The sequence below is a fragment of the Callospermophilus lateralis genome, chromosome 18, assembly GCF_048772815.1.
Source record: "Callospermophilus lateralis isolate mCalLat2 chromosome 18, mCalLat2.hap1, whole genome shotgun sequence".
NCBI classification, from domain to species: Eukaryota; Metazoa; Chordata; class Mammalia; order Rodentia; family Sciuridae; genus Callospermophilus; species Callospermophilus lateralis.
The window spans coordinates 66079605-66220522 of NC_135322.1; the positions used below are offsets into that span (position 1 = coordinate 66079605).

General features: G+C 48.0%; 5 protein-coding genes and 1 pseudogene across 14 annotated transcripts; 3 read left to right on the forward strand and 3 right to left on the reverse strand.

Moving 5' to 3' along the window:
- The first annotated feature begins 9396 nt into the window (after nt 1-9396).
- On the forward strand, nt 9397-25619 carry Def8 (differentially expressed in FDCP 8 homolog). 8 transcript variants are annotated; one of them, XM_076839517.2, is made up of 14 exons: nt 9397-9460; nt 12856-12989; nt 13891-13988; nt 15525-15674; nt 16942-17083; nt 18286-18450; nt 18965-19092; nt 19234-19347; nt 20347-20427; nt 21835-21975; nt 22158-22267; nt 22461-22551; nt 23381-23613; nt 25417-25619. In XM_076839517.2, exons 2-14 carry the CDS (start codon nt 12866-12868, stop codon nt 25424-25426), a joined length of 1587 nt encoding a protein of 528 aa, XP_076695632.2. In that variant the 5' UTR covers nt 9397-9460; nt 12856-12865; the 3' UTR covers nt 25427-25619. The 8 variants fall into 8 exon arrangements, with proteins under 8 accessions (XP_076695632.2, XP_076695631.2, XP_076695629.2 ...); XM_076839516.2 differs by lacking the exon at nt 9397-9460 and adding an exon at nt 10092-10112 and having other exon boundaries at nt 23381-23647; XM_076839514.2 differs by lacking the exon at nt 9397-9460 and adding an exon at nt 10092-10112.
- Nucleotides 25620-31688: 6069 nt separating this feature from the next.
- LOC143384339 (mitochondrial inner membrane m-AAA protease component AFG3L1-like) lies at nt 31689-55445 on the forward strand. The gene is given in 18 exon segments (XM_076839372.2): nt 31689-31906; nt 35992-36079; nt 36702-36770; nt 37884-37978; nt 38841-38990; nt 40284-40352; nt 40927-41051; nt 42770-43040; nt 46046-46183; nt 46383-46536; nt 48360-48467; nt 49097-49222; nt 51912-52022; nt 53101-53216; nt 53725-53925; nt 54006-54200; nt 54276-54450; nt 54453-55445. Coding segments are annotated over 18 exon segments (2352 nt in total). The 5' UTR covers nt 31689-31786; the 3' UTR covers nt 54494-55445.
- Nucleotides 55446-57180: 1735 nt separating this feature from the next.
- On the reverse strand, nt 57181-68203 carry Dbndd1 (dysbindin domain containing 1). Of its 2 annotated transcripts, XM_076839373.1 has the most exons (4): nt 68173-68203; nt 60350-60496; nt 59835-59975; nt 57181-58423 (listed from the first exon to the last, which is right to left on the reverse strand). In XM_076839373.1, the coding sequence occupies exons 1-4, from the start codon at nt 68201-68203 to the stop codon at nt 58266-58268; spliced, it is 477 nt and encodes a 158-aa protein (XP_076695488.1). In that variant the 3' UTR covers nt 57181-58265. The 2 variants fall into 2 exon arrangements, with proteins under 2 accessions (XP_076695488.1, XP_076695489.1); XM_076839374.1 differs by lacking the exon at nt 59835-59975.
- A 5233-nt stretch (nt 68204-73436) lies between these two features.
- Nucleotides 73437-91361, forward strand: Drc4 (dynein regulatory complex subunit 4). Its single transcript, XM_076838189.1, has 11 exons — nt 73437-73512; nt 75295-75381; nt 78267-78464; nt 78854-79060; nt 81261-81315; nt 81968-82173; nt 82930-83097; nt 83419-83505; nt 86249-86458; nt 88407-88472; nt 89665-91361. Exons 1-11 carry the CDS (start codon nt 73510-73512, stop codon nt 89812-89814), a joined length of 1437 nt encoding a protein of 478 aa, XP_076694304.1. The 5' UTR covers nt 73437-73509; the 3' UTR covers nt 89815-91361.
- LOC143383515 (5-hydroxyisourate hydrolase-like) lies at nt 90204-93373 on the reverse strand. Of its 2 annotated transcripts, none has more exons than XM_076838190.2 (4): nt 92739-93373; nt 92421-92559; nt 90964-91228; nt 90204-90466 (listed from the first exon to the last, which is right to left on the reverse strand). In XM_076838190.2, the coding sequence occupies exons 2-4, from the start codon at nt 92549-92551 to the stop codon at nt 90377-90379; spliced, it is 486 nt and encodes a 161-aa protein (XP_076694305.1). In that variant the 5' UTR covers nt 92552-92559; nt 92739-93373; the 3' UTR covers nt 90204-90376. The 2 variants fall into 2 exon arrangements, with proteins under 2 accessions (XP_076694305.1, XP_076694306.1); XM_076838191.2 differs by having other exon boundaries at nt 90964-91099; nt 92739-93365.
- An 810-nt stretch (nt 93374-94183) lies between these two features.
- Nucleotides 94184-94503, reverse strand: LOC143384405 (NADH dehydrogenase [ubiquinone] 1 alpha subcomplex subunit 3-like; annotated as a pseudogene).
- Between the last annotated feature and the right edge of the window lie 46415 nt (nt 94504-140918).

Sequence of the window (140918 nt, forward strand, 5' to 3'; positions counted from 1 at the left end):
TGAAGCCCAGGCGCCCATGGTGGGTGTGTGCCGGGTTTCTGTTCTCGCGACTAAAAGGCTCAGGGTCACTCCAGTTGAACTGGGCTGACTGGGCTGCGCAAAATAACCCCACAAGAGACACAAATACCTTTTTCTTTGGGGTCGCTGTGACGGCTCCTCTGACCTTAAGGGTCCGCAGAAAGAGAGAGCGAGAGCAGGCGCTGAGCCCTTTCATTGAGGAGAAGCTGTTCAAATGAGGAAGGGGTCAGGTTTCAGGGGGCTGAGTCTATCTTCATGATGTCCATGTCAGCAGGTCGACTGACACCTGGGTAGGCCACACCCAAGGGCACAGTAAGAGGAGGTGACACACACAAGGGACTTCCATGGAAGATTCTATCCTAAACAGGGCAAGGGGTTATATCACAAAGGAGCAGTGAGTGCAGCTCCACCATGGGGCTGTAGCAAGACACACCCATGCACGAGATACGGACCCTCGGACCCAAGAAGATGGGGAAAGCTCTGACACATTTCTGTGACTGAGCACCTCAGCACCCAGCCGGGGAGTATGACTCAGTCTCTTGTAAGGTTGGTCTCCCACAGGTGTGCATTGCTTGCCTTGGGCAAGACTCCATTTTGCCTCCCTGTGGCCCCTTGTCTGGTAAGCCAAGGCATGTTGTCAAACCCAAACGCCCTGTACTCTGCTTGGCGGTACCCCAGAAGTGGCTTCCATGTAGGCAGTACCTTTTCACATCACCTTCATGCAGCTTTGTGTGCAGAAGAAATGAGACTGAGGGGGCGGCTAGCTCTGGCTTCTGAGCAGAGAACTGAAGCCCCTGGGGGTCACGCACCTCTGGTTCTGGTCCTAATGTCAGCTGGACTCTGGAGTCCAGCACAGATGGCAACACAGATGTGCATGTGACGTCTCAGCTGTCACTGTGTAACAAACCACTCCAAACTTAACAAAATAGCGATTTATCCTGTTAACTAGGTGATTTTTGACGCCCCATGGTGTTGGCTGGGATGACTCAAAGCCCAAAGCCTCACTCTTGAGACTAACATCCGCTGGTCACCAGCTGTGCACAAGGGCACTGCCTGCCTGTTCTCCATGCAGCCTATTCCCGTCCACGGTGGTCTCGTGTGGGCCAGATTACATGCAGCTGCTTCCAAGGGCACCAGGCCCTCCTAGGGCCAAGTCAGAAACAGGCCCAATGTCACTGTGCTGTGTCCAGTGGGCCGGCCCAGATGCCCAGGAAGAGACTGCACAGAGATCCAAGAGGTGTCCCAAACAGTCTGGCACACACTGAACTCCACCTGTCCTGACCCCCTCCCCAGGCCCGTGTACCCACTTTGGTGATGCCAACTCTGTCTTCCAGGTACTTGGGCCAAATCTTAGGGTTTCCCTTGGTGGAGGAAAGCGTTCACCCCATGGCAGCTGTGAAGCCATAGATAAAGCCCAGAATGCCCAGTGTGTCTCACACCTGCTGCCAGCAAACCAGGTGGCTCCACATGAGAGTTTGGATCTTAAATGTTCCCAAAAGGTCACGTGCTGAAGGCTGGCTCTCCAGCCTGCGGCACTTACTATGGGGAGGTGGTAGAAGTTTGAGGAAGTGGGGCCTTATGGAAGGAAGTTAGGTCACTGGGTGTGTGCCCTTGAAGGGGACATTGGGACCCAGGTTCCCTTCTCGCTCTTTGCTTTTGCTTTCCAGGCAACATGGTGAACAGGTTTTCCCCACCACAGGCTTCCACCATGATGCTCTGCCTTAACACAAGACCCAAACAACAGGCCAAATCTCTTAAACCCTGAGCTAAAACAAGCCTTTCTTCCTTTTAAGTTGGTTTTCTCAGGTATTTTATCACAGTGACGACTGACTAGCACACATGACCTTCAGAATCCACCCAGAACTCCCATCCCCACTCTGCTGCTATGTCAGCCATTTTGTCTGGTCCTTACTGGGCTCCTGCTCCTGCTGGGCCACTTTGATCCCTTCCTCATATGGCGGCCACATGCTCGTGGGATGGCGGTCAGTGCTCACTGTTCCTTGTTCATACCCTGCAGAGCCCACTCCTCAAGGGCAGCAGTCACTCAGTGGCCTCACACCTACCTCTCCTTCCAGTTACATCTGTTCACACCACTTTCCTTAATGTTCCTTCTTTAATATCAATTTTTTTAGTTGTAGTTGGACCCAATATCATTACTTGATTAATTTATTTTTATGTGGTGCTGAGGATCGAACCCAGGGCCTTGTGCATGTGAGGCGAGTGCTCTGCTGTTGAGCCACAACCCAGCCCTCATTTATGTTCCTTGAATGCACAGGCTCAGGCCACCTCCAGCTCACACTAGACCACTGGTGGTCAGGCTGAGCCTGCACTGGCAGAGGCTGCGTGAGCTGGGGCCATGATGCTGCAGACAGAGGGTGGGTGGTCTTCTATCTGGAGCCCCTTGCGTAGCTCTGGGGCCCCCACTCTCTGCTCCTCTTCCCCCTCTGGCTTCCCCTCTTGGCCTCTCTCTGCCGCCTCCTCTCTGGCGTAACCTCCCAGCCTTGGAGTGCAGGAAGTCTGAAGGTGAAGCTGTTCTGCACCTGACAAGTTGCGTCTTCCACACCACAGGCCCGGCCACAGCCTGGCCACTCTCACCGAGAGTCTCACCTTCCTCTAGAACTCAGAATGGCCTTTTGTAAGCAGAGCTGCACAAACAAGACAACCACAAATACCCCAGAGAGAGTGTGTATGGAGCCCCCGGTTGGCGTCCCCACCTGGGATAGGCACGTCATGGTGAACATGATAAAAGGGCTCCTGTTTGATGCCAGTGGGTTTGGGGTGGCCTTCTGGGTTAGTCAGCTTTTCCTCCCGATGACCAAAATGTCCAAGAAGAATTTTGAGGAGGAAAAGTTCATTTTGTTTCATGGTTTCAGGGTTCAGTCCATGATCAGGCGACTCCATTGCTCTGGACCTGAACTGAGGCAGGACGTCAGAGAGGAAAGGCCTAGCAGAGGGGGCTGGTCAGCACGCGGCAGCCAGGAAGGAGAGGACAGGAGGAGCTTGGAACAAGACACACAGCTCTCCAGCCGTGCCCTGGGCTAGTCATCACCAGGAGCCCACCACATCGCTGATCTGACCAGGTCACCATTTCACAATCAGATCATCCGTCTCACCTCCTGCAGACCAGAGCTCATGTGCAGACCACAACAGCTGCCATATGGGGATGGACAGCCGCTTTGTGCAGAAAGGAAAAGCAGAATTCTAGTTGGTTTTTCAAAGTTAAAGCAGAAGGGACTTCCGCATCACAAGCACAACTGGTGTGGTGATGCTCCAGAAAACTGTCCTAGTTTCAGGCCCAGTCGTATCGTGTGGGTCTGTTTTGCGCAGGCACGAGGAGTTAACCGTGAGCTTACCCCCTCCCCCAAGACAGTCACCTCCTATGACTTTCTTTTCTTTTTTGAGACACGGTCTCCTTGTGTTGCTCAGGCTGGTCTTGAACTCCTGGGCTCAAGAGCTCCTCCCTCCTCAGCCTCCTGAGTAGCTGAGACTACAGGTCAGAACCACCACCACAGCATTTTTGCAATTTTAATGTGACAGCAGCAGTGTCTTTGAGTTGTGAAGAAGAAAGAACTCCAAGTACCACACTATAAACAAACAGGGGGGTGGGCCACGGCTCCATGTGGGGAGAGAAGATCCCATGGCCAGTCCTAATGCCACGCAGGATCTGGGTGGAGTCAAGGCACCTTCTGCACAGCTCTGCCTGTGTCCTGCTACTCCGCTCTGCCCCAGCACAGCTGCCCCCGCACAGCTGCCCCTGCCCCCGCGCTGAGTGGAGCTCAAGTGCCCTTTGGTACACTCAAGCACACGGACAGCTCACTCCTGGTCACTGCGAGTGAAGGATATGGACAACAGGCCTCAGGGAACTTCCCTTACTGTCCCCCACCTGCCCTCCTGCCCTGTCCTAAATGAGCTGGCCACCAGAACTCCTTCCACGACCTGGCGGTGCTAAGCCCTAGAAAACCCAGCCCTTTGTTGCAGCCTGCCACAAATTTCCCCTCAAAAATGTGGTCCATGGGGGTCTGCCTCCATCCTCTTCTTCTCTTTGTATTCTTCCATGTGCTTTCAGTGAGAGTGGTGGCCAAGAGGGGTGGGGGCAGTGAGCACCTCAGTTCCTCTTCTCTTCTGTTCCACTCTCCGCAGCTCAGATGGGTGTCCAAAAGGGACTGATGGAGATGCCACACTGTACAACTCCAGGTGGTCATAACTGAGGGAGAGAAGAGTACCCCTGGAGTTGCACACGCACAAACTGTGCAGCTGCCTGCCCTCTGGGAGATTGGCTGGCTCAGACGGTGAAGAGGCAGCTGGGCATCTCTCATCTGCACCCGTGACTGAAATGCCTTTGACCAGTTCTGCTTTGCTTAATCTGCTTCCAAGATAAAGAATGACCACTTTTCCACAGAGCTTTCTCTTTGTCAGGCCCTCTCCTAGGACTCTACACATACACCTCCCTGAACCTTCCCAACCTGCCCATGCTGCCCTGAGCAACTTTGGTCTGTCTCCCAGAGTTCCCAACACACCATAAATAAACAGACCATCAGAGAGGCTTCACCCTGCTGCCACCAACAGGAAGGCGCTTGGCTCCTCTTTACTAGCGTGAGATACGCTGTTTGGCTGACCATATATAAGTCCCCTCCTTCTGACCCAAACTGCAAGAGTCCTGGACATGCTGACCACAGCTTCTGTGAGTGAGTCCCCCAATAAATCATGCTCTCTACCACCCTGGACCTGGCCGCCTCTCTGTGGTCTGACACCTCCTGGACAGTTCTCCCACTCCAGGACTCAGTTTTTCCTTTTCTGCATTTCACAGAGAAGATGAGGAGGCTCTTTGCCAGCTTGTCTGCCCTCTGGGCTTACAGTGGCCAAACATCTGCTTCCCTCCAGAGCACCTTCACCAATAAGAGCTGCAGCTTCGCTCCTGTGGCCTAGGTGAGCCACTACTCCTGGGCCACCTGGGCCTTTATGGTTCTGATTTTGAGACCAATCACTTCCTACCCCCGGACCCACCCTTCAGACCCACCAGCACCAGTGTGTGGTGTGGGCTATGTGACAGGATGGGGGAGGGTCACCTACTAGCCCTCTCAGACATCTCTGCCTCTTGCAAAAGTTCCCCCTCTGGGGGACTTCACCTAGCATTGTACCAGTGCTCCCCGTCCTCCATGCTCCCCATGGAGACTGTAGCCCTAATGCTGACCTTTTCCATTCTGAGGAGCAGGATGATTGTCCGAAAACAAAGATCGACGAAAACAGAAAACACTGGACTCACCAAGGTCACACTCAGAGTTAACTGAAACTGGCCAGAGCAAGTGTCCAGGCCCTCCTGGCATCCCTGCCCTAGCCCCCTGGTTTACCCTGACTGCAGGGTGGGTGGAACCCAGGCGAGTCTTCACCTACAGAGGGCGGCTTTAGAGAGGGGAAGGTGAGGGGGAGCTAGCAGACATAACTGAAAAGAGGAAGGCGGCTTCTGAAAACAGGAGCAGAAATGGGGTGGGGGTAGGAGGGATGGGGTTCATAGGTTTGGGACCAGCTGGCTCTTGGAGAGAAAATGTCAACACTTTGTGAAATATCCCTTTCCTACCTGTTCTGATCCATTCTCCATGGATCAGCATCAGAGGGATTTGTGGATTTTCTTTCTTCTTTTTTTTTTTTTTGTATTGAGAATTGGATCCTAGGGTGCTTTATATTGAGCCATATCCCCTGTCCTTTTTCATTTTGAAACAGGGAAGTTGCTAGGGCTTTCCTAAGTGGCTGATGCTGATCTCAAACTTGTGATCCTCCTTCCACAGCCACCCAAGTAGCTGGGATCACAGGCGTGGCCACCACGCTGAGCTTCACAGTGATCTTTTGAAAATAGAGTCATAATGGGGTGATGCAGTGCACACCTATGCCCACAGCTACTTGGGAAGCTAAAGTGGAAGAATCCCATTAGAGGTCAGTCTGGGCATGAAAAATAAAATTAAAAGGGTTGGGGGTTCAGCTCAGTGGTAAAGTGACCCCGAATTCAGTCCAAAGTACTGAGATCGATCAATCATGCCACTTCACAGACTCTTCCAGCAGAGACAATGACCACAGTGATGTCAAAGACACCGAGGGTGACCAGATGCCGGTAAGAATGTGAAATGGCATGGCCACCATGAGAGAATCTTTAAGTTTCTTAGAAAATTGAACACACTCCATATGATCTACCTATTCTGCTGCTGAGTATTTTGCCTAGGAGAAATAAAGGTGCATGTCCACACAAAGACTTGCACACAAATGTTCTAGCAGTTTTATTTGTAATATCAACAGTGGCAACAGCCCAGATGTTTATCAATAGCAATAAAAAGAGTCAACAACTGCTCCCTGCACAACACAAATGTGTCTCAAAGTAACTACTGAGTGAAAGAAGTTACACAAAAATAAGTACGTACTGTATGAATCCATTTCTAGGAAATTCTAGAAAAGGCAATATAGTGACAGAAAGTAGAACAGTGGTTGTCTGTAGATAGGGGCAGAAAAGGGCACAAAGAACATTTGAAGACAACAAAAATTAGGTTCTCTACCTTAATTGTGATCATAATTTCTCAGGTTCACATATAAGTCAAAATGCATCAAGTTGAATACTTATGATGTGCAGTTTGTTATATGCCAATTGTATCTCAATAAAGAAGAGATACAGATCTCAGAGGCTTCCATCTCACAAGTCAAAGCCGACATGTCTCTAGCTGGCCCATTGTCCCTCCATCTTAAGCCCTGTCCTCCTGCCTTCTCTTGGCACAAACTCTAGCTGCAGAACCTGCTCTGGCTCCACAAGCACACCATGCTGCCAGCGCCTCAAGGGCTCTGTGTTTGCAGTTTCTCTTCTGGATGCTTCTCTCCTGCTCACCCTTGGGATCTTGGCTGGAGCATCTGGCCTTCCTGCCCCTCATCCCAGGTGCCACCTCATCAGCCTTCTTGGTGCTCAATACATCCCTGATTAGTTTGCTTCTTTGCTTATTGTCTGTCTGCCCTCCTGAGTGCTGGGATCTTGTCTGTCTTCTCAGCACCATATTTTGGTGCTCAGTCAGAACATGGTACACAGTTGGTGCTCAATAAATGCATTGTTGAATGAGTGGAGATATGGTCATGACATATACTAGTTAGAGAGAGGCAGACCTTAAGTTGTGAGTCAAGTATGGGGTCATCTTGGCTCTCCTTGGAGCTGGACCAGGATTCACTACTTGCACAAATACAGGCTCAGGTCAACAGTTGGTACTAACGTGGTCATGGAATGGGCTGCCTGCTAAGCGCACTGTCTTCCTCTCAGCCCTGGCCTTGCCTGGGCATTCAACCCTTCTTCAGTCCATGAAACTAGTGGTCTGTGTCCAGGGCCCAGGACCAGTGAAGGAAGACAACAGATAGCTCGCCTGCAGCTCCTAGCTTCTGGTGGTAGTTGGAGGACAAACAATAAATGAAAACATACAAGATGGGGGGCAACAGTCAGTGCTGGAGCTGGCATGAGGGAAGGACACCACAACCAATGCAGGAGGAAGCCGAGAAGGAGACTGGGGAGCAAGGGCTGAGGGTGCGGCCTGGCCTGTTGGCAATCAAGGAGAGAGGCTGACGAGGGAGCCCTGAGGTGGAGTCTGCAACAGGCTTCTTTCTCCCAGGATGGCTGTGGCTGCTGAGCTGAGAGTGGACTTGGGGGAAAGGCGTTGGGGACAGGTGCAGCTGCCTTTAAGGGTGGTACAGCTTTGAAGAGGCTGAGTGCCCACTTGGACATGTTGAGTGTGAATGGCTTATCAGACATCCCAGTGGTGATGTCAAGAGGAGCGCTGGATGTCAGCCTCCTGAGGAGTGAGTGAGGCAGCACTGGGGAGCCATTGGCAGAGTTGTTTCTTAGAGTCACCTGCCTGAAGGCATCCAGAAAAGGAGTGAGCAAGGACAGAAGGGGTAAAAGGATCCAAGGCAGAGTCAGAGCACTCCAGGGTTCAGAAGCAGGAGACCTGAAGGAGCAGCTGGTAGGGTGGGTGAGCAGGACAAGGTGCCCCCTGAAGGTCTCTCTGTTCATTCTCCTTTGTTGTGGCCCAGTCCTGGGCTTGCCAGAGGACCATAAGGGCAGGCAGGAGAGAAGCAGGGAGAAGGGCCAGGTGGAAAAGAGTCTTCAGGACAGGGGCCAGGGAGGGACAATCAGACCATCAGACCAGCAGCCTTAGAATCCCAGCTCAGTGAATTCCCCTCCAGTATGAACAGGTCTGGAGAGGATGGGCACAAGGCAGCAAGTCACCCAGAGCTGGGCTGCAATCTTGCTTCACTCCTTATTGGATGCGATCTTTGTGAAGTTGATGAGCCACCCCACCTGTAGACCACTCACCTCCAGGCTTGGATAGGGTTAAAAGAGGTGGTCTGGAGTTCCCACTTGGGAGCCCCCAGTTATAGGCTGTATCATCATGGTGCCCTCTTTGAGCAAAGTGGCCATTTCCAGAGTCTTTCCACAGAGACCAGAAACAGGGGCCCCATGCCCCACAGCTGCCCTCCTCTGTCTCAGTTCCTCCCTGTGGGGATAAAGCTTATCCCTGAGCTGGGGGGCAGGACTGTGAGCTGGAGCAATCCTGCTTCTGTCTACAAACTACCAGAAAGCAGTAGTAACTCCAGCCTCTGCGGCAGAGGCTGTCTCCCACTGCTGCTGCACTGAACAGCCCCAGCCTCCCTGGGTCAAGGATGGACTTGAGAGGAAGCTGGGCTAGATGAGTGAAGCTACCTGCTCACCAACAGAGAAGACCAACGAGGTCCAGCACAACGTCTGCTGCCTGTAAGGCGGTTCTCCCTTTTCCTCATCCAAGAGGGGTCCCCCGCCCCAGACCGGGTCTTGCAATGTTGCCCAGGCTCCAACTCCTGATCCTCTGGAGTCACTCCGGGGTGACTGGGACTGCAGGCATGCCCCTCACACACACTTTTCTTTTTTCTCTTTTCTTTTCTTTTCTTTCTTTCTTTCTTTCTTTTTTCTTTTTCTTTCTTTTTTTTTTTTTTTTGAGAGAGAGAGAGAGAGAGAGAGAGGGAGAGAGAGAGAGAGAGAGAGAGGGAGAGAATAGAATACTATTTAATATCTATCCTTCAGTTTTCGGTGGGCACAGCATCTTCATTTTATTGTATGCTGAGGATGGAACCCAGCGCCCCGCGCAGGCCAGGGAGCGCGTTACCGCTTGAGCCACATCCCCAGCCCCACTTTTCTTTTTTAAAGTGAGGTGGCTCGGTTTTAACCAGGACTTTTGCAGCCTCCAGACTTACCACGGTGAGCTGACGAGTAGCCCACTTCCCGGGGCGGGACGTGGAGGCCGCCGGGCGCCGGGCAGGGCGCGCCCTGGGGACCTGGTGTCATGAGCCTCCGGGCCGCAGGCGGCAGCAGCGCGCGGCGGGGCCGGACACAATGTAGCGGCCGAGGCGCGACGGGTTACAATGTAGCGGCGGCGGCGGCGGCGGAGTTCTGGTGAGCGCGGAGCGGCCTCGGGGCGCGGGCCCGGCCAGCGGGCGGGGAGCGGGAGCGCTGGGCCTCGGGCGCGCACGGCCCGCCCGGCGGGACCTCCTGAAGCCCGGACGCGGACGCGGACGCCGGAGCACAGAGCCGGCGGGAGGCCCCCGCGCGCCCGAGGCAGGGTTCGGACTCGCGGCCCCAGCTGCCCACCCTCTGGTCCTCTCCCGGGAGCGCCAGGCACTTCCATCTGGCAGAGTTTAGGACCTAGACGGAGGGACCTTTCCACCCAGTTAGCTGTCACCGTCAGTATGGGACCCGGGAGGCCCAAAGACCCGCATCTCTGTGCCTTCCTCAGCGATGCTGGGTTGCTCTGAGCCTCGGTTTCCCCTCTATGAAATGGGTGGGCGTGGTGGCAGACTGGTCCCCACAAGGACCTGAGCATCCCCAGGGTGCATTCGGGTAGTGGGTGAAGGGGGAGATACGGGTTGGGGGAGGTCTGTCTCTGCAGCCAGCTTCATTGGTGGGTAGTCCTTCAAGGAATGGTAACTCTGTCCCTGGGCACACCTGGGTCCTGGCAGGCCTTGTTTAAGGTACAGATGAAGTGCACTTTGTCCCCCTCCAGGGTGAACTCTCAGGACCTCCAGATGACAGCTGGAGTGGGAGCCAGGTGGGCAGGACATGGGGGTCTGATGCATGTATCCTGAAGATATCCTCAGCTTCAGTCAGCGTGCCTCTGCCCCTGGGGCTCCTCTGGCTCACTCTGACCTTTCTTTAATTGCTATGTTGGCAGTCACCTCCACTACAAGAGGGGAGATCTCTAGAGGGCAGAGGATAGAGAGTGGGGTTCTTTCTTCTCTCTCTCCCCTTTCTTGCCTGTTCCTTTCTAAGTTCAAGCCAGAATAATGGGTGCAGAGCTCTGTGGGTGACTTTGAAGGGAATGGTTTGCTGGCTCTCTACTGAAGTCAGCAGCTGTACTCTTGCAGCCAGGTGCTGGGACATCATCTATCTGCCCTCAGCAGACAGGGAAACTCGATTCCTGACCAGTCAGGGGAGAAACTAGCACTGAGGGGTCAGATGACACCACTGCTTCATCCATATGGTACTGTCATATCTTCATTTGAGAGATGAGAAGTTGGAAGTAGAGAAATGTGTAGGCTTTTACCCAAGTCATGTAGTGGGGAACTGGCGGAGCTGGGGTTTAAATTGGGCTTGCTCATCTTAACACCAAGAGGCAATCAGGTTTTGTTTGGGCTGCAAAAGACAGAACTCTATCCCCAATAACAGTGGTGTGAACGGAAGTTTGTTTCTGTCTCACTTGAAAGGAACTTCGCAGTGAGTGCTCAGGGCTCAGATGGCGTCTCCTGCAATCTTGTCATTTGGCCATCTGCATTGTGGCTTCCATGTCCCTGCCCAAGGTAGTTGCTCCAGCTCTACTCAGTACATCTTCACCCCAGACAGCAAAAGGGAGGAAGGAAGGACTGCAGAGGGGCAGCCCTCCCTTTAAGAACAATTCCCAGAAGTCTTGTGTGATCTTTTTGTTCATTTCCTATTGGTCAGAACATAGTCACATTACCATGTCTAGCTGCAGGAGAGACTGGGAAATCATGTGACAAGCCAAAAAAAAATGAGGACTCCCTACTCAAGATGAAGGCGTCAGTGAATATTGGGAGTGCATAATCTCTCCTGCTATTCTCTGGGCACTTGGGAGGTGGGTATCAGATGGCTGCCTCTGACTCTGGTGCCCAGTGTGAGCCACCCATAGTCACCAGGTGATAGTGAGAGGCCAGGCTTGAGCCACAGCACCTTCATCCTCTTCTGTACCTTCCCGTTTTGACCCAGGAGCTGCCTGTCAACAGGTGCTGGCTCCTGCCAGACTAGAACTCTGGCTGCCCAACCCATACTCCACATCAGAGGCATAACAAGCAGGACAGGATCCACAGGTGGTGTGGAGCTCCTGACTCCAGTGTAAGGACAGCATGGGGCTGGGGTGGGGCTGTTTAGCTGCCAGTGAGGTGACACTGGGACCCAAGGCAGGGCCTTTCCCTCTGGACTCAATTCTCTTCCATTTCTTTTGGGTGAGGGAGCAGAGGAGGAGTCACAGGATTGTCCTGCATATTTGAGACTATAACAGGTATGGAAGAAGCATAACCAGTACCCATGGACTTACTACACAGCTTTGAAAAATTATCTTTTGACTTCTTATGATAGTAAATCTTTTCTGTTTTTGTTTTTTTTCTTTCTTTATACAGTGGATTTAAACCAGGGTTGCTTTACCACTGAGCCACAACCCCGGCCCTTTTTGTTTTCTACTTTGAGACAGGATCTCACTAAGTTGCTTAAGGCTTGCTAAGTAGCTGAGGCTGGCCTTGAACTTGTGATCCTCTTGTTTCAGCCTTCTAAGCTGTGTGCGCCACTGTACCCAGCCTATAATAGTAAATCTTACCAAGAGCTTATTTTGTGCTCAACTTCTGTGAACCAATTTCACCTGGAAAGTGGCTGACTTGTGGATGATGGAATGGAGGCAGAGGGAGGCCGTGGAGGGAACAGGGGCAGAGAGGTTGAGGAGTGGGAGCCGTGTTTGGCTGCCTGGTTCCTGCCCAGCCAAAGCCCTTCCCTGCTACTCGGAGTCTTAGCCCTGTGTGTCCTTAGTTTGTTGAGTCCTGTGACAGGAAAGAACAGTTACTGATCCTTGACTAGGCACTTCCTTCTTGTTACCTTGGAGGACAAGGCACAGAGCTGTGGGAATGTCCCAGGTCATGTGCTCTCAGCAGGACTGGAACCCAGACCTGAGAGGTGCCAGCATAGTCTGGAACCTGGAGGCATTCTTGGAGGCTTAACCCTCCTAAACATGCATTCCTGGAGCAGGGGGAAGGTGGGCCCTGCCAGTCACACAACAGACAGCACAGCAGGGTGGGCCTGGCACTGGCTGCAGTTCCGGGAGTCGTGGTGGGGAAGGAGCACCTTAGGTTGGGATGGAGGATCACAGTTGTAGGAGACGTGTCTCGGGGAAGTGGGCCAACAGCAAGGGCATAGCAGGACTTGGCCGAGTGAGGCCAGTTTAGACTTATGGGGGACCCAGCGCTGGAGCCCTGGAGTGTCTGGGGTTAAAAAAAAAAAAAAAAAAAAACCCTGAGCTGGGAGGAAAGACCTTGGGTTCCAGAGCATCTGGCTGGGCACCCCTGGATAAGTCATATACATGACGGACATAAGAAGGGCCTGTCACTGTGGACTTCCCCAGGGGAGCCTGCCAGGGGGCCTGGAGGGGCCTGGAGGGGGCTGAGGGAGAGTCTGAGGATGGAGGCTGTAGTGTGGGGATGCTTCCTGAAAGAGGCAGGGGTTTTCGGGAGTGGGAATGCTCCATGGTGAGGCTGGGACCTGGGTCCTCATCTCGCCCTGCCTGGCGTCCGCAGGTGGAATGCTATGGAATATGATGAGAAGCTGGCCCGGTTCCGGCAGGCCCACCTCAACCCCTTCAACAAGGAGCTGGGGCCAAAGCAGCATGAGCAGGGACCTAGTGAGGAGGCCCTGGACATTTCTTCTGAAGGTAGGTGCTGGGGGACTCTGTGGGCCCCCTGACCCTTCTCCCAGCCCACCACCTTTCCCCCCACTGCCCTCTCCAGCATGCTGGCTTTCTCCCAGAGTGGGTTCCCGAGGGCACAGTCCTTTCTGCCTGCTCTGTGGATTGCTTCTGCCTTCTTGCCAGCAGGAGCTTTTGAGGACAGGGATTTGGGTCTGGTGTGCCCCTGCTGAATCCCAGGCCTGGCACATAGTCCATGCTCAGAGGACACTTGTGGAACAAACTCAGAGCCAAGACTGGTGGGGGAAGTTAGCAGGTGGAGCCTCCTGTGCAGAGGCCCCTGCTCACCTAGGGGTCAGGAGGGTGTGAATCCAGGAACGCAGAGGTGGCCTGGAGTACACACCAGAGTACGGATTCTGTGTTATGACTGTTCAGTGGCTACACCACACACACACACACTTCCTTTTTTTTAGAAATTCAGTTGCTTTTTTGGCTGTGTAAAATCAGTGCAGAGTCCATGTAGTTATACATCAGGTATCTGCTGTAGAAACTGAGATGTTTCTATAAAGCTATCTTGTAGGCCTCTTTTAGCACCATTGAATACCATTCCACCTCATCTTTTTTTTTAATATCTATTTTTCAGTTTTAGGTGGACATCATATCTTTATTTTACATTTATGTGGTGCTGAGGATCGAACCCAGGCCCTTGCACGTTCTAGGCGAGCGCTCTACCACTGAGCCACAATCCCAGCCCCTCCACCTCATCTTTTTGAATTAAACCAAATGGGCGGGCAGAACTGAGTCTACCTGCGTCCCACTTCCCAGCTCCAGGGGCCCCAGTTTCCTTCCTGGGGGATGAGGGGCATGAGAGAGAGCAGGCTGACTTTTCTTTCCTACCATCCTCCACGCCCATCCTCTCGTCCTCCAGAGACCCTGCCTGAGCTGCCCCCGGGGGAGCCTGAGTTCCACTGCTCGGAGCGCGTGATGGATCTTGGCCTGTCTGAGGACCACTTCTCCCGCCCTGTGGTGAGGTTGGGGTCTGGGAGGGAGAGGGCTGAACCATGGGGTAGGAGGTGTGCAGTCTCCCTCCCCAGGGAGCCACCATTTTCAGGTGCTGATAGTCCCCTCCTCAGCCAAGTCCCCTGGAGCTGGAATCTGAGCCTGTGGGAGAGCAGATGGAGAAAGCCTGGGTCTGGAGCTTGAGGACCTGGCTTCCGCCCTCCTCTAGGCTCCTAGTCCAGAGTCTTGGGGAGCAAGGGTGAGGGTGGGTGAGGGCCAGCAGGAGGCCTTCCCTGTCTCCCCAGCCGCCCAGCACTGAAGGGCCACTCTTGCTTGTTCTACATGAAGTTCTACAAAAGCGTCACTTTGAATGAAAAGTGAATGTGGAAGAGCTGGAATTCTTTTAAAAGTTAGAAAGCCTTTAGTTTTATGCAAACTATCTCCAACTTTTATTTGAGAGAAACATAGTAAAATCAGAATGTAACTTAAATAAAAAGATTTAGCCAGAAGTCACCCAATTCTAATTCATTTTTCATTTTGTATGTGGCCTTAAAACGTTGCCCATGCAGATACATGTTTTTATCTTTATCATAACATTTTGAATACTTCCTTTTGGCCACAGACTTTCCAAGGAGAAGGGAAGGGTGCCATCTTCTCTTTGCCTGGGTCTCTCAGAGCCCAGCATACCGGTAGATGAGGAAGGCTCCAACCTGCTCAGCTCCAGGAGCTGCCTCCCTGTGGTCCGTTCTGAGTCTGGGGCTGAGCAAATCCCTGCTAGTCTGGTGGTGGTGGACACCTCCAGGCTCCTTTATTGGCATTTGTCTGGGCTTGGCAATTGAGCCAAGTGGCCATTTCCTCTCCTTTATGACAGCAGTATCATTTCCCCAGCTTTCCTCCCGAGGGGAAGTTCTTTTGAAGGAAGTGTAACAGTCAGCCACAGGGGTGCACACTTGTAATCCCAGTGACTTGGGAGGCTGAGGCAGGAGAATTGCAAGTTTAAGGCTAATTTTCTCAGCAACTTAGTGAGACCCTGTCTCAAAAAAAAAAATAAAAAAAAAATACCACCACCACCAACAACAAACCAGCACTGGGGATGTAGGTCAGTGGTTAAGAGTACAAACAAACAAACAAATAGTAAGTGAAATAGTAGAGTCAACAAAACAAAACAAAAAAACAAACCCCATTCAAATTTCTGGAAAAAAAAAAAGGAAGTTAGTGTGCTTGTGTGTGGAGGAGTGGGGGTTGGGCTGGGGACCACATCAGCTTCCAGCATGTCAAACAAGCCTGTACCACTGAGCGTCCATCCCAGCCCTTGGAAGTCGTATTTTGGAAAGCATCCTGAATCACTAGGTCTTCAGAAGTCTGTGGGTAGACTAGCCCAGTGGGGGGCAGGCCGTGCAGGATGGATTCTGACTGTGCTGCTGATTCTCCTGGGCTTGGAACAAGTCCTCATCTGGGGGAAGGGCTTGAGGTCTGCTCTGTGCCTAACTGTCCATGAGGACCAGTCTGGCCTCCAAGCGGGAGTCCGAGGAGTGGCCATCTGACTGCTCCCCAACCTGGCAGGGTCTGTTCCTGGCCTCCGATGTTCAGCAACTACAGCAGGCAATTGAGGAATGCAAGCAGGTGATCCTGGAGCTGCCTGAGCAGTCGGAGAAGCAGAAGGACGCAGTGGTGAGGCTCATCCACCTGCGGCTGAAGCTCCAGGAGCTGAAGGTGGGTGCTCGCCGGCTGTGCCACAGAGGGAGCCTAGAGCCAGGGCTGTAGCAGTGGGGACAGGAGCACCAGGGTGGCCTCCAGTTCCCTCCCTGGTGCGTCTTTTTGGGCTCTGAGGGGCTGAGATATAAAGGCATCTAGAAATGCAGAGTGAGAGATGGGCCCTTATCCCATGTGCAGGCTTCTCCCTTCTTGGTTTCGAGGAACAGAAACCTGAAATTAAGTAGCTTAAACGAGAAGGAAAGTATTTTCTTGTTAACCAACAGATCCTCAGGAGTCCTGCCCTCTTTTGTTCTGCTTTCATGTTTGACCCCTCCTCAGCAGTCCGCGGCAGGTGATGCAGACACGAGCCCAGCAACAGCAGCCTGGCTTTGCAGCAGAGGAGAGCTTCCTTTCCTTTTTTTTTGGTGGTTCTGGGGATGGAACTAGGGCCTCCTGCCAGTTAGGCAAGTGCTCTACCACCGAGACAACCCCCAGTCTGAAGCTCCCCTTTGTTAGTGGTCAAGGCAGAAGTCAGTCCTGGCCCTCCTGACCTCTGATTGGCCGGTCCTGCCACATGCCCAGCAGTGGGCCAGCTCTGGTCATGTGCCCCACTGAAGCAAGAGTGGGGGCAATACCTCTTTGAGCCACATCCTCCTCTCTAGATGAGGAGGAGGAGTTTCCTGACAGGAGAACAGAAGGAGGTAATGAATCCCAGAGTCCAAAATCCCTAGGTGTCCACTGCAGGCCAGTTGTGTTCCTCGGCTTGGCTGTCATTGTGTGCCCTGCAGTGACCCACAGTGTGTGTGTGGCCACAGCCTTCCTGATTTCCTAATGAAGACTCCACATCAGGAGACCCTGGGGAATCAGTAAGGCTGTGGCCACACACACATCCAAAAATTCAGTGGTTTAAAGGAGATTGGTGTGTGGTGGCCCAGGGCCTGTGAAACAGGTCATGGTGTTGAAGACCAAGCCATCCTCTTTCATGGCTCTGCCATTCCCTGGGGGGTCCAAAAGGGCTCCACACCACGTCACTTTGGTCTGCACCCAGCCAGCAAAGGGAGAGTAGACCATTCCTGCTCCCAGGGCAGACCCAGGTGGCAAGTGGCTGAAAGGGATGCCGGGAAATGGAGTGGGTGGTCTGCCCCTGACGGACTGTCTTTCTGTTGCTAATGGGAACTCGAACTCCTATAAGCAGTGCCTGGAAGAAATCAGTAGAGGGGCTAGAATAAAGGAAAGGAGTCGAAACCAACTCACTGGTGACCCTTTCCTGGCTCTTTGTCTGTAGGACCCCAATGAGGATGAGCCCAACATTAGGGTCCTTCTTGAGCACCGCTTCTACAAGGAGAAGAGCAAGAGTGTCAAGCAGACCTGCGACAAGTGCAGCACTGTCATCTGGGGGCTCATTCAGACTTGGTACACCTGCACAGGTAGGCCAAGACTGAGACCCACTCCTACTGCATGAGCAGTCTAGGTCTCTGGGGCAGGGCAGGAAGTCCAGAGCTCTGCTTCCAGATGTGGGTCATGTTCAGGTGAATCCTCTATAGTGTACACAGTGGACCACGACCTATGTGTGCTGGAGATACACGGAACAGTCGGGGGCAAAGATCCTGCCTTCACTGGCCTGCATCCAGATCCAAGCTGTCCAGTACAGTGGTCACTAGCTATACATGGCCATCAAATTTAAACAGGAATAAATCAGTGGTACTGTCTACATTGTGAGTGCTCAATAGCCACCTGAGGCTGGTGGCTGCCACACTGGACAGTATAGAGAGAACATTTCCATCACTGCAGAAGATTTCCTTGGTTGAAATATCAGACTAGAAAATGACATGGTAGTAAAGAAAAAAGGGAACGGGAATAGGATGTATGGTGGGTAGAGTGGGTACCACTTTAGGGTGCCCACGTGACATTTAAGCAAATGCTTGGAGGTCAGGGAACAAGGCAGGGATGTACCTAGGGAGGGGTGTTTTGATTGAGGAAGCCATGTGATGAAGGGTCCCGTGGCTGAAGTCTTCAAGGAGGAGCAGACGACAGCGACTGGAGCACCCTGTGTGAGGAGGTGTGGTGAAGGTGGCTTGTTTGTAGAGCCATAGGTGCTCGACGGCTTTAGACTCTGGCTGCTGAGTTGAGCAGGGTGGAAGGAGGGGGCAAAGCCGGAAGGAGAGGTGAGTAGAAGGGGGAGGGTACGAAACTCTGATGGGTACGATGGAGTGAGAGGTGGCTGAGGCCATGCCAGCTGGGGGTTTGGGTGTGCAGTGTAAAAGATAAGGGGAGTTGGCATAACTCATGGTGTCTGGGCTCAGCTGTGGATGGATGGAGCTGCTGAAAAACAGAGGGGAAACAGGACTGGGGATGGAACAGAAGAGTGAGAGTTCCATTGGGAAAGCTTGGGTTTGGTGGGTGGGAATGGCAGGTTGGCCCCAGGACATGTGTGTCCTTAGTTGAGAGATAAGGCTCAGGGAACTGTGAGGATCTTTAAGGCACTTCTGGGGCCATGCCACAATAAGGTCTTGGGTTGATCTGGACACTGCAGCAGAAATGTGCAGGATGCAGAGTGGTCCTGCTGAAGGCAGCCTGTGCTGCAGGACCCTCCTCTCCACTTCTAAGAGGCCTGGTTGTTCCCACCCAGGGTGTTACTACCGCTGCCACAGCAAGTGCTTGAGCCTCATCTCCAAGCCCTGCGTGAGCTCCAAAGTTAGCCACCAGGCTGAGTATGAGCTGAACATCTGCCCTGAGACAGGGCTGGACAGCCAGGATTACCGCTGCGCTGAGTGCCGGGTGCCCATCTCTTTGCGTGAGTGGTGGCAGGGAGAACAGGGTGAGGGAGCTGCTCCAGCATGGGTAGTGGAAGGGTGAAGTGAGGTCTGGGGGTCAGTCCCTGCTCCCTGTCTGTGGGAAGTGACTGACAATTGCATTTCTGACTAAGAGCAAGCTGAGGTTCTAGCTCTTTCCTGACTTGCCCACCTCTCTACGTGGCTGGGACCAAAGCTCAGCTCTGTGGCCCTCTGTCACAGGAAGCCCACCCAGGCAGGGACCAGGAGAACCACAGGCTAGCCATACAGAGTGGGTGTTTGGGGACTTACCAGCATTCATTCCTGGGTCCCCCGAGCGGTCCTATAGTAGGATCCTCCTGCCCTGTTTAAATGGTGATCAAACTGAGGGCATAGCCCCTCAGCCTCATGGCTTAGGGGTTGTAGGTCTGGTCTGGAGGGTGGGATCACTGACCCTGCTTTCTATTTTCTGTGGGCTGTGGGCTGGTGAGGCAGGCTGTGGCTGCCACAGTGACCTTGAATGGCTGATCCCCACAGGGGGCGTGCCCAGCGAGGCCCGTCAGTGCGACTACACAGGCCAGTACTACTGCAGCCACTGCCACTGGAATGACCTGGCCGTCATCCCCGCACGAGTGGTGCACAACTGGGACTTTGAGCCCCGCAAGGTGGGGGTTGGGGACAGGGAAGAGGGCCTGGGGAGGGAGAGCCAACTGGCAGGCAAGCGGTGGGTGTGTCCCATGGCCAGCAGGCACGTGTGGGCGGGATTTGGCTCCCTGGGCTGGCATGGTCACTGCACCACCCCGCAGGTGTCTCGCTGCAGCATGCGCTACCTGGCGCTGATGGTGTCCCGGCCAGTGCTCCGACTCCGGGAGATCAACCCTCTGCTCTTCAACTACGTGGAGGAGCTGGTGGAGATCCGGGTGAGGCTAAGGGCGGGCAGGATGCTGTATCTGATGGATTCCGTTTTCTAGCAGTGGGGGGCCACAAAAGGTGTGCGCAGAGGAGAGGTACTGCTTAGGTCCAACAGGCCGCTTGGCTGCCCTGCAGATGGACAGTGCTGAGACTGTCCTGGAGCAGTCTGATCAGGACGGAGGCGATTTTTTAATTTCTAGTAGTCTTATTGAAAAAGTAAAAAGAAACAGGTGAAGATGTTTACTAATGTATTTTTTGTAACCCGGTGTATCCAAAAGGTGATTTAAATGTGCAATCAATATGTAAAATTATTGATCTATTGTACCCTTTGTGTGTGCCACTCTGAGAATGCCGGTGTGTGCTGTGTACTTAGTACAGACCAGTTACGTTCACGTGCTCAGCGCTATGTGGGCTGGTATCCACTTTCAGCCACGAGGGAGAGCTAGGACTGAGGGCAGACTGAGGCTCTGTCCAGGTAGGAGGTGCCACATGGCCTCAGGCCAGGTGGGGGAAAGGGTTAGTTCCCATGTCACATGGGAGAGGACCCCCAGCAGGTTGAGTCGCCAACGCCACAGGGCTGATGAGAGATGTGGGATCTAATTGGAATTCAGTTCAGTGCTGGATGTGGACCAGTATTGCCCTGATGGGTGCATTGCAGGCCTGGGGAGCTGGGATAAGCAGAGTGGGTGGGGGATTCTGTGGGCGATAGTAAATGAACCTCAAGATCCTGACGTGAGTGTGGCTGGAACTCTCGGATCTGGGACCATCCTGAGGAAACTGAGGGTACCTCCCCATTCCCTGCTCATCCTGTTGCCACGCAGACTGTAAACTGAGGCCACCTAGTGGACATGAGCCCATAAAACCAGCATAGGGCCAGTCCCTTTGCCTTGCTGACGAGGTCACGGCGAGGGGCCATGACCACCTTTCTGGATCTGTGTGCCCCTACTGTGTCCTATATGCCTCCCCTCTGCCCTAGCTGAGGAGTTAACCTGCTCCCTTGTCCACAGAAGCTGCGCCAGGACATTCTGCTCATGAAGCCATACTTCATCACTTGCAAGGAGGCCATGGAAGCTCGTCTGCTACTGCAGGTCAGACTATCAGAGGGACTGGCCCCAAAGAGCCAGGGTGATGGAATCATCTCACACTCAGAACTTTTCAGATAACTTGGTAGTTGTGTATATTTAGCTTTTAGCAGTCTGGGCCTCCCAAACTGTACCGGAACACCAGGTTGATAATAAGCCATCAGATAGTCTACCCACAGAAGTGTTCTTTGATTATTTCAGTTTTGGAAACAGATGAGTAAGATGTCCTTCAACCTTCATGTGAGTCTCCATGGGGTTGAACCTGGCCCAGCCTCCTCCAACAGGAGGAACACAAGTTGTCTTTTTTTTTTTTTTAATATCTTTAATTTTTATTTATACATTTTTATGTGGTACTTAGGATTGAACCCAGTGCCTCACACATGCTAGGTGAGCGTTCTACCAGTGAGCCACAACCCCAGCCCAGGAGGAACACAAGTTTTATTTTATTTTTTCATTTATTTTTTAGTTGTAGATGAACACAATATCTTTATTTTATTTTATGTGGTGCTGAGGATCGAACCCAGGGCCTCACACATGCTAGGCGAGTGCTCTACTGCTGAGTCACAACCCCATCCCAAACACAAGTTTTAAAACTCACCTGTTTGGGGCTGGGGATGTGACTCAAGCGGTAGCGCACTCGTCTGGCATGGGTGAGTCCAGGGTTCGATCCTCAGCACCACATACAAACAAAGATGTTGTGTCCGCCGAAAACTAAATAAATAGATAAATAAATATTTAAAACAAAAACAAAAACAAAAAACTCACCTGTTTAGGGGCTGGGCCTGTGGCTCAGTGGTAGAAGGCTTGCTTAGCATTTGTGAGGCTCTAAGTTCCATCCTCAGCACCACATAAACATAAATAAATAAAACAAAGGTCTTGTGTTCAACTGCAACCAAAAGAAATATTTAGAATAAACCACCTGTTTATTCTTCAACCAACATTCACGACTCTGGTCTGGATTCTGAAAACAGTGAATAGGACAAGCAGGAGAGCTTTGCACCCTTGGAGAGTGCCCATCAGTCAGGAATTCAAGAAAAACGAGTATATGTCAGAGATGGGCACAGTGGACAAGAGAAGGCAGGGAAGGGAACAGGGAGTGGGGCAGGTGCCAGGCAGGGGAACTGGGACCAGGAAGAGGGACAGCCAGAATTGGGAAGGACTGCAAGAGGGGAGTAGTGGGACCACCACTGTGGCTGAAGGGGCATCAGAGGGGCAAGGAGAATAGGGGCATATAGACCCAGAAACATGGCCTGGGCTCCGTGACCCTCTTAGGCGTCCCCAGGCTCCTGGATTCTGTTCTTGAGCCCACACACAGGTACCTTCCTCAGCACCCTGAGCCCTGACAGTGGGAGTGGCCTGGGTGGAGGGGAGGGCCCTTGCTCTGTGCTTGGGGTAACATCTTCTGGCTCACAGCTCCAGGACCGGCAGCACTTTGTGGAGAACGATGAGATGTACTCCATCCAGGACCTGTTGGATGTCCACGTGGGCCGCCTGGGCTGCTCGCTCACTGAGACCCACACACTCTTCGCCAAGCACATCAAGCTGGACTGTGAGGTGGGTCTCCATAGCCTCCATGGTTGGGGTCTGGACCAGAGGGACCGTAAAGCTGCTCTTTGGCCCTCCAGACTCAAGAGCTGGGATTGGCAGAAGCAGCAGCTGGGTCCAGCATATCCATGGCCCGAGCTGGCACCTACCTGCCCACCTTCAATTCCCACACTGTTTCCCCTTCCTACCAGCGGTGCCAGGCCAAGGGCTTCGTGTGTGAGCTCTGCAGAGAGGGCGATGTGCTGTTCCCATTTGACAGCCACACATCTGTGTGTGCCGACTGCTCAGCCGTCTTCCACAGGTGGGTGTGGCCTGGACCCAACTTCAAACTGGTTGCTGAGCTCAGCTGTGGCTCTGTCTGCCCTCAGCTGTGGCTGGTCTGTGTGAGCCTCACTGCTGTCCCCGAGAGACAGGGAAACAGACCTTTGGGCCTTGGCTGATTCTGAGATACGCAGTTAGATCCTGGTGTCTGACTAAAGTAAAAATCCTATTAGGGATGAATGCCCACGGAGCTGGGAAGGGACTGCTGCAGCCCAGATGGCCCTGCACTTGCTCCCTCTGCACCAGTGGCATTCACTCTTTCAGGTCAGTACAGGCCAAATGTTCCCAAGCTTTAGTTCCTGAAACCCTTAGTGCCTCAGTTACTTAAAACAAACAAACAAAAAAACAAACAAACAAAACTAACACTTTTGATTCCTAAGTACCTATGTCTAAACAGTGTTATAAGGATTTATGTCCTGAAGATTTATTTAGTGGCTGTTTGGAAAAATAACACACATAAATTAGAAGAAAAGCATTTTGAATTTTGTTGTTCAATAAGTATCATTTTCTACTAATGATACATGTGTACATGCTGGGCCCTGAAGTCAAGTGGGACACTATCCCCATGTTCTGCCCGCACTGATTTTTGCTGGGCATCTGCTGTTTGTCATCGCAACTGATGACATCTCAGCTCTCCACAGCTAGGGACTCACAGAATCCCTTGAGCTAGTAGTCTGCATGTGCCTCACGCACTTCAAATATTGCTGTGTTCTCTTCAAAGAAGTAAATGAGCTGGTAGAGCCCCACACACTCTCTGCAGTGCCCTGGCATGCCTGGACACGCAGCTTAGAACCATGGGTAGAAGCACCAGAGTGGCATGAACAGCAGAGACAGTCAAGTAGCTACAAGTGTGGAGCCTAGGTGTGACCGCCTGGCTGAGCCCCACTAACTAGGAGCCTGCAGTGTTGGGCACAGTCGTGGGCCTCAAGGTCAGTGACACCTGGAGGAAGACCCTGCTCCTGTCCTGCGGTACTGAACATCTGTGAGCCTGCTTCTGTGTTGGTAGAGGGTAATGGAAGCTCACTCAGGAGGCTGTGAGAGTCCCATGGTATAATTCTACATGCAGAGTCCCAGCCTGTCTTTCTGCCCCCAGGGACTGCTACTACGACAACTCAACCACATGCCCCAAGTGTGCCCGGCTCAACTTGAGGAAGCAGTCGCTCTTCCAGGAGCCCGACCCAGACTTGGATGCCTAGAGCACTGGCACCCACCTGCCTGTCTGGCACCCACCCTACTGGCATTGTCAGAGCCAGGGTGCTGTTTCTGCCCTGAAGACCCTTTGGGTGCATCCTCTGGATGTCTTCACTCCTGCTGGGCCAGAAGTGGGTGAGCAGTGCCCACCAGGACTGATGATCTCCAGGTGCTGGCTGGACTTGGGGCCTCTGCACCTGGCTGTTAACTTGGTGTGCTGCTGTGAGGGGTCACAGTGTAGCCCTACCCTCCACCCCCACTATAGGATTCCTTGGTCAGGGTGCGACTTTCTAGGGGGATAGGGAAGGACCTCTGGCTTCCCCAGTGACACAGCATCCCCAATCCCCTAGGGCCAAGGCTTCTGGGTTCTAGAGATGCCCCTCCCTGCTCCTGTCCAAGCCACTCTGCAGCTGGTCAGGTAAAGACCCCCAGAGGGCTTCAGAGGAGTGGCCAGTGAGACCTGAGCATGCCAGCTGCATACACCCAGCCTTGGGCCTGTTCCACCTGCTCTGGCGGAGGCTTTAGATTCGACCTGAAGACCAACCCTTCTGGTCCCTTGCCTCTTTGGGAGCTTCCGATCTCCCCTGGCTGGGCCTCTTCAAGGTTGTGTCCATGGCACCACCTGAGGTTCCTCTAAGTCATCCGTGGCCATCAGTCCATTGGGTCCCTGCCCTCCCTGATCAGGAAAGGGAGGCTTCCTGCTGTGGCGCTTCTCCTTGTGGGTGCGCTTGCTGCTGCTCTTGCTCTGGACCAGCCCCCTTATCCTGGTGCTCTGAGATGAGTGGTGGTGGGCCCAGCCCAAGAAGGGTGTCCTGGCCTCCGGTGTGTAGCAGGACTGGGTCCCTGGAGGAGGTTCCAGGTCAGGTAAAGGAGTTGGGTACAATAGGCCTGTGTGGCATTCCTTGAGATCACATTTGTCCCTGGAGCTTTGTCTTGCTGCCAGTCTGTGAAGAGCTCCAGAGAGCTCAGAGATGACCATCCAGAAAGTTTTGGTTTGGGGCCTGAGGCCTGAGAAATGGGAATATTTGCTGGAGGAAGAACGAAGCAGGAGGTGTAGAGCTCATGCAAGAATGTCCAGACCTGGAAGGTGGATAGGACCCAAGGCTTTTCAGTGGGAAAGCCACTCCCAGCGTTGGGGTTTGCACTTTACAGTCCTAGGGATGGGGATGTTGCAAGAGGGATGTCAGGACATGGTCTCCTAGTCATCTGTCCCTGGACAGCTGGGGTTGCTTTTGTCTGTCCCTTTCCTCCCCACCCTAGACTGTGCTTGGCTTTGGACATACACAGGGGGTGGGCAGAGGGCAGGTGATGGCTGTCCATCACCTGAGACTAAGCCCAAGAGACACTTCAGCCAGCAGGACACAGCCCAGCTTGCTGGCTTATTCTGGGGGTGGGGGGTTGGGGTGAAACAGCACCCTCCTTTTCCGGCTGTGCCACCAGTTGGCTTGAGGCAAGGCGCTTGCTGTGTTTTGCCTCAGTTTCCCCATCTGGAAAATGGGGAAAGTGGTATAGACCTACCTCAGGGTGGAACAGTGACAAGGGGACACTGTTGAAATTCTTTAAGGAGTGTGACATGAGGTCGGGTCAGTGGTGGGTCCCTATCCTGCTTCCCCTTTCTCTTTGGGATTGAATGGGGGGGGGCAAAGGCTAAGTGCCCTTTTCCTATACCCCTAAATCTGCATGTCTATCACTTCTGCATCACATTTCTGTCACGTGGATATTGGTCATTCCTGAATCTCCTGTGTAGTCAACATCACGTTATTCTAGTTACAATATATTATGTCCTTAGAAAACATCTGTAGGCTGGCATTTGTTGGACAAAGCGTTGGCTCCCACTTTTTAGATATTCCCCACTTCTCCCACTACTACTGTGCTTTTTTTAAACTCATCTCTATACCTTGTCCCCTAACACCTCTTCTCTACCTTTCTGGATGACAGTCGTCTTTAATTAGAATCATGTGTGGAAACTTCTACTGGTCACAGCATGATAGGAAGAACCACAGCCAGAAGTTGATTTGCATGGCCAGCATCTTATAGAAGACTACACCCAAAGATACCCATAGCGTGGAACACGGATGGCCTGAGGAAGGCCCAGTCACAGTAATGCCACCATCTGTGTCTCATTAAATGTGTTCTCTAGACTCTGGTGTTTGTGGTGAATCTGGGATAAAGCAGAGTTGTTTGACATAAAAGCCAACATCAGGGGTAGGAAACCTCATGGCCTTCCCCTCCAGCAGGCTTAAATGTACCTGGTTTCGGGTGAAGTTGGAAGAAGTGCTTAACATGGGGCTGGGGTTGTGGCTCAGCAGCAGAGCGCTTGCCTAGCACTTGCGAGGCCCTGGTTCGATCCTCAGTACCACATAAAAATAAATAAATAAAATGAAGGTATTAAAAAAGAAGAAGAAGAAGAAGTAGTGCTTAAGATGGTGTCAGACAGATCAAGACCTGAGCCTTCTCTGGTGGTGTGCGGAGAACTTGCATAATTTATCTCAGCCTTCATTTTGATGAGCTGGGATGACCACACAAATCTCCAGGAAGCATTTGGCACTGTGTCTTCCATGTAGAAAAAGCTCTGTAAATAGCAGCTGTGTTTCTCTGAAGTCCTTAGGACTGGCTCAACAACAAGCTGTGGTAGACTGGCCCATCATATAATCATGACATGTTCATCCAGAGTCCCATTCTGGCTCTCAGGAACATCATCCATCTTCACAAGCCAAACCCATTAGAAAGGCCCTCACTGCAGCTCAAGGCCCTTGAATAGGGGTTATTAATGGATGGTCTTCATGAGATTCATAAATCCCCTTCTAAATTAGATTGAAAACTCTAGGTATGCATTTTTCTTTCTGCAGAGATGGGATCTACAGTTTTGAACAGGATCTCAAAGGGGCTATGATCCAGATTACATCAGGACTCTGCTTTAGAAAGTGTCTTTATACATCATCCGTATGTAACTGCATCCAGATGGACTAGTATGCTGCAACTCTCTGCCCCAGAGGAGCCCAAGAGCACATCTACTTCTTTCCTTCTATTGGAGCACCCTTAGAAGGGTAAGAGGAAGGGCTTTCCAGGGCAGTTGTGGACTGGGATGCTGACTGTGCCGCCAACAACTCAGTAGCTAAAGTTGCACTTGGGACATGAGATAGAGAGTGCAATTTCCCCCTTTCAGATCATGCTTTTTTCTTTTTATGTTTTCACTTTGGCAAATTGAAATTTACAGGAAAGTTGTAAAAATCTCCCCATTTGCCACCTCCTGGATTCTCTAAATGTTAACATCTGGCGCCACATGCTATTCTCTTCCTTCACACATTCTGCTCTGAGACATTGGACATCAAGCTGCAATCAGCTTGCTTCTATACTCTTCCTTTTCTGTGCATATGTGTGTATACCCACTCCACAGAGACACTGCCTTTCACGGCCATAGTGCAACCACCAAAGGAAATTAATACTGACACAGTCCTATAAAACTTATAGCAAATCTTATTCAGATTTTGCAAGTTTTCTATTTTATAGTCAACCTCGTTTCCTTCTCCCAAATCTCAGACTACATTCTGTTGCCAAGTCTCTTTAGCCTTTAATCTGACCAAACACTGACATTTTTGAAAGGTGCATCAGACTTTTTTTTGGTGATGGTTGTTGGTAATCACACCTAGGGACCTCACATGTGCTAGGCATGTGTTCTACATCTACATTCCCCAGCCCCCAGACGAATTATTTTGAAGAACAATTCTAATGATGTCCACTACCAATTGATGATTGACTAATTGTCATTCTACCTACATTTATAAGTTGACTATTATCTGGAAGAGTTCTATTTCTCTTTTTATATCCTCAAGTTTCTACTTTACTCATTGAGTTCTTTTTTTTTTTTTTTTTAAAGAGAGTGGGAGAGAGAGAAAGAGGGAGAGAATTTTTTAATATTTATTTTTTAGTTCTCGGCGGACACAACATCTTTGTTTGTATGTGGTGCTGAGGATCGAACCCGGGCCGCACACATGCCAGGCGGGCGCGCTACCGCTTGAGCCACATCCCCAGCCCCATTCATTGAGTTCTTTACTGAAATCATAATGTCCCAGATTAGGCCAGTGGTAGCCTTTCAACCTGTTTTCTGTGTCCTCATGTGCCTCTTTTTTTCTTACTAAGCCACAAAGGGTGGTCTTGAATTCAAGCCTTCTGAATAGATGGGACTAATAGGCCCATGCCCGTGCCTGGCACACACTTTCTGATATATGCAAGAAGGTAATGAGAAACAATGTGTAGTTTTAATTTGTATTTCTCTAATTACAAGTATGATTGAACTTTTCATATTTCAGAATCTAATTTATTTATGAACTGTCTTTTTTTTATGTGGTGCTGAAGTACCTCACACATGCCAGGCAAGCGCACTACTACTTGAGCCATATCTCCAGCCCCATGAATTGTCTTTTGTCCGATTTTCTATTGGATTTTTAGTATTTTCCCTCTCAATCTTTTAGGGATTTAGCCCATTTATTGTGAAATATCTTGCAAATATTTTCTTTCAGTTTCTCAATACCTTTTGACCTTGTTTGCATTCCCATGGAAATGTTTTATTTTGATTATACTTTTATTTGGCCAAAATTGATTAATATTTTGTTTCACTTAATCTGGGCTTCAAGTCATTGAAAAACTTTCCCTACACCTAGGTTAAAAGGCATCCACTTCTGGGAGTGGTGGTATGTGCCTCAAGTTCTAGGCTCAGCAGACTGAGGCAGGAGGGTCATTTGAGCCCAGAAGTTCAGGACCAGCTGGGTAACAGCTAGACCCTGTTTCTAAAAAAGAAGAGAAATTCACTCATGCACACTTGCATGGTTTCACATTTCTCTTTAGATTCCTGGTCTGTTTTGAGCATATTTTGTGAGGTATAGATCTAATTTTATGTTCCTCCAAACGGTCAACCAGTTATCTTGAACTATCTTTTGCAAAATCTATCTGCATCCATGTTTGAACTCTCTGTTCCCATCCACAAGCCTGACTCTCACACTGCTTTAATTATGGGGCCTTGATCTTCTGCTCTAATGTCTGAAAAGGCTAGTCTCCTCTTTGTAAGTTTTCTCTTTTTTTCCTGATGTAAATAAAAAAATGTTTTCACAGATATAAATAGTTTTAATGACAAAATCTGATACTTCCAATTGTCAAAAAGGAAATACCTTTCTGAGTTGGAGCTCAGTGGTAGAGCATGTGAGGTCTTGGGTTTGAGCCTCAGCACCACATAAAAATAAAACAAAAATACTGTGTCTGTCAACATCTAGGGAAAAAAAAAAAAAGGAAATACCAGCAGAAAGTTTATGCATATTAAACACCTGGAAGCACAGAGGTCTATCTGGATCTCAACATTGAAGTATATTTGTGCTTTTGGCTTTTATTTTGATAAAGAACCTGCTGGTTCTCAGATAATTCCTGGTAGAAGCTTATTGTGCCATTGATTATTCTTGACACTTTCAATTTTCACTTATCATTAGAGCTGTTACTGGTAAGGACCTGCAAGTCAGCTTCAAAATGTGAAAAGGCTGCAGACAATTCTGTGGTCAGCTGATGTAGGAGGACCCACTTCCTGACCTGCTGCCTGCTCCAGGTCCAGCTGCATCACTTTCTCATTTGAAAGACCTTCTTCATGGATCACAGTAACTGGTTCAGTCAGTCTCTACCATCTCTTCCAGGGCTACATTCTTGGCAAGGGTCACAATGTTTTATTGAAGTTGTGCAATTGTATCTGTTTGAGAAAAACTCTGGGAATGAACACACTCTAGTCAAATCTCCCCCACTCCCCCATCATTGCTAGCTTGATCTTCTCCCAAGATACTACAATATTATCTACAGCATCCATTATGTCATTTCTCCAAAACTCTGACCACAGCTGTATCCTTGCCATCTGCTGCTTCTCGGGTGTACTCAAAAGTCCTTCTCAGGTAATGAGCTTTGAAGGCTGAGGCTACACCTTGACCCATGGGCTAGACTGAGTCAGCTATACTGTCTTGAAGATCTTCTATTCTTACATTATCAGAAAGATCACTCAAATTTACTGGGTGGTATGACACATTGTCTAGAATGAGCAATGTTTTCTTGGTGAGATTATTCTGGGCACAGTAGTTTTCAATAGCAGGGCAAAAAATGCATGTAAACCATTCAAGATGCTCCTGGTAGCCCAAGACTTTTTGTTTGAGTGCCAGATTATAGGCAAATTGGGCTTTGAGTACCCCTTCAGAGCCTTGGGAGTTTCTGAGTGGTACACCAGCAAGGGCTTCATCTGTCCCCAGCTGCATTTCCACTAAGCAGCAGCATCCATCTAGACCCAGGGTCAGCTTTCTCTCATTGAAATAAACGTTCTTTCAGACATTCTCTTCCAGTATAGGCCTTTGTTATCTACATCAAAAACCTGCTGGGGTTGTATTCACTTTTGATGGTGTTTCCCAGCACATATGGATGTATGTCTCAGTTGTTGCTAGGAGGTGCACTCTTCCTCTGGAAGTGGGGCAGACAGTGGCACTCTTTGAATCTCACAAACCATGCTTTACTCGCTCTAGTTATAGAGTTCCCACAAGACATGAAACAAACTCAGCCTTCTTCTGAATGATGGTGACATTCCAGCTCATTTTGCTGGCTCTGTTCTTCCAGCCACATAATCAACGAACATTCCATGCTCTATTATGGCACTTTGACCGGGGGTTGAATTCAGGGGCACTCCACCACTGAGCCATAGCTCGAGCCCTATTTTGTATTATTATCAGAGACAGGATTTTGTGGGAGGCCATCCTCGCACCTGATTTGAGTTACCTCCCTGGCTGGATGAGAGGCGCTTAGACACAGCTGTGTCAGAGCTATTCCCCATCCTTTTCCAGGTCTGAGGGCTTGCCCGTGCAGAGGCTGCCTGGCCACTTCCGCGAAGACCGAAACATCGCCCCTGACCTTGGGATGCTGCCCCCCTTAAGCTTCATTGGATGGGATTTTCCCTTGAATTTTTTGTTCCCCAATAAAAGTCCACTCCCTGGTGTGTTCTCTCCCTCCTGTAAACCTGGATACCGCATTAGGTAGCTGGAGGCAGGAGCTAGGAAAAGCCGTCCTGGAGCTGGTATTAAAAGTAATAGGATGGGCTGGGGATGTGGCTCAAGCGGTAGCGCGCTCGCCTGGCATGCATGCGGCCCGGGTTCCATCCTCTGGACCACGTACAAATGTTGTGTACGCAAAAAAAAAAAAAAAAAAAAAAAAAAAAGTAATAGGAGTTTTGTCTCTTTAATCTAAATCTCGTGAATCGAACCTTCTTTCATGAAGCCAGCGCTGGTCGTGTGGCAGAGGGTTTCACTGAATTGCTTGGCGCTTCACCCATTGCTGAGGCTGGCTTTGATCTTGCGATCCTCCTGCCTCAGCGTCCCCAGCCGCTGGGATTACAGGCGGCACCACCACTCGGGCTCCATCGTGACACTTCGATGGCAAGTCAACAGAAGGGCTTTCAAGGGAGTAGTTATTTGTGAACTGGCTTTGACTTTTTATCATCTCGGATGGCGCCATCGTAGAGACTTCTGCGTTTGGGCTGCAAGTTATATCAGCACTTCTGACCTGATGTCGAGGGAACCGCTTTCTGCTCCTTTTGGTCTTAGGGATGACAGTCGCATCCAGGGGCCTTTTCCTAAACCCTTGGGCTTCCGACACGTAAGGGAGGCGCACTGGTGTCAGGTGCTTTTAGAAAGGCTCTGTCGCCTGACACGCCCTTCAGAACCCGGGACCAGAGGACGCGGCTGCCAGGAGGGGCAGGGCCGTGCCCCTGGAGACGTGGTCCAGAGGCCGCCCAGACCCAGGCGGGTGCGTCCCCGGTGCCGAGCACTCGCAGGGGCTCTCCGATGTCGGTCGGAGGAATGGCACAACCACCACCTAACCACCCGCGGCACCGGAGCGGTCCTCTCTGGAAGTGCGTCGCCGTCGCACAGGTGCCCGGCGGCCGCCAGGCACAGGCGAGGCGGCCTGATGGGGGTCCGCTCCGGGCGCCGGTTCTCGCGGAGGACCCCGGAAAAGGGTGACTGGGCGGTGCCCGGTCTGCCCTCGGCGCCCGGGCCGACTCGGATGCAGGGCAGCGCGGAATGGCGCTGAGGTCCCACCCTTAACAGTCAGGCGAGGGTGCGGACGCCTGCGAGAGGCGGGCCCCGTGGCGCACTGGGGCCTCGTGCGGCGGCGCGCCCAGACCCGTCTGCGTCTGCACTGCGCATGCGCGAGCCCGGCAGCGCCTGGGGACTTGGGCGGCGCGCTCCATGACCTGTCTGCGTCTGCGTGCGCCCTGGCGGCGCGAGGTCGCGGGTGGGCGATGTCGCACCGGCTGGCGACGGCGGCTTGCAGTCGGGCGGTGATCGGGCCACTTTCGGTGCTGTGGCGATGCGGCGCCACGGCTGGGGCTGGCGCAAGGGCCCTCGGCACCGCCCAGCAGGTGAGCGGGCGGGGGCCGCGCTCGCCGTCGAGGTGACGCCATCCGCCGGCGCCGGCCACTGCCCGGACTGTGAGCCCCCGCTCCCTCCGCGGCCCCGCGTAGTGCCCCCGGGCTCCTCCCGCCGAGTCGCCCTGCCAGCCGGGTCGATGGTGCACGTGAAGGAGTCGTGAACGGCTGCGGGGTTCTCCGTCCCGCGAACCCTCGTGGAGCCTCGTGGAGCCCGCCAGGTCGCCCTCATAATGGCCGGTGCTGCGGGAAGGCCGGTGCTGGAGCTTTGTCCCGCGGTCCGGCTCGAAGTGCTGTGTGGCCGTGTCTTACAGAAGAGGACCAGCAGGGAGCATTCCGTGCTTTAAAGTTGTTTTACTTCTGTTTTGTCCATCCTAGTGGACAGCAACCACATTGAATCTTGATCTAATACACTAATGCAGTTCTTGTTTTTTGATTCTGGAAAGTTAGGTTTTCAGACTACAGTAAGATAGAAGGATGGCATGGGTTGATTTTTTTTTTTTCTTTTGTTATGTCTTAAAGAATGAATTTCTCACAGGGCGAGGTGGCGCCCGCCTATAATCCCAGCGGCTGGGGAGGCTGAAGCAGGAGGATCGCGAGTTCAAAGCCTTCCTCAGCAACTTAACTAGACCCTAAGCAACTCAGCGACACTCTATCTCTAAATTAGATATTTTAAAAAGGCTGGGGATGTTGCTCAGTTGGTTAAGTACCTCTGGGTTCAATTCCTGATACAAAAAAAAAAAAAGAAGAACTTTTCTCTCTTTGTGTCTATTCTTTTTTTTTTTTAATATATATATATATATATATATATATTTTTTTTTTTTAAAGAGAGAGTGGGGGGGGAGAGAGAGAGAGAGAGAGAGAGAGAGAATTTTTTAATATTTATTTTTTAGTTATCGGCGGACACAACATCTTTGTTTGTACGTGGTGCTGAGAATCGAACCCGGGCCGCACGCATGCCAGGCGAGCGCACTACCACTCGAGCCACATCCCCAGCCCCTGTGTCTATTCTTTTGGGAGAACAAACCTTAGTTTTGTCTCCCTCCTATCAGTGTTCCCTCCCTGGAATCAGTGTTTGACCTGTGTTGCGTGTCCACATTGTAGAGGGCTGTTCTGGTTGTTAACATGTTCAGAGTCAGTAGTATAGTGAGTATATGTGAATTGGTATAGCACAGGTGAGTCCTCAGTCACTGAACTGTTGTGGACCTCCGTGTTTTTACATTGAAGAAGGAAGTTGGGTGGTCTTTGAATTCATTCCCAAGCTGAATCATTCTTGCTTATCTATTAGGCAAACTTATCAGTTGACAATTCACTAGCCAGAGAGTATGAGGGTGAAAAAGAGAGGCTGTAGCAATCTGCCTTAGAGTTGAAAGATGTACCTTAGCACTCAGCACTCCTCAAGGGAAGTCTATGTTCTTGAGGCTTCCATGTGGTCATTTTCATTCTACAAGCTGCCTGCACAGTCCTTGGGCCTTTAGAGTTTACATGGTGTGTAAAAGAGTAACCAGACAATAAACGAGTATACCTTGTTCTTGTGGAGTATATGAAGTATGAAGGAAAAGGAGGCAAAATCAGGGGAATAACGAGAAGGGAATGGAGGAGGGATGCATGTATGTGACTTGCTGCTTGGTGGGGGAGGGGAGGCAGGCTTGTCAGGTGGAATAGCCAAGGCATTGCCTTAGGGTAGGTGCAGCTGGTGTGTTCTGTGTGCTCAGAGTGAAGAAGTGGTTAGTGAAAGGCAGTGCAGTCCGAGGGAGGGCCTTGTAAGCCTAGGAAGGTGTCAGCTGTGTGCTGTGTTGTGTAACTGACCTATAAGGGTCACCAGACTGGTACAAGAATGACTAGAAAGGGACCTTGGTGTGCCCAGCTTCATGTCCTGGCTTTGCAGAAACCAATTTTAACAAGTTTTCTACTATTAACTGCAAGTTAATGGCAGAAACCAAATTTCAAGAAGGGGCGGGTAGCATGTACCTGTGATCCTAAGGACTTGGGAGGCTGAGGCAGTAGGATCACAAGTTCCAAACCTTGGCAATTTAGTGAGACCCTGTCTCAAAAAATAAAAAAGGCCTAGGGGTGTATTTTGGTGGTAGAATGCACCTGGGATCAATCCCTGGTGCCAAAAACAAATAAAAAAATCTGTATGTTTACATTTACAGTGAGAGCTACATTTGACCTGTTGTTTCCTACCAAATCACAGAACTAAATCATGATTTGAAACAGAGGAATTGGTTGTTTTATGAAGTTTTGGAGGCCCAAAGGGTCATATTTTCTACCTCTAGGGTATACACCTCTCAGTATCTATGAAATTAGTTACTAGTGCCAAAATTCCTTCCTACTTTGAGATGGTCTTAGAGAAACCAGACAAGATTTGGGAATCAGAATTGTCATCGCACACTTCCTGCTACCAGTTGTCTTAATTTTTGCTTTTCTACCTACTTTCTTAGGCTAGGTTGTAAGGATTGGATGAAGTCATTAAGACGTATCTGGCCACTATCCAGTAGTGACGTCTTATACCTTTTGTCTGGATTCCCTGTTGACCCACAGCTTTGGTTCCAGAGTAATGTCAGGGTAACATAGAGCCATTGTTTGTTGTTCAGTGTGTCATGTACCATCCTCAGAAAAGGTGCTGAGAGGACTTGCTGCAGCAGAAGTCCTGGTCCACCGGACATTCTTTACTCCTGATGGTGTGACATCATCACCTTTTCTACCAGTCTTTCCTTTCTGAACTTGCTTGTTTAGGTTTACCCTGATTTTAATATCTTTTTTATGGCTTATTTTATTTTTTAGTCCACTGAGGCTGTTGATAGGATGTTTGGATAAATAAATTAGCACTTTACCAATTGGGGAATGGATTTACTTTAGAGTGATAGTCTACAGAGCTTGCTTCTTCCTCATGTTGACAGCTGAAATAACATGGGTGTTATCACCTATGGGTCTAGTTTCAGTATAATAAAATATTGGATACAATCCAAATTCTTCAGTTATGTTGGAATTTTGTTGAATACAGTTAATACTGGGTTATTGAATGTGCTTAAATTTTTGTTTTTTTTAAAACAGTGTGTTGCCTTTTACTTTGGTAGTTTTTCTTGTGGCTTTTGAATTGAATTAATGAAAAATCTAAATTGCCTCTAGTTTTGTCCTTAACTCATGTATCAGGTAAGGTTAGCAGCTCATGGTAAAAATTGGCATTTTCCTCCCTGAGGGTTGAAGAAATACAGAGGTTCTAGAAAATTGTGTGCCTTCTTGACCTGACAGACATTAACCTCCTAGCTGATCAAACATAGATCATAAGATTCTTTCAGTATTCTTTCCTTATTATTTTGTTTTTTTATAGTGCTAGGGATCAAACCTAGGGCCTCACACATGGTAGGCAAGCACTCTGTCACTGAGATATATCCTCCTCAAATTTTATTTTTTTCCCCCCACTTCTGAGGATTGAATCCAGGGCCTGGAATATGGTAAGCAAGGGCTCTACCTCTGAGTAACAACCAACAACCTTAAACCCTTTTTTTTGTTGTTGTTGTTTCTAGACAGGATCTTGCTAAGTTGCCCAGGCTGGCCTCCAACTTGTTATCCTCCGTCCTTATCCTTCTGAGTAGCAGGGATTACAGGCATGTGCTTTCAGGCCCAGCCTCAGTATTTTAATTTTGTGAGACTTGAGTCTTAGAATCATGTTTGGTTTTGAGCTGCATTAGTTAGGGTTAAGGCCTTATGCAAAAAATGGTCAGCTCCCTCCCCTGCTTTTGGATGCAGTAGCTGTAAAAATTCATCATGCATTTCTGCAGTGAATATACTTTATGTTTGTCCTGTTTCAACTGTTTTTTTTTTTTTAAATATTTATTTATTTATTTTAATGGGGTGCTGAGGATTGAACTCAGTGCCTCACATGTGCGAGGCTGGCACTCCACCACTGAGCTACAGCCCCAACCCTCAACTAGATTTTTAATGCATATTTAAGCAGATAAAGAAGGGCAGCAAGCTGATACTCAGCCCACATCCTGTCTCTTGGAACCACTGTGAGGAAATGCTGCACTGTGTTGCAAAGGCAGGTCATCTGCTAATTCTCTGTCGTCTTTCAGTGCCACCAGGGGATCCGTTGTCAGAAGCTGGCTCTGCAGAGGAGACTGGCGCCATTTTCCTGGTGGCTGTGCTCAGAACCATCCAAAGGTACTTGCCTGTCTTTTTTAAGTTAGCAATATGAGGTTTACAGGGACCAGTGAGCTTCTTCAGAGTGTCTCCTCCCACAGTGACTAAGCAGGGAGCAAGGGGCATGACAACTAGGAGGTCCCCCTTGCCATCTTTCCTAGTTTGCATATTGAGCCACAATACACAGTCTTCATGCCTTTACTGTTTTGATATCTAGAGAGACTGGAAAAAGAAATTCTTTTCAGAAGGAAGTTGCTTGGTGAATCTTTTGGAAGGCGTGGTGGTAAACCTTTATTTTGCATGTCTGATTTCGAGAGCTTGAGAGCCAGTCAAGCCTCGTATTTGAAAAGTAAACAGATGATATGATAAGTAAGCTGTAGTCATCTTGGAGCACATTGAACCAGTTAGAGCCCTGCTCTTCAGAGCAGGCTGTGGGCCCTGGCTTAGTGCTCTCAAGAGCACCTAGAGATCTGGCAGGGGCTCTCCAGCCCTATGCCAGTGTTAGGACCCTGGGCTGTGTGTTGAGTGGGGTAAGTAAGGAAGCAAGACTGAAGATAATGGCTCCATCCTGATTTGACTGTAGTGTTGCTTTTCTGAGTGGGACTTTTCTCTCAAAGTACTTCCCCTTCATTTTGTCTCTAAGGGTTTGAAAAATTCTTTAAGAGGAGTGGAAGAAACACAGATTCAGAAAAATCAACAGTGCCAAAAAAAGGTAAAAGGGTCAGTTTGATAAAATAAAGGTTCATCAACATCTAAAAAAATATTAAAATAAAAAAAAATAAGTCACATTATGGCTTGATGATGTGGATTGGTTTTTGGGATCAATGTAGTCATTATTTGTCAGATTTGTTTCTCCTGCAAAAAGTTTCCTGCTGCTGGGTGCAAGGAGGACATCCAATCCCAGCAGCTCAGGAGGCTGAGACAGGAGAATCACAAGTTCAAAGCCAGCCTTGGCAACGGGCAAGGAGCTGAGCAACTCAGTGAGACCCTATTTCTAAATAAAATATAAAATAGGGCTGGAGAGTGGCTCAGTGGTTGAGTGCCTTTGAGTTCAATCCCTGGTACCAAAAATAAGTGTTCTGCCTAGGTACCTGTGAGCATTAAGTAGGAAGAGATGGGTAGAAGCATTATGGGAGGTGTGCCGACATGTTTTGCTATGAACAGAACATTTTTTGAAAACTTGTGTTTTGTCCTAAAATTTGTACAAAATTTTACTCTCTCATGATTCATTCTGCCCTTCCTTGGGTCCTCCTGGCCTTCTCTAGTCTTGCATGGAATTGTTTTGGATTGTTGGTGTGGCAGTGTATATGGCAGGGGGGCTACCTGTGTCCTGGCTTGTTTTGTCCTGGAACTTGTATGATTGCTGTAGAAGGGGCTCATAGGAATCCACCTCCTGATGTTATCTACTGTCACAAAATGTACCCACGGGTCCAGGTTTTCCTGAGAGAGATGAACTCTGCCTGAGGGGAGGTGGCCTGTGTTCTGGTTCTCTGGAGTAGGGACTACCTGTGCCAGCCTACCTCTTGCTTTTATTTCTTCCTTCCTCTCCTCTAATTACAGCCATGTTTATTAGCTAAAAATGATTTGTCATTAAAGTTCAGGTCTGAAGCCAGCAAGGGCAAATTGGAGGGATTTTAGATGTATCGGAAGCTACTTCTCAGCAGTGTCTCCTGGCATCTTCCTTTTCCTGTCTGCTGTTTGTTTCTGAAAGGCGCCAGGGTAATTAAAATTTTATGATGGAAAACGTTACTCTGTTCTCTGAGTCCTCTTTCTGTGAAAAAGTGTATATAATTATTTTCTGAAGTCACACTTTGTTTTTTCCTAGAATCTGGTGAACTAAAGAATGCTGAGCCTGGAGGAGATGGAAACAAGAGAGGAGGGAGGCAGGATGACTTTGCCTGGTGGAAACGGATGCAGAAGGTTTGTGTGCATCTGAGTGTGCCAGACCCAGACACCTGTCACTTCTCCAGGGGTGCTGTTGCTGCATGACTGAGACTGCATCGCACTTGTCTCAGTCTGTTCCTGCCATGACAAAATACCTTAGACTGTATGGTTTTTAAATAGCTTGAAATTTATTGTTCCTAATTATGGAAGCTGGGAAGTACAGGGTCAAGGTGCTGGCAGGTCCAGAGTCTGGTGAGGGCTTGCCCTCAACTAGTAGATCGTGGTGTCTGGAATGTGACTTCCTTCAGTGGGACCAGTACTGTGTCCTCATGTGGTGGAAGGGACAGACTTCCCTCCTGCCCTTTAGTAAGAGGCTAATCTCACCCATGAAATTGGAGCCCTTGTGGTGTCGTCACCACGTCCCCGTTTCTTACTGCCATCACCTTGGGGGTCGAATTCCAACACACAGAGATTAGAAGAAACCAGCTTTTTAAAACGTGCCAAGATCTCTGTCTGCACTTTGAGAGTTGCAGGTAAGAGGACGTGCTATGTGATGCTGCAGAGGCAGACTCTTGGTGGGTTTGCTGCTTCTCCTGGGGCCTCTGGTGAGCAGCCCGTTTGGTGTGCTGTTCACAGTGTGCAGGTCTTTCCTGCTGAGAGCAGCATCCGAGCTTCCCCACATGCCTGGTCCCCCTTGGGTACCATAGGAGGGCAGGGTTTGGTGACTCCAACATCTGAGAGGAGAAGTTTCCTTTTTCATGATGGCTCAAGGGTAGAGCTTTGGCTTAGCTGAGCCAGGCCCTAGGTCTGATCTCCAGTATTGTGAAAAACGAACATACAATCAAAACAAAGAAACACCTGCATTTAATTGCAAAATTTGTTATCTTTTCTTCCACAGGGCGAGTTCCCCTGGGATGACAAGGATTTCCGAAATCTGGCCATTTTGGGTGCAGGTGTATCTGTGGGATTTTTCTACTTCTATTTTCGAGATCCTGGAAAAGAGGTCACCTGGAAACACTTTGTTCAGTATTACCTGGCCAGAGGTCTGGTGAGCAAACTTAATCTGCCTGGGAAGGTGCTGTGGTGGTATGCCCTTGCAGGAGACAGGTGGTGCCCCAAGAGTCAGTCCTGCTGGTGGGTGTCCTTGATGGCTCAGTTTTGTTTTTCCAGGAGATACCCCAGCAGAACAGCACATCATGGTGTCTTCTAAGACAGTTCTGTTTGTCTACTGATCTTTGACTTTTGTTCTCATTCCTGATTCGGGTTTTTTCCCTTTCCCCTTACTTTCTGCTGCCAGCCACCCCTTGACAGTGGACTGTGGCTTGGTGACTGCAGAGGAGCATGTGGTACCAGCAGAGCCTCTCTTGTGTGTTTTTCCCTTGGGGTGCTGAGTTGGGTGAAGTACTGCTCAGGCCTCAGTGTAAACCCTGTGTGAGTAAGTGCCTTCCCTCTGTTGCCCTCAGAAGAGTGTTGGCTGGACCCAGGCATTATTAAGAGCTGAAATTTTGTTTGATGAAACTCCTGTTTCCCATTAAGGTTTGTGGCCACAGCCTTTGTGTCTAACCACAGGGCACCTGCCTATCTTCAGGGAGGCCCTTGGCAACTCTCCCTGTGGTGGAAGGGGACAGAGCTGCTGCAGCCCTTCCCTGTCTGTGGATCTTCTACCTGTAGGTGTGGCTGTGAGGGGGGTGAGACAAGTGTGGTGAGCCCAGGATACCTTTCTGTGCATGGACTGGACAGCTCTCAGCACTTCCTTGAAGTTTTTTCCAAGTGTCTGACCTGACAGTGATGTGTTATTGTGGTGGGAAGGTTCGTAGGATTGAACATGTTCACCTTAGTCACGTGGCCCTAAGTCCTTGCTTTTGGAGCACTGATGATACTGTTGCTGCATGTAAGAATACACATTGTGCCCTCAAGTTGCTTCTCTCGGATTGCTTCTCTGAGGGGCAGGCTAGCCTGCTGTGTGGTTGTGTGTGGTGGTGACCACAGCTGGGGAGCCTGCAGGACTGCATTTCCACCCTGCTTGGCCCTGCTTCCCTGTGCTGCCTTTAGCTGGCTGAACAGGGTGGGTCTGAATCAGTTGGGTTTAAGACTCTGCTGTAAGACTTATTCCTATTTCTTTTGGGTTTTTAAGCCAGTCTGGCATGATAGTGCTTAGATATACCAGATTTTAGAAACTAGTCTTGAATTGTTTCCTGTTGATTAAAATGGAAATGAATTCAGGAAAACAAATCTTGTACTGAACTGTGAGTGTGTGTGGGTGCAGATGGGCCTGGGCTGAACTGCCCAGGGTCTGCCTGAGTGTCCTGCTTGGCCTAAGCCCTCTGGTTCTCTCTCCCAGGTGGACCGGCTGGAGGTCGTGAACAAACAGTTCGTTCGTGTCATCCCTTCCCCTGGGGCGTCTTCTGAGGTGAGGGCTAGGTTTCAGGCTGGGTGCTCCCCACATGGCTTCCCCTCCCCCAATGACATAAAATAGAGTTTTAATTTTTTTTTTTCAGTAAGATGCTTTCCCTGGTGTCCAGCAATCCCTGTTGATGTGATGGTTTATGTCATTGACCTGTGCACAGTCTTGCTTTCCAAGCAGGATAGGAACTCTTATGAGACTATAACCATGGTTCAGTTTTGCCAAGTAACATGTGAGAACCGCTTGTCAAGGTTTGGGAAGAGGAAAGAATAAAAAGACAAAGACAGAAGGTCAAAGGCAGACCTCAGGCAGTTATCACAGCATTTCATCTAGAACTTAAAGCCTGTAATTTTGTGGGATCAGAAATGAGGGAATTCTGCTGTTTGTGTAGTTACCATTGGAGCTTGCCACAGGGTGGGATTTGTCCATGTGTGGAGATAGGGGCTAGGAGAAGAGGCTTGGTTGGAAGAGAAGTTGGTAAATGGGAATGCAAGCTGTGGACAGGGGTGTGTGTCTGTGTGTCAGGGCGAGTCTCAGGGGAACACAGGGGTGCGCCTAAACTTGCTCTTGGTCTCTGCAGAGGTACGTGTGGTTTAACATCGGCAGTGTTGACACCTTTGAGCGGAACCTGGAATCTGCTCAGTGGGAACTGGGGATTGAGCCAACCAACCAGGTTGCTGTGGTCTACACCACTGAGAGTGACGGGTGAGTGGCACGGGTGAGGTGGACATGAGACACTTTATTCTTGGGCCTCTGATTCTGAACACAAAACAAATAGTGTTGAATCCCTTTTGGAATTTTTTCCCCCATGTATGTCATAGTATCTGCTAATCTTTACAGTGTCTGTAGTAAAAGAGTATATATTCATTTGGTCTGGCTTAATTTTTTAAATTTTGTATTTACTTTTTTGAGGTGGAGTCTTGCCCAGGCAGATCTCAAACTCCTGAGCTCAAGAGATCTTCCTGCCTTAGCCTTCCAGTTAACTGGGTTGCAGATGTATGCCATGGTTTAGCTTAGGTCTTAATGAGAAAAGAATTGAAGCAAAGAAATATTTATCTAGGTAACCTTTAAAAAGCATTAAACGGGAAGAATAAGACAAAGATGTATGTGTTGTAGCACATTACTGTAGTGCAGATTCCACTGTGCAATAGAACCCTGTGGGAGTTCTTTGAAGGTGTGCTGCGATCCCTGCACCCTGATGCCCACTGAACCGTTGAGTCAGAAGTCCAGGTGAGCAGTCTCTGCTCACTTGCACCCAGACAGACTTGCTTCCCACAGACCTGCGTCAGCCTGCTCTCTGAACCTGCGTTCCGCCCCAGTGTGTTCCTGCCGTGCTGTGGACTTGAGGGCAGACCCATCTCTGATGCTCCTGTGTGCATCCCAGGACAGCACACAAGTGTTGTCCTGCTGTCATATTTACTACATAGGGACATCTTTTCTCTGGCCTTTCCTCCAGCTTGGAAACTGAATGGGTAGAGTTTGAGCTCAGGACCAGCTTTAGCCAGGAGGGTATGAAGAGTCGGTGTGGTGATGGCTTAGTTGGTTTCTTCTAGACAGGGTAGAGTGGGAATTGCAGTGAGAACGAGGAAGGTGAGTGCCTTACCATTTTTTGCTGCTGTGACAGAAGACCAGAGAGTGGGTAATTTGTAAAGAAAAGAAACTGTCTTACAGTCTGGAGTCCAAGGCTGAAGGGCCATATCTGGGCAAGGGTCTTTGCTGCATCATAATGTGCTGGGGAGAGAGGATGAGAGGGAGGGTAGGACTGAACTTTGCCATTTTTATGACTGACCCATCCCCCAGAACTAACCCACTTTTGTTGTGGTGACCTTAATCCCTTCATGAGGGCCCAGCCCTCACCATCAGTTGCCTCTTGAATGGCCTTGGCCTTATTCAGTTAGGTTCCAGCGTGAGTGTGGGAGACAACATTCACACCATAGCAGTGAGGCAGACAGGGCTCTGGAGGTGACTTACAAGTGCTGGTGGGAGGCCTGCGGGGCCTCAGTCTCCTGGTGCAGCTCCTGAGTGTTTCTTGGGGTGCTGTGTGTGGCGACGGGGTCTTGTTCTCACTGGTCCCTTGCCAGGACTGCTGGTTTTATGGGGGCCTGTTTTCTTGGAGGTCAGGTGTGTTCTAGGAGCTGACAGTGACTAGAGCCACCTTGAGGGGTGGTGGGATTGGGCCTCTGCAGAGTGTAGGAGCAAGTACTGTGTTGTGATGGGACAGGGGCCACATGGGGTCTGCAGCTCCTCCTGAGGGACGTGGGTCGGGGCAGCAGTGCTGTTAGAACTGGGGAGGCCAAATTTATAGACAGACCTTGACACTCTTCAAGAAGAAACTGCCCTTTGTGCAGCGAATTCTAGAGTGGGTTACTCTTCCTGCTGAAGGTGATGCTGCTGACATGACGAATGGTCTCCTTGGTTCTCAGCTCTTTCCTGCGAAGCCTGGTGCCTACTCTTCTCCTGGTTGGCATCCTGCTCTATGCTGTGAGAAGGGGTCCAATGGGGGCCGGGCGCAGCGGACGAGGAGGGGGCCTCTTCAGCGTTGGTGAGACAACAGCCAAGATCCTAAAGCACAACATCAATGTGCGGTTTGCAGATGTGGCTGGCTGTGAAGAGGCCAAACTGGAAATTATGGAGTTCGTGAATTTCCTGAAGAACCCCAAGCAGTATCAGGACTTAGGAGCCAAAATTCCAAAGGTACTGATTTCAGAAAACAGTCATGCTCTGAGTTCCAAGTCAAAGCCAAAGATTGCTGTTGTTCAGAGAACGAATATCAGACAAGTGATTTTTCCTTGAGTTTATATTTTACTAATAATAATAGAGGATGGAAATTTGTAGGACAGAACAGTAAAAATCCTCTTATATACAGAGAGATGATAAATTGTGGTATAAAGGTGTATTAAGAATTGTAATACAAAAAACAATAATTAAAAAAAATCCTCTTATCTGTCAGACTTGAGACCACAAGTCCTAAAATTCTATAATGTTAGGTCTATGAAATGGACATAGGAATATGTGTGATTTTTTTTGTTGTTGTTGTTTCTTTTTTTAAAATTTAAAACACAATCCTTTACTGGTCTTCATTTAGAGCCAGTCATTGCTTTGAGTTTAGTTCCAGGGATCAAAATCCTTTGTTAAACTGGGTGTGGTGGCACATGCCACATGTGGTGGCACTGCAGTCTGAGGCAGTACCTGTGTATTTTCGTGTGTTCTGTCATACTTTTCTTATCTATGCAACTTGAAAACATTTTATAAGACAAATTTCCTTTATTCTTTAATTATTCAGAGCTTTCACCTTACTTTATTTACTTTTTTAAAAAAACCTCTTTTTAGTTATATATGAATACAATGTCTTTATTTTGTTTATGTATGTGGTGTGGAGAATCGAACCCAGTGCCTCACACATGGAAGGCAAGTGCTCTGCCACTGAGCCACAGCCCAGCCTTCACCTTAGATTTTGAAGGAGTTTAAAAAACTCTGTTTTGTTACAAAGTTAAAACAAGTAGCCTCCGTGGTCAGGTTTGGGAGCAGACACAGCTCTCTGGAAGGCTGGTGGACAGCACAGTGCAGGAGTATGCAGCCAGACAGTGGTGTATCCTAGGGCTGGTGGCAGCCTGGGTGTCCTGAGAGGAAACTGCTCTGGCAAAGCTGGCTGCAGTACAGAGGGCCGGTCTGTCCACTGGTGCCTTTGTGTGGTCATGGACCCATTTAGGGCTCGATGGAAGCTTGGATTGTTTGCCAGGAAGATTGGTGTCCTGTGTGGTCACAGAGACTTCAGGTCCTCTCTGCTTTCTGGACCAGGCTAGAAATTCCTGGTTGAGGTGGTGCTTAGATGACACTTAGGCCCTTTCAGTAGCTTTGTGTTCCCCCAATTCCTCCCTACAAATTGGGCACCACTGGACAGTTTGTTGTGATTAATATACAAAAAGATTAGCAACCATTGTGAACCAGGGATTCCAGCCAGGACACTGGATGTGTCTGTTTTACAGTTGGTGTGTGTTGGGGCCAGAAAGCATGTGGGTGTGGCAAGTGCAGAATGGTTGCCTTCTGCTTCCTGGTGGAACTTGGCCAAGTCACCACCCAGCTGCTTTGCACCTCTGTTGACAGCCAGGTGCTAGAGTGGGTGTGTCTCACACTTATTTTATATGGTTTGATCTGGGTGTTTGGATTTACTGGGGAAAATGTGGCTGATGGAAGGAGTGGGTAAAGGAGTCAGGTTCCAAGGGAGGCCTCTCACCCCAAGTATGCGTCCCCCTTCTCGGCCAGGCTGGGCTCTTGCGAGTGGAAGCTTCTGTCAGCCTGTGTGCTACATTATAGGCTGGTTCCCCCAATCATCACTTCCCCTGCTGGGAGTCTGTCATGAAGAATTGACTACACTCACATAGATGTGTTTCCTGAGCACAGGAATAGGACATGGCATGCCATGGATATATCCTGTCCCATGGCATATAAAGATCATCCATGTCATGGGCTATTATGTATCAGACCCATATGTGCCATGGAAAAGGAAGTGCTCTGTGACCACATTTGGAGGACCCAGGGCTCCACATCTTGTGGGTTTAACAGCTGGATGTGGTGTTCACGCCTGTAATCCAGCAACTCTGGAGGCTAAGGCAGGAGGATCACAAATTCAAGAGCAGCCTAGGCAACTTAGCAAAACCTTGTCTCGAAATAAAAATGGGCTAGGGGTGTGGCTCAGCAGTAGAGTACCTCTGGGTTCAATCCCCAGTACCACAAAACAAAGACAGAAACAAAACAATAAAAAAAGATCTGATAGCAACCCAGCATTCTTCTTATTGGTACTAGGAGTTAAACCCGGGGCAGTTTACCACTGAACCACATCCCCAGCCCATTTTATTTTTCATTTTGAGTCAGGGTCTCACTAAGTTGCTTAGGGCCTTGTTAAGTTGCTGAGGCTGTCTTTGAACTTGTGGTCCTCCTGCCTCAGCCTCAGAATGCCACCATGCCCAGCTGCAATCCAGCATTCTTGACTAGAAATGGAGCAGTCCATCCCCACCCTGTAATTCTCCTTTCAGTTTTCAGATATAACTGTAATCCATAAAATAAAAATGGAGTTGTGTTGCAGGGACGTGAATTAGTATCGTGTTTTGTTTTGTTTCCAGTATTGGGGATCAAACCCAAGGAACTTTACCAATGAATCACATCCCAGCCCTTTTTATGTTGAGATAAGGTCTGTTAAGTTGTTGAGGCTGGCCTTGAATTTGTGACCCTCTTGCTTCAGGCTCTTGAGTAGTTTTTGGATTACAGTTGTGCCACTGCCCTGGTGTGAATTGAATTTAAATCTTAAGCTTGAATAGAAAAAGGTAAGAAAAGGGTAGAAGAGCACATTGAACACAAAGATGTCCAACCTGAGTACCTGGAGAAGTGCCTTTAGAGAGATCTGTGCCCTTCAGACCAACAAGGCAGTACAGCTGGATAGTCTTGCTGTGGCACAGTTCCAGCCAGGTTGCCGTTGTGGTTCACGCCTGGTGGGCGTGAGAGCAGCTGGGTGATAACCCCCACAGAATGTATTCCGGCCTTTGACCCAACAGCTCTGCTTCTGGAGTTCTTCCTGTAGGAAGAGTTGGGTCACGCAGGCTTCCATGTTCCATGTTACAGATTTCTAGTCAGAGCTGAGTGGGAAGTGGGGTTCATGTTCCATCTGTTCCCTTTGAGAGCCAAGTGTCTCTTGTTTGTTGCAGGGAGCCATGCTCACAGGTCCACCCGGTACCGGCAAAACACTGCTTGCCAAGGCGACTGCAGGAGAGGCCAGTGTGCCCTTTATCACTGTGAATGGATCCGAGTTCCTGGAAATGTTTGTCGGTGTTGGACCAGCAAGGGTAGGTGAAAGGGTGATCAACCTCAGAAGGTGCCAGCCACTTGTTGACGAGAACTGGTCACCTCGTCAGCAACAGACTGTGTGACCCTGACAACAAGCTGAGTGCCTCCCACCTGTGAGAGCAGCAAGGACAGGGTCAAGGATGTGTTGCCACCTGTGTGTATGTGAGTAACAAAATAGACTCTGGGTTCCTCTTCTAGGTTCGTGACATGTTTGCAATGGCCCGTAAAAACGCTCCTTGTATCTTATTTATTGATGAGATCGATGCAATTGGCAGGAAGCGAGGCCGCGGGCACCTTGGAGGCCAGAGCGAGCAGGAAAACACGCTGAACCAGATGCTCGTGGAGATGGATGGTGAGTGGACCCTCAGCAGGAGGCCCTCCTCTAGCCTCTTGTTTCTGGAAGGGTGCTCCTCGGAAGAGAACCCCGATGGCCCTGTCGTAAGGAAGGCTACTCTCAGGCACACAGTGGAGAAGGCCGCATTGATCCATGTAGCGGCCCCCACTGTGCAGGGGCAGAGTGAGGCAGATGCGCTTCTCTGGGTGGGGGAAAATCAGCTGAGGAGACCAAGCAGACGAATGTCAGTCACACCACGGACGGAGCAGAAGCAGCGTGCTCTTCCTGCTTGCTGTCTGTCCCCCCGACTACCTGGGTGTTTCCTTCTCGGGAAGGTATGTCTAGCAAATAAGCCAGGTGTTTCTTTTTCTTCTGTTTTGTTTTTTCATACAACTGGGGCATTCTAGTACTGAGCTACATCCCCAATCCTTTTTATTTTTTTATTTTGAGACAGGGTCTCAGTAAGTTGCCCAGGCTGACCTCAGATTTGTATCTTCCTCCCTCAGCATCTTTGGTAGTTTTGGTTACAGGGTGTCACTGTGCCCAACTTATGCCATTTTTTTGAATTTGGAAAAGCTTTCATTGGCTCTTTGGCTTCAGGTTGGGTCCCTAAGACCACCCCTGATTTTGATTTTTTTTCCAGATTCACAAGCTGATCTTGTAGTTGAAAAGCTGTGTTTCTTCACAGTGAAAGTACATGCAGCAAAACCAACCAGGAGGGCCAGGTGTGGTCGAAACCTGCAGTCCCAGCGGCTTTGGAGGCTGAGGCGGGAGGATCAAGAGTTCAAAGACAGCCTCAGTAATTTAGCACAGCCCTATGCAGCTTAGCAAAATTCTGTCTCAAAAAAGGGCTGGGGATGTGGCTCAGTGGTTAAGTGCACTTGGGTTCAATCCTTAGTACCAAAAACAACCAAGGCGGAAGGTACACAGGGCAGGTCTAGGGGTCTAGGGGAGGCCAGGCACAGCTTCCAGAGTCCTCCAGAATGTGACCGCACGTTGAAGTGGTGTCGACCTGGGGGCCGGTGAGAGACTCGAGGCTCGGGGCTTCACTGGTCATGTGGGCACCCTCTGTCTGGCACATAACAGGGTGCTCCAGAGGAGGGCAGGTGTTCATAGACCACATTGTTGTGATTTGGGTGCGGGGAACTTGTCTTGCCAGGGGATGGTGGGAAAGCTCTTAGAGTTGCAGCCCCCAGGAATCAGCTATTTGCTGATGTGAGAGGTGGCCCTGTCTGAGGATAGCAGTCGCGCCTGGGTTCCTATTTTTCTGTGTAGGCCAGAATTGCTTCCAAAGTCTTTCATTGTCTTCAGAGTCTAACAGCAAATGTGCTCTCTTCTGGAGGGCTGGACTGGAGAGGACTGTGGGCAGGAGTGGGTGGACGTCTTGCCACCATCCTGTGCCCTCTTCCTTGGCTGGCATCCCTGTTCTTTGCTCCTCCTTGCCCACCCTTGGGTAGTCCTGCACTGTGGTCTTGCTGAGCATCATATGGGGTTGGGCAGGGGGAACCAGGAATGAGTGGTGAGGAGATCCAGGTGCTGGGACTTCCCAGAACCCTGAGGTGGGCTGTAGAGTCTTCAGTTAGCTGAGGCACGTCTGGCTTCCTGCTGGCAGAGAGGCATTCAGCTGTCACAGGAGGGGACAGACTGCCAGGAGCCAGGGTGAGTGACACTGCCCAGGAAGCAGAGAGGATCCTTAGTCAGGCTGGGCCAGCCAGCTGGGCAGGGCCTCCTGCCTGCCTGACAGCCCTTGCAGTGTGGTGTGGAGTGAGCAGAGGGAAGCAGCAAGGGAAGGAGATGTGCTGGCCTGGGTCTTCCTTGGGCTCACCTGCTTCTCTCTCCAGGGTTCAACTCTACCACCAATGTGGTGGTGCTGGCCGGCACCAACCGCCCTGACATCCTTGATCCAGCCCTGACGCGGCCTGGCCGGTTTGATCGCCAGATTTACCTTGGTGAGTTGCATAGGTACCTGGGTTTGGTCCTCAGCCTCTGGGGTTAAAAATTGGGTAGATTGTTCGCTGCATATTTGGAGACAATTTTGATGGGGATCCTGAAGTAAGTAAGATAATATTTTGAAAATGTGGAGATACTCAACTGCCCCATGGTGCTGCTGTGTTATTATGTCAAAATGTCACTGCAATGCATGTAGGTGGGCATTATGTAGCAGATTTGTACTCTCCAGCTTTTGTTTTTGTACCATATTATAAAATAGTTTGTACCTTGCCCTTCACCCTGACAACACGCTGTCTCTGTCTTCCCTGACACTTCCCACTGGGACACTCGTCCATGTGGGTGCTCTGGGCAGCAGGGCAGTGCTTATGTTCCTTGCTGTCTGGTTGATTACGTGGCCTGGAACTGGATTTAATATTGGTCAAGGCAGTTAGGGTGTTTCATTGAGTTAAAGAGCTAAACACACGTGCACTTTGATCTGTCCTGCCATTGCACCCTGGCTCCAGCCAGATGACAGTGGCAGAGTGTGCTCCTGGCTGGCCTTGTAGTTGTGTGAGGTGACTGTTTGGGGACCCTACTCTGAAGTCCAGTGAACACAGAGCTTGTGTGTGTCTCCCTATTTCTTCACTAGGCCCCCCTGACATCAAAGGCAGGTCCTCCATCTTCAAGGTCCACCTGCGTCCTCTCAAGCTGGATGAGCGCCTCAGGAATGATGCCCTGGCAAGGAAGCTGGCAGCACTCACTCCAGGCTTCACTGGTGAGTGTCGCTGGGCTGAGCGTGCACCCTGCCCGGAGCCAAGTACGCCCAACTGATGGCATTCGGCAGGTGTTTTCTGTGCCTTCGTATTTGGTCCTGGCAAGTGTCCACTTTGGTCTGTAGAACATTGAACCTGTTAAGACATTCAAAGGCCTTGGGGATCTTCTCCCCACAGCCTATTGGTGCCCGCTTGAGTTTGTTTTTAATTCTGTTCAGACTTAGTAAGGACCGAAAACTGAAGTGAAGACACATCACACTTTGGCATGGTTCCTCTGTGTTTCTGTAGCAGAAACCCAGTCTCTTGTGATAACGCTCTTATTTTCCTGCCAGAGTGGTCGGAACCCTAGGCATGGGTGCGGACCTTTCAGGGGCTTCCTGCCTACTCACCCTGTGAGCAGCCTTTTGTGAGCTTCAGTGCCTCATCAGATTTGAGCAGTCAGAGGAGAACCAGAGAAATTGGAGCTAAGGCAAAGGAAGTTAACCACTCCATAGAGCGGAAAGGAACAAGAGTGAAAAGCAAAGCCTAAGGGCCTGTGGTGCATTGCTGCAAGGACCAGCATGCATTGTGGAGATTCCAGGACAGTTGAGGGCCTGGGGCAGAAAGAATGTTCAGAGCAATAGTAGTTCAAGACTTCCCAAACTGGATAAGACCTGAACCTGCACATCTGAGAAGTTCTGAACTCAGAAGTATGAATAGGTTCAGAAGAGATCCAGAGAGACACATCATAATCCGTCTGTTAAAAGCCAAACATGAGAGAGTCTTGAAAGCAACAGGAGAGACAGACATGGAATGAAGGAGTCACAGCCAGCTTCTCTTCAGGAACTGTGTAGGCCAGAAGGCACTGACAAGAGGTACAGGGTGCCAGAAGAAAATGTGTCATGGGGCTGGGGTTGTGACTCAGTGGTGGGGCGTTTACCTAGCACGTATGAGGCACTGGGTTCAGTCCTCAGCACCACGAAAAAATGAATTAATGGGCTGGGTTGTGGATCAATGGTAGAGCGCTTGCCCAGCATGTGTGAAGCACTGGGTTTGATTCTCAGCACCACATATGAATGAATACGATAAAGGTCCATTGACTACTAAAAAATAAAAAAATAATAAAACTAAGGTTTTGTGTTCACCTACAACTAAAAAAAAATTAGAAGAAAAATTGGTCAGCTGAGAATTCTAATTCTATATCAAGAATGAAAGAGGAACTGCTACGTTGTAGATTTTAAAGACAATGAAGGAGTTTACTAGTAGGCCTCCCCTGTGAGAAATGTTGGAGGAAGCTTCAGGCCTTAGGTTAGCAATGACAGTGACTGAAGTCATGTGAAGAAGTGGCACTAGCAAAGGAGGATAATCAAGGCCAGTATCGTTAGGGTTTATAGTTTTTTGATAGCATTTAAAAAACAAATGCATGAAATTCATTATAGATGAATGCTAATGAGCACACAGTGTATAAAGATGTGGTCTGTGAACAGTATGCACAGGGGGAAGGAGGAGATATAGCGGACAGAAGTTGAAATTCAAGTAGAACTATAGATGACCCCTTGTAAAAGGACAAAGTGGGACTCACACTGCCCTATTTCAGAACTTCTCATAGAAGTGTGGCAAACAACAGTGTGGTCCTGGCACAAGGATAGACATAGACCACTGAATGGAGTTAAAAGTCCAAATAGAGGGGGGAAAAAAGTCCAAATAGAAACCCACCTGTGCATTTATGGTCAGCTGGTTTTTGACAAAGGTGCCAAGAGCATTCTGTGGGGGAAAGATTAGTCCCTTCTACAGAAGTCCTGGGACTACTGGATTTCCAAGGAGGTGTTAGACCCCTACCTGACATCATATTGAAAAACAAGCTCAGAGTGGATAAAACATATATTTAAGAGCCAAGAGTGTAGTAATTTGTGACAGCTAAAAAGCAGAGCCACCTCGGTGTCCACTCGTGGTGAGCAGATGAAGAACAAGGGCATAGGAAAGGACGCTTTCATCTGTAAAGAAATGAAGTACCCAGCTGGGCACAGCGGCACATGCCTATAATCCCAGCGGCTGGGGAGGCTGAGGCAGGAGGATCGTGAGTTCAAAGCCAGCCTCAGCAGTGGTGAGGCTCTAAGCAACTCAGTCTTTAAAATAAAAGACCCTGTCTTTAAAATAAACACAAAATAGGGCTGGGGATATGGTTCAGTGGTTGAGTGTCCCTCAGTTCAATCCCCCTGTATCATATAGAAAAAAGAACAAGATATGAAGTACCCATATTTGCTACAGCATAGATGGAGCTGTAAAATGTGCTCAGTGAAGGATGCCAGGCACAGAAGAGCCACATCTGACATGACCCCAGTGATAGGAAATGCTGAGAATGCAGGTCCGTGGGTGGATGGGTGGGAGTGGGATTAAGTGTGAACAGGCATGGGGTGTCTCAGGTATGGGCGGTGTCCTATAACTAGATTGTGCCCTAGTTGCACAATTTGACTTTACTAAAAACCAGTGACGTGTATGCCTAAAATACACACTTGTGTGGTATGTGAATTATTTATTAGTAAAGTTGTGTAACCAGGAAATTTGGCTAAAAATAATGACGAATGATGAAGTGGTCCCCGTTACCTTGCAGTTTTCCTCTAAAGTGTAACCCTGGCCTCTACCTTGAACACCCCTCATCTGGGTGTCACTGTAGCTCTCGGGGAGCACTAACCGTCTCTTCTCCCTGGTCAGGTGCTGATATCTCTAACGTGTGCAATGAAGCAGCCCTGATTGCTGCCCGCCACCTGAGTGCTTTTGTCCAGCAGAAGCATTTTGAGCAGGCCATTGAGAGAGTCATCGGAGGTGAGCCCATCCGCCCCTGGGGAGGAGAGGCATTTCCAGCTCTGCTCCAGGCAGGCCCTCCCCCAGCCCAACCTCACTTTTGCATAGGGAGACATGATTAGTTTTCTAAGCCAAAATTTGGGTCTGTGGATCTCCCAGCAGCTTTCCTGCCCTTGGGACTGTGTGCAGTCCATCTGAGGGTCAGTCTTAGAGTGGAAGGCAAAGGGAAGGGAGGAAGCCTTTGGGAGCTCTTGGCACAGCACTGCTGAGGAGTGTCAGTGTCTTCTTCAGCTTGGCGGATAACTACCATCTTCAGCCAGCAGTGGGTGAGACGGTCTCCTGCAGTTTGGGGAAGCCCAGGACTCAGCTGGGCCAGGCAGGTGGCAGCTGGAGTTAGCAGTGGGCCAGGGTCTTGTAGGGCCACCAGAGTTGCCAGAGGCTGCATGGGCTGGTCTGGCTCTTCTTGGTGCTGTTCCTGGAAATGGAGATTATAGAGGCAGCAGTAGCACATCCTTATGGTCCTGCCCCATGCTGAGACCAAATCAGCCAGCTGGGAGGTTATCCTTGAGCTTTGTTTTCATTTGATTTTTTTTTTGGACATATGATATCTACTAAATAGCTCAAAGCAAAACCCAGAATTTGTCGAGAGCATTCTGGGGCTGATGACCCTGCAGCTCGACTTGCGCTGCTCTTGGTTGCTTCTCTGTCCTGTCACTGTGGGGCTGGTCCGGGAGATCTTTGGGAACTGCCCTCTTTGTTCCACCATGCTTGGGTTTTGCCTCTTGTCATGCCCCAGGAAGGACACAGTGCCTCTGGCTCACATTGGCTCACAGCTGCTGCTTGAAGCAGCCTGTGCCTGAGGAGTGGGAAGTAGGGTGGGGCAGGGAGGTTGGGTGGGAATGTCCCCCAGAACTAGGACATAGCATGGAGCTACAGTTTGGGGCAGCCCAGGCCTCTCTGCCACCTTCTGCCCTAGAGGGAGGGACTCCCAGGTGGGTGTTGGGAATCAAGTGGGCAGCAGATCCAGGCCCTCAGTCTGGTGGGTATATGTTGGGCTTTTTTCCCCTGCCTCTCACTCACCTGGGAATGTGATTTGTAGGCTTTGAGAAGAAGACTCAGGTCTTGCAACCCAGTGAAAAGACAACCGTGGCCTACCATGAGGCAGGGCACGCAGTGGTAGGCTGGTTCTTGGAGCATGCAGACCCCTTGCTGAAGGTGGGTCTCTTGTGCTGAGTGTGTCTGCCCGTGGAGCCTAGGTATTACCTGCTCATGTGCCTGGCGATCCAGCCAGTTCATGTGGGCACAGCCCTCCTGGGGGTGACCCTTTTATTTTTCAAGGAATGTGCTGGTCTTGAGTCTGTTAGATTCCTTGTGGGGGCCGGGGGAGAAGAAGCATTAGGAAGGCAGAGCAGGGTGTGTTGGCTCTAGGTTGGGCCTCAGCCACTGACTCCTGAGAAGTCAATCCAAAACTTGCTTTGCTCCTGAGCGTTGGATTTGATCCCTGTCAGAAGAGATTTCCATAGCAACCTCTTGAGCTGAGCCCCTAGGCAGGGCCAGTGCATTTCTCAGGGTGACACTTCCTGTCAGTGGTGGGGCTTAGGCCCAGGGCTCTCTTCTCCAACTTGTAAGGGGTGAGCCCCTGGCCAGGGCTGTGAGAGGGTGTGTCTGGGCTGCACTGGGGTGCTGCTGGGGGACTGACGAGGTTGTGGCCCCTCTTTTGCAGGTGTCCATCATCCCCCGGGGCAAGGGGCTTGGGTACGCCCAGTACCTTCCCCGTGAGCAGTACCTCTATACGCGGGAGCAGCTTTTTGACCGCATGTGCATGATGCTGGGCGGCAGGGTGGCTGAGCAGCTGTTCTTTGGGCAGATCACCACTGGGGCTCAGGATGACTTGAGGAAGGTTACCCAGAGCGCCTATGCCCAGGTAAAGAGCAACTGTCCTGTGAGTGGCTCTTGGTGGCTGTGTTGGGGGCGGCTCACCCTCTGCTCCTTTTGTACTTGCAGATTGTGCAGTTTGGGATGAGTGAGAAGCTGGGCCAGGTGTCCTTCGACTTCCCCCAGCAAGGTGAACCCCTGGTTGAAAAGCCGTACAGTGAGGCCACTGCCCAGCTCATTGATGAGGAGGTCCGGCGCCTCATTGGCTCTGCCTACGACCGCACCCTGGAGTTGCTGACTAGGTGCCGGGAGCAGGTGGAGAAGGTGAGGGGAACCTATGGCCAGGGAATGGGAGGGAGTCCCCTTGTAGCAGCTTGACAGATGGACTGTCATCTCCAGGTAGGCAAGCGGCTCCTGGAAAAAGAAGTGCTGGAGAAGGCCGACATGGTGGAGCTGTTGGGCCCTCGGCCTTTCATGGAGAAGTGCACCTATGAGGAGTTCGTGGAGGGCACTGGTAGCCTAGAGGAGGATACATCCCTTCCTGAGGGCCTGAAGGGCTGGAACCAGGGACGGGAGGAGGGGGCACAGAGCAGCACTTGCAGGAGAGCCCTGCGTAGCCTGTGTGCAGCCACCTGCAGTCACGATGGCTGCGCTCTCAGGCAGCAGCTGCTACCCAGAGCTTTTGCAGAACAGCTGCCAGAGTAACTGGAAAACAGATTAAAGTAAGTGACAACCCCAGACAGACATCTTAGATCAGGTGCTCACAGTCCAGAGAGGAGAGCGGGGGGAGTTGGCAGCCACCAGAGAGGAGGTGGCTGAAGGGGCAGAAGAGGTGCTCCAGCCCTTGGACCTCGTTCCTAGGGTTACTTTGGTCAGAGGGAGAGACATCTGGGCTCTGACCCGTGGCAGCCAAGGAAGGACGAGAATCTTCCTGGGGAGCCCTGGTGTAGTGGCCACTAGGAATCTGGATCTTGTGGTGGAGACAGGCCCTCAGTGTCCTAGTGAGCCTGTCCGTGGGGAGGTGTGAAGGTGGGTTGTCTCAAAATGGCTTGGAGGAAGAGTCTGGCCCAGCACAGATACCCCAAGGTTTGGTGAGGTAGAGTAAAGAAAAGGAAGTGGTAAGCCAGTTAGTCACCAAGGACATCTGGGTCCACAGTGACCATTGTATGGGAGAGGGGTTGTTTGGTAACCAAAAAGGAAAAAAGTGTCACCACACTTGCATCCCTGAGTTGAAGGCAGGGTCATAGGGCGCCATCTGGGGCCTGGGCCCTGTGGCAGCAGCATCGTTTAAGCTTAAGGGAGACTTGGGGTCTCACCAGAGCCTGGCCCAGGGTGGGCATGCCTTACTGACCAAGATGAGTAGAGATCCTGCTTTCCCCCAAATCCCTTGTGTTGAGGTTTAGGGGAGGAGCTGGGCAGATCCCCCATGGCCTCCCCACAGCCCTGAGGGAGGGTTTGTAGGGCCTTGAATCCTCTGCAGATGCCGCCTCTGTTAATCCTCTTCTGTCTTTTTCAATAAAAAGAAGCCTGGTTCTGGGTCTTGAGCTCCAGACCTTATGATGTCCTGAATTGAAAGTGTCCCCCTCTTTCCTTGGTCCTGGGGTTGGAGGACCCCTACTGTCGGGGCTCAGCGTGACTGAATGGGCCTTAGTGAAAGTGGGCTTCCTCCTGTAGCACGGTGTGGGTGTGAGCCGTTCCAGCTGGCAGTGCATCTGGCTTAGCTTGGCTGTTTGCCAGTGTCCTGGGTGCCCATATGAGAGGAGGTTCCGCTTGCTGCCCACACTCCAGACCCTGGCCAAACTCTGACTTTCTAGGGACTGGCACTTTCAGCTTTCATAGATTGTAAAATGTACGTTGTTGAATTTTTTAAATCTCAGGCTCCACCTAGATCATGGTCTTCACCAAACCCAGATGAGTTGAGGCATTTGGGGACTTCTTGGGTTCCCTTTGATGGAGGCCAAGGGTGCTCCCTCAACTCCAGAGGCCCCTGTGGTAGGGCCTCCAGGGTCCTAGTCTGCCTTGTGCATTCAGGTCCTCAGGCCTCGGCACCTCTTTCTAACCACACCTGAGCTGCTCCTGGTGGACACAGTCGGGCCAGCTCCTGGTGTCTTCCTCTACCCTCTTCACCTGTGTGGTCCAGTCCCCGCCCCGTGTGTCTTTCACAAGGTGTTCAGTAATTAGCACAGTCTACATACAGGGTGGTGCCTTGGCAGCAGAGTAGATACTGTCTTCTTGTCCACCCTAACTCAGTGAGGTCACCCTATAGTCCTGTGGGTGCTGCTCTTTCTGCCACAGGAATCTCATGCTAAAGAGTTGCCATCAGATGAATGAGCCTATAGGAGGTGGGAGCCAGCAGCCCTTTTCCCAGTTAGAACTGGGAGCAGGTAAGGCTAGTAGGGCCTGTGCTTGACCAGGGTCTGCATCCAGGTCCATGTCCTCAGCTGCCTGAGGGAAGGGAATCTAGAATGGGACGTGTCAGAGAGTGTAGGAGTCGCCGCCTTCCCAGAAAGCACGAGTCTGTCTCTGAGTCCAGAACCTAGAAGGCCTGGCTTTCTGCTAGGGAGGGTGCGGGCTTCCCTTTTGGAGCCTCACAGGGCAGCTTTGTGCTGAGGAAGAATGCAAATGTATGGGCCAGGCAGAAAGCAGGTCAGACCTGGCTGGGCCTCATCCCTGGCCTGCCAGCGGCCTTACTGTGGCTCTCTCGGGACCTGGCCCTGCTGGGAAGGTGGATCGCCAGGGAGTGTCTGCTCTTCTGGTTTGGACCACCTTTGTGGGCTTGTGTGGGCAGGACATTTATTCCAGAGAATTCCTTTTGCTGTCTTAGGGGATAGGAATCAGGGCACTGTCCTTAAAATGCAACCCAGCAAGCAGCCTGGCGCACAGGGCAGCTGGAGAGCGGCCAGTGCCCTCACCCACAGCAGGCCTGGTGTGCCTGTGGCATTTGGAAGGAAGAGCCTGGCTCAGGCCTTCAGAGGGTGGCGGAACTTTAATCCCACTCAGCGTGCCCCCCCAGTGGCTGCAGCAGAAAGGGTGGGAAGTGGGGAGGGAGACCCGGGGCACACAGCTGCCTTTATGAGGTGAAAGAGATGGCTGCTCAGTTCTTCCCCTGGAAATCAGAGACCTGGTCAGGCGGGAACTGACTTTCCTTCAGAGCCCAATAGTACATGGAGGTGGGGGAAGGGTCAGAAGTGGGAGCCTCCTGGATGTCCCCAGCACATGGCAGAAGCCCAGTGCACCCCTCCAGTAGAGACTGTGAAATGAAGGTCAAGGGCCTGTTTCCTTCCCAGAAACACTTCAGTGTGGAGCAGAGCAGGGCAGGCTGGCTGGGGACACAAAGCAAGCTTACGGTTTTTTTTTCAAAACAGTCTTTGATTCGCATTCAGACCAGAAGACTATTCTGGGTCTCTTCGCACATAAAAAGGAATTTTGGGAGCAGCTGGGTTGGGTGCCTAGGACATCCCCACAGCAGAGAGAGTAGGCCTGTTGGCCCTACTTCCCCTGCCCCTCCTTGGAATATTCCCAGGATCCGGTCCCAGGGTCACAGAGTGTGTTTGATAGGCTGTGCTGGGGCTGGGCTGTGGGATGTGGAAAACAGACAAAACTAAGTGCCCTTGTAATAGATGTGGGATGGGAGAGGGCGAGCCGCCCCCCTGAGCAGTCTGGGGTGGTGCTGAGGTTCTGAGGCAGTCTGGCAATGTTTGGTGTTCTAAGCTAAAGAGGAGCTGGGCCAGGCCCTCGCCCCAGGCTGTCATACCCAGGGACCAAGAGAAGCAGGCACAAGCTGTAGAGGGTGCCTGGGCCGGGGGACCTGGTGCCAGCATGCCCTCCTTGGACAGAGGGGAAGGGACAAGGCTGAAATCAAGGTGGAGGTGTTCTGGACTGAGCCTGCCCCATGCTTGGCTGGGGGCGGTCTAGTGACCCAGGAGCCACTGCCAAACCCACTGTGGCTTCCAAGCATGGTGGCATGGAGAGATGCTGAGATGGAGACCCCAGGGGGTTTTGGAGTGGCTCTCACAGGCTTGGAGCCCCCTCACCCCAAGCATACTGGGGAATCGTCTGACAGACAAAGAGCATTGCTCCTATAGACGGAAGTTTCCAGAAGGTTTAGGCCACCATTGTTCATTCTTTGCTTCGTCCTCAAGCAGTGCCTCCAGGTGGTATGGTCCCTGTTCCAGGGTCCAGAAACCAGCTGGATGTAAGGCCACTGGGCTGTGCTTGTGCTGGGGTGACCTGAGGCCTGCCCTGGCAGGCCTACCCTGACCTGCTGTCAGGAGCCTTACGGGGAGGGTGGAGGGCGGAGCGTGTCCTGGGTCTGAAGTGTTCTGCTTTGCCACCCTGGTGGTGGTCGAGCCTCAGCCCTATGGTGTCTCTGGAGCAGATGGAACTGGCCTAATCCTCCTTAGGTCCTTCCACGGTGAGAAATGTGTCCACAATGGAAGCCTGTCGCTCTGGGTCGCTGAGGGGCTGCTTCTCGCGGTTCTGCTCAGCCCTTGTCTTCGTCCAAGAGGGGGAACGCAGACAGCCAGCCCTAGGCAGCGGGTGTAGACCTGATGGAAGCAGACCAGGTGCTCTGTGGGCACATGTGGCTGGCATCTCTGCCAGCCCAGAGTCACTGGCTGCAGCTGCTGCCCTGGACCCCCTGTGCCTGGCACATGGAAGTCTCTAACACTGGGTCTGCCACTGGGTGGGTTGGGGTGGGGATGTGCACAGAATACAGAGATGTGGACAGATGACTCCTCTGGTGTCCTCAGGAGTCACTGCAGTCTCTGCCATGTCTGGCCCCCTCCTAGTGAACCTGGCGGGGCCTCCCCAAAGCCCCCAGTGTCCCCGTGCAGCCTGGGGCCCTGTAGGCTGTCTGGGGCTAGAGGTTCAGGTGGGCTAGCCACAGCAGCCACAGGCCGGCCTTCGCCCCGCACACACCTGTGGGCTTGTGGGTTGGAAGGGCCACTGCCTGGGACACACTGAGCCTAGTGGGAATGGGCTGGGACAAGCTGTTCACAAGGACAGAGCCAAGGTCACCCATCTATTGCACCCTGCCCCCCTCCCTGGTGCCACTGTCATGCTTAGGAGCCTGGACTCCCCAGGGAGACACAGTCTGCCCCTCCCCATAAACCCTTCCCCCATAAGCCCCTCCAGGGAACGTGTGGGCGGCTGGTCACTGACAAGATCCTCAGGAGGGCTTGTCCTCAGGGAGGCCCCCAGGGTGTGTGTGTGTGCAGGTTTAGCCTGAGCCATGGGTGCAGTGTGGAGGTTCCAGCCTGGGCCTGGGGGTGGAACAGGTGCAGGGTCTGGGCCTGTCTGGGAGCACTGGGTGCAGGTCACATCAGTGACCTTCACTGTTGGGGACAGACTGAAGGACACTTGTGTCCCCCTAGGGTGGATCCCGAACTCTGATGACGGCTTGAAGTAGAGACAGGAGGATGGCATGCCCGGAGAGTTGCTCGTGAGGTGGGCAGGGGGAAGGGCCTGGGATCTCCAGCCAGTGTCAGCACCTCCTTGGGAACCGGAGGGGGGGGGGGACCCAGTCAGTGAGCCAAGAGGAGCCAGGCTGTCAGATTCACCCCACCCCACCTTGTGTTTAGTCTAACATTAAAATCTACATTTAATAAATACTTTTTAAGTGACTGTGGCTTTGGCTTCTTGTTGTGCATTTGAGCAGAGCACTTCTGACAGGAGGGAAGTTCCTTCATGCTGGGAGCTGGTGTAAGACCACGTGTTGGCCACACATTTTCCTGAACGCAGGGCCTGCCCCTGCTAGGCAAGTGCACTACCGGTGACCCACACCCCCAGCTCTTGGAGATAGGGTCTTGCTAGGTTGCCCAGGCTAGCCTTAAGCTTGGGACCTTCCTGCTTCAGCCTCCCAGACTGCTAGGATCACACATGTGGCCACTGCACCTGGCAGGATCGGGGAGAAGTCCCCCCACCCTGCGTCACCTTCCCCCACCCTGCGTGCCTCACCTGCTGGAGATTCACTGGTCAGGTTCTCATCGTCAGAGTCGGCAAAGACCTCGGCCAGCTCCTGGTCTGACATGTCTGTCAGCTCGGTGAGATCCAGAAGGTCAAAATGGACCTCCAGAGAGGAGACGCTGCTCAGGGGCTCTGGGGTACAAGAAGATGGTCACCTCACAGTCCCTCCAACAAGGCTCTTCAGAGCCCGGGGGCCTAGGAAAGCGTACCGCCTCTTTCCACAGGCCCACGAGTGAACCAGAGCCTTCCGCAATGCCAGCCCAGGACGAGCCTGGGCAGAACAGGCCCGGGTGGTCTGCTCTGCAGTCAAGAGTGGAGAGCTCTCTGGGGTCTTCCATTTTACAAATAGCATGACAGGCCGAAGAGCCAAAGTCATGAGAACTCTGTAAGGGCTCAGCATGGCCAGACCGCCTCACCGTGTCCTTGCCCTCTAGAGCCAGGCTGCCTTGTTCCCTGTGGAGCTGGGGGTCCCCAGAGAGGATACTGGGCTGGTCAGTGATACTTACGCCTCCTCTCTGTGACCTGCAAGAGTCCTGGTGCTGGTATCGGGATGCCCACCTCCTCCTCAGCCACAGGAGTATGGCAACTGCTCTCTGTTCCATGAGCTGGGACACCCAGGGCAGCTGGTGGCACCTCTACCTCCTTAATGATCTCTGCAACCAAGAGAATTTTACCATCAAGACTTGGAGAGTCTCCCGGGCCCCTGGGATTGGGCCTGCGAACGGGGCATGAGGACCTGGTATGTTGCGTCTTACATTGAGGCTTGGGCAATGGCCACAGGTATCCAGGGGAGGCTTCAAACAAAAGGGGGATAAGTAGGGGACATTTCAAAGCAGATGTCTGCACAACCCCAGGGCCCCAGCACCAAGCTGCTCCTGCAGTGGGAATCCACCTTATCCTGTCAGCTCAGCCCTCAGGGGTCCCAAAGCCAGCTCTTTACTGTCTTTTCTCTGTAGACTTTTTCTATTAAAAACCCAGGTTATATCTGGTTTCAAAATGAAAAGAAGGTTACAAAGTAAGACAGGAAGTGCGGTCTGTCGTCCTAGCATTCCTTGGCCAACAGCCTCACTGTACAATTGGGTAAATGTTCTTCCAAGTTATTTCTGTGCGATTTTTTTTTTAAATGTACTTTTTTTTTTTTTTTTTTTTTCCCAAATCCCTGTCAGATGGGAACAGGAACCCCCAGGGACCTGCTTGGATGGAGACTGTGCCCTGTGGTCCCATGCAGCCACCAGCTGCCCCTTCTGGTCACTCGGGATTCATTTCTCCATCCACACATCCCCTCTATTCCTCTTTCAGAATGTACCAGAACCCCCTGCCTGCCCCTAGCTCCTCTTCTTTGGCCACATCCCATGCCTTCCTTCCTCGCTCCCACACAGCCAAAGGCGCCTGCTCACCAGTTAGGCCTGGCCCCACAGCCCCATCTCCCCCAGAGAAGAGGCAGAGTATCCTCCTCATTTTCTTCCCAATATGTCCCCTGTCCCCTGGAGCCCTAGCCCCTTCATGAGGGGCTTCTCTGACCCCTGACACCCACCCAAGCAGGTGCTTGTTGTGCGCTTGGGTAGGAGTGGCCTGCACAGGGCCTGGAAGTGGAGGCTTTCCTGCAGCCTTGGCTGTGCACATGGAACCAGCTGGGGAGCAGCTGCTGCCAGGAGGCTGCCCTGAGGGGGCTCACTGGGGGCTCCCAGCACCGACAGCTGCCTGTGAGGGGCGGCCTGTCTTCCCCAATGACACGGGTGGCAGTGTGGACACTGCTAGGTGAGACACCTGCACTGCTGACCCTACTTCCATCTCCAGCTGAGCCAAGGAAGATAGGAACACGGAGAGACAGATGCAAAGTGAGGGCCACCTGTGCAGGCGGTGGGGGTCCCCACCTTTCTCTGGGCCATCGCCAGTGGTAAAGAGAGCTGGGCAGAGTGTAGGAGATAGGGGTCAGGCAGTAGGTGACGCAGGATGATGGGCAGCCTGTCAAGTTGTGCCTGGCCTGACTGCTGTCCCCTGGCCAGGTTGCCCAGGACCTCCATTTAGTGGGAAAGCAGCCTGCGTCCCTGGGGCCCTTAGGTTGCATCACTGCAGGGCCTGTCCCAGGCCTGGGGACTGGTCAGTCTGGAAGGGCACAAGGTATCCTGTTTCTACTTGTATTGGCATCTGGAATGTGGTATGGTTTCCAAGTGTCCTTGGAGGGTAAAGTTACATCTGCTGGCGTCCTGGCCCCCAACCCAGCAAGGACGCCTTCCACTTTCCAGAGCACACACAGATGTGATTTAGATCTTAATCTGACGAGGGGAGCTGGCACTCCCCTCACCAGTAAGTAGGGGGACAATGGCCCAAATCACTGTCCACAGGGTTGAAACCCAGGGAGAGGACACATCACAGGAGACGTCAAGGTCCCCTACCTTAGGGTACAAGCGTATGATTTCTATACCACGGGCCTGTACTGTGGTCACAATCCCTCAACACTTCATAGAGCTCAGAGCTGCACCCCCTGGTGTGGCAGGCAAGACTCCACTGTGGCTAGAAGCTCAGGAAGGAGCTGCCATCTGTCTGGAGAGACATGTGACCAAGAGCTAAGAGGTACAGGTAGGGAGACTGAGGCGTGGAGGGCATGGATGACTTGCCGGGAGTCCCTGCTCTAGAGAGCCCCTAGCTAAGGAAGCCACAGGATACTCTTACCTCCCCAGGCTTTAGGGCCAGGCATGTGGCCCAGGGCTATCCTTATGCTATTGTAGGTGGCCCTCAGCTCCACCTCTGCCCCCTTTTGTCCCAATGGCCCCCTCCTCGCTAACAGCTTCCCTGAAATCAAGGAAAAGCAGCTCTGTAGAAAGCCACCTCTGGGAGATAGCCCCCACCTGGGCAGTGGCTCAGGGATTTCTAGTGCTTGTGTCAGGCAGTCTCCTTCCATGTTGCCAACTGCCTGCCTCCTCTCAGCCACCTACGAGGGAGGATAAGGAAACAGGCATAGGGTGGCGTCTATCGTCAGCACAGTATGAGGGCCAGCTCTGATTCTGGGGTAATGGTGCAAGGCTGAGAGCAGGGGATCTCTGTTCAGAGCCAGCAGAACAGGAAGAACCCTTCCAACTCAGGTGGGAAGTAGAATTCTGAAAGAGGAGAGAAGTGGGGTCTCCACTCGCAGCTGGCCTCTTGCTTGGTGGGGCCCTCACCTAACACAAAGGCACGCAAGCACACATCTGTCCCTCCAACAAAGACTGCTTACACGCCATGCTGTTCTGGAGATGAGGCATGAACATGAGGAGCAGGCTGTATGCAGGAGCAAAGGGGCCTTTCTTTCATTCCAGGGAAAGGCCAGGAGGGCTGTCTACAAAGACAAAGGAAGGGTCTGAAGGAAGCCGTGGGCACAGGCCCTGGCACTGGTCTGCAGAAGTCCTGAGGACATGTCACTGAAGCACAGCCAGGGGCACTGCAGTGGGGCCAGGAGAACAGGGTGAGGGCGGCAAGGGTGGGGGGGAGATGGTGGGCTGTGGGAAGGTCAGGTGGACAGTTAGTAAAGGGTTCTGCTGGCACTGTTCCCACCGGCTCCATGTGCCAGTTCCCCTCCACTTGTGCAGAGATGGGGTACCCTGAGTAGGACTCAGCCAAGGGCCAAGCTCCATCCCCAAGTCTTGCACTGGGGAGGGTTTGTGAACACCATCATGGCTCATTACTGATCCTGGGGTCTCACGGGGTCTTGGTCAGCACTGGAGAAACCCAGCTCCCCAGGCACAGCCTGTTAAAATGACTCTTAAGATCTTTTCGAATTTTAACAGTTGATGGTATCTTCGAGTTAGCTGGATATGGGGTAGGCAGTACCCATTTCTTTCTTTCTTTCTTTCTTTCTTTCTTTTTTTTTTTTTTTCTGTGTGTGTGTGATGCAGGAGATGAATCCAGGGCTTCACACAGCTAGGCAAAGGCTCTATCACTGAGCTCTACCACAACCCCCTGAACTTTTGAAGTTGCCATCTGTCTAGTTTTGATCCTTTGGTCATGATCTGGACTTTATCCTTCTGGTCCCATGATCTGTGCAAAAATTGGGGGAGAAAAATGTAGAAGATGCAACTTTTGCCATCAAGAGCACAAATCTTTTGGTTGTAAGAACACAATGAAAACAGAAAACTGAAGTCAAAATGCAAGGGACAGATGAAGCCTGAGCCCCCAGGAAGGGGCAAGACTGACCTTGGCATATAAAGGGGTGTGGCTGCTGTGGAAACAGTCCTCCAGATTCTCAGATCAAGCCTAGAGTTACCACAGACCCAGCATTTTCACTCCTAGGCACTACCCAAGAGAAATGTGAATCTATATCCACACAAAGACTTGGACGTGAATGTTCACAGCAGCATGGTCCCTGAAGTGGAAGCCCAACGTCTACTAACAGAGAATGGTAAACTAAGTGTGGATCATGTGGACTATCCATAAGTGGAACATTAACCAACAATATAAAACAACGATAGATACCACACATAGGAGGACTTCAACATTACAGGGAGTGTAAGTACAGTCACAAAAGGTCACTTATTGCATGGTTCCGTTGTATCAAATGTTCAGAATAGGAAAATCCATAGAAAGTAGATTGGTGATTGCCAGGGCTGTGGGAAGGGAGTGGGGAATGAACATAGTTGTTTGGGGGAGGTGATGAAAATATTTTAATATTAGTGGTGATGACTGCACAATTTTATGGATGTAACAAAAACACTGAATTGCATGCCTCAAAAGGGTAAAATTTAAGCTGGGCAGGTGGATGGATCCATCACTTGTGGACTTGCACTGGGGAGGGTTTGTGAACACCATCATGCCTCATTACAGATCCTGGGAAGCCCTCCGAGTGCCAGAGGAAGGCATAGTATGTGGCTGTGGGGGTGCACGCCTGAAATTCCAGCAGCTCGAGAGGCTGAAACAGGAGAATTGTGAGTTCAAAGCCAGCCTCAGCAAAAGCCAGGCACTAAGCAACTCAGTGAGACCCTGTCTCTAAATAAAATATAAAATAGGGCTGGGAATGTGGCTCAGTGGTCGAATGCCCCTAAGTTGAATCCCCAGTACCAAAAAGAAAGAAAGAAAAGAAAAAATTTATGATATTAGAATTATATCTCAATTAAAAAACAATCCTCATTAGTAACAAACAAGGGTTGATCTTGGCTGGAGTTGATGGGCAAACCCAGGGTGAGAAGTGATACACACCAGTGTGCTGTGTGCATATGATGGCAGGCAGCATGCACCGCCCCAGGGGAGGCTTGGATTGGGTGAGAGGTGTGAGGGAAGCAGCTCCCATTGAGTTCATGTGACTTCCCAAGACCTATGCTTGGACCCAGAGCACAGCAGGCCCACAACAAATGTGAATGAATGATCCCAAGACCACTTAGGTCAGCGAGAAGGATCAGAACCCCTTAGGGCAAGGCCCTTGGCTATTTCCAGGCTAGTAAGCAGAGTCACAGGCCAGGCAGGCAGTGGGTGGGATCTGGAAGCCTGGCTAAGCCATGACTTGATGGGCTGGAAGCCCCTGGAATCGCCCTGGCCAGGGCAAGTGGCTGTTTTCTTGTTGCTGTGGTTGTTTTTGCAGTGCTGAGGATCAAACCCAGGTCCTTTGTGTGCTAGACAGGCACTCCCACACTGACCTGTACTCCCAGCCCTTTTAATATTAAGACAGGGTATTACTAAATTGCTAAGGCTGTCTTCAAACTTGTAATCCTCCTGCCTCAGCCTCCCAGGTAGCTGGGATTACAAGTATGTGTCACCCATGGTGCCTGGCCATGTGGGTGTTTCCAGTGCTCCAGGAAGGACCCCAGGTATGGGGTCACAGCTATGTCGTTGACCCAGCAGACCCATGTCAGTGGGGGCAGGGAGCCCCTAGCTCCCTACAGAGATTGCTGCTGCCTGGACCTATGGGTGGGGACTTGAGTTGGGGAGCCACAGTCCTGCCCACCAGTTTTCCCCAGGGCTGACTGCTGACACCTGTGCTTTGCTGCTGACCTATTTTCCAGCCCATTTGTGCCTGGAAAACTTGGCCCAAATCTCATGTCCCCTGCTGTACTCCCAGGGCCTTGCCATTCTACATACCACTGAATCAATGAACAAGTGAATTAATGAAGTGAATGAATAAATGCAAAAAGAAAAATGGCTGCAGAGAGGAAGAGCTGGTCAGCAGTAGGAACCACTTCTGCCCTGTTTCCCCAGCACCTTCATCCCTGAATCTGGTCTCCCTCAAGTATTTTAAGGAGGCTGAGCTGCCCTGACTAGACTCATAGGCTTCTAAGGGTAGGGCCACGGCCCCTCTCTTTGTCCCTGCTGATCCTCAGACAGACTGAAGTGGGATGGGATAGAGCCCTGCTGTCCAAAGATGCTAGCTGTGCCCCTCAAGGAATGCCCACTTGGCATTCCTGTACACAAGTCTCACTTCTATGGTCTGCACACTTTGATATTAAGACATTGTTATTAATTCTCTTAGGTGCAAAGTATATTTTGTTACTGGAGACCAAACCAGGGTTGCCTTATCACTGAGAACTCAGATATGGTATCGTAATCACCAACATGAGGCTTCACGAGGTCTCACGAAGTAGAGTTCACTGGCCCAGGTGTAGACAAGGGAACAGGGCTAAAGGTATCAATGACATTGGGGCTGGGGATGTGGCTCAAGTGGTGGCGCGCTCGCCTGGCATGTGTGCGGCCCGGGTTTGGTTCTCAGCACCACGTACAAACAAAGATGTTGTGTCCGCCGGTAACTAAAAAAAAATATTAAAAAAATTCTCTCTCTCTCTCTCTCTCTCTCTCTCCTCTCTCTCTCTCTCTTTAAAAAAAAAAAAAAAAAAAGGTATCAATGACATGAGCCCCATCTGTTCCCTGGCCAGGTCCCTAACTATAAGGCACAGTGCCTGCACAGAACAAGCACCTGGAAGAAGTGTCTGTGCACAGACTGTTAGGATCTGAGAACCCAATCAGTAAGTGATGCATTTAGAAAATCAGCCTGCTCTCTGCCTTTAAACTACTGAGAAGTTCTTTCTTTCCTCAGAGGAGGAGAGAAAAAAAGCTCAACTCTTCTCCCAGGTGCCTCACCTCTTACCTCACCCTGGCCTCCCACAGCCCTATAGGGTAAAGGGGCTGCATCCTCTGACATGGAAATGGAGGCTCAGGGTGCACTAGCAGCTTGCCACATGTCACAGTTCAGAATTAGCTCTGAGTCCCCTAAGCCATTGCATTCCGGTCCTCCCCACTTTGGTGGCTAGGAGGCTGCTATTGGGAAGACCCAAGGTCCTGGGATGTCAATAGCAAGAGAGCTCTGATCCACTCCCCATGACAAAACAGAAAACCCAAACCCACTAGCTTCAGGGTGTGTCTCCTGCTTAGAGAGAGTGACAAGAGACTCAGACAGGACCCCCACCCCCATTACCAGACACAGTGGCAGGTGGATGGATCCATGGCTGGTGGACAGCCAGAGGAAGGCGCAGTATGTGGCTGCGGGGTGGGGGGGCTGCAGGGGCGGGGGCAGACTGGCAGCTGGCCTCTCCCCCAGACTCTGGCTGGCTCCCTGGGATGGGACACCCAGGACATCCAGGATGTGCTAGGCCTGGGCAGGCAGCCTAGGGATCACTGAAAACCGGTCCGGAAGAGACGTGAAATGGAGGGCTCCGAAGTGCCCTCAGATCTGCAGCCACCACCCTGGGCTGGGCCTGAGTCAAGGGAGGAAGACTGCCTCGGGGTCTCAATCCTCAGGGGGAGGGTCCCCAAGAACTGACAGGAGCTGCGAGGAGAGGGCATCCCAGGCACCCTGCCCTCCCAGATGTGTGGCCATGAGGCCGCGCGGACCCGCCACCCTGCAGCTCGGGAGCCCCGCGCACCCCCCACGGCCTCACTGAGACCCCGCCTTGCTCCCGCGCCCCTCGCAGCCTCCAGTCCCTCACCCCCCACCCCGTAAAAGCGGTGGCGGCGAACAAAGCCGACCGAAGACCAGCCCTCACCCGCGCGCCCATGCCTCGCCGACCCCGACCCCAAACTCCGGCCCCCACCCGCCCCATCTCTGCCCCTGGACCCCGGCTCGGCTGGGAGGGGGCTCGGGACGAAACTCCATGCCACCTCCCGAGGAGGGCGCCGGGCCGGGCTTCCCGAGCCGCGAGTGCAGAGGACCAGGGGGCGGGGACGCAATCCGTGCGCCCCTAGCCGGGCGCAGGGACGGTTTCCGGGAGGAGCCCGGACCGGAGGGCCCCCAGCTCGGGGCCGGCGCGGCGGGAGCCCGGAGCGGACCGCGGGTCTTCGGCCCCGGGCGCAGCGGCTGGGTGAGCCGGGGGAGGGGCTGCGGCTTGCTGCGGGCCGGGAGCCGCGGGAGCTCCGGGGCTGGGTCCGCACTTACCTCCAGGACCAGCGCCCTCCGGGGGCTCCATGCGGCTAGCGGGGTCTGGGAGGGGCGCAGGCGGAGGCGGCGTCACCCGGCCCGGGCGCCCCAACAGCTGCAGCGGCGACTCGGCCCGGGATCCAGGCACAGCGCATCGGGGCAGCAGCCGGGGGGCCGCGGCGGCGGGGAGGAGCCCGCGGGGCGGGGCGCGCAGCTGCTCCGGGTCCCGGGTCCCCTCCCCATCTTCCCCAGTCGGGCCGGACAGGTGCGGCCCCGCCCTTTTCCGCGCGCGCCCCCTGTCGGCCCAGGGTCCTGCAGCCCCCCTCCCCCGCAGACTTCACCCCTTTCAGACCCCAACCGGACGGGGCTCCCGTTTCCCATCCTCTGCCGGGTGCCTGGGGCTCCTGGCCACTCACTCGGCAGCCGGCAGCCCCGGTGGCTTCCGTGCATTTGTTCACCCCCAGGTATTTATGAGGCGCCAACTGCGTTCGGCGTCCGGTGGTGCTGGGGCGGTGGGGATCCAAGAAGGGGTCAAAGCAGCATTACCCTCGAGCGGGGTAAACCAGGAATTGCAAATCGTGGTTAATGCAACGAATCTACACCGAGGGTGGGTAGGGGTGAGAGCGGGCTGCGGGGAAGGCAGGGCCTGGCTCAGTCCAGTCTCATCTCCAAATGCTGGTTCTGTACCAGGCCTGTCCACAGACCCTGGATGTGGGCAGACCCTTGAGCGCTCATAATGTACCGACCTGTTTTTGCACAGTGTTAGGTCGGTGGAGGCGACTTGGTGGCGACTTAGTGGCAACTTAGAACAAAGCAGCCCGCGCTGGAAAAGAACATCCATCAGATGCCGGCGGAAACGCCTGTCAATCAGCCAAATCTCCTGACGAATGTCTGTCAAAAACAGGACCCCCTGGCCAATCCTGGAGTTCAGCCAACTCCCCTGACCAGCTCCAAGGGGGCAAGGGACCCTAGAAACACCTTTTCCTGTCCCAAGCCCTTCCCTTCCTGCTGTAAGCCCCATAAAAGTCCAGTCCGGTCAGCTTCCACGCGTTTCTCCTCAGACCCTTCCCCTGTCCCCTCTGTGGGTCTGATCGAGTTCCAGCCAGGAGTGATATCTCAATAAAGCCTGTTCAGCGGCCCTTTTAAATCTGCCTCCTTTGGCCGCTGCCTGCTCCGCCTGATCTGACACACAGTATCTCCTTACTTCTCCTAGTGATCCCAAGAAGGTGGTACCCTGAGTTTTCAGATGAAGAAACCGAGCACAGAGTGGTAGGTAGTAGTGTGCCCAAGGCTGCACAACCAGGGCTAGAAGTGAGAAGGACTCAGCGGGAACCCTGGCTCTGCAGTTCACAAAACAAAAACAAATTAAAGAAAACTTTCATGGGGGAGGAGTAATTTGTCCCAGTGGAAAAGACATTGAAGGAAGGAATATGAAGTGACAGAGGGACTTCAGTACTGGCTCCAGGGAGGGTGGTCCAAACAGCTTCAGCCAACCAGAGTCAGATTCCAGGATGGTTCGCAGGCCAGTTTCACTGGGTAGCCAGCCCCCTTAGTACTCGGTGAAGGTCAGTTCCACAGGCTAATAGTTACTCATTTTCTTTAGTTTACAAGGCAAACGAAAGTAGCTGCTATTTAAAGCCCTTTAAAGTGATTTCAGGCCCACAGAATGTGAGCTGCTGGCCTCTCTGATGCCTCTAGAGGCAAAGCTTCCCTCCCAGGGACAAAGCTGAGCTACAAGGTAGATGGTGGAGACTTAAACACTTAAACAGACCAGTGACCCCCCCCTCGAAAGTGGGGGCAGTGGGTGGGCATGGTCCATCCCAGGTAGTTGGCTTTTTTTTGTCAAAATGATTTTTTTTTTTTTTTTGGTACTAGGGATTGAACCCAGAGGGGTTTAACTCATTTTTGAGACAGTGTCTCACTAAGTTGCTTAGGTCCTCACTAAGTTGCTAAGGTTCAATTTGAACTCATGATCCTCCTTGCTCAGCCTTCCAAGCTGCTGGGATTACAGGCCTGCATCACTAAGCCTGTCATCCAAAATGACTTTAAGAAAGGCAAGGTAGGGGCTGGGGTTATGGCTCAATGGTGGAGTGCTTGCGTAGCATGTGTGAAGCACTGGTTTGATCCTCATCACCACATAAAAATAAATTAAGGAGCTGTGGTTGTGGCTCAGTGGTAGAGAGCTTGCCTAGCATGTGTGAGGTACTGGGTTTAATTCTCAGCACCACATATAAATAAGTGAACAAAATAAAGGTCTGTCAGTGTCTAAAAAACTTTAATTAATTAATTAAAGGTATGGTGTCCATCTACAACTAAAAAATAAGGTAAAGCAGTATTTCTTCCAGAAACTTCTACTCCCATAGAGATATTTCTGCTTATGATGTCTGGACATGTAACTTCTCCTGCCAATAGTATGTGGCAGATGTGACGTCAACTAACTTCTGAGCCTGGGCCATGAGAAGGATTCAGCTCTCATGGAAGCCTCCTATTAGAACCAGGCCACATGGCAGGCTATCTGCTTGGTTCTGGCTGTCTGTGCCACTGAGGTCCCAGCCAATAGCAACTTCAACTGCTTTTAAGTGAGTCCCAGCCCTGCCTTTGAGCTGCCCTCCAGTGGGGCTGAGTGAGTTGTCCCCAAGTCATTGTCAGGTTGCACATTAATGAGCAAAACAAATGAGGTCGCCGTATTAACTACAGCATTTTATGCAGTTGCTGTATGATTTCAAATTGTTATTTGATAGTGAATCCCACTTCAGGGACAAATAAATGATACAGAGGGGTTCTTGTCAAAGTCTTCCCAGCTGGTAATTGACAGGTGATTTGGCATCAGAGGCCAGTGTTTATTTTCTCTTTAACTTTTCCTTAAGGACATTCTCAAATACACAGGTGGGGAGAATGGCACAATGAGAACTCACCAACCTGATCTGACAACTTCTAGCTCATAACTCGTCTTCTCTGTCCTCAGTCACCTCCCTCTGCTGCTGGGTTGTTTTGAAGAAAATTCTATACATTATATCATTTTCTAACTACTTCAATATTTACCTCTAAGATATAGATTCATATTATCCCAACATCCAGGCCTGCAGTCAGTTGATGCACTAGGTAGCCTGAGCTAGTTTACTTGGATCACCAAGTGGTTGTATTAGGAAGGCCCAAATGTTAGACAAAAAAGTCAGTTGGTTTGTATGTATTAACATTTGCCCTTGGACTTTTCAGGAAGCTAAAATGCCATTTGTTAGGGTTTCTAAGCTGCACAGCTTGATACTGAATCAAAGTTTTGAAGCCATATATGTGAAGAAAAGACTCTTCTAAAAATCAGAATTCAGAATTCAATATGAAAAACCCAGATGACAGTGGGCCTTGTTAGGAGTGAAGGAGTGTGCACCCAGGGCTCCCTGAACTATTCGTCTTTGTCCATCCACAATGAAAATCAGTCTGTCTCAACTTTCCTGATGTAGCCATCCTATTCTTACCCCTTTTGTTGAAAGGAGTTATGATAATCCACTTATGTAATTCAAGGCTCCATGCCAGACTTCTACAGCAAAAAGCCAAGCATGAAGTACCTAGCGTGTTGGGTCTGTTAAGTAAGTGTTAAACAATAGCAATTACCCCACTGGGGTATCCAGCTGTAGTCTTCCCTGCCAAACCTCAGCTGGGAGACTCCTATCCCCACCCCAGCCTTGGAAAGAAGGTTCCTGTCAGGCATATAGACAGGCGCAGTGGTGCTGGTTCCTTGTTGCCTAGGCTCAGTCACTGGGCCAGACCTTATTAAGACTTCAGGGCTTGCTATGAATATAGCATCATGCTAAGGATCTGAGTTTAGTAAGTCAATGGTCTTTCAACGGACTGTTCCTTTCCAAGAACATTCATGGTCTGGGTGGGCAGACAGAAGCAGCTCATTGCTGTGACTCTGGTTGCCTACCAATGAGCATCACTCTCCTGGCAGATTGGGAATACCTGAGCCCACCTGTGCCTTCCTTCATTACTCATGCACTGCCCTCCATACAACTTTCTAGGGGGATTAGATTCTGGAATCTTCACTTCAAAAACAGATGTGAAGGAAGATGTGCTGCAAGATCTGACATCCTCCCTGCACCCAGTCCTGGGGATTAAATCCAGGGTGCTTTACCACTGAGCTAGATTCAAGCTCTTTTTGTTTTGTTTTTGAGACTGATTTCACTTAGCTGCTGAGGCTGTCCTCAAACTTGGGATCCTCCTGCCAAAGTCGCTGGGATGACAGACATGTGTCACTATACCAGGCTGCAAGATCACTTTTTTAAGAAGATAGTAGGGTCGGGGGCTGTAGCTCAGTGGCAGAGCACTCGCCTGGCATGCATGAGGCACTGGGTTCAATCCTCAGCACCACATAAAAATAAATAAAGATATACTATGTGTTCAACTACAACTAAATAAATATTAAAAAAAAAAAAAAAAAAAAGAAGATGATAATGTTGAGTGCTTAGGCAAAAGCAAAACAACCACTGGCAAATGAAGACAGACACCTGCTTATGACAAAGTCAGCCTTCTGGGTGACACAGGTCATCATGCGGATGTAATAGATGGTTGCAGGCACTGGAAATTTGCTTTGGAAATTATAAAATGCTTAGCAGTATTCAGAGCAAGTGGTTAGAAAAGGAAACCGATTGCCCTCTTTTCTGCAGTGCTTGTTTGGGAGAGAACATCTACAGTGATGGGACCACCGAGGCTGCCTCTTTAGGCAGAGATGGTTTAAAAATAATAATAATTAGAGAGAGAGGGGTCACTTGTTTTCAAAACTTTGGAGCTCAACTTGAACTTAATTTTCCTTGGCGTTTCTGTCCCCACGGAGGGTTTCTGGAAACCTGCCGCGCATATTCAAGCCTCTCTAGGGCAGCAGGTGGGAGGGCTCTTCCAGCCGGGCGAGGTGAGTCCCTGGAGCAGACTTTCCAGTTCGGGTACTGTCTCCGAGCCTTGGGAGGACGACTGATCCTTCCTTCAGCCATTCGCCCATTCCCCAGCTCATCTTCACCGAGCACTTGCCAGGTAGGCGCTGTAGTACGGAACGAAAGACCCAGTTCTCCCTCCTCCTGGAGCTCGAGTTCCAGTGGCGGGGACCAGCGACCAACGAAAGGCGCTAGTTCAGGGGCGTCAGGTAGCCAGGCGTCTCGGGGACGCACAACAATCTCCGCCACTCCGGCCGCCTGGAACCTTCCCCAGCGCGTGGGTAGAGACGCGCTCTCGCCGGGCTGCAGGCATAGTCTCGCGAGAGTCTCCGAGATTTCGTGCGGGATCTCGACGGTTGCCGGGAGACGGCGCAGCCTCCGCGGGGCAGGAGCGCTGGGCGGCGGGTCGCGGTGGCTCTGGTCAGCCGGCGCCATGGTGAGGCTGGCGGGGTCCTGGGCCTGGGGCTGCGCGGGCGGGGCGGCCTGCGCGCAGAGACCCCGGGACGGGCTGTTCCTGGGATCGAGGACTGGATGCCCTCGTAGGGTTCCGGGGAAGGCCGGGTGCGGGGGTCTGCGCCCTCGGGGCTGAGAGGCTGGGGTTCTTCGCGGTGCCGTGCTCCCTGGTGGGCTTAGAATTGCCGAGACCTGGGGCGCGGTGCGCGGGGTGTCCAGGAGACAGAACCTGGGTGTCTCCGACCCTCGGAACCCGTGGTTTCACTTCTTAGGAGTTCTGGGGCACGCAGAGGCCCCAGGGAGGAGAGTCGGGGACAGGTACCTCAGGACCGTCCCCGCCCGGAGGCTCCTCTCCTCCAGCTCGCCCTGATAGCAGGCCGGTGCCCGGGAGTGCCAGGGCATCAGCTCGGGTTCGGAATCTGTTCCCTTGGAGAGCCTGGTCGGAGCCAGGCCCCTAGTAGGAGAAGCCCTGCGGGACCTCGCTGCTGCATCAGGGCTCTCTCCCTTCTTTTCTCATGGAACAAGACCCGCCCCTTTGTAATTTAGGAGTCGTCTGTAACCGAGTTTTTGGCAGCAGCGTGGGTATCAGCTGGTGGGGAGGATGCCTCACCATGGGAGAGCTCCAGGAGCCCCACTAAGCCCCTTCAGCTGACTGTGAACATCCCAAATGCTAATTGGTGCCGAATCTGCCTCCAAGGCTTATGACCTTCCAGGGCGGTGCCATTCCTAGAGTAGAGAGGAGTACCTTAGGAGTTAAGGTTTCTGCGTGCATCATTTGAAAACCAACTGGGAAGGGGGACCAAAGTACTTATCATGAGGTTGTGGGAATATTGGTGATTTTTTTTTTTTAAGAGACAAGGTCTTGCTATGTTGAGTGTTCTGCCTGCCTTGCCTCCCAAGTTGCTGGGACAACAGGCACCTGCACCACTTCATCTGGCTCTTTTTTCCAACTGTTTTTCTAAGATTTTTATGTAAAACTGATTATCATAACGTGAAAGCACAAACAGGAGAGCGTTGGCAGAAGGATAGGGCTTGGAAAATTGTATCTGTTTGAATGGCATGCATGAAATGAACAGGGGTAGAAGCTACCTCTCTCAGCCTTGTAAAAGCTATTAAAATGAAACATGACCCCATGACCAGTCCTTCTGCTGACCCCATTTACAGATCATCCATAGTGGATACCTTTTGATCAATAGTTCTTGGTCAGTGTTCCTTGAAGGAGTTTTATATTTTGAAGAAAAAAATCCTTATATTTTCAGGATTAGTTATTGCTATGGAGTCATTTCTCCCTTCATTTATTTAACAGTTTCTTTAAGGGGTGGTTACCAAGCATTTAGGCAACATGGTAACTTTTGGCAGAGTGGTATTGTGGGCTTCCTTTCTGACTCTAAGTAAATTTTCCATTCTCATCAGTGAAATCTGCCATATACCATGGAGTGAATGGATTTGGAACAGATTCCTCCATTCCTTTTATAAAGAGAAAATGTATTTTTCTGGAAAGGGAGATGTCCCCTTTGTGCTTATCCAAATGTGTTGACAGGGTTGTGTGTGGTTAATGGTGGGAAAACCCAGTGCAGAGTGATGTGTTCCAGTTGAAGGCTCTTGTGGCGGGGGAGAGGGGGGGTTAGAGTGAGCCTTAGGGGTAGAAGTTCCAAACAGATATTCACTTCCTCCTAAAATGCCCCATGGGAGCAAATCAGAGCCAGCCAAAAAGGGAAAGCCATTAGAGTGTCCTTTACTTACCCAATTGTCTCTTCAACCAAAGGCGCCCAAGAAGAAAGGGAGGAAAGGCAAAGCCAAAGGCACTCCGATTGTCGATGGGCTGGCTCCGGAGGACATGACCAAGGAGCAGGTGAGCAGGCCTGGGCTGTCCAGTCCTGGCTGGGGTGGATACCGCTCCAGGTACCATGGGGTGCATTTCATCACTACCCGATTCAGTCATCTCCCCTCAATCTGGATCTTCCATTTCTGTCCATGATTCCCATCAACTCTGCAGTTGCAGGTGCATTACATATTTTAAAACAGTGAAATATAGCCACATTAAGGAACTTTCTAATAGAGTGGTTGGAATTTGGAAGAAAATATTTTTCTGAAATAATAACTTTTAACTCTGTTATCTATCAGTCTTGCCCTCTTATGCATCTGATGTTCATAGGGCTATTAGTATACACATGTATGCCATTCTCCTTTATTTACCATTAAGCATCAGAGCAGAAAGAAAGTTTTTGAAAGGAACATGATTTACCTAAAATCACATTTTCTCAATCTTATTAATTATTCATCTTTTTTTTTTAGAGAGAGAGAGAGAATTTTTTAATATTTATTTTTTAGTTTTCGGCGGACACACATCTTTATTTTATTTGTATGTGGTGCTGAGGATCGAACCCAGCGCCCTGCACATGCCAGGCGAGCACACTACCGCTTGAGCCACATCCCCAGCCCCTTATTCGTTGTTTTTGACAAACATTCTAATAAGGAGTAACAGTGTCAGGGCTTACTCTTTGTTATTGCCTGTGCTTAGTTTGGAGAGGGAGTGAAGTCTTTATAGTTTCTTTGTAGTAATTATTATTTTTTCTTTTATTGGTACATTATAGTTGTATATAAGAGTTGAGTTCATTTTGAGTTAATCATACATGTAGTAATCATTAAGTTACTTGTTTATTTTGATGTAAAGGGCTAGTGAACTTAATTATGTGATGACAATTTCATTTAAAAGGCTCCTGACAACTATAGCATGGTGGACCTGTGGCCTCTGTGTTGATGGATGATGGCCCTGTGAGCATATGATAGGGGACCTGGGTGATAGTATTAATAAACCTTACTTTCTTTTTTTTTTTTTTTTTTAAGAGAGAGTGAGAGAGGGAGAGAGAGAGAGAGAGAATTTTTTAATATTTATTTCTTAGTATTCGGCGGACACAACATCTCTGTTTGTATGTGGTGCTGAGGATCGAACCCGGGCCGCACGCATGGCAGGCGAGCGCGCTACCGCTTGAGCCACATCCCCAGCCTCAATAAACCTTACTTTCTTTTTTTTTTTTTTTTTTTAATATTTATTTTTTAGTTTTTTCGGTGGACACAACATCTTTGTTTGTATATGGTGCTGAGGATCGAACCCGGGCTGCACGCATGCCAGGCAAGCGCGCTACCGCTTGAGCCACATCCCCAGCTCCTTACTTTCTTTTGATAGTTTTAAGATTGAAAAGTAAAGAGTCATGTGAGCTGAAGTGGTGATATGTGCTGTATTTTAAGTGCAAGGAAACCATTGGCAGTTTAAGCAGAGGTGTGGTGGGATCAAGTTGTGTTTTAGAAGGATCAGTGGGGTGATGGGTGGAGAGTGGATTGAATGTTGTATTGCCCCAATGTATAAGTTGTTTCTTGTACCTGTGTATGCCCCCTCCCTGTAGAAGTGGAACTTTGATGTAGCACTGGTCCTAACTGGATGGTCTGCAGAGAGCGGGCTGGCCATGTATACTGAACACTTGAGCACAGAAGCCTGCGGGTCAAGCAGGAGGGTAGAGACTGGGGTGATCTGGAGAATTGTGCCCTCCCCTGGCAGAGAACATCCGCAGTCACTCCACTGGGTGGTTTTCTTGAGGCATTAGACTTCATTGCTCTTTGTTTTCTGATTTTTCTTTTTTTTTTTTAGTTTTTTTTTTTAAATTTTTAAATTTTTTTAGTTTTCGGTGGACACAACATCTTTGTTTGTATGTGGTGCTGAGGATCGAACCCGGGCCGCATGCATGCCAGGCGAGCACGCTACCGCTTGAGCCACATCCCCAGCCCCTGTTTTCTGATTTTTCAAGAGAAGCTTGAAATTGGATATTTACAAGAAATCTAAATATTGAGTGATGGCAAAATCTAGCACCATGTGAGCCCAACAGAGCAGATTGGTTTCGGCTGTTTGAGTGACACTAATGGTCTGTGATGGAAGACATTTGTTTTTTTGCTGAGGCAGTAGTCCGAATCTGTGCTGCCATACTTCCTCATGGGGTCCCAAGCTCCTGCCCAGTGTCTTCACCTCAGAGGCCCTGGGTTGGCTCTCTTGAAGTAAGAAATGTGCTTTCCCTGTGTTTTGGGAGAGAAAAAAATGTACAATAAGTAGCCTGGGGTTGTGCTCAAAGATAACCAGTTCTCAAGAGAAATGAGATCCCAAGAAAGCTGTAAGCCTGACCTGCTTTTCTCCTTAACCTATTTGCTGATTTGTGATTGGCTCTGGGCCAAAACCTGTTGAGTGTTAGAAATCTACTGGTTTTGTGTATTTCTGCTTAACACTGTATCTTTAACGGTGAAGTTTTTTCATTTTCTAGACATGTTTACATGCTGCTATATTATTTTCATATGTATTTTTTGCCATGTGAGATTTCTTCTACTTGATTTACTCTAATTTTCCAATTATTTTTCTGTGTAAAATTGTCCTATCTCATTTTCTTTTCAATATTTTTGTAGTTCTAATAATGGCAAGGCTAATATCTTTGAGCAAAAAGCTTTTATGTTTTTTTTCAGAAATTTCTTTAGTATAAATTCCCAGGAACTGCTGTAAAGATAGAATTATTCTGTGAATACTGACCAAATTTGAGAAACTTTTGCCATATCCGGATGTACCCTGTCCTGATAGCCCCTAACATCATGGTTTAACTTTTACTGTTAGTGCTTATTATTTTGGTAAGTGGCCCCTCCCTCTTTCTTCCTTGCCCTTCTTCATCCACCTGCCTCTGCTGTGGGTGTGTGCCTGGTCAGGTGGAAGAGCATGTCAACCGTATCCGTGAGGAGCTGGACCGCGAGCGGGAAGAGCGCAACTACTTCCAGCTGGAGCGCGATAAGATCCACACATTCTGGGAGATCACACGGAGGCAACTGGAGGAGAAGAAGGCTGAGCTTCGAAACAAAGACCGGGAGATGGAGGAAGCTGAGGAGAGGCACCAGGTGGAGATCAAGGTGAGTAAGGCTGGCCTGCCTGTGCCCATTGGACTCACCTGCAGCAATAGAGCAGCTGAACCAGGTGGTGGGGTGGGGACTTTTTCCCCTTGGCTTTGGGATCTAACTTTTTTATACTGGAAACCTGAAGGTGTTTTTTCCTAAAAGAGCTTCACTTGAAGGGAAAGAAGCTTCATCCCTCCAGTGGCAGGAGAGGCTCTGCAGAGCCTGTGTTTGAATCCCAGCCTCCATAATGTGGAAGGAGCACAGGCTCTGGGGAAGGTCGACCTCCTTGCAGTTGGTGCCCCCTCTCAGCCCATGTGAGCTGGCAGGTGTCTCACCACTGGCTGAGGTGGTGTCCTGTTCTGTGCCTCAGAGCACGCGTGAGCAGTGGCATCCCCCACCCATAGGTGTACAAGCAGAAGGTGAAGCACCTGCTGTATGAGCACCAGAACAACCTGACAGAGATGAAAGCTGAGGGCACTGTGGTCATGAAGCTGGCTCAGAAGGAGCACCGCTCGCAAGAGGGTGCTCTGCGCAAGGACATGAGGACACTGAAGGTGGAGTTGAAGGAGCAGGAACTGGCCAATGAGGTGGTGGTGAAGAACCTGAGGCTGGTAGGTGATTAATGAGCCTAGGGCTCCTGAACCCCTCATCTTTCAACAACTGGGAGTTTAGGTTTTTGTATAAAAACTCCCACATCTTTTCAGTTGTTGAAATACTTAAAAAAAAAAAAAAAAAAAAGAATGCAGCCCAACAAACCATATTTCAGGGCTGAGTGCAGATTTCTGTCTTAAGCCCAGTCAACAGTTGTCTTCTCCAAAGGAAAATCCAGCTCAGGATCTAATCCTAATACTGCTAATCTCTGACACACAGGGAACAGTATTGGATGCTTTAGAGAACCAACCCTTATATGCCTGTGATCCAGTGACTGGGGAGACTGAGGTAGGAGGATCTCAAGTTCAAGGCCAATCTGGGCAACTTAATGAGACCCTCAAAATAAAAGTAAATAAATAAATAAAAAGGACTGGGGATGTACATTAGTGGAAGAGCATTCCTGGTTGCAATCTCAAGAAAAAGAAAAATCAACATGTAAGATATCCTGGGCAGCAGTTCTTCAGTAACTGCTGGCTTTGACTCTTGGGGTTTCCAGGTAGAGACTGAAATTCATTTGCTGAGTGTCCATTGGGTGTCAGGCCCTGATCATGGTCTCTGTCAGAATGCCTTCCCAAGTGGGGCTAAATGTTCAGGAAAGAGAGAGTCAACACATAGGAGAGAAGACAAAATAGATGTGCCAAGTGCATACAGCAAAGCTGTTAGGGGTGAGCATTACAGGAAGAGCAAAGTGGGGTGAGTGCAGGGAGCTAGAGTTGCAGGGAGGCTGCAGTTTTTATAAGGGTTCTAGCATTACCTCATTGAGAAGGTAACATTTGGGTAAAGCCTGGGAGGAGTTAGATGTCTGGGCTGGGGGAATTCCATCCTAGAGAAGGGATGGGCCAGTGGGAAGACCCAGAGACTAGAGGAGCAAGGAGTAGAAAGGCTGGAGGGATGATCAGAGCTTGTTAGCCTGGAAAGCCCTGGTGAGGATGGGGGCTTTGGTACAGGTCAGTAGGGAGCCCTCTGAGAATTGGGGAGAGGAAGGATGTGTCTGACTGTTTTCAGAGGTTCTTCTGTATGCTGGGTAGAGAGGCCTTCTTAACACATCTGCCTCATGCTGGGAGCAGCCCAGCTTCAACTGTAGGATGTAGCTCAGTGGCATTGCAGACTGCAGCAAAGCACGGGGGTGCTGAGGGCCTCCAGAATTGCATGGTCTTTCCTGAGAACCACAGAGTGGCTGGTCAGTGGTATGAGGCTGTGTGCTTAACCTGAAGTGTGGGTATGTGTTACGTGTTCAGAATGCTCCTTCATGTAAAAATGCTGCCTTAAAAATAATTTAAGTTTGTAATTAAAAATTGTACTATATAATAAATTGTTTTTAAAGAATATTTATTTATGGGCCGGGGATGTGGCTCAAGTGGTAGCGTGCTTGCCTGGCATGCGTGCGGCCCGGGTTCGATCCTCAGCACCATATACCAACAAAGATGTTGTGTCCACCGAAAACTTAAAAAAAAGTAAATATTAAAAATTCTCTCTCTCTCCTCTCTCTCTCTCTCTCTCTCTCTAAAAAAAAAAAAAAAAAAAAGATGCTTTAGAATATTTATTTATTTATTTCAATACTAGTAATTGAATCCAGGGATGCTGTACCATTGAACTACATCCCAGACCTTTTTAAAGATTTTTTTCTTTCAAGACAGGGTCTCACTAAGTTTCTCAGGATAGCCTTGAACTTGTGATTGTCCCACCTCAACCTCCTGAGTCACTGGGATTATAGGTGTGTGCCTCTGTGCCTGGCATAATAATTGTTTATGAAAATAATTTTTGAATGTTGCTCTGAGCAACAGTGAGGTGGGTTTGCAGGAGCTATTTGAGGCTCCTGGAAAGAGCTGTAGCTCTGTGTAGAAGTGGCTGTTCTCCAGCCTATGGGAAGGCACCATGAGGAAACCAAGCTGTCCAGTACTCAGATCTGTTATATCTTCCAGGCTCAGAGGTGATCTTGCTCAGGGAGATGACTTACGAAATGTGGAGATTACCAAAACCATGTTATTCTGGGCAGATTCCATGAACTTAGAGGGGAGGGGAACCCAGCAACCAGTAGCATGAGCAGAATGGGGTTTACTGAGCTGAACTTTTCTTAGGGAGGAGGAACAGGGTTGGCCTGAAGGGTAGGCACCCCTCTCTGCTTCACTGTCTAGTAACTTGCTATTCTTCACCTGGCAGAAACATGCTGAGGAGATCACCAAGATGCGGAATGACTTTGAGAGGCAAGTTCGAGGTCAGTTCCTAATATGCACATTGGTAAGATGGTGTCAGAGACCTACCTTCATCAGAAAGTAATTTGCCTCCAGAGCTTGTTAATTCAGAGCATGATAAGCAGATTAAAATAGCCCCCCCACACACAGGGAGAGAATGGACCCACTCAGAATCCCAGAACAACTATTTCTGTGTGAGTTTGGGAGGCTGTGAATACCCCACACTTCCCCACTTCTGTCTAAAATCAGTAGTTAACAGCAGGCACGAGTTATTCAGTCTTGTGGGCAGCATTTTTCAAATAGTCTTCTGACCGAGAAGCCTCAGATTTCAGAAGTCCATGAGGTTTACTGAGTAAACCCTGTAGTCTGTGGCTAGGTGTTGAATGCCCATTGGGGTCAGCTGACAGTGTTGGGAGCCCCAGTGCAGGCATTGATATGCCTGTCACTGGAAAAGGAGGGCCAACAGTGGCCCTTGCGCTGAGTGTGTCCCCTTGAGCCTTAGCAGGAAAAGCTCACCTAAGCCTTTCCTGTTCTTTGGCAGAGCTTGTTTGCACAACCTTTGTTCTAACCATCATGGCAGTTCTGGGGCCCTGTTTTCAGGTTCCATCTATTCTTGTAGCCACACGGCACTTGTTTTTCCTTTGTTAACCTGCTGTATGTGCTGCTGCCTTTCAGAAATTGAGGCCAAGTATGATAAAAAGATGAAGGTGCTAAGGGATGAGCTTGACCTGCGGAGAAAGACTGAGATCCATGAGGTGGAGGAGAGGAAGAACGGCCAGATCAACACACTGATGCGGCGTCACGAGGGGGCCTTCACTGACATCAAGAACTACTACAACGATATCACGCTCAACAACCTGGCCCTCATCAACTCCCTCAAGGTGCTCATCTGGGTTGGGCCCGTAGACACTCTTTGCCTGTCCTTGTTGTGGGCTGCAGACTCCAGCTCTCACAGTCCCCTGGACCCAACACCCCTTTCTGTAAATGCACTGGACAGAGCCCCTCTGCTACCCTCAATTGAAATATGTAAGTAATGTAACTTATCTCCACCCATAATTGAGAATAAGCAGGCCAGGTGTGGTGGTGCATGCCTATAATCCTAGCTACTTGCGAGACTGAGGCAGGAAGATCACAAGTTTGAGGCCAGCCTGGACAATTTAGCAAGATCCTGTATCAAAATAAAAAATAAAAAGAGCTGGGGATGTAGCGCAGTGGTGGAGCACCCCTGGGTTCAATCGCCAGCACCACAAATAAATAAACAAAATTCCAGTTTCCCTAACTGCTGTGAAGCAGTAACAGGCTATCCTGACACATCAACACCCAGGCACCATGCCATGGCTGCAGTGTGGCCAGAGTGGGCAGTTGTCATCGTCCCTCAGATGCTGGCAGTGGCAGGGTTTCCATGGTGAAGAGCAGCCCCGGTGGAGTCCTGAACAAAGTGCAGGCTCTCATTTTGCATGGAAGCTGCATTCCTAGAAAATTCAGAATAAGTTTAGACTTTGCAAAATACAGTTTGTACACAAAGCAAGTCTAAGTCCCCAGCGTGTGTGAGGCTGGAAGGACTTGTGTGGTCAGGAGAGCACCCAGTCTATGCTCCACAGGCTGAGCCCCTCCTGCACCTGCACCTGAGCCCATAGGAGCAGATGGAGGACATGCGGAAGAAGGAAGAACACCTGGAGAGGGAAATGGCAGAGGTGTCTATGCAGAACAGGCGTCTGGCAGACCCTCTGCAAAAGGCACGGGAGGAGATGAACGAGATGCAGAGGAAGCTTGGGAAGTATGAAAGGGACAAGCAGATCCTGGTGGTGAGTTCCCTGCTGAGTTCCTCCTTCCTTGGCACATGCATTCCTGGTCTCAGGAAAGTGGGCACATCTGGGGGCATCTCCTGAGGGCGGGAAGGGAAAGGGAGGCTGGACTCTTTACTTCCATTGAGGGTGCTAAGGGAGATGAGGCCCTAGTCTTCCACTATCCTACCAGCCAGCCTAGGTGGGGCCCGGCTGTTGGAAGTTTTCTAGCCAATTGTTTCTGGAGATTATTTCTGGCCTTGCTGTCTTCCAGAAGCTTGTGGTACCTGGATACTTGTGAATCTGAATGCTTTCTGTCCCCACTCCCTGTATTCTCTCTAGAGCACAACAGCACGTTTGAAGGTCACTGAGAAAGAGCTGAAAGACCTGCAGTGGGAGCATGAGGTGCTGGAGCAGCGGTTCATCAAGGTTGGTGAGGCTTGAGGCCCTGGCTGTCTCTGGGACTGGGAGCTAGAGATTCTCTTGCCTGCTTCTCAGTCCACTCAGCTTTTAGGAGTCAAAAGACTGTGGTGGTGTTGGTGTGTGTCACTTGTCTGCAACTCTGGAGACTGCTGAAACAGGTTCAGGTTACCCTGGGCAGCTTAGTGAGACTGTGTAAGAATAACAATAAGAAGGGCTGGGGGTGTAGCTCAATCATCTCCAGCACCACGGAATACAAAAAGAAAAACAAAAAGCCATCCTGGCATTGTACAAGGCCTGGGGCCTCAAGGGGAGTGCCTCCCTGTCCCTTCAGAAGCTGACTTTGCAGTACATGGAGGAGGCCTGGCCCAGGCAGCAGCTGTTTCCCGCTGCATGAGTGTGTTTCTGAGCATTAGCCTGTTAAACGCTCGTTGTTCAGAAATACTGGGATCCTGAGCGTAAGTGAACCAGCTGCTCAGTGCTGTCCCCATAAGAGCTGATGGTTTTGTGAGCCACCTTCCAGGCTTCTTCCTGCATCCATTAGCATAGATGTGGCACCATGGTTTACAAAGTGGGAGCACGTCAACAGCAACCTGCATTTTAATCTCACGGTTTGTCCAGGCTGCACACACACAGCAGCCTCGTTCTTTGTGACAGCTGCATCTGCTAGTTTATAGTTCCCCTTGAGGAGCTGTTCTTTGTTTTCAGTCCTTTGTTCTTACTACATTGTTGTTTCATTCTGCGCTGTGTGATCAGTCCTTGCAGTGGAGTGCTGGGTCAGAGGGGTCTGTGCGAGAATGCTGATGAGTCACTAAGAGGGCTGCTCTGGGTGATGCTCCTGACAGCACTGCCTGAGGGCCACTTCCTGCTCCTTCCTGCCTACTCTAGAGCTGATGAACTTCCTCCTTTGCTGATAGGATTGGGCAGACACTTCTCATGGATAGTGCAGGTCTGATGTCTCTTGCACTGTTACTTCCTGCCTCTGTGGTTTGAAGGTCTGGCCAAGGATCACCCTGCATCACAGGACCCTTATGCCGTGTCTATGGCTCACATGGCTGATCATTTCATCATGAGCCATAGTCATTAGAGAGTTCACAGATGCAGACCAATAATGAATTGGCCCCATCTCCCCATAGCAGACCTCTCAGGAGCCTCGCATCTGTGTCAGGTCTTAGTTCAACTTCAGAGGTGCTGAGGGTTTCACAAGGTGTGGATCACTGGGCTCTGCCACTGGCAGCCAATGACCTGCACAGACAGTCCCTTGACCCCTAGGCTTGTCTAAGTCCTGCTATTCCCTTCTTCCTTCCTGTGAATTTGGTGGCCAGCATTAATGGGAGGTACAGAGCAGAAACATGTCTGGGTTGCATCCTGTTCTGTGCCGCATCTTGCACATGAAAATGGCTCATGATGTGTGCCAGTCAGTGTCTCAGAGAACCAGGAATTCAGATTTGTTGGCAAAATCTAGAGACTAATGATCCACAGGTTTGCTGACAGGGAACTGAATATAGGCAGATCTGTGGGACTCGGCACAGTAGTTGGGGAGGATATGGTACTCTCTGCTTGGAAGGCTGTAGGGTATGCTGCTATGTGGAAAGTTGCAATGATGTAGCATGATCCTCCTCCTTTACTAACAGTGATGAGAACATTCTGGAAGGAGTCATACCAAATGATCACAGTAGTGGCCTCTGGGAATTGGGGTTAAACAAGTGTTTACCGGGGCTGGGGTTGTGGCTTAGCGGTAGAACGCCCACCTAGCATGTGCGAGGCCCTGGGTTTGATCCTCAGCACCACATAATAATAAATAAATAAAATGAAGGTCCATTAATAATTAAAAAACACACACACACAAAAAAGTGCTGGCGATGTGGCTCAGTGGTTAAGTAACCTTAGGTTCAATTCCTGGTACCAAAAAAAAAAGAAAAAGTAGGGGAAAAGAGACATTTTTACTTATTGGTTGACAGACTGCTGCTGCAAGGCTTGCTTTAGACCTGCCTTGTAGGACATATTGATGGCAAGGAATCAATATGTCAATATGTAGGAAACTCGAAGGGCTCTCCTGCAAATATTGCCTGCTTGCAGATGGACAGGCTCTCACATGGGGGCAATCAGGGGTACATCACCTCTGAGCCCACAGCCCTAACTCAGGCAAAGCTGGGCCTGACCCACCTATGGAGCAGATTTCAGGGTGGGGCTATTCCTGCTCTTAGCATACCCCACTACTGCTGCTGCTTCTGCCGCCTCCTCCTTCCTCTCCTCTCTTCCTCTTCCCTCTCTTCCCCCTCCTTCCCCTTTTTTTGACTCCTTTTTTTTTTTTTTTTTGCAGTCCTAGGGATTGAACTCAGGGTGCTCTACCACTGAGGCACATCCCTAACACTTTTTATTTTTATATTTTGAGACAGAGTCCTGTTAAGCTGCTGAGGCTGGCCTCAAATTTGTGAACCTCCTGCCTCAGCCTCTGGTTACAGGTGTGCACCACTGTGCCCAGCCCCATTGCTTCTTGAGGGGGTTCATGCTGCTATTTCTCTCTTGCATTCCTCTTTGTAGATAGTTGCATACCTTTAACTCTGCACAGAATATGGGGTTTTAGGCAGTGGATGGCACATAGACCATGTATTCTAGGTGTGGTCACCAGTGTAAGTGACCTTTTGTAGTAACAGTGTGCTCCATAAAGGGGCAGGGTAGGAGGTGGCTTCTCCCCAGTGAGATGTCCCAGTGGGGGACTTTGTGGCTCACCCCAGTCTCCTTCTTGCAGGTACAGCAAGAGCGGGATGAGCTCTACCGGAAGTTCACTGCAGCCATCCAGGAGGTGCAGCAGAAGACAGGCTTCAAGAACCTGGTGCTGGAACGCAAGCTGCAGACACTGAATGCTGCCATGGAGAAGAGGGAGGTGCAGTTCAATGAGGTGCTGGCGGCCTCCAACCTGGACCCTGCAGCATTGACACTCGTGTCCCGCAAACTGGAGGTAGGCCCGAGGGCTCCGGGGGCAGGGCTGGTGGCTGCCCCAACTCCTAACTACAGTGGGCAGCCTAGTCTCTGTGGTGGGACCCTTTGGTCCTGAGCTGTGCCTCCTGAGCCAGAGGTGACCTCAGTTACCCACGGGGGGCCGGTTTCCTGCAGGCGTCTGTGCCTCAGGCCTGCATGGGCCTGCAGTCTGCTTTGAGGGGTTTTGCTTGTGTTGCTGTTGGGTCTTGCTTGACTCTCCTTTTAACCTCATGGCACCTCACAACTTCTGAGCCTTGCCATTCCAGTTCTCCTGTGGCTCATCATGATGCACCAAGGAGAACTGAGGATATTCTAGAAACAGAAAACCTGCTCTGGGAATCTACAGGACTGAGTCCCTCGGTCACTTGACAGTGGACTCAGAGACAGGCCTGGGGACAGCCTGGGGGTGGAAAAGCCATGCTCAGCACCCATGCGCCTGTACTACAGGCAGCTCTTCTACGATGGCTCATCACAGTTTAAAACTCTAGGCCCAAAGAATTAGCTTTGTGTCTAGGCACCTCATCTCTATTTATGACACTCCGTCCTGGTTTGCTTCACTGCCCATCCCCCTCCACATCCTGACCTGAGGCTGCATGCAGTACTAGGCCTCACACTGAGCACCCAAGCTGCCTAGGGAGCAGGAAACCCAGAAAACCCAGGGTTTGTTGGAAACCCAGGACTAAGGGCAACTGCAGGCTGTCAGCTGTACCCTGGAGTGTAGGGCTGGTCAGGAACCACAACTCTGTTCTGGGCACAGAGGCCTGATCACAGAGAGCCCCCTCTGCCTCAGATGGGGAATGCATGGCCAGAGATAGCAGATAATGTCAGTGCAAGACAAGGAACAGAGATCCAAGAGCTACTAAAGACCAGCTCCACAGGACTTATCCCTGATTTAGGAGGGGCTGGGAGGGTCCAAGGTGACAGGCTAAGTTTCTGGACAGGGAGACCGAGTGTTTACAGGAGAGCAGCAGGGCCCTGGTTGTACCTGTGGGACCAGGTTACTGGGATAGGCCGGATCTTGGGCCTGGGGTGGTGTAGCAACACAGGAGGGGAGGGGCCATGTTGGGACTGGCAATAACCTCTCTCTGGGATTGGAGGCTCACCTGCAACATGGGTAGGTGTGAGAAGTGAAGTCCTGCTGTTTGGTCACGGAAGAGGGACAGTTCCACCTCTGTGGACGGGTAAGCCTGAGATGGCAATGATCAGAATCAGTCCTGTCCACCACAATCGGGTGAATACTAACTAACTGTGGGTTGCAGTTGGTACTAAATGTGGGTCAGCTCTTGTTTTCCTGATCATTCTTATCCCAGTTTATAGGCAAGTGGCCTTGCAGTGAAGTGACAGCAGTGCCCATAGGACCTCTCTAGAGAGGAGAGAGAGGTTTGGGGAGCTTCTCTGGAGGCAGGCCAGGTCCAACTCCTAGTCTGGCACCTTACAGCACTCCTCAGGTGGGAGCATCCCAAGGGGCTTGGGCCCTGCAGATCTGGGCCCATTACTTTTGGTTCAACACTTAAGGTTTTAAAAGTTACATAGACTACTCTTTCTGTTTAAAAATTGGCTAATAATGCCACATGATTCAAGAAGTTTGAAAGTGTAAGTTTTTTTTTTTAGTGCCAGGCTGTTGCAAAGTGAGATCTTTGCTGTCCCTTGTCACCCATGTTTATTACTTACCATCAAGACAGCTTCTCCATGGGGTGTGGATGGCACCGGGACATACTCCGGTTCTCCCCTTCCTCCCATTCTGTTTTCTGTCAACCCTTGGGGACCTTCTCCTGCCGACATACCCTTGTCTAGATGCATACATATATTGAGTCAGGACTTTATTCCCTGAGCTTCTTGGGACCCCAAGGGAGCTCCCAGACCATCATCCACCTCCTTCACCTTGGCCAAAAGACCTGTCCCAAATTTACCTCTGCCTCTGTCCTCAGGATGTTCTGGAGTCGAAGAATAGTACCATCAAGGACCTGCAGTATGAGCTGGCCCGAGTCTGTAAGGTATGCACCTGCCTCCCTGCCTCCTCCCTTGGCTATGACCTGGCATCTGGCTTGAGCCTGTAGACAGTGTGACTGCTGACCATCTCTGAGGACCCACCATTTCCCATTCACGTCATTTGATGAGGCTTGTGGACCATCCCCATGTGAGGGGCAGACGCGGCACGAGGTCATCTGTACCTGCCTAGGACTGAGCTGACTGCTCTGTCTGCACTCTGTGTGCTGTCTGCAGGGGAATTCACCAAGAGCAGTTGCCCCACCAGTGCAACTCAGTTACACCCTTAACTCTGAGGGGTGGAGTTGACTCTTGGTTCTGTTGTGGGGGACATGTCCAGATGCTTCTGTCATCCTGTTTCTTTAAGACCCCTGGGTGCAGGCACTGTCCCCCACAGTTCCCAGGTTCCATGGCACCCACATGATCCTGGCTTCCTGACCCTCCCAGCCCCTTGCCTGCTTTTTCTGCACATGCTGGTATTTGTCTGCAGAGCTAGGGCCATTTGCTGTGAACCTCAAGGGTCTACACCCCAGTTCTCTCTAGAGCCTGTCTTTGCCCACACTGGAGTCATTTCTGAGCCATACTGAGGACAGCTGCCCTTTTGAGCATTTGCGGAGTCAGGCCAGGCCTGAAGCATTTCACACACATCAATTCATTGAGCTTTTACAACCACCCAGTGAAATATGAACCCTTCTAAAAATGTGCATTTTCTACAGTTGGAAGCAGGGACCTCTGGCATGGTAGCTGTGTTAGGCCCACCGGCACTGTCTCCCAGGCCTTGTCTCTTGGGACAGATCAGGGGTGACCAGGACTCTTCTCCAGGCAGGCCCTGCCCCTGGTGAAGATGCAGAGTTCCTAGGAGATGCAGGGTGCTGTGCCCATGGGAGCAGGGAATAGAGGCCATTTGCAAGGGTAGGAGGGAACAGTGGCGCCCTCGCTGCGACATGCTTGCTGAGGAGCTGGGGGCACACTCAGGCCACAGTTCTGCTGAGTTCCTCCCTTTGCCTCAGCATACCTTCCTGTGTTAAGCCCCAGTCAACACATGCAGCTGTGTTAGCACGGGGCTGGCCTAAAGTGACCACTAACAGATGCTTGCTCTGTTCCTCCTCACACCATGCTGGCCCTGCCCTCTATGGAGTAGGGCTCAGCTCTAGGTGGGTCAACTCCTTGTTCCTCCCTGACACTGCCTTGTTCCCACAGGCTCATAATGACCTCCTGCGCACATACGAGGCAAAGCTGCTGGCCTTTGGAATTCCTCTGGACAATGTGGGCTTCAAGCCTCTGGAGACAGCCGTGATTGGGCAGATGCTGGGTCAGGGCCCTGCAGGACTTGTGGGTACCCCAACCTAGCTACATGTTGGGGCTGTAGCCCACAGAACTGATTAGGGACACTCCCTAGGTGACCCCCTCTTTCCAGGCAGTAAGTTTTTAAATTTTAGATTATCATTAGTGAATGAAAATTTTTCCACATTTCCTCTGTGTCCTCTTGCTGGGCTCTGTAGGGGAGAACCACCTGCAGGAGAATCTCCTTCCCTGGGGCACGTCCAGCTTGTGCCACAACACACCTGAGTCCTCCAACTTCAGCAGCACCTTCTCTGACAGCCCCCTTGTTCACCTGGGGGCCCAGATGGCAGAGATCTAGCCACCCATAAATTGCTCCTGTCCCAAAGATGGGAGCAGTTCTGCAGATGCAGCGCTGTCATTAGAGACCTGAGGGAGTCACAGCTGCCCACTGGAAGTAGCTCTGCAGATGTAGCACTGATTTTATTGACCCAAGCCACAGCTGCCCACTGAGAAACTCCAGAGGGGGGCCAGAACCTCCCCAAGGAAGTGGGTGACCATTGAGTGTGGCTGGGCAGGCAGCCCAGCCAGAGCAAGGATAGGTAAATAGCTCCTCCAGCCCGGCTGGGCTCTAGCTCCCTCTGTAGGTGGTGTAGGACCACGGGCTCAGCAGCAGAGGCACGTGGAACTTCTGGGTCTCCTTTGTGATGGTGAAGACAACCTGAGAGAAGCAGAGAAAGCACCAGAAGACAGTGAGGGACCATAAACCCGGGAGCCACCTGACCCCATGACTCCCTGGGAAAGCAGCCCGAATGGTAGGGCAGGGTCAACTGGAGCCCAGTGGTGGACTGCAACCTCCCTGAGGGCTGAGGATGGGCAGAAATCCTCCTCTGGGCACGCTGGATGTGGACAAGGCCAGACATCGGAGAAAGCAGGGAGCAGTCAGAGAAGGCCCAGGAGTTGGAGTGGGGCAGATGAAAACCTGTCTATGAAGAGGAGATGAGTCACCCCCAGCCTGCCTCCCCCAAGCCTGACTGGGACAGCTCATGGATGGGCATGTCAACACGGAGTCTTGTGGGAGCTCAAAGCAGGCAAGCTCAGTGCCTGCCACCTCCCTGAGAGAGGTGGGACCAGTCTGTCCTTGAGGCCTGGCTGAAGACCTGGCCTGCAGGTCAGTGAGTCAGGGTCTCCACCCTCCCCATCCCCCGTGGCGCTCACCTCTATGTATGGATAGAAGCTCTCCTGCCCCCTCTCCTTCCAGTAGCCCTGGGTTTCGAAGGACAGCTTATAGGTGCCAGGCTTCATTTGGCCTGGCCTCAGGAGCCCAGGGCAGCGGCCGTCCAGGTCTGTGTAGCTGGGGAGAGGATGGGCTGCTGAGGTCAGATGCAGAGCCAGCTTCCCCAAGCCTTCCTGGGTCTGACCCCCACCGGTCAGACGTGGCTGCGCAGGTAGTGGGGCAATTGTGGGGACACTGCTATACTGCCTATTTAGAAAATCAACACAGAAGCAAAAAGGGAGAAATTCTTCCATAGTCTACCACTTTGTATTTGACATATTTTTCTAGATTTTTTTCTATGTTTATGTTTGTTTACAAGTTTTGTTTGTTTTGTTTTTTTAAAAAATGCACCATAGACTATGATTCATGAAATTTTCTGTGTTTTTAATATAATTTACTGATCACGGCTTTCTGGGTCAGTGACAATACATCTATGTGGTGGCCTGTTTCCAACTGGATGGAAGGTCCATGTTGAGTGGGCTGATCCCTCATGGAGTGTTTTGAAGGCCTGCAGTTTTGCCTTATCACCTCTGATGCCCCCACATTCTTCATACCAGCTGGACCTAAAGAGTGTCCCACAGCATTTAGGAAGGGAACTGCATGTATGGCGTGCATGGTTCCCTCTAACCCTGCAGTGGCTCCTGGCCAGAGCAGCACTGTGCTTACTCAGTGGGCCTGGGTGCCTCACGCCCCAGCTTCTGTGAAGAGCTTAGCAGGGAAGCAATAACTGCACCCTAGACCCTGAACCTTTGGGTCTACCTTCCCTGGGCTCCCCACTCCTGCCACAAGACATGCCTGCCTTCCTCAAGATGGAGGGTCATGGGGATGAACCTGCTCACAGGGCCAGCTCCAGGGCCACAACTCTGCCAAACTGGGTTTGCAGCACCTGAGACTGGAAGCCCCCATGCCCCCACCCAGCAGAGTGTGTGTGTAGTCCAGGCTGAGGATCACAGGCCTAGCTTGGAAGCCTTTTTACCTCATCCTGCCTCCGTCTTCCCATCTGTAAAAGGGTATTATGGTTCCTGTCCAGAGGAGGTATGGAGAATAAAAAGAGCAGACATTAAGTGCTATGCCACCTCAGGCCATGGACTTGGTGGAGAGACATACTGCTCCCACCCCAGCAGGCCTCAGCAAACTTGAGTCGCAGGACACTCACACCTGCTAGGATGGCCCTGTTCCCACGTGAGGAACTGAGGCTCAGGAGTCAGTAGGGAGGGTCCAGGCTGGGAACCTGTGTGCCTCCAAGGCTGAGGGGCTGGTGGGTGCCGGTGGGCAGCAGTCAGCTCTGTCTTCCAGCCCCTAGTGTCTGCACTCCTTGGCTGGGTGGGACGCAGCAAGGGCTGGTGCTGGGGGAGCAGGAGCTCTGGATTTCCACCCAGCCCCAGGGCCTGTCTCATACCTTTTCTTCAGTTCTGTCCACTGCTGGCTGAGGTCCTCAAGCCGAGACAAGTGGAGGCGCAGGCCGCGGGCTGGGAGCCCTGACGCAGTATCTAGCACGTGTGTGGTCAGGGGGCTGCTCTCAGGCTCCATGCCAGTGCCTTGGATCACAGGAGGGGAGGGGTGAGCTCCTGAGGGCCTGTGCACTGGGTCCCCAGTCCTGCTTCTGCACTTCTGAGAGGAGGGTGAACTGCCCCACTGCCCTGGGGGCAGGCTGAGTGCAAGGGTCACTGGAATTGCTGAATTGCAGGACGATTTGCCAGGTTGCAAACAAACTAACCGTGTCCTTGTGGATGCCCACGGTCTCCTTCCCCCAGCCATGGTTCCAGCTCACAGATGGCCTGGATCTCTCGGAGCCCAGCTTCAGGTCCCTTGGAGTTTAGCGCCCCAGGCAGATGAGGGAACAAATCCTGAGGGTACAGGCCTGCCCCTTACCTCAGGCGAGTCCCGGTGTATAGCTGGAGGGCAGCAGCTGCGAAGCTGTGCTGCGGCAGCTCACCATCTCTGGACTGTGGGATGCCCGTGTGGCCCTAGTGGGAGGTGGCCACAACAGGCCCCTCCGTTAGCCCAGCCTGTGTGGCCACCCCTGCCGGCGTCTCCCTAGCTGGCGCGGTCCACCCGCACTGTCCCCAGGAGCGGCCCAGCCGCCTTCAGGGGCTCAGGGCTTCCTGGGGGCGGTGGACCGCCTCGGGGCAGGGACTCGTGGGGCTGGGGCTGCGGACGCGGGGCGGGGCTGGGGGCGGGGCGGGGCGTGGTTGCCGGAGCCGGGTGGAGTGGGGCGGTGTGCGCTGACCCCGCGTCCGCAGGACGTCCAGACTCGGCACAGTCGTGATGGAATCCCTCTGCCAGCCCCACCTGACCTCGCCTCAGTTTCCTCATCTGTAAAAGGGAGCACTAGGACTCGGGAGGTGATGGAGAGGGTGCCGTCGGACAAGGCGGAGCTCCTTAGCACCCCTGCCCCCTCACCTTCCCGCGCAAAGGACAGCTGTGTGCGCAGCCGCGAGTGCTGGGAGGCTGTATTTCGCAGCGTCACGATTATATAACGCACGAATCGTGAACATAGCATGCACCATGTAAAAAGAAAGGGCATTCTATTTTAAAATCTGTATGTTCTATAAAAACCACCATGCCGGCTGCTGGTTGTCTTGCTCTGGCAGAGGGCAACTTTTTTTTCTTTTTGCCAAGTTGCGATTCTAATTATGCAACCGTGACCGTGATGTTTGTAGGTGAGGAATCCGGGCCCTTCAGGGTGAGGCCAGAACCCTCTCCACCGTGGCTGGGGTGTTGGGTGGAAATCCTCTGGAGGTGATGAGGAAGGTTTATTCAAGGTCTAAACGCACCCTCTCGGGCGGGCCACCTTTAGCTCCTGCCTGTTGTGGCAAGAACTGGTGGGTTCCAGAGACAGAAGCCACCCTCCTGCCCCACGGGGACCAATTGCATAAGAAGTCTCTCAGGCACCAGCATGCTCTGCAGCGTTTTGGAGGAATTAGGCCGGTTTGTAAAGCAGGCACCATCTCCTGGAAGCAGGTAGTGACAAGTCTGTAAAGTGGGAGGGAAGGCTGTAGGTTACCTCCTCCCTGTTTGCAAAGATCCGCTCACCTGGCCCTCCAGCACCTCATAATGTGTCATCATCCCCGCTGTCCAGAAGGAAGAACAGGCACAGAGAGGCCATTGTCAGAATATCGCCTCACATTGGCACTTGTCAATGGTGGATGCCTCTTTTTTTTTTTTGGTTTCACATTTTATTGGGCGAAGGTGCCTCCTCCCTGTCAATGGAAGTGCTCACAGTTTCTTCAGCCACTCCAAGCTGGGCCCTGGGGGTCCTGGGGGTGGCTGGGCACGTCAGGCATGTTCCCATCGTCTGGAGGGGCACTGGGTAGTTGTAGGGTGTGGCCTTGTTGACCATGAGGGAATACTTGGTGTAGGGACTGAGTGGAGGCAGAATCACAGCGAGACTTCCAATGGGAAGGACACGACCAGCCCGGCTCCTTGGCCCAGGCATTCTTCAGAAAGGCGGCAAGTTTCTCAGCCATCTTGTTCCTGGCGGCTGCCTGGTGGATGCCTCTTGAGACCAGTGTTTGTGGCCAGGAGACTTGTTTTCTCTCCTTAGTCTTTTGTGCTCTTGGGATTTTAAAAATATGGGCTTGTTTCACTTTTTCTAAAGTCTCAAATGTTATATGTTAAAAACAAGCAAACCTTTTTTTTTCTGGGGGGTGCTCTTTAACTGAAACTGTACCCCAGAGTGTACCTTGCTGGAGGGTCTGCAGAATCCATAGGCAGCCAGCACAGGGCTTGGCCAACACTCCTTGAAGTTCAGCATCTGGAAGTCCATCACACTGCTCACCTGGAGTCCAGCTCACCCCTGGCAGTCCTCAGGCCTGGAAGAAGAGGAGGGCACTTCAAGGAAAGGATCATATTCCAGTTTGGGTTTTTGAAAACCCAGCTTCTACCTCAAGGCCTGTCCAAAGGGAGGGGGCGTGACCCTTGTCCTTGGAAAAACCCACAGAGCACTCCTAGGTACACAGCCACCCTGCTGAGTTGTTTGTCTATAAATAACAGGAGAGATCTGCCATGCCAGGTGTCCCTGACACCCCCTAGCAACCACCAATTAGCATGAGACAGGAAAAATACCTGGGATGCCAGATGACCCCTCCAGTAGTCTTGGTGGTTGATAACATGTTAGGGAACCATATAGTTTAGCATGTACACCCATCAGTTCAAATGAATCCCCCTCTCGTACTAACCAATCACCCCTACCCAACTTGTTCCCACCAGTGAATGTGCTAATCAATGTTAAGAGCTGTTGTTTGATTTTCCTGCAGTGTGAAATTATTTGCTGTGAGATGTTGTGACACATAGGGTATCTCCAAAAACCTATAAAATCTCGCTGAACAAGGACCAGGACTCACTCCTCAGGACTGCTGTGTCAGAAACGGTTGTGAGTCCAGGCTCAAGCTCGCAATAAAGACTCTTGTGTGATTGCATTGGATTTGGCTCCTGGGGGTCTATTGGGGTCCCACAAATCTGGCATTTCAGCTAAGGAAACTCAGGGTCCCTTTGCCCTGGACAACGGGCAAGGGCTCCATGCTGTTTCTGTCATTATGGTAACCGCCTGCCGCCCATCTGGAGGAGCAGGCTTCCTGGTCCCATCTTTCACATTTTCATGCGCTTCCCATTGGTTCTTCCACTGTCACTCAAGACTTCTGCTCCCGCCTTCCAGCCACTAACCTGTACTTCCTGTTTCAGACCTGCTACCGGGAGCTACCCAGAGCCTGCATTTTTAAAAATGCCCACCTGTAAATGCTAACAAAAGATATCTTTTTCAGGCAAAATCTATTCCAAAGGTTTCGATGTTGCAGCCCTAACTTTAAGTTATTTTTGAGTTAAATAACCTGACTTTTCTATATGGTTGTGTTACTAAATAATGTTCTATTGATGAGAGATATCAAACATGCTTCTTTATATTTTGCTTTTAATTTTGGAGGTTATGGGGATGCATTTACATTCCACAGGGACAAAAGCTGGCAATGTTCCTGGGATGACCAAAAAATCCTTATTCTCATTCCTGACTATATAATTACAAAAAATAAATAAATGTATACACAAAGATCTTATTTCATCTACATTACATGATGTCACATATAAGAGTGCACTTCTAGTTAAAATTAAATTGAAATGGATCCAAATATCTAAGAACCACTTGATTACATGAAGTTAATACAATGATAAGTTATGCCCTTATTCTTAATATGTATTTTTCTAGATAACCTATAGTTATTCATCTAACATGTCTGATTGTTTAATTAATGTATATTCATCTAATTGTTTTTCTTCAATAGAAAACCCATAATTTGTACATTTTATACATGCATTTATCTGATGCTCTGTCTTTTAGTTACAGATATTTGAGATAAATGTATTTTACTATAAATTTGCTTTCAAGAGAGAATACAACTTTCAAGTAATTTCTAATTCTCAAAGTTATTGCACAAACGTTTAAAAAATATTTATTATTAGTTGTAGTTGGACACAATATCTTTATTTTATTTTTATGTAGTGCTGAGGATCAAACCCAGAGCCTCACACATGCTAGGCAAGCTCTCTACCGCTAAGCCACAATCCCAGCCCCTGCACAAACTTTTATAAGATGATAAACAAGTATAATTCTGTCTACAATAATATCCAAGGACTTTAACTATATTTTCATTGATATTTCTTCTTATCAAAGTACACAAATTTATTTAGATCCTAAGGTTTTCAAAAATTATTCCACAATATAAACAGGAAAAATTCTAAAAGAAAAAGACTATGTTCAACAAAGAGGAAGCACACATTGGTGGTCCTAAGAAAAAGAAAAAATAATAATAATCTTTGGGTAAAAAGAAAAAAAATCATCTTTGGGTTAAACAAGGTCTTTATATTCTAGATTTTAATGATAAAAGTATTTTCCTAAATAAAAAGATCTTTATATCATTATCTAAATGATGATTTAGAAAGTTAAAACAATTAAGAAAAAGATTTATATGTACTGGACTGATTGTAAGGATATTTCAGGCCATTTCCCTGATTTTACTATGCTGATATGAGCTAAGATTTGCCCATATTTTGACATGATAAAGACCTATTAAAACATTAAGTTTGTTTCCTGTAAGGAAGGTCTTTATTGCCTAATGATTCTTATTGTTTAAGGCAAGGATTAATTTTGATGAATACATTCACATCCTTAATTAAACATTAAATATATTAAACTGCTGACTTAGATCCCAATTTTGACAATTCTCTTTGGAGTCTAAATTTGATTGATTCAAAGACACTGTTGATTCTTACATATTTTGTTTGTTGGATAATTATGAGATTTGGAAGAACATTTTATTAGAACTGAGGTTCTCCAAATTAAAGTTGTGTGTTAGTTTTGAGCAATAAAGGTTGCAAACCTTGTTAAAATTTTACTGATATATATATATATATATATATATATATATATATATATATATATATATATATCCAGTTATCCAGTTCCCTGACTGGACTTATTATCCACAAAAACTATGGTAATATTTATATATTACTCTCTATATTGAGAAGTAACCTTAATCATATTTTCTAAAAGACGATTAAGAGACACCTATTTAAAGGATACTATTCTAAAATATAGAGATATTTTGAGACCTTCTCTCAAAGAGAGATTGAGGGTTCTTTCTAAATTGTTAGGATGAATCAACTAGTCTATATTAAAAAATTACAATAATCAATAAAAGACAAATCTATTTTTATCATTTAAATACTTGTACCATTATCTGTAACTTAAAATGATGATACTATGGCTGACACCAACCTTTACTCAATTTTATTAAATAAAGAAAAGGGGGAAAATAGGACCCCATAGACACCCATTAGATCTTATAAAATATTTTAAAATTTTTTATTTTCTTAAATTATAATATTGAGAGTCTTAATGTGACTGAACATGATTCAGTAAATTAAATCAGATTTCAAAGGAGAGTTTAAGCCAGTCATGAAGATGACCGAGAAACCTGGCATAGGAAGGTAAATTTCCAGCTACAGAGTTTATAGCCATGTAGCTTCATGGGCTTATCAGGTCAGTAAAAATTATAAAGAGACTTCTATTGACCCATTTCTCAGGTTAATTTTTAACGTACATTGTAGTGTGGACTGGAAAGTTATACCTATATATCAGTCCAATGGAAAACAGGCTGCCTGAAAGTATCTTTTGAGATAAAGAGAGCATGTGAGAAACCTAAACCAGCCAATTATGCTGGTCTAGAAATTAAGACTATATCTGGACAATTGTCAGAAAAATTATTAAAATAGATTTTTTCCTATACAGGCTAGTTATTTACATAAAATATCCACCAGTGTATTATTGCCCTAGTTATTCTACAATAAAAATTAATACTTTTTCTAAGTGGATGGATTGTACATGTCTTGTCAGTACAACACAAGATGTCTAGAAATAGTGGATATATTTTAGGCTAGTCTCCTAGAATGAACAAGAACAATACATGAGGATGCCATAGCTCCTAGAAACTTTAACTCTTAGTGAGATGGTGAAAGACCCACCGACTCCCTGTCCAAGAAAGACGCACGAGGCACTGGCTGCAAACGCATGAGGTTTATTCAGACACAGACGCCTGTGGGTGCTCAGCGAAACCTCAGCCGGAGCTCCGGTGAGCTGGCACACCGGGCTTTGGGGTACAGGTTTTTTATAGGGTCAAGGGGCAGGTTTCGCGCGCGGTAAGCAACAGGTTTCTTATTGGCTATTTTGAACCCAGCATATAGGTTACCTAAAGGGTAAAGTTATTTTTCATTTTATGTTCCTGGAACAATACCACATGACAGTTACATATGAGCATTCTGATTTTTCTGTTCCTGCTTATTAGCCCCTGTTTATTCAGGCATGCCCTGGAATCTGTTTTTCTGCTCTTTCCCAACCATCCTGTTTTTCCCTTTTCAATCGGTCACACTTAACTGATTATCTGAAAAACACATTGTCTGCAGGTTTGTGACGTGCCCTAATAATTTTGTAACTAAGCCTAAGGTTGCTGGGCTGGGGTCTTTCAATGGCATCCAAAAGAATGTTGTTTTTTTTTTTTTCAAAGAGAGAGACTGAGAGAGAAATTTTAATATTTTATTTTTTAGTTTTCGGGGGACACAACATCTTTGTATGTGGTGTTGAGGATCGAACCCGGGCCGCACGCATGCTAGGCGAGCGTGCTACTGCTTGAGCCACATCCCCAGCCCCCAAAAGAATGTTTGATGTTTAACTTCTACCTTCAGAGTATTTACATTACTGATAGATCTAGTAGACTCCTTAAATGTGATAATTAAGAGAAAAAGATGATAAATATTCTGAGCCTGTAAGAATACAACTTATTGTATCATTAGTTATTGCCAGCTAATATCGCAGAGCTATAATATGCTGAAGTTAATGTTCAGGCTTTGAAACAGGCACATGTCAATTAACTAGACCTAGGCAAACTGCTGGTCTCATGATCCTTAAAGTGACTACTTTAAATATTATTCCTTGCTTCTTCAGTTAAAGCCTTTGTGGCTATATCTTAAAACTTACAAAATATGGATTTTCTTAATGTTTGACTTAAATTACTTCTAAGATCCTTCATGGTCAGATAAGTGCTGATGGAAGGATGAGAACTAAATTACGATGCTCTAGAAGACAATGTAATGAATAATGTGAATGACCCCTCTGCTCTACGGTTTATGGAAAGGCTTAAATGCCATGCCAATGAAAATATCTATGTTACTATGGCCGAACACAATTCTTCCCAATAAAATTGGGAAAAGATTAAGAATCTTCTGATGAGTGTTTGACAGAATAATAATAATCACCTGAATCTTCCAAGTTAATTGTGTTACTGAAATTGTATATTTTCTACTAATTCATTTTGTTTCAATAGTAGATCATGGGGCTGGGGTTGTGGCTCAGTGGTAGAGTGCTTGCTTAGCACATGTGAGGCCCTGGGTTCGATCCTCAGCACCACATAAAAATAAATAATATAAAGGTATTGAGTCCAACCAACTACAACTAGAAATAAATATAAAAAAAAATAGTAGTTCATGATGACCTTGGACCAGTGACTGAAAGATATAATTCCCCAGTTGCTTTTATATATATATAAAACATTCAGACATAGGCATGTTGCCCCATGGATTGAGCTACACTCATCTGTTTCTTTGTGATATTACCCCTTTGCCCTGTTTGGGATAGAATGTTCCATGGAAATGCCCTTTGTGTGTGGCCCTTTCTCATGCTCTGTCTTTGGGCATGGCCTTCCTAGATGTCAGTCAACCTGCTGACAGCAGACATCAGGAAGCTAGACTCACCCCCTGAAACCTGATCTCTTGCCTCATTTGAATGGTATGCTCTTTCTCTCTGTTTCTGTGGACACTTAAGGTCAGAGGAGCCATCACAGGGTCCCAAAGACAAAGGCATCCCTGTCTCTTGTGTGGTTATTTTGTGCAGCCCAGTTCTCCTGGAGTGACCCTGAGTGTTTTAGTCGTGAGGAATGAGACACTCCACCCTTATCAAGAACTTGCCCCAGCTCCAACGTGTTGCTAAGGTAATCTATCCCAGGAATTGCCCCTTCCTACCGGGAGCTATAAGGTTGTTAATTAATGTGTCCTGGGCTGCACCATCCTGCTCTTTCCCCTTCAGGCCATCTGTTTCCCATCTTTTGGGCAGCCCACCAATCATTTCCTAGGCCTAGTCACATACAAAGTAAGGAGAGAAATAAGGGGAAGAGAGCAGGAGAACAAAGGGAGCCTAAGACATAAAAAGGGCAGAATGCCTCACTTCGTGGGATAACAGGATACCAGCTATGGCATCCCCTTATTATCCCTTTTTAAATAAATCCTGCTTTAGATGCTTGCCTCAGTGTGCTTCTCTAATGTTTAAACTTCCACATGTGAGGGAGCAAAACCAATAACTGGTGGTATCAAAATGACAGGCTGCACTATTCATAACACTATTAATAACCCTCAGGGACCTGCAGCTTGCAGAGACCTGCAGTGGGGGCTATATTGACAAAATGACAAACTGAAAGGCCCCAGCCCAGAAACCCCAGGCCCCATTGTGAAACCTTCAGGGCGTGTTGCAAACCCAAGCAGACACCAGAGATGTCTATCTGTTAATCAGTTAAGGGTAGTCTATTGTAAAAGAACAGGGTGGTTGAGAAAGAACAGAAAAACAGATCCCAAGGCATGCCTGAACAAACAGGAACTGATAATGATAAGCAGGAACAGAAAAACCAGAGTATTATGCTGGGTTCAAAATAACCAATAAGAAACCTGTTGCTTCCCGCGCGCGCAAAACCTGCCCCTTTATCCTATAAAAGACCTGTACCCCAAAGCCAGGTGTGCCAGTTCACCAAAGCTCCGGCTGAGGTTTTGCTGAGCACCCCGCAGGCACCTGTGTATCAATAAATTGCCTCTTGTTTTTGCAGCCAGTGTCTCATGCGTTCTTCCTTGGACAGGGAGTCGGGGGGTCTTTCAAAACTATGTTATTCATTATCCTTGGGTGACTGCTGTTCCCAGGAGCCTCTTAAGGGCTCAGAATCCCTGGGGGTGCCTGCATATCCTGTAACCCTGTAACTCCCAGACATTTCTGTGGTGAAGTTGTATTGGTAGAGCACACTACATACTCTTCAAGTCCTAGGGAAAGCATGGGGTCTGTGCTTCTATGGTTCTCCCAGCAGGGATGTGCAGGCAAAACACTATCCTACATTACCCAGAACCCTCAGGGGCAGCAGCTCCCAGATTCTTCCTGGCAACTGAGCCAAAACACTACACTACATTACCAATAATCTCAGGGGCTACAGCTCCCAGAACACTCTGTGGTGAGTGGGCAAGCCATTGGACTGCATTACCCACAATCCTATGGGGACTTCAGCTCCCAGAATCCTCTGCAGTGAGTGGGCAAAACACTAGGCTACATCACTCACAACCCTCAGGGGCTGTTGCTCCAAGGATCCTCTATAGTGAGAATGGTAAGGCAGAGAACTTAACTATGCTACCCAGAATCCTTGGGGTGAGGTGTTATCCAGGTAAGTGTGCAACCTGAAACTCCCAGAGACTTCCACAGTGAGGACTTTGCAGGCAGAAGGCTAGATACACTACCCAGAATCCCTCGGGGACTGGAGCGCCCAGACACCTTCCTGTTGAGGGCTGCAAGCTTTTTATTGAGTACACAAATTCATCTGGGGTCTCCAGGCAAATCCAAGAAGCCTTGATGGTGAAGTCCACTTAGATAGCATGGATGGTATTACCCAGAATAATCAATGGCCCACAGCTCTGAGGTCAGGGCTGCCTGAGTAAATGGACTACAATACCCAGAATTCATGGGGGGCTCAGCGCTCCAAGGTGCCACTATAGCGTGGTCTGCACCAACCTAGCACCAGACTACATTGTCCCTCATCCTTGGGGCTTCCAGCTCCCAGAATCCTCTGTGGTGAAGGCTGCAAGGGCAGAACATCAGACTACACTTCCCAGAATTCCTAGGGGTTCCTGTGTGATGATGTAGCCTGCAGATCCTAAAACCCCCTGCAATGAGGGCTATATTGTAGAATACTGGACTAACTAGCCAGAATCCTGGGGGTATGTGCTACTTTCAGCCTCCATAGGCTTCTGGGGTGAGGGCTGTATGGGCCAAACACTAGACTACACTGCCAGAATCCTCCAGGGTGCCTGAAGCAACATGTGGCACACAGCTGTCAGGTCCTTATTTGTAACAAATTATTTATTAAAAATGTATTCCAGGACTGGGGCTGTAGCTTCCTGGTAGAGTGCTTGCCTAGCATATGTGAGGCACTGGGTTTGATCCTCAGCACTACATATAAATAAATATAATAAGGGTATTTGTTCAATCTACATCTAAAAATATTAAGAAAGTTTTTTCCATGGCTTTCATGGAATTAAACTCATGAACCACATTTTTCTTTGGTTGAGAAAAATGCAGTTTATTTGTCAGTATATGTGCATTTCCCCCTCTTTTGAAAATGTTTTTATTAATGCATTTTACTTATACATAATAGTGGGGTCCATTTTTTTAACATAATTTTTTAGTTGTAGATGGACACAATATCTTTATTTATTTATTTTTATGTGGTGCTGAAGATTGAACCCAGTGCCTCTCACTTGCAAGGCAAACGCTCTGCCACCGAGCTACAGCCCCAACCCCATGGGGTCCATTTTGATATATGTGGACATGCATGGAATATAATTTGTTCAATTTCATGCCAGTATTTCCATTTTCCCTCTCCACTTCCTTCCTCCTTCTCCCCTTTTTCTAGTGGTCTTCCTTCTGTTTGTTTACTGTTTTGATAAGTTGGTGTTTTATAGATATACATGAAGGGGGGATTCACTGTGGTATGGTCATATATGTACTTATGTCATTTGGCCAGTTTCATTCTGCAGTTCCTCTCTTTTCCCATCCCTCTTCTTTCCTGCTACATCCCCTTCTATTCCACTGACCTGCCTTTTATCTTCATGAGATCTCCCTCTTTTGATATTTCCTTATTTATCTCTAGTTTCTGTATATAAGATAAAACATTTGACCCTTGCCTTTCTGAGTCTGGCTTATTTCAATTAGCAGGATGTTCTCCAGTTTCATTCATTTACCAGCAGATGCAATAATTTCATTCTTCTTTACAGCTGAGTAAAACTCTTTTGTGTGTATAAACCATGCTTTCTTTAACTGTTCGTTTGTTAACTGACACCTGGGGTGGTTTCATAGCTTGGCTACCGTAAATTGTGCTGGCTTAAACATTGATATGCCTATATTACTATAGCATGAGAATTTTTGTTCTTTTGGATAAATACCAAAAACAAAAAGTGTGTGTGGGGGCACCTGGATCATGTGATGGTTTTATTTCTAGTTTCTTGAGGAATCTCTGTACCACTTTCCAGAGTGGTTGCACTAGTCTGCAGTCCCACCAACAACAGGTGAGTGTACCTTTCTCCATATCATCACCAGAGGTTTTTTTTTTTTTTTTTTTGTATTATTGAAGTTTGCCTTTGTAACTGGAGATAAAATCTTAAAGTAGATTTGATTTGCATCTCTCTGATTTCCAGGGATGTTGAACCTTTTTTTTTTTTTCATTTTTTTGGCCATTTTTATTTCTCCTTTTGAGAAATATCTATTTAGTTTTTTCACCCATTTTTTTAATTGAGCTATTCATTTTTCTGTTAAGTGTTTTGAGTTATTTATATTTCTGGATATTAATCCCTTGTTGGAAAGATTTTCTCCCATTCTGAGGGGCTCTCTTCATGATCCTGTTTCCTTTGTTGTGCAGAGCATTTATATTTGAAGACATCCCACTTATTGGGTCTTGGTTTTATTTTTTGAACTTCATGGAATTTGTTGCGGAAGTCAGTGCCTGCACCAATATCTTGGAGAGTCAGGTTTTGTGAATCCAATCTAGCTTTTCACTGACTTACATCTTCATTTTAGAAGTAATTTATCTTGAATTGATTGATCTATAAATAGCATCTTAAATTTTAGTTTTCAAGTGCTCTACAGCTTCTTCCAAAACAGTTCATTGTCCATGAACACTATAATGCATTTATTTTATTTTTTTTTTAAAGAGAGAGGGAGAGAGAGAATTTTAATATTTATTATTATTATTATTTTTTAGTTCTTGTTTGTATGTGGTGCTGAGGATTGAACCTGGGCTGCACGCATGCCAGGTGAGCGCGTTACCGCTTGAGCCACATCCCCAGACCTATAATGCATTTAAATGATGATAAAGACAAATGTAGAATAAAAAATTGGGTTTTATAATAACAGTGTATCCATCTCCTTAAAAAATACATTTTTTAGAACTGGGGTTTGAACTCGGGACTTTATGCATCCTATGTAAGTGCTCTACCACCTATAAGTGAGCATCACCCTCACTTTTTTTTTTTTTTTTTTTTTTTTGAGAGAGGATCTTGCTAAGTTGCCCAGACTGGCCTCAAATTTAGGATTTTCCTTTCTCAGTCTCCCTAGTAGCTGGGATTATGGGTGTACACCACCATGCTTGGGACCTCTCCTCTTTCTGTGGAATACCTGCCAATTCCATGCACTTTAAGGTGGCTGCTACAGACCAGGCAGTGGTGGTGGATGGCCCAGGTACTTCTGCCCTAGATTCGGGGAAGCTGTTGGGGCCTACTGTAACAGGTGGAGGGTGGTGGGTCAGGCAGGCTGTCACTGCCTCCACCCAGCTCAGATCAGTTTCCCTGGGGTAGGTTGTTGGGAAGGAAGAAGGCTAGAGAAGGAGGGACTCTGAGCTACTGACCACCAAGGCCACAATTCCTCACCACTTGTTGTCCCTCCTGTTGGCTTCAACCCTCCTCCAGACCTCCTCCAGGCCCTGCCTCCCTCCCCTGACCCCCATCCCCTCCTCCAGACCACACCCTCCACAGGCTCTGCCCTAGACCCCTCCTCCAAGGCCCTGTCCCTTCTCCAGGCTGTGTCTCTTCTCCTGATCCCTGCATCGTCCAGACTATGGCTCTCCTCTAGACCCCACCCTGTTTCCAGACCCCACTCTCCTTCAGACCCCACTCTTGCTGCTGCAGCTCAGGGCACTATTTGACAGTACATTTGCAGTGGTGCACAAAATAGCCTGTTGTACAAACATTGACATTCTACATTGGGTGAACTATCTTGACTATATCAGGCTTTGATGGAACATAAACTGAATTTAGGAAAGTCACCTCTTTTCTCTAGATCATAAACATTTGAAATAAAATCAGAATTTGTAAAGGTCAGGTAACACTCAGCTGTGAGCCCTAATGATCCTGGCGTCTTTTCCAGTGGAAGATCTCTAAGCAGCAGTCCAAACTTTTCTATACTAATTGATTGATTGAGTTTTCTTATTGTTTTGCAATGTCTGTATTTACTAGGAAATGCACCAAGTCCTTCAGGTTTCCAGTTCTGTGCAATAGGTTTCTACTATTCAATTTTTAATTTCTTCTCTTTTTAGTTTTCTATGTAATTCTTAATCCTGTGAACTTCTGCTATTTTCCATCAGCAATATTTTAAAATATGCTTTTAGCTTTCTTGGTTTTTCATTAAGAGAATTGTCTTGTTTGAAAATTCTCATGATAATCTTAAATGATTTTAATTATTTTTAATTATTTTCTGCTTATTAAGATGTCTTTGGGGGCTGGGTATTCAGCTTAGTGACAGAGCACTTGCCTAGCAATTGAGAGGCCCTGTGTTCCATCCCAGCATACACACATACACCCACTGTCCTTTGACAGAACTCAAGTATCAGAGGCATCCAGAGATATGTTTGAAAACATTATGTATTTACACATATACACCACAGTATCTCTTCCAGATTTAGATGAAATTATTCTAAGAAGAAATTTCAATGTCAACATTATATTGCATGATTCTTAAAACCACTATAGATGAAATTTCCTCAGGACTCAAATAATTACAATGTGTAAGAGACAAGTCAATAGCTGACTTTGTAATTAAGAAATATTTTTACTAAAACTAAATTTTTTAAACAGACATTTTCTTTTCTACTTTTCAATTTAGAAAGCATATCCCTATGTCTTATTAAAGTTCTACATTTATTTATTTATTTTTATGTGGTCCTGAGAATCAAAACCAGTGCCTTACACATGCTAGGCAAGTGCTCTACCACTGAGCAACATCCTCAGCCCCTAAAGTTTTACATTTATAAAAAGTTAGTTCTCTTATTCATTGCAAGCAAGGGATTGGATCTTCTGATGAGCATGATGCTTTGTATATTGCCAGGAATTCTTGTTGGAAAACTCTATTTGTATTTTGTATCTGTTCAAAGTATCACTTAAAAATATACCATTATGTTTTGAGTTCAGAAATTTGAATTTCTTCTTTTGAGGTTATATGTTTATTAGCACTTAGAGTTATTTCATGTGACATGCCATAATTACATTTTATCCTAATGTTTGTGCCCCTATGTGCTTATAAGTTGGCTTTTAGAGCAGAGTTGAGTATATTGCATATCTGCTGGGTTTATTAGAAAAGTACATACACTTTTTATCATATTTAAAATGTTATCATATTTAAATTAGAGGAGGTTAGATATGTTAGTATTGTGAGCTGAACAAAGTGCAGGTTTACTTTTTTGGGAGGTTGATATAATGGCTTCTTCCCATTCTATTCCTACAATGGTTGTCTATGATCATATGTCTGGCCTGGAGAATTTTTTTTTTTCATGCTGAGTGTCGAACTCAGGGCCTTATATGTGCTTAGCTTCATACATCCCCAGCCCTTTTTAAAATTTAATTTTGAGACATGGTCTTACTATATTACCCAGATGGGCCTCAAATGTATGATCCTCTTGCCTTAGCCTCCCAAGTAACTAGGTTGACAGGCATGTGCCTGGCATGACCTGGAGGAGTTTGATGCCAGTATCATGTTTCCAATGTGTTAATAATTTCATAAGCTATATTATGTACATTTTTCTTCTCAACATTCAATAAAGACTTTTTGTTTTTTCAATGGTATGCTTTAATATGAACATGCTTTATGATGTGTCCCTGCTGTTCATGATAGTCTAAATATGCAATTCACAGCAAGAGTGTTTTGATTCTGATAGTCTCAATGGTGTTTCAGGTCCAACATATTTTCCAAGAAGCAATGATCATTCATTTACTATTTGATTACACAAATAAGATACAAATTCTTTTTTTTTTCTTTTGTGGTGCTGGGGATTGAACCCAGGGCCTCCTGCATGTTGGGCAAACCCTCTTTCACTGAGCTGTATTGACAGCTCCATAGATCCTTTAGTTATGATTAGCTTCATGACTAGCTAGAGTGATAATAAAATTACATAGAAGTTCTACTGAATTTGAAACATTCAAGAGTCTAGACATCTAATAATTCTTTGTGATTTCTAAAGAGTAGTGTTTTTTTCATAATGCAGCAGCATCTAAGATAAGGCATGGATGGAGCTGCCACCTATGCTCCTTATGTCTCATCATTTCCTTCAGAATGTCATGGAGGAAATGAACCTTTGTGTCTTTTTAAACTCTTCTGCTCACAAGGCAGATTGGTTTCTAATCTTGTTTACCTTTTTCTTTTTATTTAAGAGTTTGGGCATCTGATATTTCCTTATGATTTTTAGAAGGTAGAATGTTTTGCCATAGCACAGAAGCATCTAAAGTCACTCTTGGGCTGACTGCCACCTGCTCTTCTCTGGGCTCACCACTTCTTGCAGAGCATAATGAAGATGGACACTGATGTCCTTTTAAACTCTAATGCCCAGGGGCTGGGGATGTGGCTCAAGCGGTAGCACGCTGGCCTGGCATGCGTGCGGCCCAGGTTCGATCCTCAGCACCACATACCAACAAAGATGTGTCTGCCGATAACTAAAAAATAAATATTAAAAATTCTCTCTCTCTCTTTAGAAAAAATAAAAAAAATAAAACTCTAATGCCCAGAAGGTGTCACTCATCATCACTGCCAGAGTTGTTACCTTTTTCTTTTCTTTGACTATTTGTCCAGGGCAAATATTTTATTTTATTATTGCTAAAGTGTATGCATAGAAACAAAATAAAGACAGGGATTCTTTGGAATAACTAATCCAAAGTCGAAGTGAATCAATTTGCCATTGGAACATATATTTTTACAAAGCGGCTCTTTTGATAAAATTCAGCCATGAATTGAAATAGAATCTCATTTTTTCCTCTAGTCTAAAGTGATCAAGTTTTTAGAAGTACCTAGTGACAGCACAAAAAGATAACAATTTTACATGTGTTGTTACTTCAACACAGAACATAACAGAGGCACTTGTCTTGAATTAAATATTAGCTTGAGTTATTTGATTTTTTGTTATAATAAATTTTGTGTTCATAATAAAATATAGAACTAGCTAACAATGTCATTTACCAGTAACTAACTATAGAAATATTTAAAAAAACAGGTGTTTCTGAAAATATAGCCATGTTCATTTATTTATTTTTTAGTTTTAGGTGGATAAAACATCTTTATTTTACATTTATGTGGTGCTGAGGATCGAACTCAATGCCTTGTGCATGCTAGGTGAGCTCTCTACCATGGAGCCACAACCCCACCCTGAAATGTAGTCACGTTTAAATTTTTTTGAGTATCTTTATCTTTATACAGAAATTTCAAAGAAAGCCTCGACCTGATTTTTCCCTTGTGATGACTATATGCACTATCTCAGATGTATTAACATCTTAGACCATTTGTCGTGAAGAATAAACACTAGTATGCTATAATAACTGAAGCTGTATTTCCTTTAGATTCTCAGTTCTGCCTCTTTCTGTTCCAGAACCCCATCCAGGACCCCAAATGATATCCAGTCAACATGTCTCTGTAGACTCCTCTTGGGGTGACAGTTTCTCTGAACTTCCTTGTTCCAGTGATCTCGGCACCATGGGGAGGACCTGTCAGGTATTTTTTGGATTGTTCTACTTTGGGGTTTACTTGTTTTTTCCTCACATTTCCTCCTGGGGGAAGCAGTCACAGAAGTGGAGAGCTGCTCTGTCATCTCAAGCCCTCAAGGTGAATGTCACCTTAGTACTGAGTGAGCTCAGCTGGCTGGGGGAGTGCCTTTCAAGTTTCCTTGTTTTTCTCATATTTAGCCTAGGGCTGTGAGTCTGGGGGAAGCAGGTCACAGAGGTGGACAGCTGCTCTGTCATTTCAGACCCTCCAGGTGAATGTCATGTTAGTACTAACTGTGCTCACCTGGCTCAGGTAGTGCCTTTCAAGTTTCTGACTGTGGAGTTACTGTTCTCTGTATGTCCACATTGTCTGTGTTTTCTGGAGGAAGTCATTATACAGGGCCCACACTTAAGGAACAGGGAGTAAGCTTCACCTCCTCGATGGTCTTGTCTGCCTTAGTTATCTGGTATGCTTCTTCACAAGAGGTTTCTGCATAAGAGAATTGCATATTATAATTTATCTCATTCTATAGCTTTTCTTTTTGTTCTCTCTTTCACAGAGTATAAAATTTAATTTTTTCATGAGATGTTGGGGATTGAACTCAGGGCCTTACATATGCCAGGCAAGTGCTCTACCACTGAGCTATACCCCATCCCTTTAAAAATCTCCCAGGCTGGCCTTGAATTTGCAATCTCCCTGCCTCAGCCTTTTGAGTAATTAGGATTCTTGGCATGCAACACCACACTTGGTAAAAATTTGATTTTATAAAGTCCATGTTATCAATGTTTTCTTCTGTCAATTTACTTTTAGTATTGTGTGTTAAAACTCATCACCAAGGATTAGGGATGTAGCTGAGTATTGTAGCTGAGGTTGTATATAGCTGAGGTTGTTCAACATGTGTGCAGCCCTGCATTTGATCCCCAGTTCCAGAAAACACACACACACACACACAGTAACCACTCTCTAAGATCATGGATTTTCTTATGTTTCTCTTTAAATTTTAGTTATGAATGATTTTGAATCAATTTTTTTGGGAAATTTTGGTTTGCATATACATTAATTTCACTGAATATAGTTTCCAAAGCTTGTTCAATTATCACTTTTTCACAAATAGTGTTTAATGGGTTTCATTTCCGTTTGAATTTCCAAAATCATGTGCCGGGTTTCTGTTCTTATGACTTAAAGGCTCAGGGGTCTAGGCTAGGTAAACTGAGTAACTGGGCTGACTGGGCTGAACAAAATAACCACACTAGAGACACAAATACCTTTTTTTGGGGGGCACCGTGATGGCTCCTCTGACCTTAAGTGTCCGCAGAAAGAGAGAGTGAGGGAGAGCATGCGCTCACCCCTTTTATTGAGAACCTTTTCAAATGAGGCAAGGGGTCAGGTTTCAGGGGGCTGAGTCTATCTTCATGATGTCCACTGTCAGCAGGTTGACTGACACCTGGGTAGACCACACCTAAGGACAGAGTAAGAGAAGGGGACACACACAAGCTATTTCCATGGAAGATTCTATCCTAAACAGGGCAAGGGGTTATATCACAAAGGAACAGGTGAGCATAGCTTCACCCATGGGGTTGTAGCAAGACACACCCATACATGAGACACTGACCCTCAAACCCAAGAAGGGTGGGGAAAATTCCGCCACATTTCTGTGACTGAGTGCCTCAGCACCTAGCTAGGGAGTGTGACTCAGTCAAGTGTGTAAGACTAGAAAAACGCTGCACCACATGACACAGATTACCAAAGAGTTTTCTGCTTTATTACAAAAGGCTGTGTGTTTATTAGGTCTAAGAAGAGGTCACAGGGCTGAGGTAGATAACAGGTCACCTGTTTATTGGCAAGCTCTTCCATATGTCAGTTCTGGAGCCCAAGAAGTTAATTCTAATTGGGCTAAAGCTTCCCACCAGCAGGGTTTGAACATTGGCGCCATCGGAACATTTCGCGCCAGTGAAAGAAACAAAGAAGAGAAGGAGGGTCGTTAGACGCCATGCTGGGGTTTTTCTCTGGGATGCTGCTGCCCTTATATGTTTACCCAACATTCCTCCCTTTTTGTTCTCTTAGATCCAGCTGCTTCCTGCTGTGTGGGGGCGGGTTAGGGTTAGGGGCCTAGAAAGGGAAGTGGAGGAATGTTGGGGGGGGGGCAGGTCTGGGGATATCATGGCAACCTGAAATAAAACCCAGTGGCTATAGACAGCTACTCCGTAGGGGTGAAGTCTATGAAAGTTTCCTGAAGCCACAAGTCGTCGATGGCATCGAACCAGTCCTGGATGGAGGAGATAGTTGGTATCAGCCACTGGTCCTGTAACAGAGACTCTAGGAAATACTGGAAGCGTTGCCTTGACATGACGTCACCAGCACCTGAAGAAAATCAGAGCGAACAAAAACAGGATGAAGATAAAAATTAAAGCAAATGTCAGTTTTTGGCAGAAGTTCCATGTCGGGGACTGACAGAGAAAAGGCCAAGGGCCATAAGGGGGCTTAAAAGGACATAAAGGCTTAAAAATCCAGGATGGCAGATTAAGAGGTTCTCCGGGCTCATTGTCTCCCACTGTCTGATGTCCATTGCATTCCATCGCGCCTAGTAGTGAGCTTCAGCAATGAGTGAGCTGTTCTCTTGAAGATGTTGGGGGCTCATCGGTCATCAGAGGCTGGTAGTCCCTAAGCAGAGGCTGGTTGAAAGTTTGGTTAGAGATCTTCTGTAATTGGCCCTGTAGGAAGCGAAGCAGACAGGGCAGGAATAAGAAAACATATGGGCCCTAAAAGAGGCAACAGCCACGATTGGAAGTGGGCTAAAAAGAAGGTGGAAAATGGGTTTTGGTTTGGTGGATTTTTCAAAGAGGTAGCCAAGTCAGTGAGTTTGACTACACTAGTTTCCACAAGGCCTGATTCATTGATGTAGTAACAGCATTCTTCCCTCAAGAAAAGACAGGTTCCACCTTTTTTGTCTGTGAATAAGTCTATAGCTCGTCGATTTTGAAGAGTAACTTGAGCCAAGGATGTGACCTGCCTTTGTAAAGATGCTAGAGATTCTGCCATAGAAGTGAGCGCTTGTTCAAGTTTAGAACTTAAATCCTGTACAGCCCATAAGGAGTGTCCTAGAGCTCCATCAGAAATTCTGGCTCCAGCTACAGATACAGCCAGTGAGAGACCCACCAGTATTGGAAGGGAAGCAGCCCGCTTATTCTGCACTGGGGGAGACAAGAGGGCCTGCACTTCAGCTGGGGTATAGAGAGTCAATAGTGGGACAAGCGTCACCAGTATACATGGAGTAGAGGTGTTGGTGAATAAGATAGTGATGAGAGAATCATTACACCAGAAGAATGAGCCAGGTGGTGCATAGAGGGTGAAGTTAAAGGTGATGTTAGAGTGGCAAAACTTTGACTGGGAGACACTCAAGTCCAGGAGGCAGCGCCGGGGAATCACAGTATGGTTAGACTCTTCGGACTCCCATAATGGAGCGTCGGGTGAAAGGGTTTGGAGAGAATGGTGGGCAGATGGAGTGGAGAAATTTAAGAGGTCAGAAGCCTAGAAGTTCAAGGGAACCGCTGCAAGCAAAGGTCGAGTCAGAGAGGTGCATAAGTAGCAATCAGTTGGTGTGATGGCGGGGAGGGTTAGATTTAAGAAGGTTACAGTTTCAGTAAGTAGTCGTAGCCATGAATACTGTGGTGGACTCCTGACATTAGGCTCATATGGATCCTGTATGGAGTCTAACAACTGCTGTTCAGAATGCTTTATGTCAGTAGAGATTATAGCTACTGAGCGCTGGGAGGGTTCAATTTCTCGGGAGATGGAGATGGAGCCACAGGGGGTGGGAGAGGATATGTCACAGTAGAAGGAAGCATTTACCCTAGAGGTCCAGCGTGGATGGTTAGGGTCAGTGATAGCCAATTGATAGCCCCTGAGATCAATCTGAAATTTCCAACGCAGGAATCCCCAATGCATGCATGTGGGTTATGAAGGTTACATGACCAGTAGGGGCATCTCCCATAGGTTTCGGGCCACCATTTGCAGTAATCCTCTGTCTGATCATATAAGAAGGAAAGGTAAGGCCTAGTGGCTATTTTTAAAAGTTCAGAATTCTGGGAGGAGAGGGAAAGGAAGATAGATGCATTACATCCCGTAGGGGCACAATCGACTGAAGAAACTAGGCGAGTGTAACGAGGACATATGTCTCTCTGACTTTGAATCTCCAAGTATCATGGTGGAGTAGGGCAGGTGGGACACAGGGGGAGGAGGAGTTACAGGAAAGTTTTAGTTGATTAAGAAAGGCATCCATAGAATAGCTCAAAGGGACTAAGGCCTGAGGGGGCTCTAGGAGTTGCCCGAATTTGGGTGAGGGCCAATGGCAAAAGATTGGGCCAGGACAGTCTGCGTTCAATAGCAAGTTTAGTGAGATGATCCTTGAGAATGCCATTAGGCCTCTCAACCTTACCCGAGGATTGGGGTCAGTGGGGGATGTGGAGCTTCCAAGTGCTGTTAAGGCCTTTGGAAACTAGTTAAACAATCTGAGAAGTGAAGGCTGGACCGTTGTCTGACTGGATGGAGGCAGGAAGTTCAAACCTAGGAATGATCTGCTTAATGAGGATGAAGGCGACATTGTCAGCAGTTTCCGATGGTGTCAGCAGTTTTCCTGGAGGTAGGGAAGGCTTCTATCCAACTGTAAGAGAGTGCTATCCCCAAATTACAAACAGTTAAATCCTGTGTTAAGGCCTGACCAAAGTGGTAGGGACTATCCCTGAAGCCTTGGGGTAGGCATGTCCATGTCAGCTGTTGAAACCTTAAGAATGTAAGCTCTTCCCATGTGAAGGCAAAGAGGTAATAAAAGTCAGGATGCAAAGGCACTGTAAAAAAGCCAGCTTTAAGGTCCAGGACAGTAAAGTGAATGGTCAAAGGGGGATATGAGAAAGAAAAGTATGAGGGTTGGAAACTGAGTGGATGGGAATAACTGCCTCATTAATTAGGCGGAGTTCCTGGACTAAGTGATAGGCTCCGGAGGGTTTGCGCACCGGCAGTATGGGGGTGTTGCAGGGGGAGTCAGTAGGAATAAGGAGTCCCTGGGCCAGCAACCGGTCTATAATGGGTTTAAGTCCCTCCCTATGGGTTTTGGAGATAGGAAATTGGGAACACAAGGAAGTTTAGTTTGGTGTTTCAGCTGGGTATGGACTGCTTGTGGTGGGAGGCAATAACCAGCATGGAGATGTCTCAGACCTAGGGATCAGGGGGCAATGGCACAGTAGGTACTGTCAGGTCATTAGAGAGGGTAAGAGTTAAAGGCCAAAGGAGATGGGTGGTAGTATTCTTGGGGTGTAATTGAAGAGTGGCTCCTAATAATTGGAGAACATCTCTGCCTAGGAGAGAACTGACAGGATGGAATGACCAGAATAGTGAGTGAATGGGTGTCCCTCCAGGGCACAGGCCAGCTTTACAGTTCTGTTTGGGGAGAAAGGTTTGTTATCAATCCCCATAACTGAGACCTGGGAAGGAAACAGAGGCCTAGCATGGGCAGGCAAGACAGAATAGGTAGCCCCTGTGTCCACAAGGAAGGTTATGCTCTTACCCACTGCCTGGAGCATTACCCTGGGCTCAGAGAGGGCTGAGGGGGTCTTTGAATCTGGGCTTCTTCAGTCTTCTGCAAACCCCAAAAGTTCAGGAGAGGGGACTGCCTGACTGGTCATACCCCTTGTGTAGAGGCGCCAAGGAAGGACCAGCCAGAGGCAGTCAATCTTCCAATGTCCTGTCTGCTTACAGGTGGGGCATGGCCTGGAAGGAGGCTGTGGGTTTGGGCATTGGTGAGCCCAGTGACCTTCACATCCATATTTGAGGCAAGCCTCTGGTGGAGAGGAAGGCTGGTTCCCCTCTGAAACTTGCTGGAGATGTAGGCCTCAGGGCTGCTTAAGGCCTGAGTTTGGGGTGTTACCTTCTTTTCTGCAATGGAGCCTGCTTTAAAAGCCATTTCCACCAGATCTCAGGTAGGGGTCCGATAGTCTTCCTCAGCTCATTTGAGCTTTTTCTAATATCATGAGCCGATTGAGTAATGAAATAGGTTGCTAACACTGTAGCCCTGATGGGAGACTCAATATCTAGCTTAATGTATTTGGTTAGGGCCTCTGTAAGGCGGTTGAGAAATAAGGATGGATTTTCATCAGGGTTCTGGGTAATGTCCTTCAGTTTATCAAAGTTAACTACCTTATTAGAAACTGCTTGCATGTAGTCCCAGTTAGGTTCAGTTATGGGACGTGCACTCGGACTATCCCTTCAGCACCAGCTACTTCCCTGAGAGAACAAAGGAACCTGAGTTATCTGATAAGAAGGGTCAGTGGGACTGACAAGAGAAGGGAGACTTGAGTGGGGGGGGAAAGGGTTTATCAGTGAGCAGAGTTGGGGGAGGGGGAGAGGCTCGGAGGGATCCAGAGATCCCACCCATTGCAGCCAGGTGGGACCCATCCTGCCTGCCCGTTGGAACAGGGTGGCAAAGGGAGGGGCATGCGAGTCCGGGGCTCTCGCGAAAGCTGCTGCAGCGCAAGGAAGGTGAAGCTCGCCCACCAGCTGAGGTGGGATCCCGAGGCCTTTCCAAGCCGCTGAGGGCGCACTGCTGGCCCGTTTCGCCCGCCGCACCGGGAAGGTGGAGCACCAGTGCACGTGTCTGGTGGCCAGGCAGACTAGAAGCGCGCAGACAAGGTTATGCGGTGGCAGCAGCTGCGCAGGCGGCAGGGAGGGGACTCGGGACGGGAGATAAAGGAGGGGGAGTGCGCAGGCAGGGCCTCGGGTGGCAGCTGCAACAGGGAGAGGTACTCAGACGCTGTACCACTGGGAGGGAGAGCAGACATGTAGAGCAGAGGGAAGGGCGCAGAGGGGAAGGTTGGGAACAGAGAGCAGAAGACAGGACGGGGGAGGGTCTGGGAACTCTTTCTACCCTTTCAGGCGCCAGCAATAGTTAAAAGGTCCCGGAGGAAATTTGGATCTAACGAGCCTTCTGGAGGCCAATGATTGTCATTATCTAGTGGATATGTGGGCCAATCTTGGGTACAGAATCTGATAAGGATTTTGGGCTTGAGATCCAGGGAGAGAGAAAGTAGCCAAATTCTTAAGGAGACACTTGAGTTGTGAGGCTTCCGGTATAGGCGAGGAGGCACCCATAGTTAGAAAGTGGAGGAAGGGACAGCAGAGGGAGAAAAAGAATTAACCTGGGCCGTAGGAGCTTCCTCGAAGCGTAGAGCAGATGGAGGATCACGTGGGTGTCCCCGAAGTGACCAGTCCACTGCGAATAGGCACAGAGTGCACAGCTCGGTCGTCACTGACAAAGTGCAGTCTGTGTGACCCTGTAAGGGTTGAGGCCGCGGGTCACCTGGCGCCAGGAAAATTTCCCACCGGAACGAAAAATTTAAAGAAGGAAGGAAAGAGCAGAGCCCCAATGGAGCGCAGCCCCTGGAAGGAAGTTCAGCTCTAGGCTGAACACAGCTCCAGCGGGGCGCACGTCTCCACCGGGTGGGGCGCGGCCCGAGCCAGAAGTTCAGCTCTAGGCTGAACACAGCTCTAGTGGGGTGCAGGGCTCCTCCGGGCGGGGGCACACACAGCCCCAGGCCGGGCGGGGCGCGCAGCTACCACGGTGCGCAGCTCTGCGGAGGAGGAAGAGACCAGGGAGTCCCTCTCTGTAAACCTAGAAGCCTCACGCCTCAAAGGGAAGCGGGTCGCCAGAGGGTCCACTTCAACCAGTGAAGGTCTTAGTGGGGTGTATTCCCTCCTCCCTACCGGGTGTCAGGAGTGTGCCGGATAATCAGGGTCCGTCTCCTGCTGGGAGTCTGAAGGGAGTTGGCGAGCCAGGGAGGGAGGAAAACATACCTCGGCCAGATCAGTGGTGAGTGCAAGCAGCCCGCGCCCCAAAAGACAGAGGAGGGCAAAATGTGTCGTTGGTGATGGCGGTGGCAGAGACAGGGCTCGATTTTGTCGAGCACACCGTCTCCTGGGTTTCTGGCACACTGTAAGACTAGAAAAACGCTGCACCACACAACACAGATTACCAAAGAGTTTTCTGCTTTATTACAAAAGGCTGTGTGTTTATATAGGTCTAAGAAGAGGTCGCAGGGCTGAGGTAGATAACAGGTCGCATGTTTATTGGCAAGCTCTTCCATATGTCAGTTCTGGAGCCCAAGAAGTTAATTCTAATTGGGGCTAAAGCTTCCCACCAGCAGGGTTTGAACATTGGCGCCATCAGAACGTTTCGCGCCAGTGAAAGAAACAAAGAAGAGAAGGAGGGTCGTTAGACGCCATGCTGGGGTTTTTCTCTGGGATGCTGCTGCCCTTATATGTTTACCCAACAACATGTAAGGTTGGTCTCCCACATATTCCCCCATTTTATATATATATATATATATATATATATATATATATATATATATATATATATATATAAATGTAATGAGGAAATTTTATCTTTCAGTCATTTGAATCTTGGTCCAAGGTCATCATGATCTGCTATTGAAACACAAAAAGAATTAGTAGAAAACATATCATCTTTATAATACATCAACTCGGAAGATCCAGGTTATTATTATTTCGCCAAACACTCATCAGAAGATTTTTAATTTTTTCCCAATTTTATTGGGAGGCATTTTGTTTGGCCATAGTAACATAGACATTTTAACTGCCATAGCATTTAGGCCTCTCCAAAAACCATAGAGCAAATGGCTCACTCACATTATTTACTACATTGTCTTCTAGATGACTTAGTTGTCATCCTTCCTTCAGCACTTCCATCTTACCATGAAGAATCTTGGAAGTAATTTAAGTCAAACATTAAGAAAATCCATACATTGTAAGTTTTAAGACATAGCCACAAAGGCTGTAATTGAATAAGCAAGGAATAATATTTAAAGTAGTCACTTCTAGGATTATGAGACCAGCAGTTTGCCTAGGTCTGGTTAACTGACATACACCTGTTTTAAAGCCTGAATATTAACTTTGGCATATTATAGCTAAATGTTGAGAGCCACAGCCGAGTCAGAATGGCTCCTGGCACTTTGCCAGAAGTAATGGTTGAGAGGTGAGCCATTAAGATGATGATAATTAAGTTAAGCTGTGTATAATTGCTGTGACTGGATGATGCTGGATTGAAACAGGCTGTGTATTCAATTGTATATAGACCCCTGCTGTCCACCTGGGGACTTTGGAGTTCTCTACTTTGGAGTTCTCGCGGGGATTCCTGGGGAGTTCGAGTTGGTTGGGGGAAGTTCTGGTGGAGGGAGTTCCGGTTGGTGTGTGGTGTCGCTGGAAGGACCGTGTGGGTGGCGTTTGGGGGAGTTTGGAAAAAAAGTTTGTTCCTGCTTGAGAGGCTCGTGATTTGTGCCCAGCCAGACTGCAGCAGCTAAAATATTAGCTGGCAATAACTAATGATGCAATAAGTTGTATTCTTATAGGCTACAGGGTATTTATCATTTTTTCTCTTAACTCTCACATTTAAGGAGTTAATTAGGTCTGTTAGTAATATAAATACTCTTCGAAAATTCTATTTTAATAATCTTTCCAACAATTGTCCATATAGGTAAATGTAGTCTTAGTCACTAAAGTCCAGCATAATTGGCTGGCTTGGGTTTTTTATCTGCTTTCTAGCATATGTTTGTTCCTGTCATTGGTGTGGTCAATTAGTTGCTCAGCTACCTCAGTCATGGGAGCTGGTGATAACTGGCTGGTGACAAACCTCAAGTCGATGTCCAGTAGCTCAGTTTATTTTTGGAATGCACACAATTGTTACAGGGTTTGAGTGGGGCATGGCCCTCAATCATACATAAGGATGGTAATACCCATAAGACAATCATCTCCTGCCTAATGTAACCACACTGTAAGGAAACTCCAAATATTGCTGTCATGGTGGAAAGCAATCTGGAAGGGTCTTTGTCCTTAAGGGAAGGGGCTTACTGAGTCAGGGTAGTTTGGCCTGGTAGTTTGGCAATGTTAACCACAAGTGCTGAGCACGTGGTTTCATTGATGTCTTGCTAGAGCAGAGCACCCCATTCTAAAGGTATTTCTGTCAGGCCTGAAGGAATCTGGATTCCACAAGCACTCTAAGCTGTTCATAGCTGCTAGTTGCTACTGAAGGCTATTCCAACATTTCCTCCCCTTTTATTAAATTTATTGCCAAAGGAGAACCCTGATGAAAGAAAAAAGGAAAAGGGGGGGCTGGGGATGTGGCTCAAGCGGTAGCGCGCTCACCTGGCATGTGTGTGGCCAGGGTTCGATCCTCAGCACCACATACAAACAAAGATGTTGTGTCCGCCGAAAAACTAAAAATAAATAAATAAGTATTTAAAAAAAAAAAAAAAAGGAAAAGGGAAAAGCATAGAAAAAAATGGGAACCAAGAAAGAGAAAAGCATCCAGACATGGCCCATTCTTGTAGCTGCAGTTGTTTCCTGCTGTGGTGAGCAGGCAGTCACTGTTGACTAGGTCTCTGTCTGTCACTTGGGTTCTGGATGTGGGGAGCAAAGCAGTCATGGGGCAGGAGACCTCTCTCAGAAGGGATGAATAATTAGGCCTTTGCACAGATGGGGGAGTGAGATTCTGTGCCTCACCTTTGTTGGCCCCCAAGCTTTCTCCTGATGGCCCCTCTGTGACTGTGCCTGTCTTAGGTTGTCCCTCCCTTGAGGAATCTTACCCGTCATTGACTAACCAGGGTGATGTGGAATGGGCAAGGCATTGTCCCCGAGAGGGCTCTCTGTCTTCTTGATAGATAATGCTCCTATGGCCTCCATACCAGCATTTACCTTAGGATTGGGAAACTTAGGTTTCTTCTCCATGGAGGGTCCAGCTCACCACACTGGGCTGATGAGGCTCATTCAGGAAGGAAGGAGAAAGGCCTTAGACAGACAAACAGTAATATTGTGACAAAGCTGAGAGACACATATAGATGAAGGGGAGAGCAGTGCTAAGACTCAGGGCATAATCCCTCATAGAGAACTGGCCTTTAGTTGGTGTTACTTACATCTGGTCCATAGCTGCCATCCATATGGATGCAGAACAATCCATTATTTCATCACTGTCTTTTTCTCAAGAGATACTTCCAGACAGTCTATTTATCATAGAACCAGTATATAGGTATAACTGACCATTACAGTCAGGACAATCATTCTAGTTTTAAGGGTGGACTTTCCAGTCCACACTGCAAGACACATTAAAGGTAGACCTGGGAAATGGGTCCATACAAGTCTTTTCATAATTTTTACTTACCTGGCAAGCTCATGAAGCTGCATGGTAATAAACTCTGTAGCTGGAAATTTACCTTCCTGTGCCAGGTTTCTTAGTCATTATCATGATGACTGGTTTAAACTCCTTTGATATCTGATTTAATTTACTGAATCATGTTTAGTAATATTAAGACTCTCAATATTACAATTTAAGAAAAAAATTTTAAAGTATTTTGTAAAATCTGGTGTCTCTCTGGGGTCCTGTATTCCCCCTTTCTTTATTTAATAAAATTGAGTAAGCTTGGCATAAGTTATAGAATCATTAGTTTAAATTATAGATAATAGTACAAGTATTTAAATGATAAGAATATATTTACCTTTTATTGATTATTATAATTTCTAAATATAGACTAGTTGATTCATATTAACAATTTAGAAAGAACTCTTAATCTCTTTTTTTAGAGAGAGAGAGAGAGAGAGAGAGAGAGAGAGAAAGAAAATTTTAATATTTACTTTTTAGTTTTTTCGGCAGACACAACATATTTTGTTTGTATGTAGCGCTGAGGATTGAACCCGGGCTGCACGCATGCCAGGTGAGTGCACTACCGCTTGAGCCACATCCCTAGCCCTCTTAATCTCTTTTTGAGAGAAGATCTCAAAATATCTTTTTACTTTAGAATATTATCTTTTAAATAGGTATCTGTTAATTGTCTTTAAAAATATGATTAAGGTTATTTTTTAGTGTAGGGAGTAGTATATTAATCTTACTGTATTTTTTATAGACAATAGGTCTAATCAGAGAACTTATATAATATCAATAAATTTTTAAAATTTGTAACCTTTATTGTTTAAAATTAATACATAAATTTAATTTGGAGAATCTCAGTCTTAATAAAATGTTCTCTCAAATCTCCTAATTATCTAATAAAATATGAAAAAATCAACAGTGTCTCAGTGTTTTAGAGTCAATCAAATTTAGTCTCAAAGGACAATTATCAAAATTGGGATATAAGTTAGCAGTTTAATATATTTAGTGTTTAATCGAGGATATGAATTTATATACTAAAATTAATCTTTGTCTTAAATAATAAGAATCATTAGGCAATAAAGGCCTTTCTTTAAGGAAATAAACTTAACATTTTAATAGGTTTTTTTTAAAGAGAGAGAGAGAATTTTTTAATATTTATTTTTCAGTTTTCGGCGGACACAACATCTTTGTTTGTATGTGGTGCTGAGGATCAAACCCGGGCTGCACACATGCCAGGCGAGCGCACTACCACTTGAGCCACATCCCCAGCCCTTTAATAGGTTTTTATCATGAACAAAATCTTAGCTCACATCAGTATAGTCAAATTTGGAAAAATAGCCTGAAATATCCTTGAATTAATCATTTAAAATTTTTATAGTCAGTCCAGTACATTTAAATCTCTTTTTAAATTGTTTTAACTTTTTTTAATGAGATAAAATGAGATAAAAATCTTTTATTTAGGAAAATAGTTTTATCATTAAAATCTAGAATATAAAGACCTTGTTTTACCCAAAGATGAATTTTTTTTTTCTTTTTAGGATCCAATGTGTGCTTTCTCTTTGTTGAAGCATCTTTTTTTTTTTTTTTTTCAGTTATACTTTGGAACAATTTTTGAAAACTTTAGAATTTATAAACAAATTGTACTTTGGTAAGAAATATCAATGAAAATAGTTAAAATCTTTAGATATTTTGTAGACAGAATTATATTTGTTTATCATCTTATGAGTTTGTACAGTAACTTGAGAATTAGAAATTACATGAAGATTGTATTTTCTCTTAAATGTAAATTTATAGTAAATACATTTATCTCAAATATCTGTAACTAAAAATACAGAGTATTAGATAAATGCATGTATAAAACATATAAATTATGAGTTTTCTGTTGAAGAAAACAATTAGACAAATATATATTAACTAAACAATTAGACATATGTGCTAATTATTTTATAGATTAATAACTATAGGTTATCTAAATATCTAGAAAAATATATATTAAGAATAAGGACATAAATTATAGCTTTGTTCCTGTGGTGAGCAAATACATCCCCATAACCTCCAAAATTAAAAGTTAAATACAAAGAAGCATGTTTGATATCTCTCATCAATAGAACATTATTTAGTAACATAACTATAGAGAAAAGTCAGGTTATTTAACTCAGAACTAACTTAAATTAGGGCTGCAAAGTAAAAGCCTGTGGAATTAAATTTTGTCTGAAAAAGACATCTTTTGTTAGCATTTACAGGTAGGCATTCTTAAAAATACAGGCTCCAAGTAGCTCTGGTAGCAATCTGAAAGAGGAAGTACAGGTTAGGGGCTGGAAGGTGGGACCAGAAGTCCTGTCTAATTAACTGTGGAAGAACCAATCGGAAGCCTGCGAAAGTGTGGGAGGCGGGATCAGGAAGCCCACTCCTCTGGACAGGCACCACAAGGTTACCATGGTGATGCAAACAACATGGAGTCAGCTGTCTATTGTCAGGGGCAAAAGTTCCCCAAGTCTTCCTAGCCGATTGCATTTCATTTGATTTTGTCTGCTTTTCCCCCACCTGGCCAAGATCCTACTGCTCGCTTTGTCTCGGCAACCTGTGGTTGCAGCCTGTGTACTCCTGCATCCTGCACTTTTTTCTGTGGCACGTGGGTGCTCCAAGTTTTTTAGTGGCAGATGCTAGCATTACCATCAGATATTAGGTTAGTCTGTGTCAAGTCATTTAAGGGTTAAAAGCACTGCTGGCTATAGGGGCTAGGACCCCATAGTTCAGCGAACAGTGGCTAAAGTCTCTTGTCCCCAGTGGCTGAGTTACAGCCATTCTGATTCATAGGACAATCATGTAGCAAAGAGGTCACTACAAACATTCTGAGTATTCACAAAAACAATAGAAAATTGAAATTTATTTTTCTCCAGGTAAACATCATATCATTTTCTCTCCTTTCTATAAATATTTACAAAAACAATTAAAAAAATTCATAAAAGTGCTCTTTCTGTGGAGAGGACTCAACTCAACAACACAGCCCATTAATCATCTTAATAACTATATTTATTTAGGATATCTAGAATTATACTCCAATATTAAAAATTTTAACGTCACAAATTTTCTTTCTATCCAGTTTACTTACTATCTACAATTCAGCCCACAATACTCTGCAATCCTAAGCATGTTTAACTTCTGGAAAGAAATACCAAACTCACTCAACTTTCTTTAATATTTAAATCGGAGTTCCCATATGAGCCAGCATTTGTCGCTTTTGTCCTGGTGGCTTAAAGACTCAGACCTTTCGGCCCACATTGAATGCCAATTGCCGGGTTTCTGTTCTTGCAACTAAAAGACTCAGGGGTCACTCCAGGTAAACTGGGCTGACTGGGCTGCACAAAATAACCACACTAGAGACACAAATACCTTTTTTTGGGGGGCACTGTGATGGCTCCTCTGACCTTAAGGGTTCGCAGGAAGAGAGAGAGAGAGCGAGAGCATGAGCTGACCCCTTTTATTGAAAAGCTACTCAAATGAAGCAAGGGGTCAGGTTTCAGGGGGGCTAAGTCTATCTTCATGATGTCCACTGTCAGCAGGTTGACAGACACCTGGGTAGACCACACCCAAGGATACAGTAAGAGAAGGGGACACACACAAGTCATTTCCATGGAAGATTCTATCCTAAACAGGGCAAGGGGTTATATCACAAAGGAGCAGTGAGCATAGCTTCACCATGGTGCTGTAGCAAGACACACCCATGCACAAGACACCGACCCTCACACCCAAGAAGGGTGGGAAAAATCTGCCACATTTCTGTGACTGAGCACCTCAGCACCCAGCTGGGGAGTGTGATCAGTCATGTGTAAGGTTGGTCTCCCACAATCATGGCCTTGAATAATTTGGATATAGTACTGAAGTTCATCTATTTCCCAGGAATGCCAGAAGGGGACACAAGTGCACCTCTGAACTGCAGTGTCCTGCACTGAGTCCCAGCAGCCACCAGAGGGCGTGACACTTCCCAGACCTGGTGGTAACATGCTACTGATATGGCCATGTGATAGTGCTAACATGTTATTTGTATGCAGCCTCTAATGTTAATGCATTATCCATAGTGACTTTTGATACTTACATGTCCACATGTGGCCTCTGATAGTAATATAGTGCCCATAGCTATATTACATTCAGCCCTATCATCTTTAACATTAGCATAATGTCCACACAGTGGCCTCTAATATTAACGTAATGTCCATACTGTGGCTTCTAACAGTAATATAATATTCATATGGTGGCCTTAGATGCTAATATAATATCAGAATCAAATCATGCTCTCTAACAGTAATAAAATATGTACACTGTGCCATCATAGCAACATAATGACTGCCCTGTGGTTTTTAATATTAATATAATGTCCAATCTGTGGCCTTAATTCTAGTAAAATACTACATTGTGACCTCTAATATTAATATAATATTATAACTTTTGTTAGTGGAATATTCATATTATAGCATCTAAGACTTATGTAATATCTGCCCAGTGGAATTCAGTGCTAATATAATCTCCATAGTATAGCATCTAAACCTAATGTAATAGCTGTCCTGTGGTCTTTCATAATAATGTTGTATCTATAATATACAATCTGAAACTAATATAATAGCTGACCTTTGATCTTTAATACCAATATAATATACATGCATGGCCTTAAACTTCTATAACAGCTGCCCTGTGGACTTTAATACTAATATAATATCTACATGATGAAATCTAATTCCAACATAATACCTGACCTTTGACATTTACTACAAATATAATCTCCATACTATACCATATAAAACTAATAAAATAGCAACCCTGTAGCCTATAACAATCATGATATTTACACCATAGCATACAAAATTAGTATAATAATTGCTCTGTAGTCTTTAACATTAATATAATATTAATACTGTGACCTCTGTAATGTAATAGATGTTCTTTGGTCTGCTAATACCAATATTGTATCCATACTATAGATTCAAAAATTGGCATAATAGCTGCCCTTTGGCCTTTAATAGTAATATAAAACCCATAATATAGCATCTAAAACTGATATTGTAGCTGCCTTGTGGCCTTTGATACTAATATAATATTTATACTGTGTCCTCTAAAATTAATAGCTTCCTGTGGACTTCAATGCTAATATGATATGCACTATGGTACCTAAAATATTATAATAGATGCCCTGTGGTATTTAATAATAATAATATCCATACTTTAGCATCTAAAACTAATACAATAGGTATCCAGTTGCTGCCCCCGACTGGCGTGGACAGATGAACTCAAGGTCACTCGTGTGAATTTCCAGGGACATCAAATAAAATGCAGACACACACTTTACCTTTAAACAAGCTTCAGGATGGCTCTTCCTCCTCCTCTCAGCCTCAAGCTCCCCAAATGGGAGAGTGAGGGAAAGTCATGAGAGGCTGGTGAGAGAGAGTGTGCAATTTGGAAGTGGGCTTTTATTGGGGGGACCCTTATTCTTAGAAAGTTCCATCCAAAAAAGGTCAGAAGGGGCAAGTTTACAAAGGACAGGTTAGTGTAATTCAACCCAAGGGGCTATGGGGTGACACAGCTATGTCTGAAGACATGTCCTCAAACTTCTGGGACCAGGGAAATGTCCAGGTCACTATGAGATGTAGTAATGGTCAAAGCTTCTCCATTCTGGGATGGAAGACATGTATCATTCAGAGTGGTCTCCCACACCCAGTGGTTTTAATACTAAAGATATTTACATTATACCCTTTATAACTAATATAATGACATTCTTGTGGCTTTAAAACTATTATAATATCCAGACTCTGATGGTCTGTTGTATGCCCAGACTCTTCCTTGATGACCTGAGAACCTCTGGGAGATAAGCATCAGGACAAGAAGCAAGTCCTAAAGTCACTGTATGCATGTGGAGACACCCCTGTGGGTCTCAGGAGGCCTGCTGTTTCTGTACTTGGCTGACTTTTCTGTACCCCTTTGAACTTGGGTGTTGGACATCCCCTGCCATGGCCCACTGCTGTCACGTCTCTGTCCTCATCTCTGTCCTCATTCCTCATTCTTCTCAAACAGAATACTGTAAAGAGGTAGAGGAGGAGGTAGAATGAAAGTCCACACAGACCTCCAGCACCATGGTGACATTCTAGCTGCCTTGCCATGGCCCAGTTCCCTCAAAATGTATTTTTCCCCAGAATTATATTTTTTCCTTTTAAGAAAAGAGAATTATTTTGAGAATTTATCTTTTAACAAAAGAGAACATTGTGGATGACAGCAAGTCAGGGAGGCCTGATAGCTGTGAGGCACCATCATTGAATAAGAACGTGAGGCTCCTGAGTGCTCCCTGTGGAAGCAGCCCCATCCAGCCTGCCCTTTGGACCAGGGAAACAAAGCAGAATGACCAGGCCTAGCCAGGCACAGCACCCTCCACCAGCCATGAGCCAGCAAGGGTGTAGTGCTAGACCTGGATCCTTTATTTAGGGACCATCTGAGGAGCTACTGGGCAGCTTAGCAGGCCCATGACCTCAATTCCAAGTTTTCAGAGGGCAGCACCAGTCAAGGCCACTGCTACTACCTGAGATTTTCCTTCCTATCCTGGGGAGGATTTTTTCCCCTCATGTCTTTCTTTTTCTTAATGTTTTAACATTTAATTTATAAAAGCGTTTTTATTACTAATTGTCACATAGTAATTGGACATATGTTGGTGTTATCCTGAGAAGTTAGAGCAGAAGAGTTCAATCAACATGTACAGGGTCAAAGACCCCCCCACCCCTTTGCCTTGGTGAAGGGACTCATGTAGATGGAACTGTCCTCACAGGACTGGTGTTGATTAAAAAGTCCTCACAGGATTGGGGTAAATTAAAGTGGCCTTACTGGATTGGCATAGATTAACATGTCCTTCTTGGATTTGTAAAGATTAAAGTGTCTTGGGGCTGGGGATGTGGCTCAAGCGGTAGCGCGCTCGCCTGGCATGCGTGCGGCCCGGGTTCGATCCTCAGCACCACATACAAACAAAATGTTGTGTCTGCCGAGAACTAAGAAATAAATAATAAAATTCTCTCTCTCTCAAAAAAAAAAATATAAATGTAATTAAAAAAAAAGATTAAAGTGTCTTATATAATTGGTATAGTTTAATGTGGCCTTACAGGATTCATATTGATTAAATTTTCCTCACAGGATTGTATAGATCAAAATGTCCTTACTACATTGGTATTGATTAAGCTGTCTTAACAGGGCCAGGATCACAGAACTTCTTGCAGTAGCCTTTTATTTGAAGTTGAATCAGCCCTGTCTGTGTGAAGGGCTGATTCCTAGCCCCTCACAATTCTTACTTTGAAGTCCTAACCTAGTAGCTCATAATATGCCCATATTTGGGGGCTGGGGATGTGGCTCAAGCGGTAGCGCGCTCGCCTGGCATGCGTGCGGCCCGGGTTCGATCCTCAGCACCACATACAAACAAAGATGTTGTGTCTGCCAAAAACTAAAAAATAAATATTAAAATTCAAAAAAAATATGCCCATATTTGGAGACAGGTTTGTTCCCTTAATATGAATTTTTCAGAGTAGATGTTTTTATTTAAAAAAAATTTGGGGGGAGCTGGAGTTGTGGCTCAGTGGTAGAGCACGTGCCTAGCATACATGAGGCACTGAGTTCGATTCTCAGCACCACATATAAGCAATTAAATAAATAAAGGTCCATCAATAACTAATAAAAATATTTTTTAAAAAATTGGTACTGAGCATAAAACACAGGGGTGTTCTACCAGTGAGCTATATTCCCAACTCTTCTTAATTGTTTTACTTTGAGGTAGGGTCTTGCTAAGTCACTTCAGGCTACCTAATAGTTGGGACTACAGGCATGCACCACCATGCACAGCGACAATTTAAATTTAAATTAAGTCCACATTATCAATTCTTTCTTTCATGGATTTGTTTTTGCAGCTGTATTTTTTTAAAATAAAATATCAATATGAAACATGGTAGTAGTTTCTACTATAATTATTATAGTTTCACATTTTTGATATAAGTCATGGACTATTTAGAGTGAGTTTCGTGAACCTTATAAAGGTTTTCCCTGTCCATTTCTCCCATAGGGTTTCAAACACTCCATCACCATCTGTGCAGTGTATGCTGTTTTTTTCATGAAGGTCTTTTTCCCGTGATAAAATCAGGTGCCTGTAGGCATGTGTGAGTTTTGGGCTCTCCACTCATCTCCATTTATCTACCTGTGTATTCCTTCACAGCATCACATTTCCTCACTACTTCAGCTTTCTGACAGGTGTTGATACAGATGTGTGAGTTCTTTGTCCTTCTGTAGTGTGTGACATCAATTCTAGGTTCGGAAACAATTTTCTGGAAATTTGAGTGTGATTGTGCTGAATCTGCAAATCATCTGTGAGAGAATTTCATCTTTACTATGTAGAGACTTGAACAACGAATATCTCTATTTATATTTTGTTTGATTTCCTTCAATTGTTTCAAGATTTTCTAAAAGTGTAGTTGTAATTTAAAACATATATAACTTTTCAATTTTGGGGGTGCTATTATAAATGGAATTGTTCAATTTTTTTCTTATTCTAGTTTTTAAATTCCAATTTTCCTATATTGTTTTGCTGATATATAAGAAATCAATTGATTTTTGCTTATTGACTATATATTTTGTTTTTTGCTATCTTTATCCTTTATGAACATGGGATGGTGGATTCAATTGCTGTTTGATTTCCAAAATTGTAGCCTCATAAAATCAAAACCATGAATTTCAGAGCTTTACCAGGACTGCTACAAGGGGGCACAGGGCCAGTGCTGAACAGTAGGCACTGATTATCCTAACTGCCCACAATGGCCAGAAGAGGGTTCTCAGAGTGACTTTTCTGATCCCCTTGAATCATATGACTGCTAGGGATGGATGTCATATGCCCACAGAAAACTTTCTTCTCAGGACTCACCTGGGGAAATCCATGGCTGGGGATACCTGGGTCTATGTCCACAGTGAGGTAGCCCAAACCTTCCAGACCTGCTGTAACCCTCACCCTTGTGTTCCACCAGGGGAGACCATTGCTGTGGACACCTTGGGGCTATGAGCGTGGTGACAAAAGCTTCCTTCTCCTTGGGACCCACAAAGGGAAATGCTGTAGCTGAGGACACCTGGTGCCCATGTCCACAGTGAGGTAACTCTAACCCAAAACTGGGAACCCACCCAGGAAGGGACCATGGGTGCAGGCTAAAGGCACCTTGGAGCAATGACTGTTGTGACAGAACTTCCTTGATACCCTCACAGGGCGATGCCTTGGCTGGGGATACCTAGGGACCGCGTGTACCATGAGATTTCTTCCCCTTGGCATCTACATGTGGGTGGCACTGTGGTTTTGGGATAACTGAAGTCTATCTGAGGAAAAGATGGGGGAAGAATGAGGAAAAGCCTCTTGTCCACCATGCCATGTGCTGAGAAAGAAGCTCTGCTGTGTTTTTACTTTTGTAGGCATATTTTAGTGGGACTTAATTTTATGAAAGTATTCTTTGTGAGGCTTTGACTGCTTACTGTCATAATATATTTTATGGGGAGAAGGTATATTTTATGGGGAGAAAACCCAGCACACTAAAAGGAGAAATTGAGGCACAAACTCAGGGTAGTGCAGGGGAGGCCTGGGGTTCCCAGCACAGGAAGACTCACTAGTGCCTGAGAGCAAAGGCTAATGTTGCCTCATTGTTTATATTTATTCTGGGTAAGTCTGCATACAATTGAGTGATTTGTCTGATAATTCCCAGAAGCCACTGTGGTGACAGCCACATCTGACAGAGGTGTATGTGGGAAAAACACTGGACTACATTACCCACAATTCTCAGGGGGGGCAGTAGAAGCTTACAGGAGTGCTCCCCACTGTGAGCTAGCAAAGTGTGGGACTACATTACCCACAGTCCTAAGGGGGAAGAAGCTCTCAGGATCCCCCACAGAGAGCCAGCAAAACACTAGACTACATTACCCACAATGCTTGGGGTGGGGGTGGGAATGAGAGGTTCATAGGAATTCCTTCACCATGAGCTATAACGTGGGACTACATTACCCACAACCCTGGGGGACAGAAGTCACAGGATTCCCGTGCCTCACGTGAGCTGGTAAAAATGCGACTAAATTATTCACAATCCTGAGGTGGCAGAGGCTCCCAAATTCCCCCACAGGAGACAGCAAAATGCTGCACTACAGTGCCTTCAGCCCTCTGGTGTGGAAGTTCTCAAGAGCCCCCTTTCTCCACCCCCCTGGCAGGCAAAATGCTGAGCTACATTATTTATAATCCACCGAGGGGGAGGTAGAAGTACACAGAATCAACCCCTCTGAGCCAGAAAATACAGGGACTTCATTACAATCATAATGGGGCAGAAGTTCCCTGGGTTCTGCAGAGAGAACCAACAAAATACTGGACTACATTACCCACAATCTATGGGGGGGGGGGGTTACCTCATGGGAGCAAACTGACAAAATGCTGGACTACATTACCCACAGTCCTAGGGTCAGAAACTTTTAGGAGAATGATTTCCACCTCTTCCCGTGAGTGGGAAAAAGTCTGGACTAAATGACCTACAATCCTAAGGAAGATGAAGCCCCAGGATCCCCCATGAAGAGCTAGCAAAATGCTGAACTACATTACAACAAGAATAGAGTTAGGGTTTGGGTTTTTCTGACTCTCCTTGGGAGATTCTGGGTGCTTCCTCACCCTAAGAATTATGGGTGATGTAGTCCTTGATCTTAGCCACACACCTCTGCCAGGAGACCCATGAAAGCTGAAGGCATATGCTTGCACTTATACCCTGAGGATTCTGAGTAATTTTAGGGGTAGGGATAGGGCTAGGCAAAAATTAGCCACAGAGCAAAGGTTAGTGAGATTTACAAAACCAAGAGGTACTCTTGAATTTCTGCCACTAAAGACCATGGGTAGTATAGGCCCAGGTTTAACCACTGACACTGGAGATCCTGGGAACATCTTCCCCTTACGATTATGGATAATGTAGTCCCAATATTTCCTGCTCTTAGCTTGGTATTGTGGGAGGCTCTCCCCAAATATTGTGGGTGAGGTATTAACAGGTGTATGGCTTAGGTTGAGGAATTCTGGGTAATTCCTCCAACCAATTCACATGGAATTGTAGGTAATATAATCCCATGTTTATTCAAACTGTGGAGACTTGTGGGAGATTCCTCCCCTGTTAGAGTTGTGGGTAATGTAGTTTCATGATTTATTGGCTCTGTGCAGATGATCTTGGGAACTTCCTCCCTCCTGGGATTATGGATAATGTAGTACAATTTGCCTGCCCATCGCTGGGTATTCTGGGAGCCTCCTCCCTGAGGAATTTGGGTAATGTAGTCCCATGATTTGCCCTCTCTTTGTAAAGAATTCTGGGAATTTCCTGAGCCATAGAATTGTGGGTAATGTAGTCCCACGTATTACACAGTGGGAGACGTGCGAAATTTCCTTTCCTGTGGACTTGTGGGTATTGTAGTCCCATGATTTAGCCTCTCTGAGCAAAGAATTCTGGGAACTTCCCCTCCTTAGAATCATGAATGACATAGTATCAACATTCGCTGTTCAAATGTTGTGAGCCCTCTTTCATAAGGACCGTGGGTTAAGTAGTAAAGAGCATACCACTTACTTTGGGCAGCTCTGGGAATTCCACCCAATAGAATTGTGGGTAATGTAGTCCCATGATTTATTCTCGTTTTGCAAAGGATCCTGGAAACTTCCTCCCTTTTAGTATTATGGGTAACTTAGTCCCAGTATTTCTCCACTCACCACTTGGTATTTTGGGTTCCTCCTTCCTTGAGGATGATGGGTGAAGTAGTCAGGGAGCATACCACTCACTTTGGGGAATTCTGGGAACTTCCTCCCCTCAGAATTGTGGGTAATGTAGTCACATAATTTATACTATCTGTGGGGAATTGTGGGAGCTTTTTCCCTGTTTGAAGTGTGGATAATGTAGTCTCATAATTTGTCTTCTTCATGCAGAAATCCTGAGAACTCCTTCTGCTCAGGATTATGGGTAGTGTAGTCCCAACATTTGCTTGCTCACTGCTGGGTATTCTAGAGCCGTCTTACCCCTTAGTTTTGTGGGATATGTAATCCCAAGTTTTGCCTGCTCACTGCAAGAGATCCTGGGAAATGCGTCTTCATAGAATTCTGGAAGTTAAAGTTCCATTATTTGCTTGCTCACTGATGGCTGTCCTGGGAGACTCTTCCCCTAAGAATTATTGGTAATGTAATTTCATATTTACTGCTCATTTTGAGGAATCCTGGGTGATTTGAGCTCATATAATTATGGGTACTATAGTTCTAGACATAACCATTTTGGAGGGGGAGGGGACACCATTACACATAATCCTAAAATGGAGGAAGTTCCCAGTATCCCACTTCCTTCATTTTAGTATTATTGGTAATGTCCCTGGTTTTTCCCTGATAGCAGCCGGGTCCCAAGCGAGGATTATGGTAATGTAGTCCAAATTGCCTACCCACTGCTGGGTATTCTGGGAGCCTCCTCCTTGAGGATTTTGGGTAATGTATTCCCATGATTTGTCCTCTACATTCAAAGAATTCTGGGAGGGCTGGGGATGTGGCTCAAGCGGTAGCGCACTCGCCTGGCATGCATGCGGCCCGGGTTCGATCCTCAGCACCACATACAGATAAAGATGTTGTGTCCACCAAACACTAAAAAATAAATATTAAAATTCTCTCTCCCTCTCTCTCCTCTCTCTCTTTCTTAAAAAAAAAAAAAAAAGAATTCTGGGAACTTCCTGTGCCATAGAATTGTGGGTCTTGTAGTCCCATGTATTACATAGTGGGGGACTTGTGGAAATTTTCTTTCCTGTAGACTTGTTACTCTCCCAGTAAGGATTGTGGGTAATGCAGTCTTGGGTTTATCACTCACTGGGGGATTCTGGGAGATTCCTCCCCCCATAAAGATTTAAATACAGTATTAGGTTTACCACAGGCCAAGGGGTTCCTGGAACATCTTTGCCTTAGGTAATACAGTTCCAAGATTTATGAATAACATGCCCCCATTTTTCCTTGATAAGCATTGGCAATGCTGGGAGCTTCCCTTTTTTCTTGGGATTGTGGGTAGTGTAATCCCTGGTTTAGCTGGCCCACAGTAGGGAATTAGGAGTTCCTAAACCTTAGTTGTTACATGATACAGTCCTGGGTTTACCACTTATGACAGAGGATCTTGGAAACTTTCTCCCATTAGGATTGTAGGTAATGTAGTCCCAAGTTTTACCTGATCACTTAGGGAATCTTAGGAATATCTGCCCATAGTAGGATTGTGGGTAAAGTGGCCTCACAATGAGGAATTTGGAGCCTTTCTTTTTAGAAAATTATAGATAATTATGGATAACTAAATTATGGTTAATTTAGTCCTGGGTTTAACCATTCAACATGGGGACCTTCCTACCTCTTTAGATTTGGAGGTAATACATTTCCAAAATTTATTTGCTTGCTTCAGGGATTCCTGGGAAACTTGTTAAAAATTATTGTGGGCATTGTAGTCCTATTTGACTGCCCATTGGATAATCTTGGTGCTTACGACCCCTTGAGATTGTGGAAAATGTAGTCCGTGGAATGCCCCTCAATGTTGAGGATCCTGGGAACTTCCCAGGATTGTGGATAATGTAGTCCCAAGTTTTGACTGCAAACTGCAGTGATTCCTTAAAAACTTATTCACAAAGGATCATGGGCACAGTAATTCAATTTGACTGGTCACTGATGTGCAAACATGGCAGTTTCTGCCCCTTACAATTGTTGGCAAGTTAGGCATTGGGATTTCACTCTTGCTGTAGAGGATTATGGAAACTTCCCCCCTAAGAACTGTGGGTAATATAATCCCAAAATTTGCCTACTTACCTCAGAGAATTCTGGGAAATGTCCATGTAGGATTGTGGGTAATGAATATTTGCAATTTATCACATATCAGGAAAACTTAGGAGCATACAGTGTCATAGCATTGTGGGTTTTGTAGTCCTTGGAATTGCCCTCTTACTGTGGAGGATCCTGGCAACTACCTCACTAACTATTGTGATGAATGTTATCTTGTAATTTGCCAGATGACTGTATGGATTACTAGGAAACTTGTGCATTAAAAAACTGGCCATCAGTGAGCAGTCAAATTAGTCCAATTTGACTGCTCACTGATGGACACTTGAAAGGTATTAACCCTTACAATTGTGGGCAATGTATTCCTTGGATTTACCTTCTCAATGTAGAGGATCTGGGGAAATTCCTACCTAAAGATTATGGGTAAGGTAGTCTCACACTTTGAACACTGAAGAGATTCTGGGAAACATGTCCATGTGGGATGGTGGGTAATGTAGTCTAGCAATTTCACCACTCATTTCAGGAACACCTGAAAGCCTCAAGGACCACAAGACTGGGGACAATGCAATATTCAAAACTGACACCTAGCTACATAGAATCCAAGAACTACTACCCTAATAATATAGGTAATGTAGCTCAAAATTTTAATGCTAACTGCAGGGTTAGGTTTAAGGTAAGATTGTTAGGGTTATGGTTATGGTTAGGGTCAGGTGTTAGGATTAGAGTTAGAGTCAGTGAATTGATTTCTATGATACCAAGACTCACAGCAGTACTGTACTCTACATGGTAACCTGGGGAATTTAGGCTCTATTGATGGTACCACTCTCAGAGATACTGGCTATATGTGCATAACCACAAAATAGGCTTTCTATTATAGGCAGTTTCACTGGCTCCTGAACTCTATGAAAAACCATGTAACTCATCTTATATGATGGTAGGATACACAAGCCTGGTGAGCAAAATGTGGAACATAGTTAACTGTTTATAATATTTAGAATTCCCAGAACTGTTGAGATCTACCTATGGTTCTTAGGATTTATGATGAAAAAACCTACCATATCATCTTCTATCTATGGGAGCCATATAACTGGCTTTCCATTATGGCAGGATTCATAGATCTGCTGACCTCTATTTGTAGAAAAAGGAACCAGTTTCTGTGATGGGAGGAAAGCAAAGCTGCTGGTATCTACAAAGAGAGTCAGAAAAGTGGTGTTGTATTTTATAAGGATCCCCAGGTCTTCTGCACTTTACTTGGAGATTCAGATAAGTAGTGTCTATGATAGCAGTTATAAAAGGTATGCTGGTCTCCATGTGAAAAGCAAGTGAAATAGGGTTTGATTTTGGTAGAAGTCAAATGACTGATTTACTGTGTGTCCAAAGCTAGGGAACTGGGTTTCTCTCATGTCATAACATGCAGAGGTGCTCAGCTGTCTGTGCTGACAGAAAAATAGGTTTCTGTGATGGTAGGTACCCCAGGGCTTCTAAACTCTGTAGTGGCCAGCCAGGGATCTGAGTTTCTTTTGTTGGCAATGTGATTATTGTTGCTGGGTGTACATATAGAGACAGGTAACTGGCATTATAGGATGGCAAGACATGCAAGACTGCCAGATTCTACTTTGAGAGTTAGGGAAATAGGGTTTTATGATGATAGGTGTTTGAAGGCTGCTGAAGTTTATTTTGAAATCCAGGCAACAGGGTTTAAATTAAGGCTGACTCTAAGGACTGCATGGCTCTCCATGGAGGCCTGGTCAATTGCAATCTATGATTTCCTAATACCCAAAGCTGCCTGAAAAAATGTAGAGTCATAGAACTGGGTTTCTTTGATGACAGGACACCAAAAGCTACTTGAATCAAAAATGACAAATTTTATAATGACAAAACTTATAGAAATGTTAGGTTTTTCATAGTTATCCAGAGAACAGGAGAAATAAAATAGCAGGGATTCCAAGTCTTCATGATCGTATTTGGAGAGTCAAGGAACTGGAGTACTGATGACAGGAATCTCCATGCTGCAGGACTCTTTGTGGAGTGCCAGGGATTTGAGGTTCTATCATGACATAACTTGAGATTTGACACTATAATGGTGAAACTCACAAAGTTGTTGAAATTTATGTATCCTAGGGAAATGGGGTTATACTATGACAGGATTCACATTTTTTTGGCCTCTTGGCGAAAATTGAGAGATCTTGATTTTATGTTGACAGTACTAAAAGTGCTACTGTGGTCCATGCAGAGAACAAAGGGATGAAATTAAATTGATGGTAGAATTCCCATCCTGTCTGAGCTGTACATGAAAAACCAAAACAAAACAGGTTTTCTGTTTATGGCACAATTCACAGGGCTCCTGAACTCTACAATGAGAGACGCAAAACTGGTGTTCTATGACAGGACAACTGATCTTTATGTAGAGAAAAGAAACTGTTTTCCATAATAGCATAAACACCAGAGCTGCTATGAGATATGTGGAAAGCCAGGGAGCATAGGTTTGATAAATTGGCCTCCCATGTTTTCTTGCCTTTACTTGGAGACAGAGAAATGGGTTCTATCATGTCAGAACTCACAGTTCTGCAGGTATGCATATGGAGAGCAAGGGAACTTGGTTTCTATGATGGCATGACTCTCAGGACTACTGTTCTCCATGGATATAGCAAGTGAACTATTTTTTAAAATGTTTCCAGGAAATTCTCGTCTGGTGGAATTTACATGGAAGTCACAAGAAACTGGGGTTATATGATGACAGGACTCTCAGTACTTTTGACTATCATATTAGTATTAAAGTTCATAGGGGAGTCATTGTATTAGTTTATACACATATATACATACTAAGCATATTTAAAATACAAAAAAAGGGCTGGGGATGTGGCTCAGTGGTTGAGTGCCCCTGAGTTCAACCCGCATCACCAACCTGCATCACCAAAATAACAACAGCAACAACAAAAAACCCACAGGGAACTGCAATTCTAAGATGGTAGGACTATCTGTCCTGCTAATATTTATGTGAAAAGCATTGAAGCTGAGGTTCTATTTATGGAAGAATTCCCGGTCTCCTGGGGTCTACAAGAGAGACAGTAAGTGGGTTTCTCTGCTAGCAGTGAAGCCAGAATTAGACAGGCAGTCAGTGTAGATAGGTAAATCAAGTCAGATCAGATCTAGGAGGCCAATTTGAATAAGTATGGGCAGTTGGATATATTTTTTTTAAAGATTTTTTTTAAGAGAGAGAGGGGAGGGAGGGAGGGAGGGGGGGAGAGAGAGAGAGAGAGAGAGAGAGAGAGAGAGAGAGAGAGAGAGAATTATAATATTTATTTTTTAGTTATTGGCGGACACAACATCTTTGTTTGTATGTGGTGCTGAGAACCGAACGTATGCCAGGCAAATGTGCTACCACTTGAGCCACATCCCCAGCCCTGGGCAGTTGGATAGTGTCCCCTGAGGGATTTTATAAAGAACCTGCCCCTGCTCCAACCCATTGCCAAGGTAACCTGTCCCAAGAATTTCCCCTCCCTATGGGAAGCTGTAAGGTTGTTCATGTGTCTTTGGCTACTCTGCCCTGCCCTTCCTCCTTCAGCCCACCAGTTTTCCAACTTTTGGCCATCCCACTGGGCATTTCTGGGTCTAGTCACTAGGCAGGAAGGAAAAAGATAAGGGGGGAAAAGGCAGAAGAACAAAGGAATTCTAGAACATATAAAAAGGGCAGAACACCTCGCTTCTTGGGATACCAGGATACCTGCTATAGCCCCCTTCTCCCTCACTGGAGAAGTCTATGTTACCCCCTTTTAAATAAACCCTGGTTCGTACACTTGCTTTGGTGTGCTTCTCTAATGTTAAAACTTCAATATGTGGGGAAGCAGGACTTGTCACTGATAACTGGCAGTGTTACTGCTGTTTACTGGTGACAAGTCCTTGCTTCCCCGAATGTTGAAGTATAATCACCAGAGAAGCATGCTGAGGCAAGTGTGGAGTGGAAAGTGGAAGGCTTTATTAACGGACTGCAGAAAAGATTTCCTCCTGGAGGAAGAAGGGAATCCATGCATTGGGGAGTTCTTCCCTTTTTTATAGCTAAGGTCTTCTTTTAGACCTCCCACATTTTTGTCCTTTGTCTCCCTTTATCCTGCAGTGATAGAATGTAGGTGGGAAGACCAAAATGTGGGAGACAGATGACTGGAGAAGTTATCTGGGCAGAAAGGGCCTGGGGTGGTTTGATTAGCACCTCCCTGTTTGCTGGGAGCTGTTTCATTAACAGTTCCCTAGAATGAGTCCCCGGAAGGCCATGTGGACATTAACATTTCAATTCCCCCAAATGCTGCTCTGGTTTCTTGGACTCCAGTTTTTGATAATGGCCTCAATTTTCTTTATCTCACTCCATATTAGACCTGATTTATGTAACTACACTAACTACTTATCTTTAAATCTGGCTTCAGCGGTATCAGCAGGGCACTAAATTCCTCTGAACTGTATGTTTAGAAAAATGGAACTGGGATTCTCTTGATGATAGGACTCACAGTGACGTTGGGCTTTACATGATAAGCTAGTAAATCAGAGTCTATGACAGCAGTACTCACTGGGAATCTTGGCTTTTTTTGTGGAACATCCAGAATCTGGGACTTTATTATGGCAGTATAGCTGGGGTCTATGTATAGAGCCAGGGACCTTGAATTGTGGAGAGCAAAATTTGCAGAGATGGGTATCTCCTCATGGAATGTCAGAAAACAGGACTGACGGAGAAAAAACATGGCAGCGGGTGGGGAGGCTGCGATCCCTTCATCTCCTCAGCCACACTGACAGAGACCTCAGAACAATTGGACTCTGCCTGCTGAGAAACACCCAGCAAAATTCGGCTGAAGTGAGACCTAGGCGGGGACTTTGGGCTCCCCGGAGGCAGCTGCTTGCTCAGATATGGGCTAATATTGGCCACTCTGCGTCGCGGGAGGTGCTTGCTGACTGTATGGCAGCCTGACGCAGACCGCAAGTGGCATAAAGGCAGACGGAGGCATCTCGGCAGAGAAACAAAGAGTTGGACCCTTGGAAGAGGCTGCGAACCAAGCCTCCAGGAGACAGCGGACCGAGAAATGAAGCCGAGACCCACCAGAGACAGACCAGAATCACCCCTCCCATCGGACATCCTAGCAAGGAAGTCCACCATTAGAGAAAGCTGATGTCACTAGAGTTCGCGGTCGGGATCCCTTCCCAGAGAAATCAGCTTCAACAGGTGTGTGACTCCCATCTCACCAGCCCCATACAGCTGGGAAATCTCAATAATCTACCCCCAGATATCCGAGGGTGTGACTGTAGGAGCCCAGGGAAACAGAGGGGACACCTGACCTCCAACTTCCCCTACCACCAGCGGGGACAGCTGAGGCTGTTTTCAGCCAGCTCCCTGGGCGTGGCTACCGAAAGGGACCAGGCAAAATAAGCTGACTGTCCCCTGATCACCGGCTCCACAACCTTGGGGTCTGGGTGAATGGCTAACTGAAAGAGGACTTAGTAGTTCCCAGGGGGCTGCAAGTGTAACTAGATCTGTGGAGAACACCACCGGTGAGGGGGCCTGGCTGGCAGGAGAAGGGAGGTTGGGGCTGGTGACCAGAAATGGCCCTGGGTGAGCAGGATTGGAGAGCCGCCCAGTAGGGGAAGAGGAGCCACCTCACAGGGATTGTTTCCAGCATATGGAGGGCAGAATCTCGGCTTGGAGGGCACAGCTCCACCTACTGGAAGAGAAGAAAATAGAACTCTAAGACTGTATCTTTTTTTTTAATTTTTATTTTTTTATTGTCTCTTTTCAATTTTTATTTTTCTTACCATTTTCTTGTATTCTACCTATTTTGCTCTCCCTCTTTCTCCTTAAGGACTTCTTCCTTCCCCTTCCCTTCCCTTTCTTTTCTTTCTTTTTTTTTAAAGAGAGGGAGAGAGAGAGAGAGAGAGAGAGAGAAAGAGAGAGAGAGAATTTTTTTTAATATGTATTTTATTTCAGTTATCATCAGACACAACATCTTTGTTTGTATGTGGTGATGAGGATCGAACCCGGGCCGCACGCATGCCAGGCGAGCGCGCTACCGCTTGAGCCACATTCCCCAGCCCCTTCCCTTACCTTTCATCCCAAGCATTACAACTTTCATTACGTGTAATTTTCTAAATGCAAATAGGTGAAAGTTTCGAGGCTGTATATAGGGATCCTAAGTCCCTAGCCACCACCAAATATCCTGGCCCATTCACCTGTTAATATCCCTCTTCAGTAGACAATCTTCCAAGGTAGCCAAGACATACCAACCTCCATACCATCTCAGCACCCGACCTAAACATAAAATCTTAAGACTAAACCACGGATCGCTATACGCCTTCAGAATCAGTATGCCTTTTTATGAAATGAATGAATTGGCTTTAAATTACAATAAAGCCCAACATCTCTAGACATAGTCTCCCATCACAAAAGAGAGATCCTGAAGATGTACAAAACCAAAACAAATTTATAGGAGAAAACAGATACACAGCATAATGTGAG

Coding starts and splice junctions, on each gene's coding strand:
- Drc4 (XM_076838189.1), top strand. Junction 83,098..83,418: donor GGGACAAGCAGATCCTGGTG/GTGAGTTCCCTG, acceptor TATTCTCTCTAG/AGCACAACAGCACGTTTGAA. Junction 88,473..89,664: donor AGCTGGCCCGAGTCTGTAAG/GTATGCACCTGC, acceptor TTGTTCCCACAG/GCTCATAATGACCTCCTGCG.
- Def8 (XM_076839517.2), top strand. CDS start 12,866: ATGGAATATGATGAGAAGCTGGCCCGGTTCCGGCAGGCCCACCTCAAC. Junction 15,675..16,941: donor TGAAGCTCCAGGAGCTGAAG/GTGGGTGCTCGC, acceptor CTTTGTCTGTAG/GACCCCAATGAGGATGAGCC. Junction 18,451..18,964: donor CCGGGTGCCCATCTCTTTGC/GTGAGTGGTGGC, acceptor TGATCCCCACAG/GGGGCGTGCCCAGCGAGGCC.
- LOC143383515 (XM_076838190.2), bottom strand. CDS start 92,551: ATGGAGCCTGAGAGCAGCCCCCTGACCACACACGTGCTAGATACTGCG. Junction 91,229..92,420: donor TGGACAGAACTGAAGAAAAG/GTATGAGACAGG, acceptor TTTTCTAAATAG/GCAGTATAGCAGTGTCCCCA. Junction 90,467..90,963: donor GCTTCTATCCATACATAGAG/GTGAGCGCCACG, acceptor TGCTTCTCTCAG/GTTGTCTTCACCATCACAAA.
- Dbndd1 (XM_076839373.1), bottom strand. CDS start 68,203: ATGGAGCCCCCGGAGGGCGCTGGTCCTGGAG. Junction 59,976..60,349: donor GCAGGTCACAGAGAGGAGGC/GTAAGTATCACT, acceptor CTTGTACCCCAG/AGCCCCTGAGCAGCGTCTCC. Junction 58,424..59,834: donor GACCAGTGAATCTCCAGCAG/GTGAGGCACGCA, acceptor TGCTTCCATCAG/GTCTACACCCGCTGCCTAGG.